This window comes from Nicotiana tomentosiformis, chromosome 2, assembly GCF_000390325.3.
Source record: "Nicotiana tomentosiformis chromosome 2, ASM39032v3, whole genome shotgun sequence".
NCBI lineage: Eukaryota > Viridiplantae > Streptophyta > Magnoliopsida > Solanales > Solanaceae > Nicotiana > Nicotiana tomentosiformis.
The window spans coordinates 34,293,626-34,435,606 of NC_090813.1; the positions used below are offsets into that span (position 1 = coordinate 34,293,626).

At 37.4% G+C, this 141,981-nt stretch overlaps 6 protein-coding genes and 2 long non-coding RNA genes across 31 annotated transcripts; 1 reads left to right on the forward strand and 7 right to left on the reverse strand.

Annotated features, from left to right (window-relative positions):
• Positions 1-13,712: 13,712 nt before the first annotated feature.
• LOC104100127 (uncharacterized) lies at positions 13,713-21,245 on the reverse strand. Of its 24 annotated transcripts, none has more exons than XR_004508042.2 (4): positions 20,939-21,156; positions 19,657-20,826; positions 19,166-19,237; positions 17,599-18,912 (listed from the first exon to the last, which is right to left on the reverse strand). It is a non-coding gene; the product is annotated as an uncharacterized lncRNA (long non-coding RNA). The 24 variants fall into 24 exon arrangements; XR_004508041.2 differs by having other exon boundaries at positions 17,599-18,917; XR_011413781.1 differs by having other exon boundaries at positions 17,599-19,237; positions 19,657-19,718; positions 19,845-20,826; positions 20,939-21,152.
• Positions 21,246-23,255: 2,010 nt separating this feature from the next.
• Positions 23,256-24,257, reverse strand: LOC104100126 (uncharacterized). The gene is made up of 3 exons (XM_009607298.4): positions 24,023-24,257; positions 23,641-23,759; positions 23,256-23,500 (listed from the first exon to the last, which is right to left on the reverse strand). Exons 1-3 carry the CDS (start codon positions 24,211-24,213, stop codon positions 23,430-23,432), a joined length of 381 nt encoding a protein of 126 aa, XP_009605593.1. The 5' UTR covers positions 24,214-24,257; the 3' UTR covers positions 23,256-23,429.
• Positions 24,258-26,187: 1,930 nt separating this feature from the next.
• On the reverse strand, positions 26,188-26,925 carry LOC138904604 (uncharacterized). The gene has a single exon (XM_070193109.1). The coding sequence runs from the start codon at positions 26,923-26,925 to the stop codon at positions 26,188-26,190; it is 738 nt and encodes a 245-aa protein (XP_070049210.1).
• A 3,697-nt stretch (positions 26,926-30,622) lies between these two features.
• Positions 30,623-33,033, reverse strand: LOC104100125 (SCARECROW-LIKE protein 7). Its single transcript, XM_009607297.4, has one exon. The coding sequence runs from the start codon at positions 32,769-32,771 to the stop codon at positions 30,963-30,965; it is 1,809 nt and encodes a 602-aa protein (XP_009605592.1). The 5' UTR covers positions 32,772-33,033; the 3' UTR covers positions 30,623-30,962.
• A 17,306-nt stretch (positions 33,034-50,339) lies between these two features.
• LOC104115847 (uncharacterized) lies at positions 50,340-51,688 on the reverse strand. The gene is made up of 2 exons (XR_690697.4): positions 51,373-51,688; positions 50,340-50,715 (listed from the first exon to the last, which is right to left on the reverse strand). It is a non-coding gene; the product is annotated as an uncharacterized lncRNA (long non-coding RNA).
• Positions 51,689-66,244: 14,556 nt separating this feature from the next.
• Positions 66,245-76,011, reverse strand: LOC104115838 (succinate dehydrogenase [ubiquinone] flavoprotein subunit 1, mitochondrial). The gene is made up of 16 exons (XM_009626563.4): positions 75,765-76,011; positions 75,162-75,329; positions 74,129-74,216; positions 73,556-73,702; positions 73,347-73,487; positions 72,998-73,083; positions 72,818-72,910; positions 72,661-72,724; positions 72,316-72,459; positions 69,163-69,350; positions 68,875-69,049; positions 68,621-68,791; positions 68,394-68,463; positions 68,178-68,298; positions 68,052-68,089; positions 66,245-66,565 (listed from the first exon to the last, which is right to left on the reverse strand). Exons 1-16 carry the CDS (start codon positions 75,855-75,857, stop codon positions 66,463-66,465), a joined length of 1,890 nt encoding a protein of 629 aa, XP_009624858.1. The 5' UTR covers positions 75,858-76,011; the 3' UTR covers positions 66,245-66,462.
• Positions 76,012-111,362: 35,351 nt separating this feature from the next.
• On the forward strand, positions 111,363-112,067 carry LOC138904605 (uncharacterized). The gene has a single exon (XM_070193110.1). The coding sequence runs from the start codon at positions 111,363-111,365 to the stop codon at positions 112,065-112,067; it is 705 nt and encodes a 234-aa protein (XP_070049211.1).
• A 15,039-nt stretch (positions 112,068-127,106) lies between these two features.
• LOC104115826 (cholesterol 22-monohydroxylase CYP90B51) lies at positions 127,107-132,971 on the reverse strand. The gene is made up of 8 exons (XM_009626555.4): positions 132,584-132,971; positions 132,182-132,506; positions 131,934-132,086; positions 131,597-131,833; positions 131,407-131,499; positions 130,861-130,939; positions 130,622-130,728; positions 127,107-127,771 (listed from the first exon to the last, which is right to left on the reverse strand). Exons 1-8 carry the CDS (start codon positions 132,784-132,786, stop codon positions 127,499-127,501), a joined length of 1,470 nt encoding a protein of 489 aa, XP_009624850.1. The 5' UTR covers positions 132,787-132,971; the 3' UTR covers positions 127,107-127,498.
• Between the last annotated feature and the right edge of the window lie 9,010 nt (positions 132,972-141,981).

Consider the following 141,981-nt stretch of genomic DNA (forward strand, 5'->3'; position numbering starts at 1 on the left):
GAGTTAAGAAGAAAGCAAGCCTCGCGCCGTCGTCGTCGTCGCTCGCTCGGCTCGGCTTCGGCTATGGCTTCGGTTACGGCTTCGGCTTCGGCTTCGGCTTCGGATTCGGATTCGGATTCGGATTTGGATTTGGTCAAATGATCGATTGATTGATTTAGTGGAAACTGCTACAACTGTGGGAAAACCGGATACAAATCTACGGAGTGTCGTGCTCCGAAGAAAGACAAGAAAAGGGGTCAAGCAAACATGGTAGTAAACCATGATGATGTTGATAACTTGTGTGCCATGCTTTCTGAATGTAACTTGGTGAAAAATCCTAAACTGTGGTGGTTTGATTCAGGAGCTACTCGCCATGTTTGTGCAGTTAGAGAAGCTTTTGCTACTTATGCTCCTGCTGGACCCGGAGAGACAGTTTATATGGGAAATGCTTCAACAGCAAAAGTTGAAGGATATGGGAAGATATTTCTGAAAATGACTTCTGGCAAGGTCATGACTCTGAACAATGTCCTTCATGTTCCGAAATGAGAAAGAATTTAGTCTCTACTGGACTTCTTGTTAAGTACGGTTTTAAGTGCATTTTTGTGTCCAATAAGGTTGTCATTAGTAAGAATGAAATATTTGTAGGAAAAGGTTACCTCACCGAGGGCCTTTTCAATCTGAATGTAATGGTTGTGAAAAACAATAATAATATTTCAGCTTCTTCTTACTTACTTGAGTCAAATGATTTATGGCATGTACATTTGGGTCATGTCAATTATAAAACCTTGCAAAAAATGATTAACTTGGAAGTACTGCCCAAGTTTGAATGCGAAAAATCAAAATGTCAAATATGTGTGGAATCTAAGTATGTTAAACATCCTTATAAGTCAGTTGAAAGGAATTCAAATCCTTTAGACTTAATTCACACAGATATTTGTGACATGAAGTCAATACCATCTCACGGTGGAAAGAAGTATTTCATAAATTTTATTGACGATGGTACTCGATATTGCTATGTTTACTTACTGAATAGTAAAGATGAAGCAATAGACGCATTTAGGCAATACAAGAATGAAGTTGAAACGCAAGTTAACAAGAAAGTAAAAATGATAAGAAGTGATAGGGGTAGTGAATATGAATCTCCTTTTGAAGAAATATGTTTAGAATATGGAATTATTCATCAAACAACAGCCCCTTACACGCCCCCAATCTAATGGGATTGCGGAAAGAAAGAATCGCACATTAAAGGAGATGATGAATGCGTTGTTGATAAGTTCTGGTTTGCCACAGAACTTGTGGGGGGAAGCCATTCTTACGGCTAATCGAATATTAAATCGAGTGCCCCATAGCAAAACACAATCCATTCCATATGAAAAATGGAAAGGAAGGAAGCCCAACTTGAATTATTTTAAAGTGTGGGGGTGTTTGGCAAAAGTGCAAGTTCCTAAACCCAAAAGGGTAAAGATAGGACCGAAAACCGTTGATTGTGTTTTCATAGGATATGCGACAAATAGTAAAGCATATCGATTTCTGGTTCATAAATCAGAAAATCCCGACATTCATAATAATACGGTTATAGAATCAGATAATGCTGAGTTTTTTGAAAATATATATCCGTATAAAAAGGAATGTGAGTCGTTTGGTGAAGGATCTAAACGACCTCGGGAGGAAACAAAAGAAAGTACATGTAATAAGGAGGATCCAAGACGTAGTAAACGTCAAAGAACGTCTACTTCATTTGGACCAGATTTTGTGACTTTCTTATTGGAGAATGAGCCTCAAACATTTAAAGAAGCTATGATTTCTTCGGAATCATTGTTTTGGAAAGAGGCAGTCAATAGTGAAATAGAATCCATATTGAACAACCATACATGGGAATTGGTTGATCTTCCTCTTGGAAATAAACCTTTGGGTTCTAAATGGATTTTTAAGAGAAAAATCAAAGATGATGGCACTATTGATAAATTCAAGGCAAGACTCGTAGTCAAAGGGTATAGACAACGAGAAGGTCTAGACTACTTTGATACATACTCTCCAGTTATAACAATTACGTCCATACGGATGTTAGTAGCATTAGCTGCAGTGTATGGTCTTGAAATTCATCAAATGGATGTTAAGACGGCCTTCTTAAATGGAGAGTTGGAGGAAGAAATTTACATGGAACAACCTGAAGGGTTTGTGGTTTCAGGTAAAGAAAAGAAGGTATGTAGACTTGTTAAGTCTCTTTACGGACTAAAAAAGGAACCCAAACAATGGCATGCGAAATTTGACCAAACAATGTTGTCAAATGGTTTTAAGATAAATAAATGTGATAAATGTGTGTACATTAAAAATGTTCCAAATCACATAGTCATTGTTTGCCTATATGTGGATGATATGCTGATAATGAGTAATGACATTGCCAACATAAAGGCTACTAAGCATATGCTCAATAGCAAGTTTGATATGAAAGACTTGGGAGTTGCTGATTTAATTCTGGGAATTAAGATCCATAAGACTCCTCAAGGTCTGGCATTGTCACAATCTCATTATATAAAGACAGTACTTGAAAAATTCAAGCACTTGGGCTTTAAAGTTGTAAAGACTCCAATTGACGTGAATCTTGCATTAGCAAAGAATAAAGGCCAAAGCATATCACAATTGGATTATGCTCGTGTGTTGGGATGCTTAATGTATATCATGAATTGTACACGACCAGATATAGCTTGTGCTATAAGTAAACTGAGTCGATATACGAGCAATCTAGGCCAATCTCATTGGATGGCAATGAAACGAGTTTTGGGATATTTAGAACATACCCAGAACTTTGAATTGCACTACAGTAATTTCCCTGCGGTGATTGAGGGATACTGTGATGCAAATTGGATCACCGGTTCAACTGATTCTAAGTCCACAAGTGGATATATATTCACTATTGGTGGAGGAGCGGTATCTTGGAAGTCGTCCAAACAAACATGTATTGCCCGCTCTACAATGGAGGCTGAATTCATAGCCTTAGATAAAGCCGGTGAAGAAGCTGAATGGCTCCGGAATTTCTTGGAAGACATTCCATTTTGGCCCAAACCGTTGGCACCAATATGTATACATTGTGATAGTCAAGCGGTAATTGGAAGGGCTGGGAGCGTTATGTATAACGGTAAATCTCGTCATATACGACGAAGACATAAAACCGTTAAGCAATTACTCTCTAGAGGAATTATCACGATTGACTATGTAAAGTCAAGTGATAATGTGTCGGATCCACTTACAAAAGGCCTAACTAGAGAGGTAGTTGAGAAATCATCAAGAGGAATGGGGCTATGGCCGAGAACAAGTCATTGTGGCGGTAACTCTACCTAGAAGACTGGAGATCTCAAGATCTAGGTTCAAGGAGATCAAACAAAGTCATTAATGACGGTTCAACATTGTCAAATAAAATTTTAGTTCGTTCTCGTGATGAGACAATGTTCAGTACCAAGGATAAAGCATTCAGGCTTTTTAATGATTTCTAAATTTGATACGGGGTATATCAAATAGTGTATCTATAGGATGACACGTTTAGGAATCACCTATGTAAGTGTGAAGTGTTAGCCGCTTCAAGGAGAACTTTGTAAGGCCAGTTCTCTACGCACTTATGAAACCAGGCGGTGTTCATGGCTGAAACGAACACAACAATGAGAACCAAAGATGGTTAAGGGTTGATTGTGTGACTTATGGTTGTCTAGGTATACACCAAAGATCGACGGTTCAAAGATATCAAATATACCGATTGATCGAGTATATCCGACATAAGTTTACTACAGAAAGTTCAAAGGGAAACCTACTTATCCAGATGCGATTAATCCTTGCTTGTAAATCACACAGTTTTTTCATGCATACTTCCGTGATATAGCCATTCCCAATTCATGTGGGGGATTGTTGAGGCTTTATTTTTTAAGATGAAATAGTCTTAAAATGAGGGTGAATGGGAAATGGAGGAAAAATGAAATTTTTGAGTAAAATTTTATGTTTTCCCCTCTTGACAATGAGACATTGTCCCATATTGGAAGAGGAAAAGATTTTTGGTGGGTATATATATAATTGCTCTTCTTGTAGCTCTTAAAGAGTTAAGAAGAAAGCAAGCCTCGCACCGTCGTCGTCGTCGCTCGCTCGGCTCGGCTTCGGCTATGGCTACGGCTTCGGCTTCGGCTTCGGCTTCGGATTCGGATTTGGATTTGGATTTGGATTTGGATTTGGATTTCTTCAAATGATCGATTGATTGATTAATTTTTTTGACCAAATTTATTTGTTAATAGTAAATATTAACGTAAGATTATCCGCATTTGTAACGGATATTTTCCAATCCGTGTATTGACCATTTGGCAGCCGCCTAATGCTCTTCCCAACATGAATGTGCTTGCTCCACAAACAAGCTAATGCTTGCTCCATCATGGAGGGTGGACAATTGATCTTCTTCAACACTGACTGCTATATATATGTGCAGCAGCTGTTGAAGAAAGACACACACAATACACAAGACCAACAAACTGAAAATCGCTCAACAGATTTGGCTATACATTGCACTCCTTCCTCTCAGCATTTCCATACGATTTTCTGAGTTTCTACTCCCTCGTTCTGCATTGTTTTTAACTTCAAACAAAGCAACTGTAAGTGTGATTTGCTACCGAACTTTGTGTTCGCTTAAACACTGGGGTTTGAAGTACCGCTACACCAGTGTGTGATTCGTTCTATCCTGGGAGGAAATAATCCATTACCTTGGGGTACTAGGAGGGGATTAAATTCCTTAAGGAAACACTGTGAATTCAATAGGCTCGAATTATTTATTGTTTCATTACGATAACTTATATTTTGCAGAATTATTATTTACATATACAGCAATATTGGCGGGAATAACAATCTTAAGGAATTTAAAATTTATTTCTGTATTTGTGTTATTCTTATTATTCTGCAAACTAAAACCTTTGTGGTTTTGTGTACTCCCGTTTTGGAGAGTAAAGCCTTCGTGGCGTTTTGTTGGAGATTAAAATCTACGTGATTTTTTACTCCAGTTTGAAAATGTGTATTAAACGTTTGTTTGTGTCATTCTTTTATAGAAAAAATGACGACTGAAAGTGAAAACCAAGCTATTCCGATGGTGGCTGCCAACGCATCGACAAGCTGAACACCGGCGTTGGCACCGGCAGAAAAACCCGGAAAATTTTCCGGGATTGATTTCAAGCGCTGGCAGCAGAAGATGTTCTTCTACTTAACTACGTTATGTCTACAGAAGTTCATCAAGGAAGATGTTCCTGATCTGCCAGATAAAACTCCAGAGAATGAACGCTTTCTCGTGATTGAAGCGTGGAAGCATTCTGATTTTTTATGCAAGAATTATATTCTTAGCGGACTGGATGATAATCTGTATAATGTATACAGTAGCGTAGAGACGTCAAAAGAATTGTGGAATGCGCTTGAAAAGAAATATAAAACTGAAGATGCCGGGATGAAGAAATTCGGTGCCGCAAAATTTTTGGACTACAAAATGGTAGATAGCAAGTCTGTTATTACCCAAGTTCAAGAATTGCAAGTGATTATTCATGATCTACTTGCTGAAGCTCTTGTCATCAACGAAGCATTCCAAGTAGCAGCAATGATTGAGAAGTTGCCTCCGTTGTGGAAGGACTTCAAAAATTATTTGAAACACAAATGAAAGGAAATGTCCCTTGAAGATCTCATTGTTCGGTTGAGAATCGAAGAGGACAATAAAGCTGCTGAAAGGAGAGGCCGTGGAAATTCAACAATAATGGGAGCAAATATTGTTGAAGATAACAAAAAGAGGAAGAAGGCTTCTGGTCCGAAATACAACCAAGCAAGAAGCGGTTCAGTGGAAACTGCTACAACTGTGGAAAAACCGGACACAAATCTACGGAGTGTCGTGCTCCGAAGAAAGACAAGAAAAGGGGTCAAGCAAACATGGTAGTAAACTATGATGATATTGATAACTTGTGTGCCATGCTTTCTGAATGTAACTTGGTGGGAAATCCTAAACTGTGGTGGTTTGATTCAGGAGCCACTCGCCATGTTTGTGCAGTTAGAGAAGATTTTGCTACTTATGCTCCTGCTGGACCCGGAGAGACAGTTTATATGGGAAATGCTTCAACAGCAAAAGTTGAAGGATATGGGAAGATATTTCTGAAAATGACTTCTGGCAAGGTCATGACTTTAAACAATGTCCTTCATGTTCCCGAAATGAGAAAGAATTTAGTCTCTACTGGACTTCTTGTTAAGCACGGTTTTAAGTGCGTTTTTGTGTCCAACAAGGTTGTCATTAGTAAGAATGAAATATTTGTAGGAAAAGGTTACCTCACCGAGGGCCTTTTCAATCTGAATGTAATGGTTGTGGAAAACAATAATAATATTTCAGCTTCTTCTTACTTACTTGAGTCAAATGATTTATGGCATGTACGTTTGGGTCATGTCAATTATAAAACCTTGCGAAAAATGATTAACTTGGAAGTACTGCCCAAGTTTGAATGCGAAAAATCAAAATGTCAAACATGTGTGGAATCTAAGTATGTTAAACATCCTTATAAGTCAGTTGAAAGGAATTCAAATCCTTTAGACTTAATTCACACAGATATTTGTGACATGAAGTCAATACCATCTTGCGGTGGAAAGAAGTATTTCATAACTTTTATTGATGATGGTACTCGATATTGCTATGTTTACTTACTGAATAGTAAAGATGAAGCAATAGACGCATTCAGGCAATACAAGAATGAAGTTGAAACGCAACTTAACAAGAAAGTAAAAATGATAAGAAGTGATAGGGGTGGTGAATATGAATCTTCTTTTGAAGAAATATGTTTAGAATATGGAATTATTCATCAAACAACAGCCCCTTACACGCCCCAATCTAATGGGATTGCGGAAAGAAAGAATCGCACATTAAAGGAGATGATGAATGCGTTGTTGATAAGTTCTGGTTTGCCACAGAACTTGTGGGGGGAAGCCATTCTTACGGCTAATCGAATATTAAATCGAGTGCCCCATAGCAAAACACAATCCATTCCATATGAAAAATGGAAAGGAAGGAAGCCCAACTTGAATTATTTTAAAGTGTGGGGGTGTTTGGCAAAAGTGCAAGTTCCTAAACCCAAAAGGGTAAAGATAGGACCGAAAACCGTTGATTGTGTTTTCATAGGATATGCGACAAATAGTAAAGCATATCGATTTCTGGTTCATAAATCAGAAAATCCCGACATTCATAATAATACGGTTATAGAATCAGATAATGCTGAGTTTTTTGAAAATATATATCCGTATAAAAAGGAATGTGAGTCGTTTGGTGAAGGATCTAAACGACCTCGGGAAGAAACAAAAGAAAGTACATGTAATCAGGAGGATCCAAGACGTAGTAAATGTCAAAGAATGTCTACTTCATTTGGACCAGATTTTGTGACTTTCTTATTGGAGAATGAGCCTCAAACATTTAAAGAAGCTATGATTTCTTAGGAATCATTGTTTTGGAAAGAGGCAATCAATAGTGAAATAGAATCCATATTGAACAACCATACATGGGAATTGGTTGATCTTCCTCCTGGAAATAAACCTTTGGGTTCTAAATGGATTTTTAAGAGAAAAATCAAAGATGATGGAACTATTGATAAATTCAAGGCAAGACTCGTATTCAAAGGGTATAGACAACGAGAAGGTCTAGACTACTTTGATACATACTCTCCAGTTACAAGAATTACGTCCATACGGATGTTAGTAGCATTAGCTGCAGTGTATGGTCTTGAAATTCATCAAATGGATGTTAAGACGGCCTTCTTAAATGGAGAGTTGGAGGAAGAAATTTACATGGAACAACCTGAAGGGTTTGTGGTTCCAGGTAAAGAAAAGAAGGTATGTAGACTTGTTAAGTCTCTTTACGGACTAAAACAAGCACCCAAACAATGGCATGCGAAATTTGACCAAACAATGTTGTCAAATGGTTTTAAGATAAATGAATGTGATAAATGTGTGTACATTAAAAATGTTCCAAATCACATAGTCATTGTTTGCCTATATGTGGATGATATGCTGATAATGAGTAATGACATTGCCAACATAAAGGCTACTAAGCATATGCTCAATAGCAAGTTTGATATGAAAGACTTGGGAGTTGCTGATTTAATTCTGGGAATTAAGATCCATAAGACTCCTCAAGGTCTGGCATTGTCACAATCTCATTATATTAAGACAGTACTTGAAAAATTCAAGCACTTGGGCTTTAAAGTTGTAAAGACTCCAATTGACGTGAATCTTGTATTAGCAAAGAATAAAGGCCAAAGCATATCACAATTGGATTATGCTCGTGTGTTGGGATGCTTAATGTATATCATGAATTGTACACGACCAGATATAGCTTGTGCTATAAGTAAACTGAGTCGATATACGAGCAATCCAGGCCAATCTCATTGGATGGCAATGAAACGAGTTTTGGGATATTTAGAACATACCCAGAACTTTGAATTGCACTACAGTAATTTCCCTGCGGTGATTGAGGGATACTGTGATGCAAATTGGATCACCGGTTCAACTGATTCTAAGTCCACGAGTGGATATGTATTCACTATTGGTGGAGGAGCGGTATCTTGGAAGTCGTCCAAACAAACATGTATTGCTCGCTCTACAATGGAGGCTGAATTCATAGCCTTAGATAAAGCCGGTGAAGAAGCTGAATGGCTCCGGAATTTCTTGGAAGACATTCCATTTTGGCCCAAACCGTTGGCACCAATATGCATACATTGTGATAGTCAAGCGGTAATTGGAAGGGCTGGGAGCGTTATGTATAACGGTAAATCTCGTCATATACGACGAAGACATAAAACCGTTAGGCAATTACTCTCTAGAGGAATTATCACGATTGACTATGTAAAGTCAAGTGATAATGTGTCGGATCCACTTACAAAAGGCCTAACTAGAGAGGTAGTTGAGAAATCATCAAGGGGAATGGGGCTATGGCCGAGAACAAGTCATTGTGGCGGTAACTCTACCTAGAAGACTGGAGATCCCAAGATCTAGGTTCAAGGAGATCAAACAAAGTCATTAATGACGGTTCAACATTGTCAAATAAAATTTTAGTCCATTCTCGTGATGAGACAATGTTCAGTACCAAGGATAAAGCATTAAGGCTTTTTAATGATTTCTAAATTTGATACGGGGTATATCAAATAGTGTATCTACAGGATGACACGTTTAGGAATCACCTATTTAAGTGTGAAGTGTGAGCCGCTTCAAGGAGAACTTTGTAAGGCCAGTTTTCTACGCACTTATGAAACCAGGCGGTGTTCATGGCTGAAACGAACACAACAATGAGAACCAAAGACGGTTAAGGGTTGATTGTGTGACTTATGGTTGTCTAGGTATACACCAAAGATCGACGGTTCAAAGATATCAAATCTACCGATTGATCGAGTATATCCGACATAAGTTTACTACGGAAAGTTCAAAGGGAAACCTACTTATCTAGATGCGATTAATCCTTGCTTGTAAATCACACAGTTTTTTCATGCATACTTCCGTGATATAGCCATTCCCCATTCATGTGGGGGATTGTTGAGGTTTTATTTTTTAAGATGAAATAATCTTTAAATTAGGGTGAATGGGAAATGGAGGGAAAATAAAATTTTTGAGTAAAATTTTAAGTTTTCCCCTCTTGACAATGAGACATTGTCCCATATTGGAAGAGGAAAAGATTTTTGGTGGGTATATATATAATTGCTCTTCTTGTAGCTCTTAAAGAGTTAAGAAGAAAGCAAGCCTCGCGCCGTCGTCGTCGTCGCTCGCTCGGCTCGGCTTCGGCTTCGGCTTCGGATTCGGATTCGGATTCGGATTTGGATTTGGATTTGGTCAAATGATTGATTGATTAATTTTTTGGACCAAATTTATTTGTTAATAGTAAATATTAACGTAAGATTATCCGCATTTATAACGGATATTTTCCAATCCGTGTATTGACCATTTGGCAGCCGCCTAATGCTCTTCCAACCATGAATGTGCTTGCTCCACAAACAAGCTAATGCTTGCTCCACCATGGAGGGTGGACGATTGGTCTTCTTCAACACTGGCTGCTATATATATGTGCAGCAGCTGTTGAAGAAAGACACACACAATACACAAGACCAACAAACTGAAAATCGCTCAACAGATTTGGCTATACATTGCACTCCTTCCTCTCAGCATTTCCATACGATTTTCTGAGTTTCTACTCCCTCGTTCTGCATTGTTTTTAACTTCAAACAAAGCAACTGTAAGTGTGATTTGCTACCGAACTTTGTGTTCGCTTAAACACTGGGGTTTGAAGTACCGCTACACCAGTGTGTGATTCGTTCTATCCTGGGAGGAAATAATCCATTACCTTGGGTACTAGGAGGGGATTAAATTCCTTAAGGAAACACTGTGAATTCAGTGGGCTCGAATTATTTATTGTTTCATTACAATAACTTATATTTTGCAGAATTATTATTTACATATACAACAATATTGGCGAGAATAACAGGTTGCATATGAGAACCAAGCAAACATGCACACATGACTTCTAATATATGTCGATTTTTACTCTCTGTCACGCCATTTTGTTGAGGTATATGTCACGACCCAATTTCACCTATAGGGCGTGATGACGTCCAACACTACAGCTAGGCAAGCCAACTTAATTAATAAAGCATATATTGACAAAATTTAAAACCAAGAAAATAATAAAAATACCAAATTCTACTAACGTGTGTGCCAAGACCTGGTGTCACAAGTGTATGAGCATCTAGTAGATTATACAAAACCTCAAATACTGTCTGAAATTAAAAAAAAAATAGACAGAATGAAAAATACAAGGAGAGAAACTAGTAGCTGCAGAACGGCTCAGAAAGGCAGCTCACCACTATGTCCCTAGATAACGTGGGTGTAAGACGATAGGTCCCCCACTAGTACTTGCCTCAGGTCCTGCACAAAAAGTACAGCAAGTGTAGTATGAGTACGTAAACAACGTGTACCCAGTAAGTATCAAGCCTAATCTCGAAGCGGTAGAGATGAGATGGCCGACTTTGACACTCACTATGGGTCAATAATAATAACTGAAATACAACTAGAATATCTAAATCAGCATGATTCACAGAATTTACAATAATTTATTTAACCAGCGAAAATAATCATATTCCTTCAAATGCAACAATTCTCAATATATTAATTAAATTTCTTAAATTCAAATAATTTTTAATTTATCAATTAATCTCATTTACGAGAATAACAATTAATTCCTTAACAAGCAGGAATAATAATCCATTAAATTTCAAGGATTCAATTTATCAATTAGCTTCGCAAACTTGAAATAACTATTAAAGTATCGTGTAATTATTATTATTAAGCACGATTTCTGCCGAGGGCGTACGGCCCGATCCAGAGTGTCGTGTACACTGCCGAGGGACGTGCGGCGCGATCCATAGATGCATTTATCCTGCCGAGACATTCGGCCTGCTCCACAAGAAAGGAGGACATTTTCTTATATACCTCCGGAAGGAGAGTATATTTATTATAAGATAAATTCGGGAGGAAGAATAATTTTTTTTAATAATTAATTAATTTAAACAGAAAATCAAGCATATGAGATTTTCATCCTTTAATATCTTTATCTAACAATTCACAATATACTCATATATATCAATTAATATTAATTAAACAAGGAATACAATTTACACGAGTAATTCATGCTTTGAGTCCTAAACTACCCGGACTTTAACATTAATAGTAGCTACGCGGACTCTTGTCACCTCGTGCGTACGTAGCCCCCCGCAATTAGCAACAATTATTCAATTTAATCCCTGTGGGGTAATTTCTCCCTCACAAGATTAGACAAGAGACTTACCTCGTCTCAAAGTCCACTTTCCGATTACCACGTCGCGCTGACTTCTTGATTCGACGTCGAAAGATCCGAAACTATCCAAATATTATACACAATAATATATGCTAAATTATTCGAAATTTATCTATTAAATAAATTACCTTATCCAAAATGGTAAAAATTTTAAAATTCACCCTGGGCCCACATGCTCGGATTCTGGAAATTTTCGGATAAAAACGTTACCCATAATCTCAAGAACTTAAATATATAATTTTTACCCAATTCCATAACTATTTTCGTGGTTAAAATCTCATTTTTATAAAAATCTAGGTTTTTCACCTAATCCCTTGATTTCTAAGATTTACTAGTTATAATCTACCTATAATCTATGTATTTAACTCAAGGGGTGCGGAATTAACTTACCTTTCAATTGCTAGTTGAAACCCTCTTCTCAAAAGCTCTGAAATCGCCCGGAAATGGAAAAAAAAATGGGCTCAAAATGTCTGAGCTCCGACTTTTAACCATTCTGCCCAACAGTGATTTTCGCACCTGCGGAAGAGGTAGCGCACATGCTACTTTCGCACCTGCGGAAATTTCTCGCAGGTGCGCATTTTCCCTCTTTTCCTGATTCTGCACCTGCGGAAAAAGAGCTCGCTTCTGCGCAAGCGCAGGTGCTCCCATTCCTTCACACCTGCGCATCCCACCGCTTTTGCGCACAAGACCTTCGCACCTGCGCGTTCGCAGGCGCAGGTGCGCCAAATTACTCTGCATTTGCGATAGCTGGGCAGGCTCCTCTCTTTCGCACCTGTGATTGGTGGCTCGCACCTGCGAGCTTGCACCTGAGGCTGTACAAGTGCATGTGCGATTATGACAGTAGCTGGGAGCTTCTGTCCTTGCTCAATTTCCCAAAATTGGTCCGAGCCTCGTTCGGTTAACACTCGGGACTCCCGGAGCCCCGTCCAAACATACCAACAGGTTTGAAATCATAAAACGGACTCGCTCGAACTCTCGGAACGCGTAAAACAATATCAAATCTAAGAATCATACCCTAAACTAAATTGATTCAAACTTAAGAATTTCAAGTTCTTCAATTTACTACCAATGCGCCGAAATATACTTAAACTACTCGGAATGACACGAAAATTTGTGTGCAAGTCTTAAATCACTATACGGTACTATTCCCAAACTCGAAATTCCAAACGGACTTCAATTACTCAAAATCCTACTCCAAACCAAATTTAAAGAATTTTAAACCTTCAAATAGTTGATTTTTACTATTAAGCGTCAAAATGCTCCTGGGTTATCTAAAACCTGATCCGGACATACGTCCAAGTCCAAAATTATCATACGAACCTATTGAAACCGTCAAATCCCGATTCCGGGGTCGTTTTCTTAAAATGTTAACCGAAATCAAACTTGACCTTTTAAGGCTAACTTAAGGAACCAAGTATTCCGATTTCAACTCAAACGCTTCCAAATCCAGAACCAACCATCCCTGCAAGTCAATAATCATTAAAAGCACATACAGAAAATTTTATTTTAGGGAACGGGATTCTAAAAGTTAAAATGACTGGTTGGGTCATTACATTATAAATGAGCATGTTGTTTCATGAATGATGCCATAATTTTGGAGATAAGACTGCAAAACCTGATTAACAAATTCTCCACCATTATCTGACCTAAGAACTCTTAATTTAGCTGAAAATTTGGTTTGTGTCATCTTATGAAATAAGCGAAAGCATTCAGAAACATCACTTTTATTCTTCATTAGATAAAGACATGTCATATGACTACAATTATCGATAAAGATTACAAACCAACGATATCCAGATAAAGTAGAAACGGGAGAAGAACCCCACACATCAGATTGAATCAACGCAAAAGGTTCAGTCACCTTACTAGTACTCAAAGGATAAGTGGTGCGATGACTTTTAGCTAATACACAAACATCACATTGAAAATCAGAGAGATTTCAATCCAAAACAATGTTGGAAATAAGTGTTTAATGTAGCCAAAAGAAGCGTGGCCAAATCTTCAATGCCACATCCATATTTGGTTTCGTTTAGCAAAAGAGGAACCCTAACTGGTTAGAGAAATACCACGACATACATCGTCTACATAATAAAGTCCCCCCCTTTTAGTACCACGCCCAATAATCTCCTTGTTGTTGAGGTCCTGAAAAATGCAGAAATTGGGATACATTAATACTAGACAATTTAATTGTTGAGTTACTTGAGGCACAGATAAGAGATTATTTTATAGTGAAGCAATAAATAATGTATGCTCCAGAGATAAGGAAGGCGTCAAAACAAAAGTTCCAACACTAGTAACTGGAGATGATACACCATTTGCATTGGACATATGTGAACGATGTGATATTTTAGGAGCCTGTAGAAGAGACTGATCAAATGTCAAGTGATCAGTGGCTCCGGAGTCAATAATGCATCTCGTGTTTATGTCTGAATCCATATTAATGAGAGCTGATCCAATATTACCTAATGAATGGCTAGGTATATCAGAATCACCAATCTTAGTTAAAACTAATGATGCAGTTCCAGCGGTTGGCAATGAAGTGCCTGATAACACCGTTGCGGCAGCTTTTCCCTCATTCTTTTCACCCTCATTTCGATTGCGTCGCTCCCGGGACTTCTTTTCATTTAAATCATCCCACCAATCTGGATAGCCATGCAATTTAAAACAATTTTCTGCACCATGTTTAGGATTGCCACAATGAGTACAACCCTTTTCACCGTTGTTGCGAGTTTTTAAATGGTAATTTCGATTATGAATCAAGGAAGTTTTTACTACCATAGCCATACTAGGATCTATAGTATTGCTTAGCATTGTATTCCTTCGTTGTTCGTCACTTCAAACCATAGCAAAAGCAAATTCTGGATTGGGGAAAGGACTTGTGCGAAGAATATCACTTTGAACACGATCATAAATATCATCCAAACCAGCCAAGAAAATATAAACGCGTTCTACCTCAATCTCTTTCTGTCGAGCATGAATAACATCAGCTTGTGTGAAAGAGATTGGCTTCCGATGATCTAGTTCCTGCAATATTTTGCGCAAATCTGCAAACTATGGGAAAACTGATTTTCTCTCTTGTTTCATACGCATAGCTTGACAAGAGAGATCATAAATAACTGATCTATCAGACCCTTCATAATATGTTTGAGACACGGTGTCCCAAATACTCTTGGCCGTCGGAAGACGAACAAATAAACTCATAATGTCGGGTTCCATGGCACCGACAAGCCTACTTTTAACAATAGCTTTATCTATACTCCATTTTTCATACGTGGCATCACTGGTGAAGGATTCCTTAATCGTTCCCCTTAAATATCCCAGTTTTTCACGACTTACAACAAAAGTCTCAACAACTTGAGACTAAAGAAAGTAATTATTGCCATTGAGTTTCACACCAAAACAAATGGAAACAGGTTCTGGTACAAGATTGGTGTTCTTAAATGAATCACTCATGATAGAATAAGAATAAAAAGATGATGATAATCAGAGAAGCAACCGTTGCTCTGATACCAACTCAAAAATGGGTGAAATTGTAATATATTTCATTATGAATCAGCTATACAATATATAGAGTTACACAGATATGAAAAGATATTTATAATCCCAAAGAATATACTAGTACAATCCTAGAGAATATGCTAATTGATTTATAATTAAGATGACACCTATTAATTGATTACAAGATATACTCTTTGAAAGGAAAGTCAATCAATTTACATAATAGCATTTAACACTATGACCACAGATTTTCCCACTTAATTCTATACTGTATTGGATCATTAGTATTAGATTCAATATCAGTTAGAACTTTCTGCACAAAATAAATAAATAAATATGTCTATGGTAGGTTCAAGAGGAGTATGATGCCTGCCTGTCGTAATTGTAAGATGTCTAGAGAAGCCAGCAAGAGTCTGTCAAGAAAATACATACCAAAAAAGGAAGAAACAACAATGTTGATTTTGAGCTATTCCCCAATCAAATTCCAATTCTCATAATAATTATATATGCACCCATTCTGTCGATATCCTCCTTAATGAGCAACCGCCAAACACATGTTCTTGTAGGGAAAAAAAATCATACTAGATGATTATATCAAATTAATAAATGCAAAATAAACTTATTTTGCTTGATCATAACTAGTTGATATACCTTCTCTCCTCATTTATTCACATAATAATTTATAGTTTGATTTAGTGTAAACATCCGGTGTGGATAAGCAAACAGCCTAAGCTTTCTTGTTGATTTCGCAGGCAGCCGATTTTTCATGCTTTGGTCTCATTCTCTCACCTAGCGAGACCACAGAGAGCTAGGCCTCGGTGCAAGTCAACATATTAGAATATCAAATTGATGTGGCATTCCCGACTTGAAAAGGGTTGGTAGACTTCAAACTGGATCGGCTAGACCTAAGTAAGTAGGCATCGAAGATTTTACTGCTTGTGTATATCACTTACTCAACCAAATACTCTCTTGAAAAAACAAAAATACAACCAACGATCAGAATAATAATAATAATAATAATAATAATAATAATAATAATAATAATAATAATAATAATAATAATAATAATAATAATAATATACTGATGATGTTGAATAAGACTAGTCTTTATTGAAAAGGAGAAACTTCCCAAATATACCAACTACTCTCAAGATTACATATTTTAATATTTAAAAAGAAATTAACTTTAAATTTTAATTCTATCCATTTTACCTCCCTCAATGAGAAGTTTTTGTTAACACACAAGTATTATAGCCCTATAAAACTCTTACCCTTTAAGTTTCTAAGGCCACTTTTCAAAAACTTTTTTCTTAAAACTCCATACCAAATTAAACTACGTTACATACATTAATATGGATGGAGTCTAATTTGTGCCGAACACTACAAATCAAGTACTAGTGCACCGACGTCCCCATAGGAATTTGATTCTCTAGCAAAACATACAAAGCAGACACAGAGATGCCCGATCTAGATTTACAATTCTTCCTAAAAATGTAAAAAGTAGGAATGACGAATGGATACCCGCACTTCATCGGCTTGACTTCAAGCTCTTGTAGAGTATCTCCTTTTGCCTTTGAAGTCCTTAGAGAGCACGGGTGTACAAAGAAAATCGATAAATCCCACCAAATCGATAATCCGAGTTAAATCGGAAAAAAAAATTCGATGTGATTTGATTTGGTATTGGAAAATAAAACTCGACCATAATTGGTTTGGTTTGGTTTTAACTAAAAAAAGTCAAACCGAAACCAAATCAACCCGATAGTACATTTATATAATTTTTATAAATATTTTATACATATAAATATTTATTGTAATGTAATTTATAAATATTTTTTAAACTTTTTCACAATTTTATCTTTTAACGTATTATTTCAAATTTAGACTTAACATTCTTGAATGATAAATAATTTTATAGCCCAATTAATATAAGTACTTATTAGCTATACTTATTTTAGCATGACCTATATAGTATTTTTAGATTATGAAATTTTCATTATGGCTTATTAATTAGCAATATTTGTTTTATGTAATTTTATTATTTTATCTTTGTTATTGAATATTTTAGTATAATGCTATGACTTATCTCATATTATTGTGTTAGTTTCTTGGAAAACACATTATATAGTTGTATTTTACTAGGACTTAAGAAATATTTGGAGCACAAGTTATATATTTTATGCTATGAAGATTTCACCGGAAAAAAAAACCCGAAAAGCTGGAAAAACCGAAAAAACCGAGAAAAACCGAGATTGAAAAATCTGACTTTGTTGGTTTGATTTGGTTTATAAATTTAAAAATCCGACACCATTGGTTTGGTTTGATAATTGAAAAACTCGAACCAACCCGACCTATGTACACCCCGTAAAGAGGTCCAAAATAAGTGTTTTACTCATCCCCAAATGCAAATGTTTTTCACAACTCTCCACAACGTCTTGTCGCACCGTCAATCACATAATTTGGCTACTATTCATGATGCTTAAATGCTGGCCCTGAGGTGAATAGCTCAAAATCAAGCAGGTGTAGACTTGTTCTCCATTTACTTTTACTTGGATGAAGTCCCTCAGCTCCAACAGAGTTATGTTCTCAATCTTCTTGAGGAATTTAACCGTGCCAAAATCATCCCAGTTGTTGTTCCTTTGGATTCTTCAGTCAGATTATCAGGTTGCGTGGATAAATTAAATCAGCTCCTGAATCATCTTTGTACAGGAGACTGTTGGAAAGTTGAATTTTCCGCACTACACCAAGCCTGATATTTCCTTCACAAGTCGACAACTTAGTCACTTCCTCAGCCTTGCAAGAGTTCCTCAAATGCTGTTATGTTTTCTTTGACATCTGTTGAATGAACTTGTCCTAGCAATCTTGTTAAGTAATTCAACAGTTTTTTCTTTCGAGGCTCACCTTAACTCAGATTAGACTGCTCCTATTTCTAGAGTGTTATTTCTAGTTATTTCATTACAATTCCTGGGCTTTTTATCTCTTTGAAGTCCAAGAGATTATTCACATTGTTTTATTATCTTATGTTGCGGTTGACTATAGAGCCTTACTTAAACCTGTTGCAAAGCTAGCGAGCTTGGATGAATAAGTTATTGGGCCCTCTGTTTCTGTTGCTCTACCAACACATTGTGACAGCCAGATTGCCAAGCACATTGCCCAAAATCTTATTCTAACTGACTCTTCAAATTAGCCGAGTCTTTTTTGTGGTTTTGCCTTGATTCTCTGATCTTGGCTGGAAAGTGGGTACAGAACGCTCACTTTAAGAATGCAGCCCCGTTCGTATTATGGAATGCAATACCTCCAAAAACTGGATGAGACAACTTAACCAAGAAAAAATGAAAAAAAAAAAAAGGGACAGAATCACAACCGAAAAGCAATACCTGAAAGAAGTACAAGTATCTTTTGCAGCCAAACGTTAAGTCCATTACCAAATCTCGATCACATGAATAGTTTGTTTTACCAGCTACAAGCCGAAGAAAAGCTTGAACGACGTTAGCCCCAGCTGCTGTATATGAGAACATCTGCACCCTCGTTACACGGAAAAAGAAACCTCCCATCTTGTACTTTCACTGTTCTACACAATAATGGATTTATCAACAACCTACTACCAATGCACAGTAACAGAAACATCCGTCTCTCTACAAATCAAAAGCCTACAATGAAACACGCAAAAAATAACCCGAGCACCTGATACTAAATAAAGAACATCTATAGTTTAGAATGGAATAACTCAAATCGAAAATTAAATTGATTATAACATAAATCCTTGGATATGCAGAAGAATCACTATAATTAAATTGTTCTATACAACAGCGATTTCACCTCATTTATTTGGAGTTAAACAACTTGATCGCTATCACCAGCCTTCAAATATCAAACTATCACGCATATCCGCTGTATTGGCAAAAGATAAATTGGAACAACAGCCACCAATACCAGTTCTCCACGAACGTGATACCAATTGCATTTCAAGTTTAACAGACAATATCATACTACTGCAAAATTAAAAATTTCTACCGACAACGACAAATCAGAATGATGGCCACCAATACCAGATTTACAAAGCGACTCAGGTGAACCCTCAAGTTTTCGGGTGCAGAAAGCTCTAACATTGCAGATCTCCAACTAGTATTTAAAATTCTCCGAGATTCATCGCAATTATTTTTCTTTTGTTCGCGAAAGATTCATCGCAATTATTTTTCTTTTGTTCCCGAAGATTCATTGCAAATTCATTAGAGCTTATAATAATATGATCGTGAATGATAAACAAGAGCAACGACACCTCTAATGCAGAAGGAAACTTAAATCAATACCAGTTTGGATACTCTATCAGCAGATAATCAGCTCTTCATTCTGCTGCAATTAAAATTCATGTCTGTAGATAACATCTGTATATATGTTAGCCGTAACTTATCAAATTCTAGAAGAATCAAGTTGAAAACATTCCCCAATGTTTAGTTGTGAATATTTTAAACCAAAATTACACGCCTATAATGCATACCTGAGGTCCAGCTGCCAATGTACAACAACCAACTTAGAAGTTGCTTCGCCTATTAGATAGATGAAGTTCGCATGGATACCATAGCAAGAAATTTCACAGGATAATTGGTTTATTAGTTTTGGGATTACAACTGTGATGAAATGCATGTTCGACACTTTGGGAGATAGGAGATCGCATTCGTCATCCTCTACAGCGCTAACTGCACAAACTTGCAACATATATTAAACCCGAATTAGGTCGCTTCCATTGACAATGAATTTAGAATAATTGTGCTAAGCATAAAAATATTACTAGGCTCTTATAAATTGGTCGTACACCTACGCATTATAATCAATTGGCAGTTCAAGCAGAAACGTCTTGTGTTTGGGTTGCTTCAATTGACAACTGATCTTGGAATAATTCTAGTATGGATGCGTCAAAATATTAACTCTTATTGTCTTACAAATATGCATTATAATCAATTGCAAGTTCAAGCAGAAACGTGTTGTGTACCTGACGTGGGAAGCCAACTAAGAATAGCTCGTTGAGAATTTGCAATTAGGTCTGACGATTGATTTAAGCATCTATGCAAAGTGTAAGGAGCACAGAAGAATTAGAGAAGCGAGAAAACACACACACACCATAGGAGGGTAGAAATCCCGGGCCAAAAAGTTCCCGTGCTATCTCCACCCCCAAAACCCGCAAAAACAAATCTTTATTAAGTGAGCGACCTGCCATGAGAGCGCACCCGACATGGCAAAGGCCAGAGTTATAACAGATCAGTAATTTAAACGGGACTTGGCCCCCTGAAATTAGGCCTTTTATGTCCCCATTATACCTATTACATCTTCGTACAATAGCAATTAGCAAATTCCTACGGATGTTCTCCACGCTTCTGAATACATAACCTTGATTGACAGCTTACAATATGGAATTAAATCCAGCAAACCACGCCAAGAATTTTAATTTGTCTGCATTCCATCTTTTTGAGCCAAAACCTTTCCTGTACGGCAAACCCCGGAGACAATTGAGAATAACAATGGAAACCTCCAGCAATTGCCAATCAAGTACCTACAAGGTAAAGCAAAAGAAATCTATGTAACCATGATTCTTACCAGAGGCAAAGAAGGCAGGAGAGACCATCTTATCAGCGGCCAACGCGACAGCTGAGATTGTAGTCTGTAGAATCTCAAAAGTTGGTGCTGTAGTTAAGGGAATATTGAAGCCTATATATAAGATGGTAACCGACTAAGATAACAACTTTTTGCGTGGCGGCGACAGAATCCTAGGAGGAAAACATAACCGACTTAGTACGATGTTTCGTTTGTGGCGGTTGATCCAATGATTAGAACAATCTGGATTTAGCCACTGGTTCTGTGACATGTGGTGAACTCGCATGTCCTCTTCCGAATTGAAAGCTTAACCGCAAGCAAGTCCAAGACCAACCCACACGAGTAGAAATGGCGTGGTATAGCCAGTTTTGTAAGTTGTATTTACTTTTTAGCTAGTGTTTTTAATGTTGAGCAAAAATAGTCATTACTCTATTAAAATTGATACGAAAAGTCTTTTTTATCATTTCTTTTACACTGCACACATGAAGTTAAGGACACCATGTCCTTAACATTTACTCAGCACATATAAAGTTAAGGACATCATGTCCTTAATATTTACACATCACTCATGAAGTTAAGGACATTATGTCCTTAACATTTATATTGCACACATGAAATTAAGGACACCATGTCCTTAATATTTACACTGCACATATGAAGTTAATGACACCATGTCTTTAATATTTACACATCACTCATGAAGTTAAGGACATTATGTCTTTAACACTTACATTGCATACATGAAGTTAAGGACACCATGTCCTTAAAATTTACACTATACATATGAAGTTAAGGACATGATGTCCTAAAGTTTAACAACAGAAGTTGCAAATACAAGTTAATGATATTATGTCCTTAACAATTACATTACACACATGAAGTTAAGGACACCATGTCCTTAACAATTACACTGCACATATGAAGTTAAGGACATGATGTCCTAAAGTTTATTAGCAGAAGCTTCAAATATAGGATACTTTTTTCTTAATATTTACACATCACTCATGAAGTTAAGGACACTATGTCCTTAACATTTACAATGAACACTTGAAGTTAAGGACACCAGGTCCTTAACATTTACACTGCACATATGAAGTTAAAGACATGATGTCCTAAAGTTTAACAACAGGAGGTGCAAATACAAGTTAAGGACATTATGTCTTTAACATTTATATTGCATACATGAAGTTAAGGACACCATGTCCTTAACATTTACACTATACATATGAAGGTAAGGACATGATGTCCTAAAGTTTAACAACAGAATATTATGTCCTTAACATTTACATTGCACACATGAAGTTAAGGACACCATGTCCTTAACATTTACATTGCACATATGAAGCTAAAGACATGATGTCCTAAAGGTGCAAATACAAGACACTTTGTCCTAAATATTTACACAACATTCATAAAGTTAAGGACACCATGTCCTTAATATTTACACAACACTTATGTCTAGCACAAGGGTATTTTTGTCCGGCAAGTAAAAATTTATTAAGCACTGGCTAAAGACTAAATACGTTCAAAATAATAATTAAAAAATAAAGATATCTCTAATCAGTGACTATCTGTGCACTTCCCCCACACATGACATAACTAAGTAAGCCCATCAGAAGCCTTTAACGTTAGGCCTAAGCTCCTAACACTTGGCCCATCTATTCAGGCCTAAAATGTGTAGGGATCCTTACACAAATAGCCGACAATATTCACTATTTACTTGATTATACATAACTATACACATATAATACATAAGTTATGCATATATTATATATTCACTGCTATTTTTAGTTCAAGCGAATGGGTTCACTGCTATTTTTAGTTCAAGCGAATGGGTGTTCGGCTCGTGAGATATTTACATAAGTTATACACGTTTATACATATTACATTACACATATAATATATGTTTTCGGTTATTTTTAATTTAGGCAGTTGAGAGGAAAACTATTTAGGTTAATTTTTGTTGAAATTGGAAAAAGATTAGGAAAGAGTATTCCATAGTTTGAAGTTGCCAGACCATACTGCCAGTTTGCCAAGCGTGTAAAGCCTATGCCCTATCTTCTTCTTTTTTTAAATGTATTTATTTGAGTACACCCCGTCTTATCACTGTCTAATTCATTGAACTTCTTGAAAATTGAAGAATTATTAAAACTTTTTAAAACATACTACAATGTCATTTTTTTTAGAATAAATAAAGATGCAGAATTCATTATCTAATAAGCCGTCTCCAGCATTGATCGGAATAAGAAAGATAATTTGTGAAGAAATCGTACACAAAAAATGTACTTAGTACTAAATGCTATGCTAATCAAGATCAAAATACGGAAACTATGAAAGTTTTATTCCATGAGGCTGGGTATATATAGCACTATATATCCCAACAAAAACAGGAACGTAATTACATTCTAAAGCTTAGAAAGAAAAATGAAAAAGTAGCTCTGTCAATTCTGATAAAGTCAAGTGCCCAAAAGGGAGCCCTTTTCTTTTAGTTCATTCATGATGCTTGAGGCTGGTTACGAGCCTTCTCCTTCTCCTTCACTTCACTCCCTTGTTTTGTATCATACTCTAACGTAATCATCAACCAACACACATGAATCAGAAAATTGGAATTAAAATTGTAGAGAAGAGGAAATAAATTAAGAAGAAAGGGAACAATAAAAACAAAAAAGAATTAACATGCATGAAAAATGTAATTAGTAGCTTACCAGGAACATTTCCATGGACGATCTTTTCCTCAACATCTTGGTTTCCTCCATAGATCCCTCCAAAACCTTCTTCGTCTGACCTCGTTGCGTATCCTTCTCCAAAGCTGGACATTGTGTCCCTTCCATCCAACAAATACCAATTTCAATATGTTATATATAGTAAACGAAGGCAGTTCTAGGATTTAAACTTGACAAGTTTACATTTTAAAGTTCATAGCACCTAATAATCAAAATCAGGAAATAAGTTGGGACGGAAGGAGTATTTGGAAAAATAATGATGAGTTTAGTTAAACCGTGCATTAATAAAAAAAAGAGGTTGTATCTGCGCCTCTGCTAACAGATGAATGAACACAATTAAATGGATAATCAACTACACACTTACTTAGGTTTGGTCTCAGTTCCAGGTTTCTTGGTCTCGTCCATTTTGATTTCGTCCTGTTTCCCAGCTTCTGTCAACAGAGTCCGGAATTTGATCTGAGAAGACTTTGAACAAATACTGTAATGATGCGAAGGATTTGATGAGAAGACAGCAAGTGGTTGTGCTCTGGTAGCTGATCTGAGGGCGTTGAGCATATTTGCCGTTAGATTGGTATATATATGATTAATTAGATTTATATATATGGTAAAGGTAAATGGAAACTTAGTTAGGAGTGGGATATATAGAGAGGACAAAAGAGATGATGAAAGGGTGATGGATGTTGATCCTTGTCATGCTCCGTACTACAAGTCTCAACTTTCTCGTAGCTTCACACGTATGGTTTTCTTCTGACAGTAAATTCACTCCCACACCTTAGATTTCGCCACACATGTTCTGTTTATCATGTATACATGACACGTTTACACTCATTGCCACAGTTGAAATCGATTGGATGGAATAATAACTAAAAATTCTACTCCATTAACAAATAATAATAATAATAACAACAACAACAACAACCCAGTAAATCCCACTAATGGGGTTTGGGGAGGGTAGTGTGTACGCAAACCTTACCCCTACCACAAAAGAGTAGAGAGTCTATTTTTGAAAGACCCTCGACTCAAGAAAACAAAAAGACAAAAGGACAGAAGGAGACAATATTAGTATCACCACAACAATCATAGGAACACCATGAAATGCAGAAGAAAGATGCAAAGCAAAAGCGATAGCTAGTAAATAGGACATGCACTGAAAAGCGAAGTAGTAAAACACAATATTGTCACTAGTTATCTTAGACAAAAACCCTACCTGACTAGTCCCACAATGGTACGAAGTAAGTCAAGACTCAACTACATCATAACCTATAACTATAATACTCGACCTCCACATCTTCCTATCAAGTGTCATGTCCTCGGAAATCTGGAGCCTCGCCATATCCTGTCTGATCACCTCTCCCCAATACTTCTTATGCCACCCTCTACCTCTTCTCGTGCCGTTCACAACTCCGTACCGGAGCATCTGGGCTTCTCCTTTGAACATGTCTGAACCATCTAAGTCTCACTTCCCGCATCCTTTCATCAATGGGAGCCACGTGCACCTTCTCCCGAATAACATCATTCCTAATCTTATCTATCCTAGTGTGCCCGCACATCCACCTCAACATCCTCATTTATGCTACTTTCATCTTCTGGATATGTGAGTTCTTAACGGGCCAACACTCAGCCTCAAACAACATGGCCGATCTAACCACCGCTTTATAGAACTTACCTTTGAGTATTGGTGGCACTTTCTTGTCACACAGGACTCCAGATGCTAACCTTCACTTCATCCATCCTACCCCAATACGGTGTGTGACATCCTCGTCGATCTCCCCTCCCCCTCTGGATAACCGAACCAAGGTACTTGAAGCTGCCTCTACTCGGGATGACCTGTGATTTAAGCCGTCCACGCCCACTTCCCCTTGCTCAGCGCTGAATTTACACTCCAGGTATTCCGTTTTCGTCCTGCTCAGCTTGAAACCCTTAGACTCAAGAGTCTGTCTCCAAACCTCTAGCCTCTCGTTAACACCGGCTCGCGACTCATCAATCAGAACTATGTCATCGGCAAATAGCATGCACCATTGCACCTCCCCTTGAATATGGTGTGTTAATGCGTCGATCACCAGGGCGAATAAGAACGGACTGAGCACAGAACCTTGGTGTAACCCCATTACAACCGGAAAATGCTTAGAGTCGCCTCCTACTGTCCTAACCCGAGTCTTAGCCCCATCATACATGTTCTTAATCGCCATAATGTAGGGAACCGACACGCCTTTTACCTCCAGGCATCTCCAGAGAACTTCTCTAGGAACATTATCATACGCTTTCTCTAGGTCAATAAAAGACCATGTGCAAATCCTTCTTCCTCTCTCGGTACAGTTCCACCAACCTCTTAACAAGGTGTATAGCTTTTGTAGTCAAATGACCCGGCATGAACCCGAACTGGTTGTCGGATACAGACACTGTCATCCTCACCCTCACTTCAACCACCCTCTCCCACACTTTTATGGTATGACTCAATAATTTGATACCCCTATAATTGCTACAACTCTGGATATCACCTTTGTTCTTATACAATGGGACCACCGTACTCTACCTCCACTCATCCGGCATCCTCTTCGCCTTAAAAATAACATTAAACAACCTAGTCAACCACTCTAAACCTACTCTTCCCACACACTTCCAAAATTCCACCGGAATTTCGTCTGGCCTGGTCGCTCTGCCCCTACTCATCTTACGCATAGCTCCCACGATCTCATCAACCTCGATACTCCTGCAGTACCCAAAGTCACGGTGACTCTCGGAATGCTCCAATTCGCCTAGCACAATATCCTGATCCCCTTCTTCATTCAAAAGTTTATGAAAGTAATTCTGCCATCTCCTCTTAATCTGGACATCTTCCATTAATACTCTACCATTTTCGTCCTTGATGCATCTCACTTGGTCCAAATCCCGAGCCTTCCTCTCTCTCAACTTGGCCAGCCGGAATAACTTCTTCTCCCCGCCTTTTTTACCCAGTTCCTCGGACATACGACCATAAGCCGCAGTCTTAGCCTCTGTGACCGCCAACTTGGCCTCCTTCCTAGCTGTCTTATACCTCTCCATGCATGCTCGCCTCTCCTCCTCATCTATGCTCCCCACTAACTTCAGGTACGCTGCCTTCTTAGCTTTCACTTTACCTTGAACCACGTCATTCCACCACCAATCTCCTTTATGCCCACCAGAGACGCCCGTCGACACTCCTAACACCTCTCTTGCAGCCTCCCTAATACAATCTGTTGTCGCTGACCACATAGTGCTCGTGTCACCACTGCTCCTCCAAGCTCCCATAGCCAACAACCGCCCCTCCAACTCTTGGGCTTTATCCTTAGTTAAGGCTCCCCACCTGATTCTCGGACTTCCTCGAGTAGACCTTTTCCTCCTCTTTAACATAATACCAACGTCCATCACCAAGAGCCTATGTTGCGTCGCGAGTAACTCACCCGGAATCACCTTACAATCCTTGCACAGTCCTCTGTCACCTCTCCTGAGGATGAAATAGTCAATCTGAGTCTTCGCCACCGCATTTTGAAATAATAATAATAATAATAATAATAATAATAGTAATAATAATAATAATAATAAGAGAAAAACAAATTAACTACTTCACTCCGAGCAAGCTAGATGACATGTATCTTTCAATAAATTGGACATTCCTAAGAACTTATTATTCATTTCTCAATCACCTTAATTATTCTCTCTTCTGTTGAATCTTACTAGCATATATAATAGCAAACTTAACACACTTTTTGTTTTGAACAATATCCTAAGAACTTGATGGAGAGAAATACACATAACGAAAGGCACTTCAATATGGGCGGTGTTGCCAGAGATTATATGTCAATGGACCGACTTCAAAATGTTTCTCAAAAGCAATAGAGTTGGTTTACTAGGAATTGGACTATTTGTTTCAAGTGTTTTCCACCAAAAATGGGAGCAACAAATTGGGCCATTAAACACTTGAACCTGAGTAATAATCCTAGGCCCGATGAAATCCTTAACCAAACTGACACATACTTTGATATCAGAAGTCATTACATGGTGAAATTCTTCTTTAGCATTCCTGTAGGTCACACAAGTAGTGTTACTAATTCCAATTAGTGTCATGAATTGGAATTAGTGATTTCCTAATTATTAGTTCAGCGTTGAGTTTAACTGTATATAAGAAAAATTCAACATAATCGTTGTATTACTTTCAACCGTTATAAAGAAACACTTCATAATTCATAAAGAAGTTGCTCTCTTATAATGGGTGCCAATTAAATGGTTAACCATTTTTGGTATTAGGACTATTGTTTTCTGATTTTTTTTTTTTTTGTCTACAGCTCTGTAATAAGAGGTGTTAGAAGGAAAAGGTGTAGAAATCTCTTGGAGATAATTGATAAAGGTGTTGAACGAAAGTCATTAGGATCGAAGCACAGTAGTAAAAACAAATTTGGAGATCAATTTAAATAATTTCCCCTAGTACGGAAGTGGGTTGCTCTAGTGGTGAGCACCCTCCACTTTCAATCAAGAGGATGTGAGTTCGAATCACCCCAAGAGCAAGGTGGGAGTTCTTGGAGGGAGGTACTCGAGAGTTTATCGGAAACAGCCTCTCTACTCCAGGGTAGAAGTAAGGTCTGCATACAAACTATCCTCCCCAGACCCCACTAATGAGATTATATTGGATTGTTTTCGATGTTATCCCTTGTACACAAGAAAATAATTTGCTTGTGATTCATTTACCCATTAAATAATTACCTCACCGATTTGCTTTATTTCTATTATTATATATGCACAAGATCCTTGAATTGTTGAGGGCAAATAATATTTTCGGGAGGTAAAGTTGTTTGAGTGATTATTACTGACTGCTCCAATTTTTACTTTTGGGTTGAACCCTATGATTACCTACCAAAGAAAAAGGAAAAAGAAGATAAGAGAAAAAATTACAGAAGCTGTCTTGACAGTGTTGGACCAGTCGACCGTTGGATCAGAATCTGGCGTCACCTACCCTACTCAACGGACCCTCCTTTAGAAAAACTAACTCACAGACTTGTGATTTCTGTGCCAAATTCAATTCATAAATAAAACACCTACGTCCTGGGACCAAGAATACAACATGTCATGCACGTGGCACATGACTTTCATCCTCGTTAATCAAACGTAGGTAAACCTGCTAATCCAGGTCGCCAAATGTCTTTTCCAGTTTTCTTTAAGTATATTCACTTTAGTTTTGGTGCAGCCACAAAGTCTTTTCAAGTCTGACGCTGTTTTTAATTTTGTGAGTACCACTCCCACACTGATCAGTTTTTGAAATAAGAGCTTCAGAAAACTACAGAGAGAACAGATTTAGCTTCAATCTAAAGGGGGCACTTTTATCGAGCTCGGTGGATCGTTATCATCATTGTCAATTTTTAAATTGTCAGACCGACTTTTTCCAGTGGAAATGCAGAGTACCCTATAATCTAATCGGCTCTGCGTCGTATTAGCCGTCTTATTGCTAGTAAAGTGCAGAGTTACCCACCATAATTTAATCGGCTCTGGGTCGTATTAACAGTCTTGGATTCGACTGGATTCGGTAATTTTATTTTGAATTATGTACGTATACATTTATGAAAAGTTAAACATGTATAATAATAATAATAATAATAGAAATAATTAAATTATGCTAAGTCTGCTATAGAGTATAGACCAGTTCCATTTAAGTCTTGAACCACAATGTCCACCTATTAGAAGATCACCTTAATTAAACTCGATGAGATAAGATAAGAGGGGTTGCTCCAATGGTCAGCATCCCACTTATAACTCCAGGGTTATGGGTTTAAATCACCAAAGAAGATCAAAGGGGAAATTAAAGGGCTGGATAGAAGGAAAAAAAAACTCACCGAGATAATGCATTTTGATCGACGAATTTTAGAAAATTGTTTTGTAAATGTTACCGTTTATATCTTTTTCTAAATGTCATAACTCATAACCATTGACTCTTGATAGCCGTATCAGTTCTTTTCAGTGTTTCAATTTTTTCTACTACCAATACCAATTCATGGCCCATTATGCTATGCAACTTGTCCTACATTTTCCTCAGCAATTCAGAGAGGCAGTAGTAATCAAAGCGCACTATGGATGGTCCAAAATTAGAGCAAACAATGTAAGACTACAGCTGACCCAAGCTCTCAGTCTCAGGCTGTGAATTTGGTGTTTCAGTCAAATAATTAGGCCCCCTACCACCTTCTACGTTTTGCAAAAGAGCACGCCTCTTCTTCATCTGTTGCAGCTGCTTCCCCACTTCATGACAGAAACTGAATAAATGAGTGAAAGATAGAGAGATAGAGTAATAAGGGTACTACACTCTGAATTCATTTCAGAGTGAAAGGAACTGCCATTAATATGTTTCCATAAATCAAGTAGTACTATTTCTACTATACTAGCACAAGACTTGCTAAAAAGGAATGACTTTACTAGGGGTGTAAGGCTTCCTGAATGAAAGATTTTGGCAAATCAGTAACGAAACAACTGCTCAAGAAAAAAGCTGTTTTTATTTTTCTAGCCCACAGGTTTTACTTAAAAGTCATTGTCAATGGAATTTCCATCGCAGAACCTGAGAGAAAAGGACGTTCTTCAATTCGATTAAAACCTCATCTAATCATTTAGTCGTTTAGTCCATCAACCTTCACTAATCGTGCAAGCAACAAAATGCTACCCCCCTCCAATTCAAAAAGAGTGTCTACTTAACCATTTGCATCCCCTTTAAAAAAATATTAACTTCTAAATAAAAATAGGTAATTTAACAAAACTGTCTCGGATTAAATATGTGTAGAGATTTGGTCACTTACACTTAATAAGGGCATTTTGAACCAAGAAAAAGCTAAGTGGACACTCTTTTTGAACTAGAGGGAGTAATATGGACTGTACGTCTGTACCACAGCAACAATAATAGACCAAATTCACTCTAATTATAAAGTAACCATTAGTGAAATTCACTTGACAAGTTAAAATTGGACCCTGGAAATAAAATCAGTTAACTAATTGTACATTAATAATTCACAAAATATGCACAATTACAGTCGATTTCCTCCTAGTGAACACCATACCTACCCAACAACCCAGAAGATGCAAAAACAAAACCTAATAACTACACAAGAAAACAAGATATCTTTAGAAAAAAGAGGACACCAAACAGTACACCATTCATGAAATTAACAAGGTGAGTTGCTGTTCCAGATTCCAGGGAGCTCAAAAATATCATCTTTCTATACTAACTTTAATTACTCTACGAGGAGCAATGAAATTGAAATTAAGCACTAAAAAAAGTACTTAACAGAACCAGGCCACATAATTGATTTGTAGAATTAGTGCCAAGAAGAAACAGTCAAAAGAGGCTTATCATTCCAAGCCAAGGAGAGAAACCCAGGTGGAGAATCAATTAACCCATATGATGAACTATAATTATAGTTCCAAAGAAGAATTTTTGCTTGACTCATAGCATAATGACTAAGTGTCACTTCTTTAAAACCTGCCCCTTCCATTAATTCTTTCCAATGTTCTTTATCTTCCATACATTCTCTTCTGGTTCCAGCTTCCTCTGTTCCCACCGCTCCGGCAATTCTCCGGCCAAGTATCAGTCTTTCCACTTCTACTCGCTCCGGCGAATCTCGGGTCAAACTCGGATCTAGTGACTCAAAAACTGTGGAGTAGTAATTCAAAGCATTCTTAAACCGCTGAAGAAATCCAACGTTGTTCAAATTCACCTCGTACTCGCCCAATGTCACTATGCTTGGATTCAATGACTTCGCTAAATTGAGTGCAGTTTTAACACTAACACTCGTCTCGTCCAATAAATTGTACAGCTGTAACATGAAATTTACAGATAAAGTTTCATCTGGATCGATTCGAAAACTAGACTCGTTTAGCTCCTGAACGGGTGTAAGTATCGGCTCGAATTCGAAGTTAAGATCCAGAAGCTTCGCGAAGTCACGGAGACGGTTTCCGGTAGCTAAAAGTGAAGCTGCCGGAGAGTTGCCTAATACCACCGATGGAATGCCGGAGATTCTAATACTGACTGGTTTTCCAGCTGATCTAGTGGCTAAAGCTTGTAAAAAAGCAGCCCATTGAATCCCATGAACAATGCCAAAATCTACTATGTGAATCCTCGTTGCTTTTTCAGTTGCTTCAAGAATAGCCTGATTAGCCGTTAAATGAGCAAACTTTGAGTACGGACATGCGTCGTTAAAGGCTTTGTAAGACAAAGTGAGCTCCTCTGGAGTGTAAGTACTAAATATTGAAGGACTTCTCTCTGTTTGACACGAAAGCCTACTGTAAAGAGCTTCTAAGAAATAGAACCCGACCCGCTCCGTCGGATCTCCTTGTTGGGAAACTAATTCCTCGAGTCGAATCAATGATTTTACTGCATTTTCTGGCTCTGAGTCGGCAAGTCTTGCACATTCCAGTAAAGATTTCAACAATGGTTTTGAGGAGAAAGTTTCAGGGGAACTACAGGGCACATCAATTGAGGCCACCTTGGATTCTTTATGAACAACTGGAGGAGAAGAAGATGGGGGGACCCATGGTTGTAATGGGTTGAGATTTTTTTGGGTTTCCGAAAAAATGACTCCATTGAGATCGGAAGTAGGAGGAGGAGGAGGAGAAGAGCCAATACTGAGTCGATTCGGACAACTCGAGAACGGATCTCCGTAAAGAGCAGCGAACTCGGAACTCGTATGCCACGGGTAAGAACCAGACTGAAGATTGGAACTTCCAGTAGAATCTCCACCGCCAATCAAGCTCTCCATCCACTCGTCCGAGTCAAACTCACCGCCCGGTCCACCGCTAAAATCAGTGAATCTAAACCCGGTCGAGTGGTGTTCCAGGTTCGGGAACTGAAATCCCGGTTCGCCGCCGTCTGGGCCTCCGGCTACGACCTGAAATGGGTCGGTGAAACCCGGTCCAGTAAGACCACCATATCCTAAAGTGGGACTGTTGGTTAAGCTCTGGTGAGTTCCAGTCCAGGGGCTTAAGCATAATGGATTGACACCACCCAAGAATTGCTGATGCTGCTGCTGTTCTTGTTGTTGGAGCTGCTCTTGCTGCTGCTTTTGCTTTATAACTTGCTGAGCTATTGCCATTAGATTTCCACTGTCCGTACACATGTATGCTGCCATTCTCCACCCAATATCTTGCTAGCTTAATCTACACTACTAAATATACATTACCTCAAGAAATTGCTGAGGTCGCAAGATTGAGTGGACTAAGAGAGAGAGAGAGAGAGAGAGTTAAGAAAAAGGGGATAGTGCACTAATCTATTGAGTGAGGTCTCCTCTTAGCTTTAATTGACGAAAGCTCAACTTTAGAAGGAGGACAAAGTTTTTGTTTAAGCCCATCTGTCACTTACTATTTTAATAGTAATAGTTTTTCTTTCTCATTTAATATGTGTATTTCGTTTTGAGATGTAAATTGACTTATATATTATTAAAATTAAAGTATGATCATGGGCGGAGATAGAACATTACCTATAGGTTCGGTCGAACCCAGTATCTTTTGTCCAATTGTGTATTTATTTTTAAAAAATTATTGAATATATATACAACAACAACCTAGTAAAATTTTACAAGTGCGAGTTTGGGGAGGATAGTGTGTACTCAGACTTACCCTTATCTGATGGAGTAAAGAGATTGTTTCTGATAGACCATCGGCTCAAGAAAATAAAAAAGAGGAAAAGAGACGATATAAAATTGCAAGAGCTGCAACTCTAACTCTAGACATGCAACTTAAGACAAACCCGCTTAAGCCATCAAACTAAGAATTTGTATTCTCTTTGAATATGTATAATTTATTAATTTAGTACTCATTAACTTAAATCGATTAGGTTTCTCGAACTCATAAACTTCAAATTCTGTCTTTGCGTCTGAGTATGATGAATGTGATATTATTATAGAAAACAGTTCTAATTTATGTGAGATGAGATTAAATTTCTAAAGATGTGTAAAATAAAACATTGTTAATTGAGGCGTTTCTAAATAAAAGATAGTGTCATAAAAGCTGAACGGAAACGTATGAGTCTTATATTTTGTTTGGCTTTAAATTTACATTTACTTTCCTCTTCTAAAAAACAGACTACTCAAGCTCTTCATCATTTATTAGAGTTTCGGACATAAAACATCACTTAATTTAAACTTTTATTGAGAACTTCTTTTAAGTATTCGCGTAGTACGATACATCAGTTTACAAAAGAAAACAAAAAGGTCCATTTAATGTGCCTTTCAAATTTACAGAAGTAAGTACAAATCGAACAACTGATAAAAAATCCTACTTCAATCTATTCCGTAAAAACATTTTATGCAAACTTTAAGGGATCATTCTCATGATAGAACGTGAGAGTAACACGTTTTACTGTGACAAAATATGAAGTGATGATCATCCCGAGATATGCACTAACACCTTTGACATGCACTACAACCGTCAAACGCTCGTGAAAGTTTTATTTTCAAAGTTATTTTAATAAAGATAAGGTTAAATTTAAAAATAAAAGTTACCTAATGTTATCTAATATAAAATCAAATATATATTTTATGTTATACCACCTATTATTTCAATGACTCAAACATTTTCGAATAAAAATACAGTTACTAAATATTCTCATTATTTTTTAGTTTCATACTATAATCCCCACTTTATAATATCAATATAACTTGTTCCCAAATCAAATAACTCATGTGTTTATCTCCACCCACCTCATCTACCAATTGACTACCAATAACTATGATCACTCTATTTTTACTGTCCTATAATTCTTCATTGTCATTTGTCAACTAATTAAAATCAAGATTTTGAAGACAATAATTAGTGTCTGAAATCCATTTATTCTACGTTTATGCCAAAATCACAGTGAAAAAAAATGGAAGAATCTCAAACACATGTTTTGAATAGTCAAAATAGGCTTGACTCATAAGACCAAACTAATTCGCTAATTTTATGACACCGGATTATAAATTTTCTAGCCCATTTGAAATTGAAGCATTTTGCTCAGCTCCAATCAACCCGTTGGCCTCATGGAATGAGCTGCTTTGTGCGGCCAAACATTGAAAAGGTCGTGAAAATTTCAACAGATAATTAAAAAAAAATTATAAACTTTATACTAAACTCGAGGAACGTAACAGTACTTGTGCTTTTGAAATAATTTGATTATTCCTAGAAAAACCCCTATTTCTTTCATTAAGTAATTGAATGTGTTCAACTATTCTCTCCAGAATTTATTTATTCACATCTTGTTTGGAAGGTTAAATAAAAATAGAGCTTTGATAACAAATATTAAAAATTTGAAAGCGTTTGAAGGAAGAGTTGCAATTGGTCTGAATATTTTTTCTTCGTTCTTATTAAGACTTGTGTATCTACAAATCATCATATTTCCTTAATATTTCTTAATTTCTATGTTTTAGTTGATATGCTTGCTAATCGCTTACAACGATAATCTTACTAATTTCTTTTACTTGTCATTGTTTTAAAACCAATATTCTAGTGGAATGAAATTAAAAAACTCTTATAAGGAGGTCAAAAACCAATATCTCAACTTGTTAATTCAATTTTTATTTAATTTTACTTTAAACACAATGGATGTAGAAGTAAATTTGCTCAACCTTGCTGTTACCATTTTCTTGTGGACAATAGAAAAATGATGTAAAGAGAGTCAAAATAGTCAATACAAATTTCATTGAGAAAGGGATGCACAAAAAATCTAATAATGGAAATGCAATGATGGTTAAGCCTATATAGTCCTCAGTGGCTGAATCGTGCATGACGTGGCGCCAGTAAGGAGTGGGTCCCATGTTTCCGTGATATGAAAACTCCATGTCATTAACGTCCACGTGTACGCAACTTTCCTCCCGCTCTGTTCGGGGAACTTTGGGTTTCACTGCGGGGCCTACTCTTTGTTCCCACATTTGAATACGACACGTCAGTATACGGCGGGTCCACATCGCCGTCTCGTGACCTCATTGATTATCTAATCTTTCTGGAAGTCAGCATGACTTGATCTTCACCGTCCATTCTGAAATCTACGGCAATAACTATATTCCTCATTACGTTCGTGTTTCTACCTTTCAACTATTTTCGCACTGAATTTTCAGCCTCCACCACCACCACCCTCCCTTTTTTTTTTTTTAATTAAAACTATTTATATTTGATAGTCTTTTTTTTTTTTATATAGAACATACAAAATGTATATATATAAATAAAATATATATTTTTTAATTATTATTTTAAGAACGATTATACAGTATTATTTTTCCTTTTTCCCCCTTATAAAAGTCATTAAAACTTATACATCACAGAAAGTTAAAAAAAAATCTCTAAGAACATAAATTACAAAATTAATTAATAAATCACCTATAGTTAAATAATAAAAGTATATCGTACATTTATTGACAACTTAAAAATACAATGAAAACGAATGCCTATATTTTACACATTGCCTCCTAATCTCTTTACTACAAAAGTTGCTGAATGTGACTCCAGTGTATAGTGGTTAATGAATAGATAATTTTCCGGAAAACCATATAAAAATGGTAAATGTAAAAACTTTTGCTTATTCTCAGAGTTGAGGAATAGGAAAGTGCAGTTTCCTAGTTGGAGCCAAGTGTAAACATTTCAATTTTTATACTGGATTTGCCTGCTGTGTAAAATTCAGTAGATTTTTGACCAAGAAAGTAAAGAAGGTTGAGCAACTTGTGGACACGTCAGCAAATGAGTCAGCTCTGAGCTGGTATCGTACCTCTATTGGTCAAACTGTGGCTAGAGGGTGAAAAAAGGTGAAAACGAAAGGTGATGGAAAAAAAAATGGAAGGTTGTTAAAAAAGGAAAAGAAAAAAGAAGTGAAAAAAAAGGGAGATAATCTGATAACGTTGAAATGTGTTACGTTTCATTTTGGTCGGTTTTTGGGTCCGTTACTAGTGGGCCCATTCCTGCCGCAAGATGAAAAGGGAAAGTGAGAAAGACGGGACCAATTTGGGGAGAAAGTAACGGTACGTGATATTTTGACGGGGTGATTACAGAGCCTATGCCCAAGTGATAATAACAGCCAAATCCATCATTAATATGACTTATTTTTTTCCTTTTCCTTTTTCAAGAAAGATGGTCCGTTAGAAGTGGAAGAGGAATGTATGTATAGTTAGCATTTTAACCCTACATCAAATGGAAAATTGGAGGTTCTAAGAATATCAATTTATATTGAAACCATAAAACAATCTATCTCATAAGAAGGTAAGATTATGTATCGTGATTATAATTCTAATTAATTTCGAAATAACTAATTTTGAACCAAACGACCCCTCATTGACTTTATAACAACGGTTGCAATTGATAAGTTATGAATTGTAACCATTAGATAGTAGCTTTACCTGAATTGTTCAACAATATATAAATGAGTGAGTTGGTAGCTATACTAGTCAATTTCATCTTAGTTTTCATGTTTCGGCTTCCTTTTATGTCTAGCTCGATGGAGATAACTGATCACAAATACAGGGAGTTAATGCACTTACAACGGAAGAAAAGAAAAGACAAATAATAATAACAATATCATCAAACTGAGAATGTAAAGAGAGGGGCCAGTGCGTCAGTGGGAAGGGTATGATTGAAGGAGGACCACCTTCGAACTATTAAAAGAATCGTATATTAATAATAATTATTTTTGACATATTAGTAATACTAGTAGCACACATGCACTTTCATGTTCGTACATCTTTCTTACGTATTCAGTTATCGTATTTTTTTGATTGATACTGTTTGATACTACTATTTTTCTATTCTCTTTCGTCTTTTTCATCTTCTTTCTTCTTCTTCTTTCTTCTTCTCACCTTTTCCTTTTTCTTAGTCGAGAGTTTATCGAAAATAATTTCTTTACATTCACTAGATAGGGGTAAGGTCTGCATACACATTATCCTTTCCAAATGTTTGTCTTTTGACATCAATTTTTGGAGGTGTTTACCCGAAAATTCGGATAACGTTAAATTTAGATATGGTTCTAAGGGTATGCAAATTTCTTTGATATAAAATGACAATACAGGTATTTTTGCTGTGAAAATGGAAAATGATGGAAGGGAAGACTGGAAAATATTAGAAGAACAATCACAATGAAATCTTAATCTCCTCTCCCTATTGCAGTCTATCTCCCCCTTTATAGTAGAGGGTCACTACTTTATTTGTAACAACATAAAATAATACATATAGTGGAGAACCCATGATGGTTGTCTCTCCCTTGATTCTCGTCAAGATTCTCTCCCTTGGTGCGGTTGTAACGGCTCTTGTCTTGCGAGCTTGGCACTGACTCGAGCTTGGTGCTAGATCGAATCCCCAGTCTTAGTTCGAGCTCGGTTCTGCCTTGGAGCATCGATATTCGGGGCCTGTGTCAGTCGTCGTTATCCCGTAGTCCGATCCGGATGCGGGTTCGATAATGATATCGAGTTTTGCGGTTGATTGGTCTTATGGCTCGAAGCTCGGCGTCTCTACTTCGGAATTTGTCAAAGCTCGCCATGCGGATACCCTTTGATTGAAACGTTATTGTCTCGACCGGTCTTTATGACTGAGAATCGATTTTGACCGTACATAGATAGTCCCCTCGTTTCTCGGAAAGGATGTGGTGAGAAACGATATGATTTCCCTGCGGCTCGATCAAATTTATGTCGACGTTTCTATCGAACCCGATCTCGACATATGTGATGGCTGTCCCATCGGCTCGATTTTACCGAGGCATTTAATGTGTGTCAGACGGTGGTCGGCCACCGCTGATACCAAACCGTCAGGCCTTACTCTATAAATAATCTTTCCACATAACTTTTACCATTTTTGCGCCTTCTTTTCCTCCAGACTTTCCTATTTATCCTCTCTACTTTGCTGCTATGGGGCCGTTCATACCAGAATTTTGGTGATGTCTATTTCTTCCCTTGCACTCTTTCCTTTCAAATCAATGGCGAAAACTTCCAAAACTGTACCTCAGAAGGAAAAAGCCTCTTCCCCACGGTCGTCTGATGATAAGGCGTCGGTGGAGCCGTCAGTTCATGACTATGTTCCTGGCCCGTGCATTTTGAAAACTGATTTTAAGGTGGAGAACCCTTCCTTTGTTCCGGGTCGATGTGAACACGTATCGATGTATACATGCTCTATAATGGAGGATCACCTCGAGGCCGTCCGGAAAGATTGCAACTGGGGTTCCGAGGTCGTGCTGCAAATTCCGTCTTCCGACGAGGATGTTACCACTTACGTAGAGGGTTTTTTAAGTGTTTACACTTATCCCTTCACACTGGGACCCGTCGACCCGGTGATTATTGATTTCTGCAAAAGGTATCAAGTCACCCTTGGCCAAATCCATCCCTCTTTATGGCGTATAGTCATCTTATTGTGCTTCTTCTCTATCAAAGCCGGAGGGTTAGATTTTTCTCTGAATCACCTCATCCGACTGTATCGGCCTCAGATCTTTCGAGGACTAATCAGACTTCATCGTCGGGCATCGAAGGCATTGATGTCGAGCATCGATGAAGACAAGGATCGAGGTTGGATGGGTCGTTATATTCGAGTGAGGACCCGTGATATCATTCCGGAGGAGAAGATGTCGTTCCCTGAGGAATGTAATTTTGACCGTAAGTGATTTTTGTTCACTTTTGAGGTGCTTTTCCGATTTTTTCTGATGTCCTTCCCTGATGTTCAGTTGCCCCTTGGATGCCACAAGCGGTGCCCGACCTCGAGGACTGGGTTCGAAAGTTGGCCTCGACATCCTCTTACGCCGAGCGCGCTTGGCGTGATTTGGCAAAAGGCAGATGGGAGGCCAAGAACTATGGTGAGGTTTGCTTCTTGTTTCCTTCAAAGTATTCTTTGCATTCTATTCGTTACCGATTTCCTCTTGTGCAGGTATAACCAGGGATGCCGTTTTGAGGCCTTCGAGCGGCGAGGAAAGAAACAAGTCCCTGGTCCCTAAGCAGGGGGAAGATAAGAAGCGAAAAGCTTCCTCTCGATCAGAGGACCCCAAGCCCAAAATTCGCAGGGTGAAGAGAAAAACAATTGCCCTTTCGATTGACTCGGTCCAACGACTGAGAGAAGAAGAAGAAGAAAATAGCTCCTCGGCTTTGGTAGTTCGGTCTACGGAGGCCATCGAGGTTGCCAGAGCTCCCGAGCCGATGGCGGCTGTACCTGTCGGGGTTGTTCCCGAAGACCAGAATCTCGACCGGAGTACTCCGAGCGATTTGCTCGGGGCTATGACAATGGGTGATTCGCCTTCTCTTCCATCTTTTTCTGAGGAGGTGCTGAAGGAAGCTCAAGAATTGAAGACTCATGATATCGGCGCAGGCTCTGGTGCAAGGGATCCTTTCGGGGATTGTTTTACTGGAGTCGACGACGGTTCCGATATCAGTGACGCTTCTCTTTTATTGTAGGAGGCTCAGCATTTCATTACCCGGGTAATGATTCTTCCATACTTCATTTTATTTGTTCTTTTCCATACTTGACTCGTGTTTCTTACTGTGCATGCCATTGGTAGGTTTCGAGTCGATTTTAGCCATTATGAGGCCGAGCTCCGGAAGGTCTCAGGTGAGAGAGATGCCCTGCGGCTTCTTTGCAGCCAAAAGGACGAGGCTATAAAGGACCTCCAAGCGGATTTGGCTAAGGTCCGTGAAGAAGGGGCTGAGCTTGATAAGCAGGTGAGCCTCGTTCTGTTAAAGTATGGGTCTGACTCAACCATGGAAGTTAACCCTTCGTTGTCTCAGTTGCAGCAAAAGATCAAAAAGATCGGGTTACTTCGAGAAGAAGTCGATCAAATCCGAGCTGAATGCAATCGGTGGAAGGAGACCCTCGACCGCCTGGCAGCGGAAAAAGAAACCATCTTAACAAAATTATTATCGGCCGACGTTCAACTTTGAAGTGTCAAGCAAAAGGGGTCGGTTCAAGCTAAGAAGATTGAGGAGTTTGAAACACGACTTGCTGAGGCTAAGGCGGAGGTTGAGTCGTCGAAAGTATTGGCGGATAAGTCCATTGCTGTATATCATCCTGATGCTGAGGGTGCTCAGATGGAGGCCCGGTAAGCGGCGAAGTCCGCCGATACTCGAGCTCATTGGGTTGCCGAACTTGTTAAGTGTAGGTCTCGGAGGGAGACCCTCGAGGAGATACACGCTCGAGGTTTCGACCTTGCCGAAGAGGTAAAAAAGGAAAAAGAGCAAGAAGCGGAAGCTGAAGCCTTGGCTTCTGACGATGATGATGATGGTAGCAAAAGCAGATCTGAGGACAGGGAAGATCTCGACCAGGAAGATTAGTTTCTAATTCTTGATGTTTGTACATTAATCTCGTAGGCAAATTTTGTATATACATGTGTAATCAGGTCGACTTGTTTTTGTTTTGTGAAGACTTTTAATCGAATGTTGACCTTGTAGTTTCTCTGATCGATTAGATTTGTAGCCCATGGGTTTGCTTGTTGAGTCGATGATTTAAAATTTGAAGGAACATAATCCGTAGGTGTAATGTAATGGTTGAGTTAATGTAAACTCAGAGTAAAAGTAGCTTATTAGCCATCGAGTGAATGTTTTGAACTTAAAATATTGTAGCCCGTAGGCGTAATGGTCGAGTGAGTGCTTGCTCGAACTCGGAATAACAATAGCCCATAGGCCTAATAATCGAGTAAATGTTTCGAACTTGAGATCATGTGGCCCGTAGGCTTAATATTCGAGTGATTATTTCTAACTTGGAACGAAAGTAGCCCGTAGGCTTAATGGTCGAGTGAATGTTTCGAACTCGAGATAATGTGGCCCATAGGCTTAATGGTCGAGTGAGTGCTTGCTCGAACTTGGAATAACAGTAGCTCGTAGGCTTAATGGTCGAGTGAATGTTTCGAACTCGAGATAATGTGGCCCGTAGGCTTAATGGTCGAGTGAGTGCTTGCTCGAACTCGGAATAACAATAGCCCGTAGGCTTAATATTCGAGTGAATGTTTCGAACTCGGAATATAAGTAGCCCGTAGGATTAATAGTTGAGTGAATCTTAATTCTGGTTGAACAATAAATCTCAAGTCATTGCACATGTGTTTATGTTTTGGCTAATCTATATGAGCATGGTTCATTTTGAAAATTTGGCTCTTACAAGTTTTCCTGTTGGAACCCTATTATTGTGAGATGACTTTCTTGTATCTGAACTCAATGTATTTGAGGGCCTTGATGCCCCCCTAGTATTCGAGGTCTGTCGGAAAGAGACCTCGGATATTGTTGAAAGTGCAGCATGATCGATGGTTGCCTCATTAAAAACCTTGCCGAAAAACCCATTTGGGAGAAAACCGATCTAAGGGAAAAAGAGTGCAACACGTGCTCTTGATTGGAAGATCTTCTTCATCTCTCGTTCGGACTTATGCATGGGTTAGTTAGATGAATATGGAAAGGACATGCCTTAGCAGTAGTACCGTTTTAGATATGATACATTCCAACTGCTTGATAGCTATTTGCCGTTTATGATGCCAAGCATGTATGATCCTTTTCCAACGTTCTCGAGCACCTGGTATGGTCCTTCCCAATTTGGTCCCAATTTTCCTTCGTTTGGATTCCGAGTATTGATGGTGACCTTTCTTAACGCTAAGTCCCCGGGCTTGAAATGGCGGAGTTTAGTTCTTCGATTATAGTACCTTTCGATTCGTTGCTTTTGGGCGGCCAGTCGGATGATGGCAGCTTCTCGTCCTTCATCCGATAATTCAAGGCTGGTGTTCATGGCCTCGTTATTTGATTCTTCTGTCATGTATCGAAATCTGGGACTAGGTTCACCGACTTCGACTGGTATCAATTCTTCGGAACCATATACTAAGGAGAACGGGGTCGCCCCCGTACTGGATTTTGACGTTGTTCGGTATGCCCAAAGGACTTCGGGCAGGATTTCTCTCCATTTTCCTTTCGCGTCATTCAATCTCTTCTTCAGGTTTTGAAGAATAGTCTTGTTCATTGATTCGGCTTGACCGTTTCCACTGGGGTGGTATGGTGTTGATAATATCCTTCTTATTTTGTGATTTTGCTGCCAACGAATTGCTTCCCATTATCGCATACTATTTCGGCGGGTATCCCGAATCGGCATATGATATGATCCCAAATAAAGTCTATAACTTCTTTCTCTCTTATTTTCTCGAATGCCTGCGCTTCAACCCACTTAGAAAAATAGTCAGTCATAAATAAAATAAATTTGGCTTTATCTGGGGTCGACGGCAGAGGGTCGACGATGTCCATCCCCCATTTCATGAATGTCCACGGGAATAGGACCGAGTGAAGTTGCTCCCCGGGTTGATGGATCATTGGCGCAAACCTCTGACATTTATCACATTTACGAACAAATTCTTTCGCATCTTTGCCCATATCGATCCAATAATACCCCGCTCTGATCACTTTTCGGACTAATGTGTCGGCGCCGGAGTGATTGCCACAAGTGCCCTCGTGTACTTCCCGGAGGATATAATTGGTATCTCCCGGACCCACACATACCGCCATCGGTCCATCGAATGTTCTTCGATATAGTGTTCTATCCGCAGCCAATGTAAATCGAGCAGCTTTAGTCCGTAGGGCCCTGGAATCTTTAGGGTCTGAAGGGAGCTTTCCGTTTTTTAAGTACTCAATATACTTGTTTCTCCAATCCCAAGTTAAGCTAGTAGAATTTATTTCGGCGTGCCCTTCTTCGATTACCGATCTTGAAAGTTGGACGACAGTCCCCGAGCTCAAATCACCTACCTCGACCGATGATCCCAAATTTGCTAGAGCATCGGCCTCATTATTCCGTTCCCGGGGGACATGCTGTAAGGTCCATTGTTTGAAATGGTGTAAGGTGATAAGCAGTTTGTCTAGATACCTTTGCATCCTACTTTCTCTGACTTCGAAGGTTTTGTTTACTTGACTCACCACCAGCAAAGAGTCACAGTGCGCCTCAATGACTTTTGCTCCCAAGTTTCTAGCTAGTTCGAGACTTGCAATCATGGCTTCATACTCGGCCTCGCTGTTAGTTAACCTGATAGTTTTAATAGCTTGCCTAATAATGTTACCCATGGGGGGTTTTAAAACTATGCCTAACCCGGACCCCTTTATATTCGAAGCACCGTCCGTAAAAAGGATCCATACCGCGGACGATATATCTGATTTCAAAAGGAGTTCCCTTTCGACTTCGGGTATGAGGGTTGGCGTGAAGTCGGCCACGAAGTCTGCCGAAATTTGAGACTTGATGGCCGTGCGGGATTGATATTCGATATCGTAGCCACTGAGTTCGATGGCCCATTTGGCCAATCGGCCTGATAGTTCGGGCCTATGTAAGATATTTCGGAGTGGGTAGGTGGTTAATACGCTTATGGGGTGACATTAGAAATACGGCCTTAACTTTCTAGATGCGCTTACCAGGGCAAGTGCCAATTTTTCTAAGTGCGGATACCTAGTTTCCGCTTCTCCTAAGGTCCGACTCACGTAATAAACGGGAAATTGCATACCTTGCTCTTCTCGAACTAGGACGCTGCTTACGGCGACTTCCGATACTGCCAAGTACAGGTAGAGCTGCTCGTCCGGTTTCGGAGTATGAAGCAGTGGCGGGCTCAAGAGGTATCGTTTCAATTCCTGTAACGCTTGTTGGCATTCTGGCGTCCAGGCGAAGTCGTTATTCTTTTTGAGTAGGGAGAAAAATTTGTGACTTCGATCCGATGATCTTGAAATAAACCGGCCTAAGGCTGCAATTCTTCCCGTTAACCTTTGTACAGCTTTCACGCTGTCCACGATGGTGATGTCTTCGATGGCCTTGATTTTGTCGGGGTTGATCTCAATTCCCCGATTTGAGACCATGAAGCCGAGGAACTTGCCCGAACCGACCCCGAAAGCACATTTTTTGGGGTTGAGCTTCATGTTGAATTTCCTTAGAATCTTGAACGTTTCCTGCAAATGGGCCAAATGGTCCTCTGCGCGCAGGGACTTAACTAGCATGTCATCAATATAAACTTTCATTATTTTACCTATTTGTTCTTCGAACATTCTGTTTACTAGGCGTTGATAAGTAGCTCCTGTATTTTTTAGCCCGAAGGGCATTACGTTATAACAATATGTTCCATATCGGGTCACAAATGAAGTCTTTTCCCGATCATCCGGATTCATCTGAATTTGATTATACCCGAAATAGGCATCGATAAAGGTGAGAATCTCGTTGCCGGCCGTGGCATCGATCATACGATCGATGTTGGGAAGTGGGAATGAATCTTTGGGGCATGCTTTGTTCAAATCCTTATAGTCCACACACATTCTAAGTTTGTTTCCTTTTTTAGGTACAACAACCACATTGGCTAACCATTCGGGGTATTTTACTTCCCGAATGGACCCTATCTTGAGAAGTTTGGTTACCTCGTCCTTTATGAATGCGTGCTTTTCCTTGGACTGGGGCCTTCTTTTTTGCTTCACCGGTCTGAACATGGGGTTCAAGCTTAGCTGGTGCGCCGTTATGTCCGTAGGGATCCCTGTTATATCTAGATGGGACCAGGCAAAACAATCGATGTTATTGATAAGAAATTGAATGAGTTTCTTCCTGAGTTCGGGGCTCAAACCCATTCCCAGGTATACCTTTTGTTCGGGCCAGTGTTCGATCAGTACGATTTGCTCCAGTTCCTCAATTGTTGATTTGGTGGCATCGGAATCATCGGGGGTTACGAAGGATCGAGGGATCCATCGATCATCATTGTCCTCTTCAACGTTTTGCTTACCTGGTCGGGTCGAAGCCGATGTCTGTGATTGCTATTTGGCGCTCAGCTTTGAACCTGATCCTTTCATTGGTGAAGGTGAGGATATTGATTTTGCTTCTTTGATGGAGAACATTTCCTTTGCGGCCGGTTGTTCCCCGTACACTATTTTGATACCTTCCGATGTTGGGAATTTGAGGACCTGGTGTAGGGTTGAGGGTACGGCTCTCATGCTGTGGATCCACGGCCTTCCGAAGAGGGCGTTATACCTCATATCACCTTCGATTACGTGAAACTTTGTTTGCTGGATGGTTCCGGCTACGTTTATCGGTAGGGTGATCTCGCCTTTAGTGGTTTCACATGCCATATTAAATCCGTTTAGAATCAGAGTTGCGGGTACGACCTGATCCTGCAGGCCGAACTGTTCTATGACCCTCGATCTGATGATATTGGCCGAGCTACCTGGATCAATTAACACACGCTTAATCTTAGTTTTATTCATGAGTGCGGATATTACCAGCGCGTCGTTATGGGGTTGGATGATTCCCTCTGTATCTTCATCGCTGAAGGATAAAGTCCCTGCGGGTGCATGATCTTGGCTTCGAGATCGCTTCACAATCGACGTTTTAGCGTGTTTAAGCATCGGTCCCTGGGGGGGCATCGACGTCGCCGACGATCATGTGAATGACGTTTTGCGGTTCTTCTGGCTCGTTTCGCTTACCGAATTCCTTGTCTCTAAAATGGTTCTTCGCCCTATCGCTCAGAAATTCCCGAAGATGCCCTTTATTAAATAAGCGGGCCACTTCCTCTCTTAGTTGCCTGCAATCTTCCGTTCTGTGACCATGGGTTCCATGATATTCGCACATTTGATTGGGATTCCTTTGGGCAGGATCGGTTTGCATGGGTCGAGGTCATCTGGTGTCTTTGATGTGTCTGATGGCCTATACGATGACGGATGTACCAATGTTGAAATTATACTCCGAAAGTCGAGGGATTTCTATAGGATCTGTATATTTATCAAAGCCGTTCTTGCTCATAAGTCCTCGAGAATTTTGCCCCCGATCAATCCTTCGGTTGTTCTGAACCGTGTCACGTGCTGAACTATTGTTCATCCGATCTGTGTCGTACGGTTGGTATCGATCTCTGTTCGACCTTTGCTCTCTGTTGGCTTCCCTTTGATTTTTAGTGGTTGTGTGGTTCTGTCGTACGGGCCCATATGGAACTCCCAATTGATCATCTCGACCTTGATTTTTGATTGGTACCGGTTGTGTACATCTGCCCAAGGTATTGCAGGGTACTCGATCAAATTTAATTTCAACCGACGTGATGCTGTCGAGCTTAGCCCATTCAGTCCTTGGGTGAAAGCTTGTACGGCGCAGTCGTTTGTGACCTGTGGCAAGTCCATACGCTCTATTTGAAATCGGGATACGAATTCCCTCAGCATCTCGTTACCCCTTTGCTTTACTTTGAAGAGGTCCGATTTTCTTGTTGCAACCTTTATGGCACCAGCATATGCTTTTACGAACGAGTCCGCTAACATGGCGAAAGAATCAATGGAATTCGGCGGTAAGTTTTGATACCAGATCATCGCTCCCTTTGCGAGGGTCTCTCCGAACTTTTTCAACAACACGGATTCGATTTCATCATCCTCAAAATCGTTGCCTTTGATAGCGCATGTGTAGGAGGTGACGTGTTCGTTAGGATCGGTCGTACCGTTATATTTGAAAATTTCGGGCATACGGAATTTTTTGGGGATTGGTTTTGGGGCCGCGCTCGAGGGAAAAGGCTTTTGTATGAATTTTTTCGAATCGAGCCCTTTTATCATTGGCGGAGCCCCCGGAATTTGATCGACCCTAGCGTTATACGTTTCCATTTTTTTGTCATTGGCTTCGACTCGCTTCGTGAGTTCCTCGAGCAATTTAGCAATTTCAGGAGCAATCCCCGATTCCCGCTCGTTTGATTTCACTACGGCGGGTTCTGTTCTAGGTGTGACTTCTCGAAGAAGCGGATTGGAGTTCGGCCCGCTTTGCGTATGGGTTCGGCTCTGCAACTGAGCTATTACTGCTTGTTGGGCTTGCAACATTTCAAAAATCATACGCAAGCTGACCCCGATTTTCCCCGTGCTGTAGGTGTCTCGGGCTATAGATCGAGCACCGCCTGAATGCTCCTCTCTGGTTCAGAATGCTGATTCGCTTCTAGAGCTATTTGCGAATTGATATCCAGTGGTACTTCGGCTCAAATTTCGGGTTCTTCGATTCGAGCCTCGTTACCGTTGTTAGGTAGCCTTCCGGGCCCGGGCACCAAGTTGTTGGTTTCATCTTGAAGGCCGGCTTCGAGGTCGATAGGTAGAGCCATGGCTGATTCGAAGTTGTAAGCTGGAGTGTACTGTAGATTTATATCAGACAATCACCGTTACCCTTAGCCCCACGGTGGGCGCCAAACTGTTTACCCGAAAATTCGGATAACGTTAAATTTAGATATGGTTCTAAGGGTATGCAAATTTCTTTGATATAAAATGACAATACAGGTATTTTTGCTGTGAAAATGGAAAATGATGGAAGGGAAGACTGGAAAATATTAGAAGAACAAGCACAATGAAATCTTAATCCCCTCTCCCTATTGGAGTCTATCTCCCCTTTTATAGTAGAGGGCCACTACTTTATTTGTAACAACATAAAATAATACATATAGTGGAGAACTCATGATGATTTGTTTCTCCCTTGATTCTCGTCAAGATTCCCTCCCTTGGTGCGGTTGTAACGGCTCTTGTCTTGCGAGCTTGGCACTGACTCGAGCTTGGTGCTAGATCGAATCCCCAGTCTTAGTTCGAGCTCGGTTCTGCCTTGGAGCATCCCGATCCGGACGCGGGTTCGATAATGATATCGAGTTTTGCGGTTGATTGGTCTTATGGCTCGAAGCTCGACGTCACTACTTCGGAATTCGTCCGAGCTCGCCATGCGGATACCCTTCGATTGAAACGTTATTGTCTCGACCGGTCTTTATGATTGAGAATCGATTTTGACCGTTCACAGGAGGCGCAGAAGAAAATTAAAGTACGAGCCCTTCAAGTTTGAACGCTTATAACAATTAATTTGTATGAGTGTAATAAGTCGTTTTTTGTCCGAAATCACTGGCTTGAAAGCTAAAGCAAAGAGTCTGAAGTCTCTGGACTCACTGGTGTTATTGGATAAGGACACAAGGCAAGCAAGAAAGACTAGCCAGAGACGTACTGTAGTAACAAGACATAAATAAAAAAAAGTTTAAATCTTGCAAGGCAAGTTAAGAATGTAAGGTCACATTCAACTGCACATCCACCCATGGCCGCCACCTTTATTTTGTTTCTTTCTGCTTTCTTTTACTTCAAACGTGAAGCCACCGGTTTGAATGAGTAGCAGGATCACTATTAAAAATCACATGTATACCGACGGACTTCCCTCGTTAACAAGGCTGCACCGAAGTAAGTCCGTCGCTAAGTAGTAAGTAGGTAAATCCTTTCTCGGTAAAATAAACCGACAGAATTTCTCGGTAATTATCAATGAACCCCATCGGAAAGTCATCGGTATATTTCTGACAGTAAGTGGTCAAATAATTTTACTTACCAACGGATATCCGTCGGTATATTATAAAATAATATAAGGCCAAATACATACGCAAATACTTAAACTTGTCCCAACTTTTTATTTAGACACCTAAACTAAGCTTAGGACCTATCAAACACTTAAACTAGATTAGAACTATACCAATTGAACACAACTGGATGATATGGCAAGTCATGTGTATCTCACCTAACAAGCGCGCTTAATGGCAACAAAAATTTAATTTCTGTTTGTTTTTTTCCAAGTTGTCTTGTTCTCCATGCTCACGGTCATTTTCTTCTTCAAAGCCAAAATTCTTGTACGAGAAAATAGAGTTTCACCGAAAATTTTTTGGATGAGTTGTAATCATTTTCTTCTTCGTGTGTTAAGAGACCCAAATCTGCCTTCATCGTCTTCGCCAAAAAATATTTGAGACCCAACAAATACGAATTCAAATTTAATTAGCCCTCAAATTAGAACTTCACAGCTTTAAAACATAGACTATAAAATGTCATGCTCTCAGTGAGTTAGATAATGGCAAGAGATAATAGCAAGAAAGCTTTTTAGGAACTCACGAGCAAGCTCCAAACGTCAAGTAGATCAAACAAAGCGGACACTGACACAGCCAAAACTATGAACCAGAGAGCTCGAGGATGAGAAATCCGACAAGCTCCCAATTGGTTCGGGGTTATGACATTAGCAATTATGAGCTTGCCTCATTTTTCCGATACAAGATGAGCATGAAGAAGTTATTTAGAACACCTATGGAAGACGGTAGTTCAAAAACCTGGTGGGTTTTGATTTTTATTTTATTCAAATATTTTGACTTTTTGTGCTGAGGTTCACTGGTTGTATTTGCCACATCAGAGTAAGTGTCTTTCACGCACTATAGGTTGTTTAGAATTGTAAAATAAGTGCTCAATTGGTATAGTTTTAACCTTGTTTAAGTGTTCCATAGGTCATAACCTTAATTTAAGTGTCTAAATAAAAAGTTGAGACAAGTTAAAGTGTCTGCATATGTATTTGTCCATAATATAATATTAATAATATCAATACCGACGGATATTCGTCGGTAAACTAAAAATAATAATTTAATATTACCGACGGATACCATTGGTAAATTTAGAATTTTAATTTAGTAATTTAAAAATTAAAAATATGAATAAATTCATATTCCGATGGATATCCGTCGGTATTTTCAACAAAATTTAAAAACTTGGTTCAAGTCTACCGACGGGTTCCCTCACTAATTAAGAATTCTGGACTGAAAATGAGTAAGTGTTCCGACGGACTCTGTCGGTAAGTCCCTCGTTAAATCTGGTACATTTTTGGCAGAGAGTGCCTATTTTTTGTTGCACCACCTGCGAGCCAGAATATTATAATAGAAACAGAAATGCAACTACAATAAAACTCAACTTAACAACAATAAAACTTTATAAACTATCCAAGCATCCAAATGATCCCATCAAACATCAAAACTATCCAACCAAACTTTAAAATGTAACATTCAAAGTTAACATCCAACTAAACAACAATCCAACCAAACATGAAATCACTCCTCATCTTCGGATTTCCCCTCATCTTCTTCATCATTTATATTATTTCCATCACTTCCATCCTCTTCATAAATGTGACTTTTTGGCGGAGAGCGGGGCAGGCCGATTAAGTGGTTCACTTGAGCCTTGAGGGAGTCGATGTCATTCTTAAGTGCGTCTTTAATCTTCTCTTCATGCTTTCTTTTTTCTCGTTCATCCGCATAGTTCCTAGAAAGTTGTTGAATCGTTTGTCGTATCTTTTCAAGGTCCTCATTTTGCACGGTGACGGATGTCCCAATACCTTGTAATCCACAAAAGAGAAGTGAAAAAAATACACGAAGAGTTAGAATTGAATAATTCAGCACCTAACTTCATAAACTTTAACTAGGGAACATCGACTACCATACATACCATGAAATAGAAATGTCAGACTAAGTTGGGGCAAAACATTTTTGTCCTACCAACTACCATCAAAATAAAGCCTTATTTATTTTCTTTGCTGAATCTTTATTTCCTTTTATTGTCAGTGTCCTCTTTTACGTATTAATGACTACAATTAAATGGCAACTTTAGTTTTAAACTGTTGATATATAATGCAGAATAAATTTAAGGGAGAAACGGGTAAAGAAGAAATTATGCGACATATTTCCTTACCAAGAATCCTTAACACTACATTTCTGAATTTAGGTTTTTTATACGCTCTAAACAATTGCATAAACGCCCAATATAGGTTCTTTATACACTCTAAACAAGAAAAACAAAATCCAATTTGTGCAAATATAAAAGAAACTCATTACATAATCTAGCCAATAAATAGAGATTTGTAAATAATAATGAAATAAAAGTAGTACTGATATATATACTGTTAATAATGCAATAGACTTATTTTGAAGATGAACACTGCCCTAATTTTTAGATTTAGGGCAGAAATAATTCGAAAATAGAGAGAAAAACTCACCGAGATAAAGGTCTTAGTAGGGTTTTGCTCTTTTGCCCAATTCTTAGAATGGCAACGGCACCGGTCAAGTCACAGCCACTGCATTATTTCTCTTTACCCGGTTGAAATGGGGCCAAAAAAGCCACACTAACACCAACCACCACTTCCGCCGCCGCGAGTCTCCTTCGTCTACAGCCGATAGCCACCTCAATACACCCCAAACCACCGAGTTAAACGGTGGTTCTGACTTAGACAAGCTCCCAGTAGAAGAACAAAGACAAGAAGAACAAAGACAAGACAAAGACAAGCTCTCAGTAGAAGAAGAAGAAGAAGGGCAAAAAGAGGAAAAAGAGGAAAAAGTGTTGTGGAATTTAAGGCGAAGAAAGAGTATAATGAAGGTGGGGTTAGAGGCTGAAACGACGTCGTTAAAGAAGAACATGAAATTAAGAAAGAGGTAAACCACCCAATAATCTTAATTATCAAATGCTTTAATTCTGTGTTGTGGAATTTATGTGTAATATTTAAGTTTTTGAAAATATTTAATTCTGAAAATATTATGCCCGTAATTGTAATATTTTCAAGCAAATGTAGTAATTAGCAAGATGTGATTAATTATTTTATTACTCCCTCCCATCCACTTTAATTGAGTTTTTAGATGTTTTAACATATATTAAGAAACTCATCTTTTAGCATTAATTAACAATGAAATTGACCATGAAATATAAATAATCCTGATAAAGGGTAATTCATCTTTTAACATTAATTAACAATGAAATTACTATTAATAATTTAAAATAAATCATAAGCTAATGTAATTATTAATTTATAAGCTAATTACTACTAAACCACTTTTACGTAGTTAAGTATCAATTAATAGTCTAATCAATCACTAATAGTACTTAAGGATATCACTAATGCACTTCTACTTAGTGTAGTTATCATTTTATAAACTAATCAATGAGTAATATTTCTTAAGAATACTGCTGATACACTTCTACTTAGTAGAATTTTCAATGTATAGGCTAATTGATCACTAATCTTTCTTACTGATATTACTAATACACTTCTACTTAGTGTAATTCTCAATGTATAAGCTAATCAATTAGTAATAGTTCTTAAAAATACTATTAATATACTTCTACTTAATTAGTCTAATTATTAATACATGGGCTAATCAATCATTATTATTACTTAAGGATACCACTAATACACATTTATTTTCTGTAATTATCCATTTATAAGCTAATCAATCGCTAACATTTCTTACTGGTATATTTCTAATACACTTCTGCTGAGTGTGAGAACTAAGAATACTACTAATACACTTCTACTTAATTAGAGTATGTGTGTGTATATGTGTGTGTGTATATATATATATATATATATATATATATATATATATACACACACACACACACACTAATCAATCAGTAATATTATTTAAGGATACCACTAATAAGTATCTACTTTTTGTAATTATCAATTTATAAGCAAATTAATCGCTAACATTTCTTACTGATATTGCTAATACACTTCTGCTTAGTGTAATCCTCAGTGTATAAGCTAATCAACTAGTAATAGTTCTTAAGACTACTACTGATAAACTTTTACTTAATCAGTGTAATTACTAATAGATAGGCTAATCAATCATTAATATTACTTAAGCATATCACTAATATGCATCTACTTTATGTAATTATCAATTTATTATCTAATCAATCGCTAACATTTCTTACTGATATTACTAATACACTTCTACTTAGTGTAATTCTTAATGCAGAAGCTAATCAATCAGTAATAGTTTTTAAGACTATACTAATACACTTCTACTTAATTAGTATAATTATCAATGTATAGACTAATGAATCACTAGCGTTACTTCAGGATACCATTAATATTACTTAAGGATACCACTAATAAATCTCTACTTACTTTAATTATCAAACTAAAGATAAACAATCACAAATATTTCTCACAAATAGCATTAATACACTTCCATTTAGTGTATAATTATTAATAAATCGGCTAATCAATCACTAACGTTACTTATATAAGGATGCCACTAGTTCACTAATACTTAGTGTTATTATCAATGTATATAAGCTAATCAATCACCTATATATATATATATATATATTTACATATATATTATTAATACACTTATACTTCGTGTAATTATCAATCTACAAGCTAAATATAACTAATACACTTTTACTTAGTATATTATCAATGTGTATGATAATCAATTCTTAACATTACTTAAGGACACCATTAATACACTTCTACTTATAGTAATTATCAATTTATAAGATAAACCATCAATAATATTTTTTACGAAAATGACTAATACACTTCTTCTTAGTGTGTAATTATTAATGTATAGGTTAATCAATGTAGTTAAAGATACTACAAATTCACTTTTACTTTGTGTAATTATAAATTACTAAGCTAATTACCACGAATATATTTTTTAGTAGTGTATTACCTCCACTTAGTGTGAATTTCAATAAATAGACTAATCAACCACTAAGATAATTAAGTAAATACTTACCGAGGGACTTACCGGCGGCCTCCCTCGGTATTGTGTAATAAAAAATACAAAATAATTATCTATAAGATTATATATTTAAGTTACCGACGGAAGTCCATCGGTACTGTAAGAACAAAATTCAAAATATTATGTAAATGCAATAGGATTGAGTACGCCGATAACTTTATTTTCTTTTTCATTTATTTTTTTCTAAAAGCACCGAGAGACACCGTCGGTACCAAAAAAAATAATTCAAAAATATAAATACAAAATGTTCCGAGGAGTCCGTCAGTAAATTACCGACGGAGTGCATCGGTACAACCAATTAAATTTTGACCGGTCAAAATATTATTATTTACCGAGAGTTGTCCGTCGGTTATTTTAAAAAAAATAGAAATTAAAAGGTTCAAAAGTACCGAGGGACTCCGCCGGAAAGTCCCTCGGAATAGCGACGGAAAAAAGTCCGTTGGTACTGGGGCGTCGATAAATACTAGTAGTGAATACTAGTAAATTAAAGACCAAATAATGCTGACATTAATTAGGAAGAGTTCTGTATTTATCCCCGCGTTCACAATGGGTACGTTCTGTTAAACCTGCAAAATAACATACTATACTATGATCCAGAATTTGGGAAGATCTAAGATTACAGGAACATGAGTGTTCCACTAAAGATAGGAGGAAAAAGAAAGTATTACGTAGGAATTATTCCTATTCAATCAGAGGCGGATTCAGGATTAAAATTTTATGTGTTCAAATTCGTAATTCTATCACATATTATCTAATTTAATGGGTTCAAGATTTATTATTGGTACATATTTAATAATTTTTGACAAAAATACAGGGTACGAGCGAAAGTTATGGTTTCAATTGAAATCATAACTTCTACGCTGGAATCTGGATACATTTAATCAAGTGCACCATTCAGCTTTTTTTAAAACATGAGGCCAACAAATAATATTTGTTCCGGAGAATACATACATGAAATATCAAATTTAACAGAAAGATCATGAATCCATGTGTATCGTCTTTTGAGCACTACATCTGCCCCTGGTGGGGAGGTGGCTTTTGTAGACGTAAGAATTCTGTTTCCTTCAAATATAGGGAGAGGGGAAGAGGCGGTGAGAGCCAGAATTTTCATTAAGAGGTATTAGAATATAAGAATTTAAATACGCTATAAAATTAAGGGAAGTCAATGTATAATAAATATACATAAAATTAAAAAAATTATCTAACAATGCATTGTAATTTTCCGGCGAAGGAGTGTCGATTACACCCCTCGGTTGAATGTGGCTCCGCCACTGCCAGAGGGGGAAACAATTTTCAAATGTTTATTACGAGTTTTCCAAATGATTAGGATTTGGTTGGTATATGACGCAGAAAATGACTTTCTAAAAGTATTTTTAAGAAGAAGCTTTGTCTCGTTATTACTCTCTAAAATTTAGAAGTTATTCAATGGACTATCGGAGAAGAAAAACGAAGAAAGTCATTTTCCCCTTTTTAATGAAAATATTTTTCAAAAATAATAATTTTTGGTATTTAATTGCTAAAAAATGACTTATTTGCTGAAAAATATTTAAATACTACTCCGAAATTATTAGGTGAATATACACCTGCCACGGACCCTGCTAGCTCCACCACTCCTTGAATTTGAGAGCTGCTTCTCTCCAATGACTTGTCATTATTATTATTATTATTATTACTTATCTTTCACATCTTTTCTGAAGCAGCAGCAACAACAACAACTAAAGAAATTTAATTAGTCACCTATAAGTTGCAAAGACGTCTAAAAACTAAGACTAAGGAGTTAGGATTTGGAAATTGGAAGTTCTGGTCGTTAATTTTCTTGAGAAATAAGAAGTTCGAGTAGTAGTTAATTAGTAAAGTATACTATTTATGAAATAAAATGTAAGAAGGGGAAAGATTAAAGTCAGTCTTCACTTATCTTAAGTCTTAACTTTAACATCTTACTTTAGAGATAATATAATAGACCCACTTATAGAACCTTATCTCAAACTCCTTTCATCTATTCCATTCGTCAATCCACATTTATCTCCTTTTTGTTATGAAAATAATTATAATGTGGATGTGCATTTATTATTCCGCTATAGATAATTTTCCTGAAAAAGATTATTCGTTTGGCACTCTATTGAAATTTATCTACAAACAGCTGATGCAGGCAGATTGTAAACAACTCAATGAAATGATTTGCATAAGCTTCTCATTAAACAGGCAGATTGCAAGCAGCTCATGCAGACAGCTTACAAGCAGCTCAAGAAAAGCCTCGCAACTGCTTCCTTTCTTCTATAAATAGAGGAGTTTTCAGTTCATTATTTATATCAGTTTGAAGTTGAATAATATATCAGTTTCTCTCTATACTTGTCTTTACTTTACAGTCTTTATTTTATAATACGTTATCAGAACGAGACTCTGCCATCTCGAGCAAATACTTTGAAAGTATCAGAGGTACGAACTTTCTTTTTCTAAATAATGTCAAATCTTTCTAAATTTGAATTTGTAGCCCTGGATATATCAGGCAAAAGCTACATGTCTGGGGTGCTTGATGTTGAAATTTATCTTGATGTGATGGGTTTGGCAGACACCATAAAAGACAAAAATCAGGCATCAAATCAAGATCGTGCCAAGGCAATGATATTCTTACGTCATCACCTTGATGAGGGCTTGAAAATGGAATATCTTACTGTTAAAGATCCAGTCATACCGTGGAATAATTTGAAAGATAGATATGACCACCCGAAGATGGTCATTCTTCCACAGGCACGATATGATTGGACTCATTTAAGGCTACAAGATTTTAAATCTATCAATGAGTATAATTCTGCTATGTTAAGAATTATTTTCCAATTGAAATTATGTGGTGATAATATTACTGATCATGATATGTTGGAGAAAACTTTCACCACTTTTCATGCCTCGAATATGCTCCTACAACAGCAATATCGAGAGATGGGATTCAAAAAGTATTCATAACTTATCTCATATCTTCTTGTAGCCGAGCAACATAATGGGCTATTAATGAAAAACCATGAAAGTCGGCCTACTGGTTCTTGTTCATTCCCTGAAATGAATGAGACGAACTTCCACCAAGCTAAGCGTGGAAGAGGTCGTGGCCCCAGTCGTGGTCATGGCCGTGGTCGGGGAAGAAACTCTAATCATGGTAATAATAATGCACCAAAGAACCCTCCTCATCACCAGCAGTGGAAAAGGAAGGAACAAAAGCATGAAGCGGTGCAAGCAACAAATGCAGAAAATGCATGCTATAGATGTGGAGGAAAAGGAAATTAGTCACGTACCTGTCGTACGCCAACGCACCTGGTTGAGCTTTATCAAACCTCCCTGAAGAAGACAGAGAAAAATGTTGAAGCAAATTTTATTTCTGAAGATAATTTAGACTTCATGCATTTGGATGTAGCTGATTACTTTGCACTCTCAGAAGGAGAAACAAGTTATATAATCGGTGATGAATCTGTAGAAATATAAATATTTTAATTTTTATTGTTTGTAGTAGATAGTATGGTTATGTAATTGTTGTACATAAATAAAAAGTTATGCTTTGATAATGATGTTTACTATAATATATTTCGTTTATGTCATTTTGAAGAATATGGATAATCCTCAAATTATGTTTAGATCAAAGACCAATCATGAAAATATTTGTGTAATTGATAGTAGAACAACGCATGCCATATTCAAAGAGCAGAAATACTTTTTTTATTTGCATAAGCAAAAAGCAAATGTTTCAACAATTTCAGGTAATATAAGTTTGATTGAAGGCTCCGGAAGAGCCATTATATTTCTGTCTAAGGGAACAAAACTTATTATAGATAATGCATTATTCTCCTCCAAGTCCCGAAGAAACTTGTTGAGTTTTATAGATATCTACCGAAATGGGTATCATGTTCAGACGATAGATGAAATGGATATGGAATATCTTTGTATTACAAAGAATGTTTCTGGCCAAAAGTGCATTGTAGAAAAGTTACCAACTTTATCTTCTGGCTTATATTATTCAAAGATTAGTACACTTGAAGCACACTCTATCGTAAATCAAAAGTTTACTGATTCAAATACTTTTGTGTTTTGGCATGGCCGCTTGGGCCATCCTGGATCAATAATGATGAGATAAATTATTGAAAATTCGAGTGGACATCCATTAAAGAACCTGAAGATTCTTACAAATGATGAATTTTCTTGTGATGCTTGTTATCAAGGCAAAATGATCACTAGACCATCACCAATGAAGGTTGGCATTGAATCCCCTGCCTTTTTAGAGCGTATACATGGAAATATATGTGGACCTATTCACCCACCAAGTGGGTTGTTTAGATATTTTATGGTACTAATAGATGCATCTTAAAGAGTGTCCCATGTGTGTCTACTATCATCTCGCAATCTGGCGTTTGCAAAGCTATTAGCCCAAATAATTCGATTAAGGGTACAATTCCCAGATTATCCTATAAAGGTTATTCGCCTTGACAATACTAGGGAATTCTCATCTTAAGCTTTTGATGATTATTGTCTATCAGTTGAGATAAAAGTTTAACATCTTGTAGCTTATGTTCATACTCAAAATGGCCTTGCAGAGCCATTTATTAAACACATACTCAAAATGCTATCTTGCATGAAACATCACTTGTTCGTCTCAAACCGACACTACTCCGTCACAATTAGTTTTTGGTCATGAACCAAATATTGCTCACCTACAAATTTTTGGATGTGTTATATATATGCAGTAGCACCACCACGGCGCAGCAAGATGGGCCCCCAAAGAAGATTAGGAATATATGCTGGGTTTGAATCACCCTCTATTATTCGCTATTTTGAACCATTATCGGAAAATTTATTTACTACTCGATTTGCATATTGTCGATTTGATGAAATAAATTTCCCACAATTAGGGGGAGAGAAAAAGGAAATCAAAAGAGAAATTGTGTGAAATATTTCATCATTATTTTATTTTGATCCATGTACCTCTATATGTAATCAGGAGGTCCAGGAGATCATCCATTTACAGAATATAGCAAATCAAATGCCAGACGCATTTACTGATTTGAAAAGGATAACTAAGTCACATATCCCTGTAGAGAATGTGCCTATCCGAATTGATGTCCCAGCAGGACCATCTACTAGCATGATAGCTAGTGAACCTAAAGCACGCCTGAAGCGTGGTAGGCCTTTGGGTTCTAAGGATAGAAATCCTAGGGAAACAAAATTGACAAATGATCAAAATAATACTCTGAAAGGATCTCTTGAAGAGACCCAAGATCTGATTAGTTATGAGATTCCTAGGGAAATAAAATTCACAAATGATCAAAATAATACTCTGAAGGGATCTCTTGAAGAGACCCAAGATCTGATTAGTTTTGATTACTGAAAATTTGAGTGCGCATCCATTAAAGAACCTGAAGATTCTTACAAATGAGGAATTTTCTTGTGATGCTTGTTATCAAGACAAAATGATTACTAGATCATCACTAATGAAGGTTGGCATTGAATCCCTTGCCTTTTTAGAGCGTGTACATGGGGATATATGTGGACATATTCATCTTCAAGATGGTCTCATGTGTGCCTACTATCATCTCGCAACCTGGCGTTTGCAAAGCTATTAGCCCAAATAATTCGATTAAGGGCACAATTCTCATATTATCTTATAAAGGCTATTCGCCTTGATAATGCTGGAGAATTCTCATCTCAAGCTTTTGATGATTACTGTCTATCAGTTGGGATAAAAATTGAACATCCTGTAGCTTATGTTCATATTCAAAATGGCCTTGTAGAATCATTTATTAAACGCTTGCAATTGATAGTAAGACCACTACTTATGTAAATAAAATTGCCCACTACTTTTTGGGGACATGCTATCTTGCATGCAACATTACTTATCCGTCTCAGACCGGCACATTATAATACATATTCTCCGTCATAATTAATTTTTGGTCATGAACCAATATTGCCCATCTATAAATTTTTAGATGTGCTGTATATGTGCCAGTAGTACCACCACAACGTAGTAAGATGGGCCCACAGAGAAGGTTAGGAATATATGTTGGGTTTGAATCATCCTCTATTATTCGCTATCTTGAACCATTGACATGAGATTTATTTACTGCTCGATTTGCAGATTGTCAGTTTGATGAAACTAACTTCCCACAATTAGGGGGAGAGAAAAAGAAAATCAAAAGAGAAATTGTGTGAAAAGTTTTATCATTATCCTATTTTGCTCCACGTACCTATATATGTAATCAGGAGGTCCAAAAGATCATCCATTTACAGAATATAGCAAATCCAATGCCTGACACATTTACTGATTTTAAAAGGATAACTAAGTCACATATCCCTACAGAGAATGTGCCTATCCGAATTGATGTCGCAACAGGACCATCTACTAGCATGAGAGATAGTGAACCTAAAGCACGCTTCAATCGTGCCTGGCCTTTGGGTTCCAAGGATCGAAATCCTCGAAATAGAAAATCGATAAATGATCAAAACGAAACTATAAAGGGATATTCTGAAAAGACCCAAGATCTAATTAGTTCTGAGATTCCTGAAAAAATCAATAAACCCGAGACTCAAGTGAGCGAGAAACTTTTAATATGTTTTACTGGTGATGGGATTAATTTAAATCGATCTGAAATAGTGGTGGATAATATTTTTGCATATAATGTTGCACTTAACATTATGCAAAACAGTGAGGATTCTGAACCCCGATCTGTCGAAGAATGTCAACAAAGATCTGATTGACCAAAATGGCAAGGGACAATTCAATCAGAATTGAACGCACTTGCTAAAAGAGGGGTCTTTGGACCAGTAGTCCAAACACTTGCTGGTATAAAACCAGTTAGTCATAAATGGATTTTTGTGCGAAAAAAGGAATGACAAAAATGAAGTTGAAAGATACAAGGCTCGCCTTGTCGCACAAGGATTCTCACAACGACCTGGAGTCGATTATGAAGAAATATATTCACCCGTTATGGATACCATAACATTTCGATATCTCATCAGTTTAGCCTTACGTGAAAGCCTTGAAATACATCTGATGGATGTGGTTACACCTAATCTGTACGGCTCACTTGATTATGAGATTTACATGAAAATCCCTGAAGAATTTAAAATGCCTGAAGCAAATTCAAAATCTCGAGAAATGTATTCAATCAGATTACAAAGATCTTTGTACGGTTTAAAGCAATCTGGGCGCATGTTGTATAATCGCCTTAGTGAATATTTGTTGAAAGAGGGTTACATAAATGATGTTATGTGTCCATGTATTTTTATAAAGAAAATGACATCAGAATTTGTTATACTAACTGTTTATGTTGATGACATAAATCTTTTTGGAACTCCAGAAAAGCTCCAAAAGGAAATTGAATATCTTAAGAAATAATTTAAGATGAAAGATCTTGGAAAGACAAAACTTTGTCTTGGTGTGCAAATTGAACATTTAGCAGACGGGATCTTTATACATCAATCTGCCTATACAAAAAGGGTCTTAAACGCTTTTAAATAGACAAAGCGTGCCCATTGAGTACACCAATGGTTGTTCATTCACTTAAAGTGAATAAGGACATGTTCCGACCTCCATAAAAGGATGGGAAATTCCTTGGTCCTGAAACACCCTATCTCAGTGCAATTGGTGCACTTATGCATCTTGCTAATGCTACAAGGCCTGACACAGCATTTTCTGTTAATTTACTAGAAAGATATAACTCTTCTCCTACACAGAGACATTGAAATGGGATTAAGCATATTTTGCGATATTTAAAGAGAACTCTTGATGTGGGTTTGTTTTATGCTAACAAAGGCAGTGCCGATCTTGTTGGTTATGCAAATGCGTGTTATTTATCTGGTCCCCATAAAGCTCGATCTCAAATTAGGTACATATTTACATGTGGAGGTACTGCCATATCATGGCGCTCCATAAAGTAATCTATTGTTGCTACTTATTCAAATCATGCTGAAATAATAGCTATTAATGAAGCAAGTAGGATGCGTATGGTTGAGATCAGTGATTCATTTTATTCAAGGAAAATGTGATTTGGAATGTGATAAAAGATCCACAATTTTATACGAAGACAATGCTGCATGTATAGCCCAATTAAAGGGAGGATTTATAAAAGAAAATAGAACGAAGCACATTTCACCAAAATTATTCTACACACATGATCTTTAGAAAAATGGTGACATCGATGTGCAACAAATCCGTTCAAGTGACAATCCAGTAGATTTGTTCAACTAAATCTTTACCAACTTCAACTTTTGAGAAGATGGTATACAAGATTGGAATGCGGAGACTCAAATATTTGGAACAAGATTTTCATCAGGGGTGAAATACGCGATGTGCTCTTTTTTCCTTACTAAGATTTTTCCCATGGGGTTTTTCCTGTAAGGTTTTTAATGAGGCAGCTAGAATTGTGTATTACTAAATGTGTGTACTCTTTTTCCTTTACTAAAATTTTTTTCATTCCCAGTAAGGTTTTAACGAGGCACAATATCTTTTAATGAACATCCAAGAGGGTGTGTTATAAAAATAATTATAATGTGGATGTCCATTTATTACTTCGCTATAGATAATCTTCCTGAAGAAAATTATCCGTTTGGTACTCTATTAAAATTTATCTACAAGCAGCTGATGCAAGCAGGTTGCAAGCAACTCAATGAAATGATTTACAGCGGTTTCTTATTAAACAGACAGCTTACAAGCAGCTTAAGAAAAGTCTCGCAACTACTTCCTGAAAAGCCTCGCAGCTGCTTCCTTTCTTCTATAAATAGAGGAGTTTTCAGTTCATTATGTACATCAGTTTGAAGTTGAATAATATATCAGTTTCTCTATATACTTGTATTTACTTTACAGTTTTTATTTTATAACACTTTTGTTTTTCTTTTCTTTTATTTTAAATGGGAAGTAAAGGACGACAGAATTGATCTTGCACCTATCAAAAACAAGCAACAATTCTATCAATGAATATCACTCACATTTCACTCCCATGTACAGATGTTTATTTGTCTTAGCTCATGTCTTTTCCTCATTTCCTTAAATTTTGCTCTGCTTTTCAAACTGTATCTGACAATGCCCCTTCGATGGAACTTAAAGTTGGATTGAACTGAGGGGAAATTGCAACATCAATCCAAAGACTTTTACTCCAGTAGTACTATTTCCTTTGTAACGCTAATGAATGATCGACAAATTAATATTTGTTTTTGATATTTATATAATTGGGGTTAAGCCGAATACAAGATAAGATCTATGCAATAACAGTGTAAAAATATATTTACATAATTATGTTACTTATAATTAAGGTAATTACGTATACATATATCTATGATAAAAATGGTAAGTAAGATAATAACACATGTAGTATAAAAATTTCTTACATTTGTAATCCTTTTAATTTTTGACTATAGAGTTTACCTATACGAGATTTGCAACTGCTTATATATTGTCCACCAGACCAACCTACTTTAATTTTCGTACTACAGTACTACAGAATTACAAAACTCATTTAACAGGAGGGGTGTAGTCTTAGATGTTTAGTTCATGAATAATGACAAAAGAGCTGGTTGTTGGTCAAAGGTTGTAATAGAGTGGTTTGTTGATCAAATCCAAGAAGGAAGTAGTGCTTTAGTGGAAAATCTGCTATTACTTTTGTTGTGAGTTATAGGAACAAAATAGAGACATATCTAGTGGCTTTTTGAACTCCTTGCATTGGACTTTTGGGAGTTTGGAAGATGAAAACGTTGCCAACTGAGTGGGATTGTACCGCATCTTTTGACTGAAAAAACTATTGACTCATTATTGCTCTAATTAATCAAATCATTTAAGGTGCATTTTCAATCCCTTTCACCCACTAGAAAACAAAAAAAATGTGTTACACATAAATATCGGATTGAACAAAATTGCAATTACGCTGGATTATAATTTTAAAAAATTTAGTTAGTTATGAAAGAATCCTACGATAGAGGAAAAAAATCGGAGCTTACTCCTTTAAGATGCAAAATACTGGTTCTATCAATGACTATCACTTGATCCTTGGTTGATTTGTTGCGTTAGAACAACGTTCTTCATTTATCGATTCGACCACTTTCATTTTAGGGGCTTAATTAACGCTCGAATAATAAAGCTAATATATGAATGTTGCCACCAACTGTAAAGGTAGTGGTGCTGGATTGGGAATTCTTCATTATTGCTTTTTAAGTTTAGATAAATTTATGTTACTGAACCTTCATCATTTCTGACTCTTATTTCGGTCATATAGGAAACTAACAGATAGAAAAATGTTGAAGAAACCACTCTGCAACTTGACTCTAATTCCCCTTTCGGTCGTTCTGCTCTGCCATCGACGGTAGTGTTTACCAGTAAAATGTTACAGTTGAATTTATACGTGATTTTTAGACAAATGTATTTATTTGATCCTGAAATAATAAAATAATCAAAAAATTATGCAATACTTAGCCTTAGGATGTAGACGAAACAGCAGAAGCGACAGTTCCGGGAATAGGGTTTCCGGGCACAACAACGAAATCAAAAAGTAAGAAGATAATATGGTTTTAAGCATTGTATAGAATGTAGCGTAAGTTTGCCAGAAAATTCGTGTCATTTACAATGATAACTGAGCTCATTATTTATAACTATGTCTGAACAATAATTTTTCTTCTATGATCGATCGATATAAACATCAACAGTTCCGAATTGGATCAGTTTCTCCTCAACAAATAAGTGCTTGGGCCACTAAAATCCTGCCTAATGGAGAGATAGTTGGAGAGATAACAAAACCCTACACTTTTCATTACAAAACTAACAAACCGGAAAAAGATGGATTATTTTGTGAAAGAATTTTTGGTCCTATAAAAAGCAGAATTTGTGCTTGTGAAAATTATCCAGTAATCGGAGATGAAAAAGAAAACCCGAAATTTTGTGAACAATAAGATAAGATGGTATTAAGCAGTGTATAGAATGTAGCGTGAGTTTGCCAGAAAATTCGTGTCCTTTATAATGATAACTGAGCTCACTATTTATAGCTATGTCTAGGGAAGGAGATCCTAGGATCGTGCCCTTCTTTAATGTCAATTATGAGGGACATTGATGAAGATGTAACGATGAATATAAATGCCAAATTCCCTGTAACGGGTAATTACTCTTAATGCCATGGAATATTCTCTATTAAATGCTCGGGCGAAGAGCATTTATCACATCTTTATGAGCGTTATTCTTTCCGGTGACAAACAAAACAGTTACCTTCGGTCTTTGGTCATCCCCGTCTTAGATTCCACGTGTCCCTTTTTTGGACGGCCACATATCATAGCATATTTTACCCTATACAGATAATATAAGAGTTCCTCAACAGTTAAACCCCGAAACTTTTCACATAATAGTTCCTACTTCTTACAAATATGGCATGTATCTTCATCGAGTATAGTTTAGTATAATATCGTACACCATCATCTCTTCGATGTGGCAAGGACGAAATGACATGCCATATTATAATCACATACACAGTGGTAGCTTCCGTCTCGATGCTGTTAGTTACAAAAATATGACCATCAACCAACCCCATGAAGTTTCTAACGACCAAGATAGAAGAAGAGACCATTCATGCCAGCTAACTTAATAATGAATTACCATTGTGTTACAACGGGTAACTTAAACACAGAATGATGAAAACCGTTTACTGCAAAAAGCAGGAATGACCTTTCTTTATATTATTCCATTGCAACACTCCAAACTCGCAACTGAGTCATAGCTGTATTTCGTAGATAACTTGGGTTGAAATATCCATTGTCACCAAGAGCATAAACACAGTCTATCTCAGATCAATGAGAAAATTTGGAATCAAGGTGAAAGTACGATAGTATGCGACAGCCAAATGTCATGTGATACTAAAATTTTATGAAACATCAACACTGAGCAAAATTAAAGAATCTTTTAATTCTTTTTGCATCACGACAAGCCAAAATCCGAAACACACGAAGAAATTTGAAGGGCAGGTCAACTGATTTCATAAGCATGTGCTGCTTCCTATCACTCCGCGATTTAAAACCCAATTATTCATACTTAACAACCATTTATTTATCGTACTCAACAACCCTTAAAAGTGAGAACGCTCAGATAAAAGAAGAAAAACTAGAGATCCGCCAACCATCCTTTACACACCATTTACTAAGACACATTTATTAGAAACGCCGATCCAAATCTGAAAAATTGAAAGCTTTTTAAAAGTTCCAGCATTCCTTGCTCATTAGAACATATAACTCACAAAGCGCTTTAACTGAGTTTATAAAAGGCATCGCGGTAAGTTGAGTCATCAACGTGTCCATCATGTCAAAATACGAGAAGTAGATTATGCAGGAGTATAAACAAATGATAATACCAGCTTCTACAAGATCAGGAAGTCACAAGACAGAAGCAGTGTTCTGCTTCTAAATATTTATGCACACTTCAGGCTGCTTCAGATTGCACAATAAAATCAACAATTATTACCAAAATTTCACAATTTGGGTGATTTATTGCAACCTTGCATAATCCTTATTATCAACTTCTATGCCACCCAAATCCCCTACAAATAAATATATCAATAGACACGTGCCTTGGGTGGGAATGACTCAACCTCGTCATCTAGAGTGTTCATATGAACTGGTCTGTACTCTAGCCGGACCTTCTCGTTCTCCCAATATCTGCAGATAAATAAACTTTGTTAACAAGCTGAACGCTAAGGAGAATGCATCTAACAATGAGAATAGCACTGAAGAACAATCAAGTCACACTACTAAATAGAAAATTGTGGAAATCTAGGCTGCTACATTCAGGAAGATGCAAGTTACAAACTTCAAAAAGCAAACATCAAAATCGTGGTATACGAACACCAATGGGACCAACCAGAAAAGCAAAAATAGAAAAGCAATGTACTGGCAAAAAGTAGGTAAAACAATCCAATCGAAACCCCCTGGGGTGGGCTAGTACTACCAATTTGATGATGCTAGTTTATAAAGGTGATTCTACACCTGGTTACAATAAGGCTAATAGAACAGTCCATATTTTGAACAGCTTACAGCCAAATCCAACTGTAACAGCTGACTATCAAGACTCGACGCCTAACAGCACTGCACATCATGATCCATAGCGAGAATACGAATAAAGAGAACCAAAAGTACAGGTGCCATATATTAGATTATTGCCCAGAGGAAGGCATGCAAGATAGAATTTATTCTCATGCAGCGGGAGGGACATAAACTTGAGTGGTTTTTTAATTGAGGGGGTGGTATCATTATTATTTCGTCCTTCGCTAATGAGAGGAAACATTGTGGCGCTTTTGTTAACACGCTCCAATGTTTGCCAGTCAAACAAGAAGTAGATTAATATTCCTCATCAAGATTCACTTATCATGTGGCAAAAACATATCTAGTGTCAGTGGACAAAGGAGGCTCTAGGATTTTCGTGTATAATGCACCTGTTATACACATCTTAACATTCTTTTTCATATTTTTATAAACACATTGTTTAAAAGTATATTTTATGTAAAAGACCAATTAGAAAAAATTTAAATCTTCATACTATTCAAAAACTCAAAAATCAAAAATCAAAAGTAAGATACAAGTGTTTTAACAGTGCAAAGATTTTTTACCTTTCCATTTATTCATTTCTCAGGTATTCACCTACTATTATTTTCAATGTTGGAGGGAAATCAGAAATTTTTTAAATTTATAAGGGTAATAACTGATTTTCACAACTTGAGGTTGCAATACCCCCACCCCTCCCCCCACCCACCCACCCCACACACACACGAAGAAAAAACCCCTCTACCGCAAACAAGAATATATAGGTCCATGGAAAAGTAATTTAATGGATAATCAAGCAAGACCTTTATCAATTATTGCAGACTAAATTACTAGGAGTAAGTGATAGAAATAAATAACAAGAGTGGGTTGCTGGTAAGCACCCTCCACTTCCAACCAAGAGGTTGTGAGTTCAAGTCACCCCAAGAGCAAGGTGGGTAGTTCTTGGAGGGAGGGAACCGAGGGTCTATCGGAAACAACCTCTCTACCCCAGGGTAGGGGTAAGGTCTGCGTACACACTACCCTCCCCAAACCCCACTAGTGGGATTATACTGGGTTGTTGTTGTTGTTGTTGTAAGTGATAGAAATAAATAAGGAAAAAACTTACCCTAGTGTATGTTTCATCCACTTCTCATCATCTCTTTTCTGCAAAACCATCAAAACTTCACTCCATTAGGGACAAAAAAGTTAGAGGAAAAGTAAATGAATCACAAGGAGAGAAATTGAATCTTACCGTAAAATCTTCACGAGCATGAGCTCCTCTGCTTTCCTTTCTAGCCTCAGCTGAGTGCATGGTGATGCATGCATTGATCAAAAGGTTTTCCAGCTCAATAGTCTCTATAAGATCTGAGTTCCTACGAATTAAAAAGAGGAAATTCAAAAAAAGGAAGAGGATAAGAAACACCTTAATATTACTTAATAAGAATTGATATTCTCCTAGCAATAATACCATATTAAACTTCTATCCTTCAACTGAACATCATGGAAACTCTCCCATGTTTTGTCAATGAGCTGGCAACCTGTAAGGCAATAGAGGAAAAGGGTGCAGAGGAAGTAGTCAGCTAAGCTGTTAAAGCCGCCAAAAACTTAGAAAAAACAGAATCCCTCACCAGACAATTCTTACAAAAAAAAAAAACTTGAAATAAATTTTAACAAAGATGAAAACCTCCTGCCTACCTTCCTCTAGTGTATCTTGTGTGCGGAAGACAGCAGCATTGTTTTGCATAACTCTTTGCATGTTCAGCCGAATCTTTGAGGTAGGCAGTGAACCATTTGAGTTCCTAATCTTGTCCAACCATGCAATGGTCCTCTCTCCTGCATCCTTCTCAAGTGGCTTCTGGTTCTCCCCTGCAGGAATGCATATTCAGAAATCTTAAAAATGTTATGCATGCCCAAAGGTTAGGGTAAATAGACTACCAATTTCTACAAACCTGGTCTTTGGATTTCAGCAACCCTATTAGCACATGCCCGCCCAAAAACAACAATGTCTAGAAGAGAATTTGCACCAAGACGATTGGCACCATGAACTGATGCACATGCTGCTTCACCAGCAGCCATCAGTCCAGGGACCACGGAATCAGGATTATCTCCTTTAATAGTGACCACCTGCCAAACAAACATTTTAACAAATGAGTTTCACCTCCTAAATTGAGCAGGTTAAAAAACATAAGCTGAAAAATAGATTTTCAAAGAGAAAGTCATTAACTAATTTTTAATACCTCTCCGTGGTAATTTGTGGGGATTCCTCCCATATTATAATGCACGGTAGGTAAAACAGGAATTGGCTCCTTAGTTACATCAACACCAGCAAAAATGGCAGCTGTTTCAGAGATACCAGGAAGTCTCTCCTTAAGGACCTCCGGAGGTAAGTGATTGAGATGAAGATAGATATGATCCTTCAATGGTCCTATCGAAAGTTTGACAACAATATCAAAATTTTGAAAAAGGTCCAGCAGTCGTGACTGCTCTAAAAGGGGGAAGGAAAAAGGAGAGAAACAGGGCATGGGGTTAATCCTGAACACATGCACTACACTCAGCTAAGTTGCTCCGACATGGCAATTTAGATGCCGCACCAGTGTCGACACGACACTAGTATGGGTGTAAGTATGGGATCCGTACCAGATCTGGTCAAACAATTTGGGTACTTTGACCACGACGGATAGAAAAATTCGAGACGAGATACAATTTGATTACCGAAATCAGAACTAAAACTAGGGTAAATTTGAAGAAAATAGCATATCTTATCTAGGAAATCAATCTTTTACTTATCTACAACTTGAGAATAAAAAGGAAATCCACACTTTACAAGCTATACGTAAGTATGCCACAAAATTTCTCATAAATTAGAGAGATTTTTATTTTTTAAAATTATTTTTAGCCGGATCCCCCGCACACGTATCCGTACTAGGATCCGTATCCCCGAATCTTAAAATTTACATCTTGAAAGATCCGACCTCTAGATCCGCACCTGTGTCCGAGCAACTTAGACGCTCAGAAACTAAGCGCTGCAAATGTACTAGCGCAATCCTAGGAAAACGCTGTTTGACATACACAGGTTGTCCATCAACAAAAACTTCCTCAGTTCTATCAAAAGATTTCAAACCCGAACATGTTCAATCTTTTACTGAAACTGCACGTGGCAGTTTCTCAAAAGGAAAGATAAACGACCAGAATCATGGTGGACCTTTGATACCATAGCACTAAAAGCTTAATGAAACAAGTGTTTACATTATGTTTTTGACAACTAATAATGCCAACAATAGAAAAATATCCTGTCTTGATATAATAAATGAAACAACCAGATTGTGTTTGTTTGAGATATATACTGTTCAGCATAAAAAAAGTTTTGTCATAAGTAAAAAGAATACTTCACGTGTAACTGGAAATTGAAATTGGTCCATGAGTAGTGCATCACAAAATTCTGATGAACTAATATATTTCAATACAAAAGTTAAAAATTTGCTATTTATTAATTTGAGATTGTTGCTGTATTTCAAGCGCAATGAACATTATAGCAAGATTAACTTTAGGTCAGAGTATTCAAAAAGCAAAGAGTGCAAAAAAGCTCTAAAGTCTGTTAGAGCTTTAAGGGCAAAGCGCAATTAAAGAGTGGGCTTTAGTGAAGAAAAGTGCCAAGGAAGAAAATAAACAACAGAAATGCAGTGCCAGAAAATGTAACTATAAACACAAATCATAACTATTTGGTCAAAGCAATTAAAAACTATTGAAAGAAAATAGATACGATGTAGTGTTGTCAAAGGCGAAAAGCTCTAAAAAGCGCTCTAGGTCTATTTGGGCTTTAAGCGCAAAGCGCACTTAAAGTGTAGGCTTTAGTTAAAAAAGGCGCAATGAAGGAAATAAATAAAAATTTATACTCCCTCTGTTTCAAATTAGACGAGGTACTTTACTTTTTAGTTTGTTCCAAAATAAATGACACATTTCTAAATTTGGAAATAATTCAACTTTAAACTCTTCATTTTATCCTTTTTACCCTCAATGAGAAGCTTTTATAACCACATAAATGTTATGGCCCCACAAAGCTTTTACCCCTTAACCTTTTAAGACCACAAGTTTCTTTTTTTTCTTAAACTCCGTGCCGAATCAAACTACCTCATCTAAATTGAAACGGAGGAAGTATGTATTTCAAGAACAAAGTAACAAATTCATTTATAATGTTTCCCCTAGCAGCTAATACACTTATTTCTGATTATAGTTGTGTTTTAGTGCCGCTTGATTCAAGAGAGAACGCATGGGCAATGAGGCGCACGTCTTAGTGCCTTGCCTTACACTGAAGCGCAACTAAAGCGAGGCGAAGCACCCTCCTTGAGCTTTTTGAGCTTCAGGGCTTAAGCGCGCCTTAAACGAGCCTTTGACAACATTGATACGATGTTGTGCCCTTAAAGACATAACCCGTCTGTCGACGTCCATACACATACATTAAAGCGCCAATTAAGCGAGGCGAAGCGCACAACATGGGCTTCACCGAGCTTCAAGGCCTAAGCGTGTTACGCAAGCCTTAAACAACACTTCTTTAGATTTAGGTGGGCTAGCATCAAACACATTGTCTATGGATGATATTTACAAGTTTATAATTTTGGAGGAACACTCAAGATTGTATATGGTAATATGATAGCAAAAGTATGTAACACTTCCAAAACCAAAATTCAGTTTCCTAGACTTCAATTATTCAGTGAGATAAGTTTCATTGTACAGATAAAAAAGCCTCTTAGCCTTCCTCTGATAATCCCTACAAACAATTCCACTCATTAGTTGAGGATGTCCTTCCTATAATTAATAAACCCACATACAATATCAGGGCTCTGAGCAATATTAACTACACAAGAAATATCAGAATCAACTTGTAAAGCATAAATAGGAAGTCCAGTTGACTGATGGGCATCAAATGCCAGATCTTCCAATTAAGAACTAAGACACATGGATATGGACTGATGCAGCATAAAGCGGAAATCCAATGCATTGGTGCTCAAAAACAATTATGATGACATCAACAATAAACAGACAGAGGCTAGAGGTGATTTGCAGAAAATACTTTCAGTTAAACAAAGATCTGGCATTTCAGACTTTCAATATGACAGTCATAACACAATCACTTCAACCAGACAGATCATGAACTTTGCCACAAATCATGAAGATGCATGAAAAGGAAAGCAAGAGACTTGAACAGCTATCGAGTGAAACCAGTATAAGAATAGCAATAACCCTGAAACATTAGTACTGTGGTGAATATCTACCCAATGCATTTGAAGCCAGGAGAATATTTACTCCATCAGAATGACTTAAGAACATGGGGTCTCCTATAAGAATGCTTAACATATAAACTCATTTATTGAGCTTAATCAATGATATCATACCTACACCACGCCCTTCTCGAATTTCCATTGTCATAGATCTGGAAACAACATCTCTTGACGCAAGATCCTTGGCTGTTGGGGCATACCTTTCCATAAATCGCTCACCCTCACTATTCCTCAGAATACCACCTTCACCACGAGATCCTAAGCATGGAATAAAGCATTCGTAAAAAAATAAAAAGAATATGCCAACAGAATAGTGAAAGTACTACATCAAAAAAATCACTCATCACAAGGAAGATACACTGTATTCACGAAATCAGGGAATACGAACAGAGAGTTGACAGAAAATTGAAAAAACAATATATTATTGTCCTCACTAATAGCATCGAACAAGAAACAAACCTTCAGTAATGAGACAACCAGCTCCATATATACCAGTTGGATGAAACTGCACAAACTCAAGATCCTGCAAGAAGACAACAGCAGATTTTCCTCGATATAAGGTACCAAAAGTAGAGGGGAAAATTGCACAGCCGGAAGATGTCAGTAATAAAGAGACCTCAAGAGGAAGCCCAGCACGCGCGACCATAGCATTACCATCTCCGGTGCAAGTATGAGCAGATGTTGCAGAGAAGTAAGCCCGACCATAACCCTAATCCAAACATTTAAAAGAGAAGATTTAAAATTCATGACTACTTCCAGAAGTCTAAAGCAGAGGTCAGTGTTAACAGGTAAGTACCCCTGTGGCCAAAATAGTAGAGGTGGCACGGAACCGATGCAAGGTACCATCCTCCATATTTAGTGCTATTACACCTTGGCAGCTCCCTAATTTTGATGCATTTTAAATCAAAGAGAAGATATGATTAGTAGAATGAATCAACCAAAAAATGAGCAAGAGTCCTACGAATCCACATGTAGCCTCAGCCACATATATACTAATCAATCATCCAATTAGGAATATGTTCAAAATATCAATAGAAATACAGGACATTTTTAGTATGTATTGTGCTAGGTTACTACCACAAAGTTTCAAAGTGCACAAAACATCCCAGCAAAAGTGGACGTATATAGTAAGTAGAAGAAAATACCATCACTGTTCATTAGTAAATCCAAAGCAAAATATTCCACGAAAAACTGTGTATTATGCTTCATGGCCTGCCCATAAAGAGTATGCAGTAGAGCATGCCCAGTCCGATCAGCAGCACAAGCACAACGATATGCTTGTCCCCCTGTCCAAGATAAAACAAGAGTCAGATTGATTCGATAATACCATTAGATCAAGAGTTCAACTTCTTACCTTTTCCAAAGTCTAGGCTTTGACCACCAAATGCACGTTGATATATTTTACCATCTTCAGTTCGAGAGAAAGGCAAACCATAATTCTCAAGCTCTATAACTGCTTTTGGCGCTTCTCTACACATATATTGGATAGCATCCTGATCACCTGGAAAATCATCACCAGACTTGCATTGAGAGAGAACAATATAAAACAAACAAGGAAAACCTTAAGGCATAAACTCAAAGGTCCAGAGATTGGAACCCACTCTCTTACCACTTCTAGCCCAAAAAAACAAATAACGAAATAAATAAATTTGATTGGTTTCTAAAAAATGTACGACACACATTGCAGTCATACAGTATACTCAATGTGGCAAAACCATGTAACTTTGGCCCCTTAATTACATTGTTTGAAAGCAATTGGCTTTGTTTTGAAGCGGAACATGTGTAAGTAAGAGGTACAAATCTGTAACAATTGAAGTGCACAAATTTCTACTCTGCACTTTGACTTATACATGGTTCATGCATACAAAAGAAGCACTGAGTTAATGCCAACAGACATGGAGAAAATCTGAGTTCAAGACAAACTTACCTAACCAATCACTTCCTTTAACTGTATCATACATGTGCCACCTCCAATTGTCCTCTGACATATTGCCTAATGCTGCATTTATACCGCCCTACGAAGGAAAATCACAAACATATTGGGTCTCAAAATGGAAAATTTAGCAATTAAATGCAATATTGCCTATCCGATAAGAGCTGTTAATATTTTAAGGATTGTTGGTCCATCAAGCAGCACAGCAAAACCAGTTTCTCCCCGATTTCTCTAAGAGAAACATTTTTTTGGGAGGAAGTATAGAGACAAAATGCAGATTAAGTGTGTTCTACCTAGGGAGGCAAAAGAAAGCTACTTGCATATAGCAAACATGAGCAAAAAGGATATAGCATAATATCTTCATAAAAAAAGCGACAAAAAAGAAGGACAAGCATAATAACTCACGCATAAGAAGATCAGGCAATGTGAATTTTAAGCAAGTTCCGCACAAAGAATGGAAAGGGAATACAACAGCTGAAAATTTTAAGCCGGGAGGACACAAAAACGAGCTGATTTCCTTTTTTGTGGACAACACAAATCTCCCTCAACTGGCATAGTCAAGAATGCACCACCATGAAGTTCTCAACAGATAACAAGCCAAGAAGAAAACTTTAAGCGAAGGAGTAATATACTACTGAGAGAAAGGAAACAATCAAAACCAAGTTAATGGAAAACAATCAAAACAAAGTTCTTCGGTTTGATTTAACATACTCCAGTCATAAGTGGCTAATAGCTCTGTGCAAACTATAACACAAATCTACCTAAACTGCTACTGTCATGAGTTTAACTTCTTTAAGAAAATACAGTGAACCTTTCCATGTTTGTAATCAATTCCAAGTAATTTCAGTTATAAAAATGAATATTGTTTAGTTGGCACAGCCCGCCAATGAACAGGTAACCCGACGGCAGTGAGCAATGGGTCCCAATTAGTGCAGATGATAGGGTGCTCTTTGTACAGAGTCATATTTTTGCCTAAAAATCTATACTTTCCGTATACGTCTTGTATATGGATTAGAAAACCAGGTACCTGAGCTGCAACGGTGTGAGATCGAGTAGGAAAGAGCTTGGTTAAGCAAGCAGTATTGAATCCATGCTCAGACAACCCTATTGCCGCTCGAAGCCCTGCACCGCCTGCACCTACCACCACTGCATCGTATGTGTGATCCACCACCGTATATGACGAGCCTCCCACATTCTGTCGGGCAGCACAAAATATTCATCCATGAAAAAACAATCATCAGAACTTAATAAAATAATTATTTTAAAAAGAAACCCGAAACCACAGCTTATACAGAAGAAAACAAAGCTAGTAAACATAGGCCAAAAAGGAGCTTTGAGGATAAGAAAATGAGAAATCATAAGCTTGGAGAATCTCGAATGATCGAACACAATCAAATCTATTAACAACTAGGTCATGAGCCTAATGAAATATCAGAATCTAATACAAAGTTTAATCAATCGAAAATCATTAAGATTCACTAACAGCTAGGTCACGAGTAATGAGACAGCAAAACTTCAACACAGAATATATCAAACGACAATCGTTAAGATTTAACAAATAGATAAAATCAGGTCATTATGATTAGCTGATCAAATGAATAGATTGAAAAAGGATAGAGGAAAACCGTACAGTCTGTGAGGAGAAAAGTCGGCGAAAATGGCCGCCGCCGGAGATAGATCTGTTGGAGGAAGCGCGAAGGCCACGCGACACACACCGCCACATTCTCACGGGTGAACACACACGTATAGAAAGGATTGAGAAACAAATATGCCGCTGCTGGTTGTCTTTGGAGATTGTATGGAGAAGAAGACGACAGCAAAAGCGAAGTAAAAATGGGATGCTATTCTTGGGTACTAGGACGGGAAGATTGTTTGGGTGAACACTGACGCTTATATTCCCACTTTACTGAAAATACCCCTAATCTTAACCCTTTTTACTGAACGGCCACTATCGGGGTATCACGTTCTGTTACGGTAATTTCTTTTTTTGGTAAGATAGAAACGTGCGGCCGCTACAAACTTTGTCACAGGCTCTCTGTGGTGAGCATTTTATGTGCACTGAGTAAATTTTTTCTGTGTAATAACTTACAAACCATATAGTGAATGTAAACCGCATTAATTGTGCGACACACTCAACCCATAAAGTATTGAGAGGAATCGATCCCAAGTCACCGTATGGATAATCACCCTTCAAACCAACTGGGCAACCCCGAAGGGTCATACCAGAATTTGTTAGCCAAAATATAAAAAATTTCTTTGGGGTTGTTTGGTATGATGTATAAGAATAATGTTAAATATGATGTATTAGTAATGTTGGTATTAGTTATGCTGACATTAGCTATGCTGACATATTTCTTATTCATTATTTGGTTTGATGTATTAAAGTATTGTACAATTTCTAAAAGAGTTATTTTTTTACAAAAATACCTTCATAACTACTCCATCACTTTATTTTTTTAAAATAAACATATGGTGAGGAATATTTTTATATGAACAAGGTTTTAAAAAAATTATTTGATTTGTTTACATATATTGTAATATATAACTAAATATTTATTTATAAAAAAAAATAAGCTAAGTATTTATTTATTTACTAGGGATATAATTTTATTTTTCACTTTCTTGAATTATTTCTACCTTGCATTAATATAATAGTATATTTTAATCAAGCAAATTTTGAAAGATAATTTTGTCTTTAACTAAGCTAATGCATGCATTAAAACTCATTGCATTGTTAATGCCATGGTTTCTTATGCGTTAGTTATGCATGGGATAATACCAAATTGGGTGTATAACTAATGTTTGCATAACTAATACATAAGTTCAAAAAGTGTACCAAACAAGATATTATGAATACACAAAGCCAATGCATGTATTGTTTTATCTAATGCATTATACCAAACGCCCCTTAAAACTAATTATATTTATTAGTCAAATATATATATATCCTCCATATTTTATAGACTATCTTTCTTGGAAACGGCTTAAATATACATTTCTCTAATTTGTCTCTTTTTGCTTAATATCTTTTATTAAAGAAAATTCCTTTTAATCTCAATTCAATGTAGAAGTTACTCATGCATCCATGCACATGCCGCTCACACAATCCGTTTGGCCATAAATTTTGGATATATTTTTTAAAAATAAATTTTAAAAACACTGTTTGTTCATGGAACATGATTGGATTTTGAACAAAAATTAAAAAAATTTCAAGTTCTCAAAAACTGGTTTAAGATAGTTTTTTGGTGAAATTTTTTCTTCCACTAAACTTCAAAATTTTTTTCAAGTTTCAATCAAATCTATATCCAAATGCTAGCTTAATTATCGTAATTCGTAAGAATACGACATAACATCCGGGAAAGGCAATAATTTTACTTTATCAATTTGAATATCTTTGTTTTAGATTCTATTTTTTTTAAAAGGAAATAACAATTAGATGTATGATATTGATGTAAATACTTATTTCTGATTGTAAATTCTACCACAATCCATTTTATTTCATTGAGCCACAGTATTTATATTTATTTAGTAAATTTGTGAAGACATAAACAAAATTAAAACTCGAAAATAGAGCCATTAAGATTGGATGAATTTTACAAGTTATATGCTAAAACTGCCTCCTCCAAATAATCCTCAAATGATTTAGCAAAAGATAGATGAATTATAAGGAAACGGTAACTGATCTGAGTCTGGAGAAAGAAAGGTCTCTCCAATATAAATAGATGGTAGGAGAATGGACGCGCATATAGTTTCCAAGCCATAGGGAAACTAACTAATGGGAGAAGCAAGCAGCGTGGCCTATGCTATCGCCGTTTAACTTCCAATTAGTGAAGTCCTCTTAGATTACACATCTTCATTTATGATTTTGGAAAAAGCTAGAATATTCCAACAACTTTTGCGTAATGACTACCCAATAAATTCAATAGGTCATTTAAATAGTTTCATCTTCATTTTTCTCCTCCGTTTTTTTTTTTTTTGGCATTTTGGAGAAGTGACAAAATTGTTCCTCAATGGACAATGGGTACAACAAATGGAATTTGATCTCCACAACTCTAACTGTTTGACCAAAAAGTGTAACCCTTGACTCAAATAATTAAATTTATGTACTAAAGGGTTAAACCTAGTTAACAATAATATTTCTAGATGCGAGTTCCGAAAGTGTGACTAACATTGGACAAATCTGGTATAAATATAATAATGGTGTGCAACAATCATTCCAAGTAATGTGAGCAATAATAGAGCATTAAATAGCAACGAACACTAATAAATGACATTTAAGTAAATAAAAGGAGTGATTCGCCCAATAAAGGAAGAATTAGGTGGTTATTCCTCCTGACAATGATGAATGACAGACAAATTCTTGAATGTTCGAATTATCTTCGGATCTAGTGGGAAGTATGTGATAATATAGACAAGAATCTTGGTAAAAATATGATGTTTGTATCTTAGTAAGGGAGAGATAATCTTTTGTCAAAGTGTGTTCTTACAAATGAATATCACATGCCTCGCATTATTGACCCCTCTTCTTATATATATATATATATATATATATATATATATATATATATATATATATATATATATATATATATATATATATGAGACATATTTCTAACAAACCCTAGCAGTACAAACTGTAGAGAATATTCTCTTTAATATCTTATTTCGAAAACTAGCTGTTAAAGCTTCATCAGTGATGCTCAACCTCGACCATTGTCGTCATCTCGATCACGACTCCCGTCGACTCTTCGGCTGCGAGTATTTTTGCTTCCTGGCCCACCTCGGCTAATGACGACTCGAGACTCCCTCCTTCTGGGTAATCTTATTTCGAATACTATCATGCAGATTTCGACTCATACACTAAAGATAACTACTTTTCTTTTGCACCTTTTTAGGCTTGACTTGAGATTGTGCCACCGACCCAATCGACCAAGCTCATTGAGTTTAGCTACAGCATAACCAATATGAGCCCATCCCAAATGTTATGTAAAGGTGTTTATGAATTCACCGGTCAATAAATCAATTTTAAATTTATGCGTTCTTCTTTTGTATGTTCGTGATTTGAAGTTTGATAAATAACTATTATATGAAAAAGTACAGTTATTGTACTTAGTTTATTAGTGGAAAAAAATAATTATAATTTTTAAGATAAGAACGTGCAGGTTCAACTAAGTCGAATTTTGACAAGAAGCTTGTCTAATCAAGAAAAGAACATGACTTGACTGCTTTTCTTGAAAAAAATTAGAGTTAGAATAAAAGATGAGTCGAGTTGAACGTAGTTTGATGCTCGTCATGGCACCTTGTACTTGGAATCACTTCACTAAGCATAAGAATTTATATGCTTTTAAATTATTGCGTAACTTATTCTACCCATTTTATACGACATTATTTTTCGAAAGTCACAACTATTGTGTCTGGGATACAACATTTTCACTCTTTTTGTTGGATACTCAATATAAGTTGTTGATTCTATCTAGTCATAAATTGTAATGATATGGGAGTAAAATAAGCAGATCCAATGTGTAAAAATAACATGATAATACTGTCTAAAATTCAAGAAATGAAAGGTTGTGAGCCGAAAGTTAATGCCAACAACTAGAATATTTTTAACATGCGAAAGTGTCAAATGGTTATGTTTCCTCGATTTAGCTTATAGTTTTCTTCACAACAAAATTTTTTCCTTGCATTATTTTTGGTATGTACAAATTTTTTCTTCAGAGGCTCTGTTTAAGGTCCAAAAGCCAGACAATATGAAAGGAGGCCGAGTAAAGAGTTGAGCATACTGAAGCCCAAAGATAAAGCCAAGTAATTATTCGACATATTGAAGCAGCTTGGCTCTTCAGCAATCTTTTTCAGATTCAAGTTATATATATTGATGGTATAAATAAATTTATAATACCATTGTAGTTTAAATGGTTGTAATAAAGTTCTTATTGTGTTTTTTTAATTACTTATCATACTTTTGACTGACAATTATCTACAAATACTTTTCTCTGAATGATATAACACGTAGTTTAGTGGTCATGAGCCAAGCTAAGTGGGCTTTCCGAAGACAATGTAGGATAGCCCAATCATGACAAGCTACTGCACAGAAACAAGACCAATCACGTATCAGGCTAATGGCAAAGGGCGTCATGTTTCGCTGTTTACTTTTCATAGCCGTAATACATAGATTATATAATGATTATAACATTAAATGGATCTTTACACAAATAGCCGTCATATTTTACTGTTTACTTTTCATAGCCGTTATACATAGATTATATAATAATTATACATGCTTATACACATACTATACATAGATTATATATATATTCACCGGCTATTTTTAGTTTAAGTAATTGAGTAACCTGCTATTTAGGTTAAATCTTCACATTATAAAGTGATGCATACGAATGGTGGTTGGCGTGGCGATGAATATGCTAAGGAACAATGAATATTAACGAGACACATATAGGGTCAGGGGAAAAATGATCAGCATTTTTTAATATCCAAAAGAAAATAAATCAAAAAAAGAAAACTAGCTAGAAATCAAACAATAAACCCTCAACAACATCTCCTGCAACGCGCGAAGAAATGCTAGAAACCATAAGCATATGTCATTCAAAATATGACTCTTGCCTAAAGGCCAAATTGGCTAAACCATCAACTAATGAATTAGTCTCCTAGTAGATATGAGCAAGAGACCGTCCAATTTTTAGCTAAGAGATGACGAACGAGGTTGACAATGTCATCATTCTGATGAGGCACATACCCTTCAAACGCAACACATGTACTACACTAGAATTATCAGTTTGTAAGTTTTACACTTATATTACTTGATCATAGTTAAATAATAAATTAGTAAAGATATAAGTCAATTAACAATGGTTAAGAGATACTAGTGTAATTAAGTAGAAGACACATTTTACGTTATCACTAGTTTAGTATAAATAGTTAATTTGCCTAATTTTTTCATGAGGGGTAAATTGTTGGAGCAAGAATTTTTTTTTCAGAAGTTCACGAACCTTTATCTTTATGTGTTTGTTTGATTCCATTTCAGGAAAATCCCTTTTTTTCTTTTAAGTTTTTGGCTTTTTGAAAAATACCCTTGAAACACCTTTCTAGTACGTACGTTTAGCTTTCATAGTAATATTCTTTAGGCAAAATATATAAAGACCCCATTAAACTTGTCCAGAAAATATGTTTGAATACTTAAACTAAACGGATGATTTTTTACCCCCCTAAACACATTGTGAGTGAATTTATTTTCCACCCTCCATGACACCAGACCAGTTAAAGAGTAACGAGTGTGAGCCATACTCTTTCTGGCGATGCCACGTCATTAATGAGGTTTGTCATTTTAATGACCCGGTCCATTACTAATGAATTCACCCGATTAAAATACCCGACCCACTTTATTTAATTTTTACCCTAGTTTTCTAACCCCGACCTCATTTCTTTCTAAACACAACGAGAAATGGTTTGATGAACTCAAAACCTAGTGTAGATTTTTTCCCAAATATCAGCGATTAAAGTGTAGATACTGAAGATTATTATTTTTTAGCAAATTATACTACTAGGCAGGTTGCCTATAGCTATTTTATTAATAATAATAAAAAAAAAATTACAAAGGAAGAGTACAAGTAAGGGGAGCAAAAGCTACTGTAGTATTGCCTCTATTCCCTTGGCTATATAATCATCTTTGTGCGCCTCCATCGCCACATGATGGCAGCCTCATGACGTCTGCCGGCAAAGCCTCATGAGGGCGAATGATCTCATAGCCGTTTGGATACTTCCCAAAGGCATAGGACATATCACAAACACTTACTGAGCTAGACCTTACCTTATAATTTCTATTGAGGCATGAACAAAAAGTAAGAACTAGAAAGTACTAGATACTCTATGATCATTACAAAGTTTATAACAAACTCTATGATGATATTACATATGATAATGCTTAAAATGATAGAATAAAATACAGTATAAATAGGAATCTTGCCCCTTCTTCTTCAAGCTTGTGAGTTCTTCAACTTGTAACTACATGTCTTCCTCTTCGACTATCTTTAAGCAATCTTCAAATTTTATCATTTCTTCTTGGATCTATTGGACCTTGTGGAGGTGGTAGGGGCAACCCCTTTTGCTTTGCAACCCTTATCGGGAGTTGCCTAATGGCAGCCCCTTGTGTCACCTTACCATGACAATTATGTTGCCTCACATGTGCCTTCTTCTTGCTCTTGTTGGAACCACTTCTCAAGTGCCTAGGTGAGAGATCTCCCTCCCTAGCTATATTGGCAAAGCTTGCATCTAGAAGGTCTTTATTTTCCTCTTCTTCATATAAACCCTGACCCATCTCCACACCAAATGCTTCAATAGGATTGTATCCGGGCACTAGAGCTCCTTGCTCATTCCTCGGATTGTCAAGAGTTTTTAGAGTATCCATGTCATGTGATACAAGAGCTTAGAGGATGTTTGTATAAGTCAAGTTATATTTTGCAGGCACTCCAGTTGTACTTGCTAGCTTTTTAGAGGATTTTTGGATTAATTTAACCTTAGAAAACTCACCTGGATGTTCAAAATTCACCAAACATGTTGCTGCTATGGATTGAATCTGTTGTTGTCCCATATGAACGAACACGACTGCGTTTGCGCTTAATTGTGTCTTATTTTGCCCACTAGGTGATGTAAAATGTCCATCCTTGTTGTGCACAATTACTGCCCCTTTCCTCGCTTTACCACTTGGCTTTGTTGACGAACCTATTTCTTGAGTATTTAACTAATGTGAATCATCAATGTAATTGTCTTCATCTTCTTCATCCTCTACTTGGTCTGCCCAAGTCTTACTATTAGACCAAACTGCCTCGTTTAACTCTTGTAACTTCTGGACATTTGTTTCATTACTGTCCTCCTTTGTGTTTCGATTTTGGAGGTAGAAGATACCATAGAAACAATCTCTCGATTATGTGTTAGATGGGCTGAATCTTCTGAGAAGCTAATAGCATCATTGGATGGGATATCCTGATGATAAGTGTTGAGTCCAACCTTACAAACATTAGCATTATCAGCAACACCTTGGTAGTGTTGTGCTATTGCACCTGGAATCGAATTTCCTAAGAAACCATGCAATGGATTCATGTTCTATATTATTTGAGCCCCAAGGGAGGTAAGGTTCAAAACATCTGGGGTCGAGGAACTGTTATGATCATTTACTAGTTACAAATTTCCCCCAGCACTCTTTCCCTCATCTTCATTCACCTTAACAAGAGCATCAAAAGGATTTAAATTACATTTTGCATCTGTGTTATCTTCAAAGATCTTTTCAACATGTTGCACCTTTTTTGTTAGACACCCTTGACTTGCCTTCTGCATTCTCCTCAGCCCTATTATCACCCTTAACATCTTCATGTAACGCCTCTTTAACACTAGTTACAACAATTTACCCATGTACAACTTTATCGTGTATTGTTTCTTTGAAATTGCCAGACAAGGCTATTTGTGCACCAGCAGTGGGCTCAACAACTATATGCTTTTGAGGTTGCATAAAATCTTTAACCACTGCCTCAATACCTATAGCAATTGTACCATCCAATGAATCCACACTAGTTGCATCCACAACAACAGTAACCTTCATATCTGGAGTTTTGGATTTTGCCAACGCCTGCTACTTCCTGCACCAACTGATGATTTTACCTCTCCTTCACATTACTAGATGCCCCAACATGTTGTTGAACCACATCAAGCTTGTTTCAATAACAACTCGATCAGTAGCAGCCTTCAAAGCACCAGCAGTAGTTGTATATATCCTTGCAAAAATTGTGACAGCAAGGATATCCTTCAACCTCCTATCATCTCTATCTTGCTTTTTCTTGACTTGCTCTACACCTACACCCTCGAACTTTTGCCCAGCTTCAACTGGACCTGGAGCAGCAGTAGAATCACCACTGTTAATAGTCCCCGCTATCTCTTTCAACACACCCGTATCATTAGCCAAGTTCACTTCCTTAGAAGCCCTAGCTAGAACTTGATCACCCGGTGCACCTTTAACCAGTTCATCAATGGCCTTAACAAGCTCCAATTGCTACTTCTTAGCATTCAACAAATACTTGCATCCCCTGTAATTTTTCAACCAATATTCCTTATGTGAGCACCTAGTTTTTGACTATATTTGAATTTTTACCACCTTCTACTATGTAAATATTTTTAGAAATTTAATATTTTTTTTTAGCTTTGTTACATTTTTTTTATATATGGTAAGAATTAAAAATAATTTAAAAGGTCAAATTATTACTATTAGTATTATTTTTGTTTTTTTATCTTTATTTTAAAATAATAAAAAAAAAACGAAAAAATTAAATATTTTTTTTTAAATTTTCAGATGGGAATAAAATAATAGGAAAATTGAAAGTATGGAATAAAAAAAGTAAAAGTAAAAGTAGGTGGAATTTTTTTTTTTTTAAAAAGTGAATAAATTAAAAAAAGAAAAGTAAAATTAGTGGAAAATAAAAAATAAAAAAAAAGTAAAATAAAGTTGGAATTAAAAAATAAAAGTAATGTAGCTGAATATTTTTTTAAAAAAAGTAAAAGAAAGTGGAAATTTAAAAAAAGAAAAGTAAAACAAAGTGGAAATTTAAAAAAGAAAAGTAAAATAAGTGAAAAAAAAATAAAAAATAAAAAGAAAAGTAAAAAAATTTAAAAATTTAAAAAATAAAAGTAAATGAAAGTGGGGAATTTATTATTTAAAAAAAAATGGGAAGTGGGATTTTTTAATTAAAAAATAATAAAATAATTTAAAATAAATCTGAAAAATTCTGAATTTTTTTTCTATAAATAGAAGTGGAAAATGATAGAAAAGGGAGAGAGAGAGAGGGGGGGGGGGGAATAAAAAAAAATAGAGGAGAAAATTGAGAGAATTTTGTTTTTCTCCTTCTACGCTAAGGGATTTCTACTCGTGTCATTTTTTCTTCCTCTTTTTAGTATTGTTGTTGAGTTTCATTTTGCTAGTCGATCAACAATTATTTATTAACAAATCTGGGTTTGAAGATTCTTAGAAATACAAAAACAAAACAAAAAAAAGAATTCAAAGAGATCAATTTTTTTTCCTCTATATTTTTCCGATTTCAAACTATATTTTGCTTCACTTTGAATGTTGGATGTTTTGTGTGTGATTTTATTGTCTTTGTTTAAAGAATGGTTCATGATAGTTTACTGTTTCATTTGGGGTAATTGTTAGCTATTGCAGTGGTCAAGTTGATTTGTATGATTAATTAGATTTAAATTCAGTTTTGAATGTGAGGATTATTCTTGAAATTTTGCAAGAGGGCATTGGGCTCAATTGAGGGAAATCTTGGTGGCCCATTTCATAAAATAGTTGGTCCACTCTATGTAGATGCATAAGATTTTTTTTTTAGTTACTACTTGGGTCAAACACCAATAATAAAAGCTAGCCCGTTTTTCCATAACTAATTTATTATATTTTTTCCACCACTACTTCATAAATCATGACATTACAATAATCTCAAAGCTTAAGAAGAGTAATGAACACTGTTAGATTGCTTTAGGGACGCTTTTAATTAAAATATCGTGATTGTGTACACGTTCGTGTGACATAATCATGATTTTCACAAATAAATCAAAGTATGCGTTCTCGCGACTTTGGCCAAAAACAATCTTCATAAATTAATAAAACGTGATAAATTGTGTACACGTACGCGTGGCATGATTTTAGCGCCCCAAATAAAATAGATTCACGCACATGTGATCTGTCTCAAAGATAAAATCATAAAACGCCATAATTAAAAGTGGTAAAAGGTAAACGTACATAGGTTCTAAAAATAGGTAATTTAATAATTAATTAAGTCAGGTATGATTAAAGCGACCGTGCTAAAATCACGAAATCTGGGAATGCCTAACACCTTTTCCCAAATTAACAGAATTCCTTACCTGCTCCTCTGTGTTCGCAGATCATAAATAAGAGTCAATTTTCTCGATTTGAGATTTTAAAATAAACCGGTGACTTGAGACACCATAACAAATATCACAAGTGACGACTCTAATTAAATAAATAATCTCATTAATATTAATGTCACTTTAATTGGAAAAACTCCCTTATCCCTCGGGAAAAAGGAGGTGTGACAGCTCTGGCGACTCTACTGGGGACAAGAACCTAGAATCTCTAGTTCAGGGTTCAAAATTCGAGCTTGCAATGTGATCTATACTTGGTTTTTTTTATTGCTGATATTACTGTGTTTGTGGGCCTAATGTGCTAATTGTCGCTCATGTACCGCTTTGATATTATTTGAACTGTATAAACTGCCTTCTTACGCCTCATGTATAAGTCTTATGAATTTATGGTGCACACATGCACGTGACCCACTTTTCTGTTAGAGGTCATACCAAATAGAACGAGGTTGGATCAGTAACTAGGCCGGGTAGACTTTCGTGCTCCTGGTACGTTGCCCCCACCTCGGCTCGAAGCTGTCCGCTCGGGTAAGTTAGGTCTAAAACAATCCCCTAGAATTTTAAACCTAGAATAACATAGCCTCATGCCGGATTCCTGGTAGGAACGTTTGTTTGCATCACGTGCATTTGACTTTGGGGACTCAACATAGGAGTTGAGTCCGTTTAGGACAGGTGTACCTGAAAATTACAAGACCATAATGATGCATCTTATGTGCTAGATGTACATAATATTTTATTCGGTTTATGCATGTTGACCGACATCTAAAAAATAAAAATAAGAATTGAGAGAAAACCTTAAGGAAGAAAATTGGAGAGAGAAAATTTACCCATTTTTTTAAAAAGAAATCTCGGTATTTGAAAATCCAAAAATCTTGTCAAAAGTTTACCCAAAACGATTATTACAAAATAAGATTGAATTTTTTCCAAAAAAAAGAAGGTGTCATCCCATTCCTGAAATATTTACGAACTATGCGGGTCTGATTCTCACCGGATGTGAGATACGTAGGCAACCTTCATAGAGTTCGTCCCCATTTTTTGAAAAATAACCAAAAGAAAGAAATGTGTCTAGTGTTTTCTTTTATTTTGTCCAAATAAGCCGACCCAACTTCGTTTAATCCCAAGCCGTTTCTGTTGGATTAGCCTTAGAACATCGTCAAAATTGTCGAAGGGTTGTACTCGCAAGAACGGACGTGTCTGTCAATTGGGCATCACTTTTACCATAATATCCTTCCCTTGGTCCTAAAATTTTCCTTAGAGGTATGAAGGGGTATGGTTGCAAAAATAGCCACCCTTTCCTTGACCACAATTGCAAAAATAGCTACCCTATCTTTGACTTTTCTTAAAATTAGATTATTTACAAAAGATTATTTTGCAAAAGAGTGCATTGGTTTTGTCTTTTGAACTAGCGTCAACCCTTACCTTAACCACCCATAGATACAAAATGAGCACTATTCAGAAGGCACAGTTGAAGGTTGTAGACGAAGCTCCACTTCAGCTTCAGATGTGGTGGTATGACTTGGGGAAAGATGGTCAGAAATGGGTCACCAAGCACTTGGGAGCCCTCACAGATATTATGAAAGTTAAACCACGGGACGATTTGATTGAGGTACTAGTGACTTTTTGGGACCCCGTTCACAATGTCTTCCGCTTCTTCGATTTTGAGCTTACTCCCACTTTAGAAGAGATAGCTGGATATTCTGGGTTTGGCAAGGATTTGAGAAACCAGAAGCTCATATTCCCGAGGGCTCTCTTTATACACCGATTCTTCGATCTTCTGAACATCATTAAGCAAATCAGAAAGATCAATGTAGTCGAAGGGTATTGTTCTTTCTACTTCCTGTACTCTCGGTTCAGGCACCCAAATGGGGTTTGAAATGCATGAAAATGGCCTTAACAATAAGCAGAACAAGGACACATGGCAGATTCACCGTCGCTTCTCCTTCATGGTGGCGTTTCTGGGAATTATGGTCTTCCCAAATGAGAAGCGGACAATTTATACTTGTACAACCAGGGTTGTACAAGTCCTCACTACCAAAGAACATCACACTCTTGCCCCGATCATTCTATCAGACATTTATCGGGCGTTGACTTTGTGTAAGTTTAGGGCAAAATTCTTCGAAGGGTGCAATATTTTTTGTTGCAAATGTGGTTGATTGAGCATCTCCGACATCACCCCAAGTTCATGAGCTATGGTCCGAGCACAAACAATTTTATTAAAAGCTACAAAGAAAGAGTAAAAGATTACAACTCTCCAGAAGGGGTGGAGGCCTGGATATCCCACCTAAGATCTTTAAACGCAAGTCAAATTGAGTGGACTTTGGGATGACTCCCGGTAAGAGAGGTGATACACATGTCGGCCTTAAAAAGTTATCTGCTGCTGTTGGGTTTGAGAAGTGTCGAGTCGTATGCGCCACACAGAATTCTAAGATAGCTAGGAAGGTACCCGATAGTGCCCAAGGATGAAGATTTGAGTGTGCAAGTGATTGTGCTACACCCCAAAACCCCACTCCCCGAGACGTTAATCCAACAAATTTGGAATGATTGTCGCTACTTGAAAGATTATACCCAGGTACCAGATACTGCGAGAGGCTAGGTAGATCCAGGTTATGCTAGGTGGTTTGAGAAGAGGTCCTGCAAAAATAATGAGCCAAATCCCGAGCCCGAAAGTCCCGTAAAAAGGCCGCATGTTCAAGTCTTTAATGATAAGATCCACGAACGGTTAGCTTGGGGCGAAAAGGAAAAGGGATACCAAGCAACTATCCATGCTTTGGAAGAAAGGCTGAGGAACCTCCATTTTGAGAAAGACTTACAAGCACAAGAATCTGAAGGGGAAAAGAAGAGACTGATCCGCAAAAATAAAGCCCTTTGTGTCCAACTTCAACAGATGAAAATAGCCTCCAAGGTACCAGTCAGAAGTTGGAAAGACCAGAAAACCATTGCCAATTTGATGGGAAAGGTGCAAGATTATGACGCCATCCTGGCAAAAACTGAAAAGGCATTGGAAAAAGCCAAGGAAAAAATTGTACAGTTAAATGAGGAGGCCAAATCTAGAAAGGATCGCCAAGCAACAAAATTTGAAGAAGAGAGGGCTCAGTTCAAGAGAGAGAGGGTCCATTGGGTACGTTTGGAAGCTCAACTTCAGGCACAGTTGAAAGAAATGAGAAGGTACAATAAAGACTACCAACATGCAAATTTTTAAAGGGAGAGGGCTCAGGTGACACTCGATCATGCTAGACTTCGGGCTCAGTTAGAGTCAACTTTAGATCGCGAGGGACACATAAGAGAGATAGCCACTACTCGCCAATAACAGTTACAAGATCGAGACCAGAACTTTCAGTACTTCAGAGAGTAAGTCCATGATTTGGCTGTTTATACCGCTCAAAGCTATGTGAACTACCAAGGGATAGATTATGAGGAGTTTTTGGATCATGCATCTACCTTTGCCCGTCATCTTGCAGCAGAGTTAGAGAGCATGTACCGTACATTGGGGGGTCAGCCAGGGCAAGCGCCACCATGAGCAGATGTTCCAGTGGTTGAAAGCAAAGATTGTGGAGTTTGAAACATCGTCGTAGTTGTTAAGACTTTTCAAACCCAATAGTATTTTAGTTTGAGTCATCGTTGAGTTTTTTTGTTATTGTATTTTATTCATGTCAGAGTATGTTAAGTTATTTTCGATGTAATGTCCTTTCTGTCATTGTATTTGGAATTGATTTGAAAAAAATAAATAAATAAAAAATGAAAAAAATCAAGACTATTAATGTTTTCCCTGAACTACATAATGATCTGATTCATGCGGTGACATGATACGTAGGCAACCCCCAAAAGGTTCGATCAAAATATTTTTCAACGATTCTAAGACGAGGGATAAAAATGAGGCGCGAGTAAAAAGAAAAAAACATGGAGAGAAGAAAATAAGAGCTTCAATATGAAGCAACCTAATAAGCTGGAATGAAACATGAATGTCACGCCCCGAACCTGGGAGCGAGACCGGCACCCGGTGCCTCACCTAACCTAGCGTACCAAATTACTACTAAGGGACTATGAACATATAATGTCATAATTTGGCCATGGGGCCACATTGCAAGACACTTTGCGAAGCAAAATATAAAACTGAACGTAAACTAGCACTGACTAAACATCAATATAAAGTTGGGCCGACAAGGCCGTCATAACTACTACAGCTGGCAAACCACCAAAATATACATACTAGGCCTACAAGCCCAACATACTGCACTAACTGATAGGATATGTCTACAAGCCTCTACTGATGGAAGTATTATGATCGGAACACGGACCCGACCTACCCATAACATATATACATACATACAAAAGATGTACACGAAACCCTAGACCCGATAACTCCGAAGGACGTGGAGCTTACCGATCAGGCTGAACTCGGGGAACACCTACTGAGGAGGTCTACCCGTTTGTCTATCTGAACCTGCACGCATAAAATGCAGCGTCCCCAGAAAAGGGACGTCAGTACAAAATAATGTACCGAGTATGTAAGGCAATAACATAACTGAAAGTTGAAACTGAACTGATAATATAATAACTGAAAGTAACTAGGAGTCAAAGATGATCGGGAGATATACTTGCCTGTTGATACTGACTCAACTCCTTTAATATAGTAAGTAAAATAAATGTTCGGCCCTATAAGGCTCGGTACATGTAACTGCTCGACCGTAGTAGGCTCGCTCATAGGCGCTCAGACATACTAGGCTCTATATCTCGGCCATCCTGGGCTCGCTCAAAGGCGTTCGGCCACAATAGTCTCGGTATATAACTTACCATCTGATCAAAGGTTGCCCAATAGGGGCCTAGCCACCTATTATAGCTCGATGGTGGTAAATATACTGTAATACTGTATATATATATATAGACCCCCTGCTCTCTTGACTTGAAGAAGACAATACTCAATTTAATATAAAGTCCTGATAAGGGAGAATACTGTAACTTATGAGACTAGGATAATGTATATAAATTCGGGAGTATGAACTTCTCTTTATGCTTCGTTATCAAACACATGTAGTTACGAGATCATGCCAAAATGAAAAAAGGTTTAGCCTTAACATACCTTATCACAATCTTTCCAATCACCAAGTTTAACTTGCCTCTTCGCACCTTAAGCTACAACAACGATAATAATACTATCATTAAGTTATAAAAGGTACAACTATCGCACAACGAACGATAAACTTATTTTGTATTAAAACGGGCAGCATCTTTCCTATAATCCTTTCTTCCTCCAAATTCAAGATAACACCAACAATAATAAAAAATCAATAATAACAACATATATACATTATTTTCCGACCTTATATACACCACAAAATACTAAAAAATAGCCCAACACACCCCAATATTTTCATACACAAAACGACCACCGTAGTAGTGTCAAACAACCCAAAAATGTTACGACGAACGACCAGCCCACCAACCAGCATTTATATGGTGTTTATCCACACCCTTACTCCTCCAAAACTCCACAAAATAGTAGTAAAACATGCAGCCCAACAGCAACACAAAACAGTCCATAAAACAGTCCGCTACAAGTGAATAACTCGAACTCACGGCTTCCTATCACCGTCTCGTGAGTTCTTACAAATATAGAACGACTTACTATGAATATAAAGCAGAAAAAAATGGATGAAAGAGAGCAGTAAACTTACCTTATTTGTTGGATAACTCAGCTCCTATCTTGGTTCTTCAAACTCTAAGGTTTTACCTCCAATTAGTACTTGAAAGGGAGAGAAAACCAATTGGGGTTTGTGGGAAATGTTTGGGAGAATTTTTGCAGAGCTTATGCCTGATTATTATGACCTATTATCTGCCTAATATATGAAGGAGATAGGCCTTTAAAAATGCCTCTTTGGATGACCCGAACTGGCCTATTTTTGGACGATCCGAACTGGCCCATTTTTGGACGATCCGAACTGGCCCATTTTTGGATTCTCGTTTAAGCAAGTAGGTGAAAGTCTGCGTAGTCTTACAAAAATGCCCATATCTCTCTACTCTGATATTGTATTGACAATCGCTTTAATGAGTTTGAAAATAGATTCATAGATCTTTAATTCCATGGGTGGAAAACCCCATAACTCTTAGTATATTGGGAGAAAATCGCAGTTACATTTGACCCAAAGTTTCAGTAAAACTTATGAACGTAACTTGTCATGACTTTTATCGACTTTCTTTCCACCACTTGCTTGACTTCAAAACATAACACACGACTATCATACGACTAACATAACTCATAACATAACCTCCTTATCATGTTAAACACCCTGATCTTGCCCCAAAAGTACATGCTATAATATTCCTAATTTTTCGACTTTCGACGAAATATTATTTTCTTCAATTCCTTTAGCTTCTGAACCTTCCAACCCTCTTTGTACTTGTTGTCCATGATCATCAATATTTGTAACCTCCGAGGTAACACGATTAACTTACTTTATATATTTTCAAAGATGATCTCATTTTTGGTCCTACATTAGTTTGCTCACGATGCAGTTTTACGTACGAAAATATAGGGTGTAACATCATTCCCCCCTTGGGAACATTCATCCTCGAATGTTTACTCTTAGAGACTTTGGAATTTTTTTTTCCAGAGTCTCCTCTGTACACTAGACTATAACCAACATGCACGCAGCCGGAAAATATACTATGCATGCCACACATGGCCAAGTCTATAAATAGCAACACTTTGCCTCACACAGTCGTAAACCATAATTACTAAAAGTCAGGAAATAATAGCTTACCTGATGACCTACTAGCCTAAATAGAGTTGTGTTGTAGCATCCCATCTCGAGCCATATCTTCAGTTTGAAATAGGTGGGGGTATTTAGACTTCATTTCTTCCTTCGCTTTGATGTCGCCCAAACTCACACCACAAATATGGGTAGTGAGGCAATCGAAGGAATAATAAAACCCAACGCAAGTCGGGGTTAAATCCTCAAGGAGTTAGAATTGGGATTAGGTATATATTTAGTATAATTGTACAATATGCCTTAAATTACACTTCCACATTCTTATTTGTTGTTTTTACTTCTACTTTAAACTATTGATTGCAATTATAAAACTAGGAGACAATATTTTTGGTTTTGTTTGTTTTCCAAATGATAAAAGATCTAGGGTCGTGACTTCCACCTAGGTGGTTACCTAATGGGTTAAAAACTCTAGGACAAGCCTAATTGGTCGGGGTTGTAATATAGCAATCACATGCAATTACCCACTCTATACCTCTCGGTAGTTTGAGTGGTTTTGCCCAATTTGACTTTCTCAAGTCCAAATGGGTATTGCACAAAATAAGTGATAAATGCTCAAGTCGGGTCTTACTATCTCTAGATTCAACCCTTTAATTGGGGCTATCAATTTCTTGAGTTCACCCCAATTTCTTGTTAGCCAAGTTTTCCTAGACTTAGTCTCTCTTTCTCAAGTAGAGACTAAGTCAATTAGGCATGAATCAATATTTGCAACCATTAATTCTTGACTTCAAGGAAGAATTAGGCTAAATATCACTAACCCAATCACAAAAAAGTCCTAAATCAAACACCCATTAAGTATCCATACTAGGGTTGGGCCACAACCCTAGCTAAAAATTTAGCTACTCATGAAAAATGAATAAATACAAGATAAAATTAAGATAGAATGCATAATAATTGATTAGAGAAAGAAAATCTAATGTTAGAAGCTAATCTAGTACAATATTACTCAAAACAGTAAAGAAAAACAGCTCAGGTGCTCTCCCAAAACAAAACTTACCATAAAAATGACAAAAAGTTCTATTTAAACTAAGCTAAAAATATCTGACAAAAATGCCCATGCGGAAGTTGTGCGGCCGCATAATTATGTGTGCGGTCCGCACAACGAGACCTGGCTTGACAGGTTCCAGTTCTGCAGCCGCACAATTCTAGATTGCGGTCGCACTCCTTCAACTACTGCGGACCGCACATTAGTGAGTGCGGCCGCACTCTTGCTTCTACGGCTGCACAATTATAGTGCGGTCTGCACTCCTTGATCTTAGGCTTCGGCTGTGTGAGACTTCTGTGGACCGCATAAAAATAAGTGCGGCTGCGCTCTTGATTATGCGGCCGCATAAAAATGGTGCGGTCCGCATTTTTTCTTGAACTTGAAATTTCATCTCTCTGATCTTTGTCTTCTGCGGCCGTACCAGAATGGTGCGGACCACACTTTAATTGTCATTTCTTGTCAGAGGTTTTCTTCATTATCTGCGGCCGCACTCAATATTATGCTGTCCGCACAATGCCCTTTTAGCCTTGTTTTTGTCCTTCTCCAATATTACTCATTCTTGAGTTGATTTTCATTTCTTTAGCTCATATTCTAACACTTCTGCAAGCAAGCATATTTCGTTAGATTTCGGGAATACCTTTAAGCAATTTTGAGCTAAAATGCAAGTAAAAGAGTGCAAATAAGCAGTCAAAATCCCTACTTATCAACTCCCCCAAACTTAAGCTTTTGCTTGTCCTCAAGCAATTAAGGCAATTCTTATCTCCACTAGAAAAATGGCTATTTCAGCTGGCCTAAGGTGAATCAATCACACATCAATTGGGACCAACAATTACCCACAACACGAATGAATTATCAACAATGCAATGATTTGACTTTTTGAGTACCATAGTTCTAATGTGACACTAGAGTATTAAGAGTATAATTTATTCATCAAGGAAGCTCGCTCTTTCATGTAGGTCATTGTGGATCCCAAACTACTCCTCATTTACTCTCCGTTAGCAAATCTCACTTTAGAATGCAACTCTTAATTCAAGAATAGTGAAAAGTTCGTTCATCTCTCTCAAAAGAATGTCACAAGTACGGCTTTAAGTACCATATGCTTGCCCCTCATGTAAATCACCACTAATGCAAGCTCACTCAACTTGAAATCACTTAGGGTTTTTTCGGGATGTAATGAAGGCTTTTGGGATCAAGGTAGGATTTGATGGATTAGAATGAGTTCATCTTTCCTTAAGCACTCTATTTTCTCTTTTTTTGGCTCATACTTTGTCGACTCTTTGAGTCAATTTCTTTTTCCTCGAGGGAACTAGAGAGACGTAACGTCACTCTTTCTTGACCATGACATTCATTTTTCTCCTTTTCTAATTACTACATGCCTTTCATCCTTGCTTCCCTTTGAATTCCTTCAACTCTTTAGTTTATTCACTTTCTTTTTGGCATTTGTTTTTCTTTCTTTTCTTTGCCTTCCCTTTTCTTCATTTCTTTCTCTTCTTAGTACCTTTATATCACTTTTAAACCTGTCGTATCCCCCCTCCCCCCCCAAACTTATGTTTTGCCAATTATTTCTCAAGAATGCTAAGGAAAGATCGGGTGCCAAGAGAGGGTCATTACCCAACGGATAAAGGGTTATAACGTGGTTATTGAAAGAAAAAGGTCTTAGGCTCAAATGGGTTGACTAGGGATATCACATTGGTAGGCGATGGAAGATTTCAAATTTCAAATTGGACAAAAGAGAGCCTACAATCATTTCTCAAGCCAAGCTACACTAAGAATTTCACCTAGAAAAATATTTGGGGCAAGTTCTAGACTATTAGCACGGGTACTTAGACTTGCAATTCAATACCTCACCTCTCACACTGTTGGATTGCTAAAGAGAATGGAGTCGAGGGCCCACAATAACCCTAGTTGAGATTGAGAATCATAAATGGCTCGACTAAACCACTCGATGACTGCTTAAGTCAACACAAGAGTCAAAAGGTCACAACTAGAACTAATTTCTGCCAACAACTTGTTTTGAACTATAAGGTCGTGGGTAAATGTGTTGGTACCAAGTGAAACATGTTAGAGACCCTTTTATTCATTACTACTATTTTTTTGCCTAAACATAAAAGAAAACGGACTCAATCCCTTAAGAAGGTTGTCACACCATCTATCGTTGGGAAGAGCCACCCGGTTCACACAAAATCCACCTTTGGAAAGAATCGTGGCATTAAGAAAACCAAAGGTTTATTGTTCACTCAAACATAAAAAAAGAAGCTAACAAATCAAAAAGAAGTTACTAAAATAAATAAGAAGTTATACTACTAAGAAAGACAAACTAAAGAAGCTAAACTACGGTAAGTAAGGCAAACGAATATACAAACCGAGTGGAAAATGAATATAAACATCAAGGGAAAGGGAAGAATATATACATAACCAAAGAGAAAATAAAGATAAAAGAAAAATAGTATAATAGTTATTACAGACAAAATGTCAATTGCAAATCAATCAAAATAGACCACCCCCCGAATAAAAATGAGCATTGTCCCCAATGCTTATAAAAAATAAGAACAAGAAGGGGTAGAGAGTTATGAGAACTCCCTATGTGGTCTTAGTCTGCATGACATCCTCAGCACCCTCAGTATCCTCTAGATGTATCTCATCATCACCTGGCTGAGGGACAACAGGGTTGCTGAGTATCTGTATCATCTCCTCAGCGGTGTGGGCAGTCGTAACTGACTCCTCAGACTGGCTGGCTACTACCTTTAATGCCTCAGGTACTGCTGGTGCTGCATATACTATTGGAACTACTAATGCTGTCTCCATGAGTAAATCCAGTGGTAGATCTCCGGCAGATGCAAGCTTGGTAACTGTTGTTGTCAACTTATCCACCGACTTCTTCGAAGCTTGAGACTTCCGCATTTTCTTTACCTACTTGACCAACTCCTCAATGACATCCCCATGTGCTACCAGAGTCTCCATAATGGTCTTCTGATTGTCCACAATCTTCTTCAATGTTTCCTCCACTGACGGAGGTACTTGTGGTGTAGCCTGGGTAGAAGACTGTGCTGCAACAACACTGGATATGTCAGACAGCTTTGAAGTAGCTGCATGCATCCATTTATTGAGACTCGCCAATGTCTGGGAGACTCGCAGCGCAGTCAGTGGATAAGTAGATGAAGTTGGCACTGATAATAGAGCTGATGGTCTGGAAGAAGAAGGTGGTGGTATGTCTGCTGTCCCGGTGGAAGTTCCGACTGCTGTGGAAGGCATAGCATCTGTGGAAGGCTCAGCAACTACTACCATTGGCTCCTCAGACTATCCAGCAGAGGTAGTTGCCTTACCCTTAAACTTCGGGTTGTCAGAACCCTGTAGGTGGTACCATGAGAAACGCTTCTTGACCTTTACCTTAGTATCATACTGCCTCGGCTCCACCTTTTGATCATTGAAGTACTCTGTGAGAAAGTTCGGGTAAGGGTAGGATCTTTCATCCTTCTGGACAGCCAAAGTGATGTTGGTTGACATTATAGCACCCATATTGATCGGGTACCCAGCCATAATCGAAGCCACCAGGACTGCTCGGGGAAGTGGATGTTCTCATTCAAGCACGGGTCAATGCGGCTGCACACGAAAGTCTGCCACCCCTTAGCTTCAAAGTTTAGGACGGCCCGGACTATGGGAACCCCTGCTGTAAGCCACAGAGGTGCTGATCCTCGAATAGCCAAAATCTCAGCTGGCCTCGGCCCACGGGCAAGCTGCATCACCCATAGCCAGCTTTTTCAAGTATTGGACTGCCTCCACTTCTTCAAATCCCACATAAGAGTTCAAAGCACATGAGTCGAATCGTATTTTAAGATTTTGCACTTTTGTCACCTTGGTATCCTTCTTAATGTGAGCCACATTGGCATAAAATTCTTTAACAAAGTGTTAATTTGCATCGAGGGCACTTTGGGTGAACAATTTCCATCATTTTCTCTCCTGGAACTGTCTGAGGACATTTGGGTTATGCTTGTCAAAATCCTTCATCAAGAATTGTCGCTCAAGAGTGAGCGATCTCCGGGGCCACCACTCTCTAAATCTATTGAGGGCAGTCAAGCTGACAAATCCGTCTTCCCACATCTCCCTTTTCCTCGACCTCACTAAACCCCCCACTGTAGCATCACCTACTCTACCATCGTCCGGGACATCATCATCATCATCAACATTGATTGGTGTAGCCGGGAAGAACTAGCAACAGAAGATGATTCGTCAATCAATTGGAATTTGCCCGGGACTTGTTGAGATTAGGTGTTAGGTAGGACTTGGTCAGAGTTTCCCTCAGAAACTTCCCTAGACGGGAGATACTCACTGGAGTCTGATGATTCAAGGACTCTGTTGGCCGTAGCCTTCTTGCTTATCACTCTCTGGATGGCTAGTGGTAGGTTACTCTTGCTTTGTCCTCGGCCTCGGGAAGGTTCTTCCATCCTTTTTGATTAATCTCCTCTACCACATGATCTAACCATTGTCTGCAATTATAATAATAAGAATCAGTTAGAGTTCAGGTTCATAGGACTCAAATACATGCATGACAGTTATAAGCCAGTTGTGGATAAACAGTCTCAGGAGAGGCAGTGCGGACCGCATAAAAGTGAGTGTGGCCTCAGACTGCCAAGTGCGTAACGCACAAAAGTGAGTGTGGCCGCACAATCAAAAGTGCGGACCGCACAATTTTGAGTGCAGCCGCACAACCCCAGGTTCAGACTACTGGGTCTCTGATCATTTAACAGTGTGGACCGCATAATTTTGAATGTGGACCGCACAATTTCACTGCGGATCGCATATTTTTGAGTGTGGACTGCATATTTTTGAGTGCGGTCTGCACAATTCAAGCATACATCCCTAACTTAGAGACTGCGGACCACACGAAAGTGTGTGCGACCGCACAATTTGAATTAACACGGCACTGCTTTACGATTCATACAAGTTTTGTAAGAATTAGACATGGCCCTAATAATTAAGCATGATTAGCTATTTATCCAGGCCCCAATTAACAATTATGAAGCTACCCATATAATTTTGAGCAAAGATGACTAACTATTGATATTTTAGGCATGAAATTAACCCTAGACAAAAGAACAAAACTAAGAGAAGATGAAAAATCTAAAGATGAAATGAACATACCAGTAATGAAGGGTGCATGTGAGAATCTACAGAGATGAAATGCTTGAAGTTTGATAACTAGTGGGGGACGCACTGTTTTTGCTTAGGGATTGAGAGTTCAGAGATTGTAAAATGCGAAAAGTATTAAAAAGCCCTATTTGTAGGTTGACCTGTCGGGCCCAGAACTTACCTGAGTGCGGCCATAAAATTTTGAGTGCAGTCCGTACTCTTTACCTGATCCTTTGAAGAAGTTCTACGGTCCGCACAAAAGTAAGTGCGGTCACAGAATTTGTGCAAACTGCACAATTTTGTGTGTGGCCGTAAATTGTTAAGGAATTTTGACATGCCAAACTTCAGAGAACATGCATTTTTGGTCTTCCAGTTGTGCGACCGCACAAAGAATTGTGCGGCCGCAGAGTGATTGTGCGGTCCACACTTTTGTGACGCTTAGCTAATTTTTCTTGCTTAGTCCCTGCAATGCACACCCATTCCTGCATATACTTCAAAACTAGTTAGCACAAAACAAAGCCTATCTAACAAAGGAGAAAGAGAAAAAGAAAAAGACACATGGGTTGCCTCCCAGGAAGCAATTGGTTTAACGTAGCGGCACGACGCAGATTACCAATCATTTGAAATGAAGGACCGCCATAATGTGGCCATCATCAACCTTGCCAAGATAATTTTTAACCCGGTTCCCATTGACTCTAAACACCTCATCATTCTTATTTTTCAAATCTAGAGCACCAAAGGGGGTTACATTCACCACTTCAAAGGGGCCACTCCATTTTGACTTCAACTTGCCCGGAAACATCCGTAACCAGGAATTGAACAATAGCACAAGATCACCCTCTTTAAATTCCTTATTGTGGATGTAATTGTCATGGAGGTACTGCATCTTCTCCTTGTAAAGGGACGAGCTTGTGTACGCATGATACCGGAATTAATCAAGCTCATTCAATTGTGACACCCTTAGATTTTCCGTGACACCCTATTCAAAGTTCAACTTCTTCAAAGCCCACATGGCCTTATGCTCAAGTTCTACTGGAAGATGGCATGCCTTTCCGAACACTAACCAGTATGGAGACATCCCGATCGGTGTTTTGTAGGCCGTTCTATAAGCCCAAAGAGCATCATTAAGTTTTCTTGACCAATTTGACCGGTTGGTATTGACTGTCTTTGACAAAATACTCTTTATCTCCCGGTTGGAAACTTCAACTTGTCCTCTTGCTTGAGGATGGTAGGGGGTTGATACTTTGTGAGAGACACCATGCTTTGTGAGTAAGGTATCAAAAGCCTTATTACAAAAATGCGAACCCCCCATCACTAATATTGGCTCTTGGGGTACCAAACCTCGTGAAGATGTTCTTTTTCAAGAATGCCACCATACTCCTTGCTTCATTGTTGGGCAAAGCAATGGCCTCAACCCATTTAGATACATAATCCACCGCAACTAGAATGTAGGTGTTCCCACAAGAGCTAACAAGCGGACCCATAAAATCAATACCCCACACATCGAAAATATCTATCTCCAAAATGGTGGTGAGAGGCATTTCATTCTTATTTGAGATCCCACCGGTCCTTTGGCATTCATCACACCGCTTGACAAGCTCACTAGCATCCTTGTAGAGAGTAGGCCAATATAATCCACAACTCAAAACTTTTGTCGCCGTTCTTGCTCCACCATGGTGACCACCATACGGTGAAGAGTGGCAAGTCTCAAGAATACCCATTTGTTCTTCCTCCGGCACACATCATCGGATCACACCATCAGTACATATCCAGAAAAGATACGGCTCATCCCAATAATAGTCAAGGCAATCCCGTTTGAGCTTCTTCCTTTGGTTTGAAGAGAACTCATTCGGTACAATGCCAGTCACAAGATAATTGGCAAAGTCTGTGAACCATAGCATCCTGGTCATAGAAATGTCTAGGAGTTGCTTGTCGGGAAATGAATTATTTATCTCAAGGCCATCATGTGGCCTCCCATCCTCCTCTAATCGGGACAAGTGATCCGCCACTTGATTCTCACTACCCTTGTGGTCTTGAATCTCTAGATCAAACTCTTGAAATAGAAGCACCCACCGCATCAACCTTGCCTTAGAATTGTTCTTGCTCATCAAATATCGAAGCACTACATAGTCGGTGTGAACAATCACCTTTGTACCCATCAAGTACGAGCAGAACTTTTCCATAGCAAAGACAATAACAAGGAGCTCTTTTTCGGTCACTGTGTAGTTTAATTGGGCATCATTCATGGTCTTGCTTGCATAATAAACAGGATGGAAGAATTTGTTGATATGTTGCCCCAACACCACTCCAACCGCCACATCACTTGCGTCACACATGAGCTCAAAAGGAAAGCTCCAATCCGGTGGGGGTAATAATAGGAGTAGTAGTCAACTTGAACTTAAGCAACTCAAATGCCTTCATGGAATCTTCATTGAAATGGAACTTGGCATCCTTCTTCAAAAGTTTACACAAAGGGTTCACCACCTTAGAAAAATCCTTGATGAATCGGTGATAGAACCCCGCATGACTCAAACATTTCCTCACTCCCTTCACGGATGTAGGGGAGGGGGTTTGGAGATCACTTCAACTTTGGCCTTATCAACCTCAATACCATACTTTGAAATCTTGTGACCGAGGACAATGCCTTTCTCGACCATGAAGTGACATTTCTCCCAATTCAAAACTAAGTTAGTTTGCTCACACATTGCCAATACCTTGCCCAAGTTGTTCAAGAAATCATCAAAAGAATTCCTAATGGCGGAGAAGTCGTCCATGAAGACCTCAAGAATATCTTCCACCATATCGGTGAAAATAACCATCATACACCGTTGAAAAATCGTCGGTTCATTACATAACCCAAATGGCATCCTCGAGAATGCAAAGATACCATATAGACAAGTGAAAGTGGTCTTCTCTTGGTCCTCAAGATCAATAAAAATCTGATTGTAGCCGGAGTATCCATCCAGGAAGCAATAAAAAGCACGTCCGGCCAACCTATCCAATATTTGATCAAGAAATGGAAGCGGAGAATGATCTTTCTGAGTGACTTTGTTGAGCTTCCTATAGTCCATGCACACTTTCCACCCGGTGATAGTTCTTGTGGGGATCAATTCATTCTTGTCATTAGTTATCACAGTCATGCCCCCTTTCTTTGGGACACATTGCACCAGAGAAGTCTATGAGCTATCGGAAATATGGTAAACAACCCCGGCATCCAACCACTTTATGATCTCCTTCTTCACTACCTCTTGCATTACTTCATTCAATCTTCTTTGATGCTCCGCAGAGGGTTTGGCATCCTCCTCCAAAATAATCTTTTACATGCACAAGGCGGGGTTATACCCCGAATATCTGTCAATGTCCAATCTATAGCTTTCTTCCTCTTTTGGAGCACCGCCAAAGTAGAATCTACCTGCACGTTAGTTAAGCAAGAGGAAATAATAACAGGTAAAGTGGAACAAGGGCCAAGAAACTCATACCTGAGATGTCAAGGCAAAGGCTTTAACTCCAAAGCGGGAGGCTCCTCGATTGAGGGCTTTGTTGGAGGAGTCTTCCGGTTCTCAAGATCTAAAGACAATTTTCGGGGTTCATAAGTATATGACCCCATTCCTTGCAAAGCATTGACACATTCCACAAAGCCTTCCTTCTCATCATCATTATGATTGAGCAATACAGCTTCCAAGGTATCCTCAACATTCATCACAGCAATAACATCATCAACAATTACTTCGGTCACTAAATCCACGAACGAACATACTTCGTTGCTATTTGGTTGCCCCATCGATTTGCACACATGGAAAATCACTTTTTCGTCACCCACCCGAAAAGTGAGCTCACCGGCTTCCACATCAACAAGAGCCTTCCCCGTAGCAAGGAAAGGTCTACCCAATATAATAGGCACCTCGTAGTTAACCTCACAATCAAGGATCACAAAGTCCGCTGGAAGGATGAACTTATCAATTCGGACTAATACATCATCAATAATTCCCAATGGCCTCTTCATAGTCCAATCCACCATTTGCAACCTAATAGATGTGGGTCTTGGTTGCCCAATTCCCAAAGTTTTGAACACAGAGTAGGGCATCAAGTTGATACTTTCCCTCAGATCACATAAAGCTTTGGCAAAGTTGGTGCTCCAATAGTGCAAGGGATTGTGAAAGCACCCGGATCTTCCAATTTCGGAGCCATTGAGTGAACAATAGCACTCACTTGATGTGTCATCTTGATATTTTCACAATTCATCGACCTCTTCTTGGTAACCAAGTCCTTCATCAACCTTGCATAACCCGGCATTTGTTCTAACGCCTCAACCAATGGTACATTGATAGACAAACTCTTCATCATGTCAATAAAATTTTTGAATTAGTTCTCACTATTTTGCTTTGCAAGCCTTTGCGGGTATGGAGAAGGAGGTCTTGGCATTGGTGCCTTAGCCTTTGGCACTACTAGTTTCGGTATGTCAATCATGTGCTCCCTAGACGGGTTCACCTCTTCTTGCATCTCCTCCACATTTTTATCAATATCAATTCTCACTTTGTCATTAGCTTGAACAACATTGCTTGGAATTTCATCTTCTTGAACTACAACATCATCATCCACAATTCTTTTTTGATTTGAGGTGGTTGTATCTCCACCTTTTCCACTTCTCGTAGTTACGGCCATAGCATGTCCCGTATTATTCCCCCCCTTTGGGTTCACCACCATATCACTTGGTAATGCTCCCTTAGGACGAGTGTTCAATGTTTGTGAGATTTGGCCAAGTTGAACCTCCAAATTGCGGATTGAAGTGTTGTGGGAGGCTAATTGAGCATCGGTGTCCGCATTTTTCTCTATTATTTGTTTAAACATACTTTCAATCTGTCCCATCTCATTGTTAGAAGAGCTTGGGCCTTGAGAAGGATAGGGAGGTGGATTGCTCAGTTGTTGGAACATCGGGGGCCGTTGAAAACCCGACCCCCAGTTGTTGTTGTTGTTGTTGTTCCACCCTCTTTGATTACCTCCCCAATTACTTTGATTATTTCCACTCCAATTGCCTTGGTTTCCTTGATTATTCCAATTACTTTGATTGTTGTTGCCACCACTCCAATTGCCTTGGTGGCCTTGGTTATTCCAATTTCCTTGATTTCCTTGTGATCTCCATTGTTGTTGATTTTGAGCATTGTTTCTTTGACTTTGATATTTGTTGACGTATTGCACCTCTTCTTCTTGCTCACTATACGAATCACCTTGGTCATACCCACTATCATCTTGCATGAATTGTTCCGGACGGCTTTGCCTTTGTTGACCTTTTTGCCGTCTCTTGTTCATCATCATATTTACACCTTTCATCGCATTCACTTGTTTCGGCCCTTGAATTTGTTGCAGCTAAGCTTTGGCCAATTGGTTCATTGTGGTTGTTAACTCTTTGATAGCTTGCCCATGATCATGTAGTTCCTTGTGTATGTGAATGACATTGGGGTCACCTTGTGGAACATTGGCCCTACTTTGCCATGCCGATGAGGTATCCACCATATCATCCAAAATTTCACAAGCTTCGGCATAAGGTGTGTTCATGAAGTTCCCGCCATCGAGTTGATTTACCACACATTGATTTGTTGTGTTGATCCCCCTGTAGAAGGTTTGTTGGATCATGGCCTCGGTCATATCATTATTCAGGAACTCTTTAACCATGGTACGATATCTTTCCCAAATCTCATGCAATGGCTCATTGGGCTCTTGCTTGAACGCTAGGATTTCATCCCGTAGTGCAGCCATGTGCCCCGGAGAGAAGAATTTGGCAATGAATGTTTTGGCCAACTCATCCCATGTATGGATGGAATGGTTGGGCAATCTCTCTAGCCAGTCCAATGCTTTTCCCCGTAAAGAGAAAGGAAATAGCCTCAACCTCAGCGCGTCCTCAGAAACATTGGTTTGCTTGCTCCCCCAACAAGTATCGACGAACCCTTTGAGATGCTTGTAAGCATTTTGATTTGGAGCCCCGGTGAAGAATCTCCGTTGCTCAAGTAGTGTAAGCATCACGTTGGTGATTTGGAAGTTGCCCGCCCTAATACGGGGCAGGACTATAGCACTAAATCAGGTCACATCCTAACCCAACACCTGAGGCATCACAATACACGGCATGACCCTCTGGACCCTCTGGAAGTGTTAGAACTAGCGCTGAGGTCAACCTGTTCTTAAGCTCTTGGAACTCCACTCGCAAGCCTCCGTCCAATGAAGCTTAGTTGCTTTCTGTGTTAACTTTGTCAATGGTGCAGAAAGGGAAGAAAAACCCTCTATGAACCTCCGGTAGTATCCTACTATGCCTAGAAAGCTACGAACCTCTGTCGGAGTGGTAGGTCTAGGCCAAGACTTCACGGCCTTGATCTTCTGAGTGTCTACCTTTATACCTTCATTGGATACAATATGCCCCAAGAATGCTATAGACTTCAACCAGAACTCACATTTAAAAAACTTAGCATATAGCTTACGATCACAGAGGGTTTGGAGTACCGCTCGCAGGTAGTCCGCATGCTCATCCTCTGAACTTGAATAAACCAGAATATCATCAATAAATACTATCACGAACAGATCTAAAAATGGCCGGAATAGGCTATTCATCAAGTCCATAAATACGACAGGTGCATTCGTCAACCCAAAAGATATGACAAGGAACTCGAAGTGGCCATATCGGGTCCTGAAGGCTGTCTTCGGAATATCTTTCTCCCGAACTCTGACCTGGTGGTATCCCGACCTCAAATCAATCTTTGAAAAGAATCTAGCCCCCTGCAACTGATCAAACAAGTCATCGATCCTAGGAAGTGGATACTTATTCTTAATGATTACCTTGTTCAGCTGCCTATAATCGATACACATCCTCATCGAGCCGTCTTTCTTCCGCACAAACAGTACTAGTGCACCCCAAGGTGAGGTACTGGGCCTGACAAAACCTTTCTCCAGCAAATCTTTTAACTTCTCCTTCAACTCCTTCAATTCGGCAGGTGCCATTCTATACGGAGGGATGGATATTGGTTGATTTCCTGGAAGCAAATCTATACTAAAATCAATCTCTCGCTCTGGAAGAATACCTGGAAGCTCATCTGGAAACACATCTCATACTCTTTGACTACGAGAATAAACTGAAGTGTAGGTATCTCAGCATCTGTATCTCTAACTCGCACAATATGATAAATGCACCATTTTGCGATCATTTTCCTCGCCTTCAGATAGAAAATAAACCTACCTCTAGGTATCATTGTATTACCTACCCATTCAAGGACTGGCTCATCTGGAAAATGAAATATGGATGCCATTGCTCGGTAATCAACTGTGGCATAGCAAGATGCCAACCAGTCCATGCCCATGATAGCATCAAAATCCATCATCTCTAGCTCAACTAGGTCGGCTGAGGTCTGATGACTACAAACTGTCACCGTACAACCTCGGTAAACCCGTCTAGCAATAATCAGTTCTCCAACCGGTGTAGATACCGCAAAAGGATCACTTAGTATTTCAGTCATTATACCAAACTTACCCACGACAAATGGAGTAATATATGATAATGTAGATCCTGGGTCTATCAAGGCATAAGCATCGTGAGAGCAAATGGTCAATATACCTGTCACAACGTATGGTGAAGACTCCTGGTCCTGTCGACCCGCTAAAGCATAGATACGGTTCTGATTACCACCTGAACTGGAACCTCTACCTCTGCCTCGACCTCTACCAGCCGAAGACTAAGACTCATACCCTGAAGAATGCACAGACATAAATGATCCTGTTGTTGAACTCGCTGGTTGTGCCATACCCCCGAAATCTCTATTTGGGCAATCTCGCATGTATAATAAGCATCATAACCTGCTTGACATTAGCCCAAGTGTCCTCTACCACAGATGTCACACCGCAACGGAAATCACCATATTTGCCTTGAACTTTGTTGTCGCTGAAAACCCGACGCCCGTGAGCTCTCACCTGGTCTTGGCTGGGTATAGCAGTCATCCCTGTAACCCTGTAACTGAGGTGGCTGAGGCGTAGGTGGCCGTCCGAAGTACTGGGGCCTATAACTACCCTGAGACTGCTCCTGAGTCCTGGGAAATCTCATCTTCTTACACGGCCATTGCTCAGTCCTCTCTGTACCCTGCTACCGACGCCTACCCCTTTCTATATTCTGAGCAAATGCCTGAATCTGGGAGATATCCAAACTATCATGCAATGCAGCGGTGGCACATGCCTCGGTCAACTCTAGGTCTAACCCTGCTATAAACCTGTGGATCCTGTCTTGCATAGTAGCAACTATGGATGGTGCATATTTGGCTAATGAGTCAAAACAGAGACTATACTCTCGTACACTCAGATTGCCCTGCTTGAGGACTAGAAACTGATCGACCGATCCTGTCGAATCTTCCGCGGTAAGTACTGGTCAAGGAAGGCATCTGAAAAATTCTCCCCACTAGATGGAGATGCATCACGTGCCCTGGACCTCTCCCATCCCTCGTACCAAAGGATGGCTATAGCTCGGAGTCGAAAAGCTGCTAGCTCAACTGCCTCTTTCTCTGTGGCATGCATAACCCGAAAGATCCTATGAAGCTGATCTATGAAATCCTGTGGGTCCTCCCTCTGATCTGTCCCCGTGAACTATAGGGGACTCAAAGCAACAAACTCTCGTACCCTTGAACTTCCAAACCCCTCAGAAGATCCTGCACTAGCTGATGCCCTAACTTGTTGCTGGGTAGTTACCAACTATGTCAACAAATGCACTGAACTTCTCAAGTCCTGATTTGATGGAAGTGGAGGGGGAGCTGGATGTGCGGTATCCGTAGGAATCTCCTCAGGTGGGGGAGGAGCCGGTAATGGTTGAGTAGGGGTCTCGCCCTGGGCCTCAGACTGGGACCCATCTACTGGGGGTACCCTACTGTTCCCCTCACCTGCTGCTGTATCTCCCCTCTGGCTAGCCGCAGTCTTCCTAGTCACCGTCATCTGTGTACGCAAACACCAACACGTAAGTTTAACTCGAATTTCCTATAACTTAGTTCTACAACATGATTTAGATTTGAAAGAAGGGTAATCAACTCCTAAATGTCCTGTAGTTCCCTGCTTATATAATGTGGTGCACAACATATCTATAAATAAGACCCTACTAGACACGGCTTGTAGACTCCCTAGGACAGAACTGATCTGATACCAAGTTTGTCACGGCCCGAACCTGGGAGCGAGACCGGCACCCGGTGCCTCACCTAACCTAGCGTACCAAATTGCGACTAAGGGACTCTAAACATATAATGTCATAATTTGGCCATGGGGCCACATTGCAAGACACTTTGCAAAGCAAAATATAAAACTAAATGGAAACTAGCGCTACTAAACATCAATATAAAGTTGGGCCGACAAGGCCGTCATAACTACTACAGCTGATAAACCACCAAAATATACATACTAGGCCTACAAACCCAACATACTACACTAACTGACAGGATATGTCTACAAGCCTCTACTGATGGATGTATTATGATCCGAACAGGGCCCCGACCTACCCAAAACATATATACATACATACAAAAGATGTACATAAAACCCTAGACCCGATAACTCCGAAGGACGTGGAGCTTACCGATCAGGCTGAACTAGGGGAACACCTACTGAGGAGGTCTACCCGCATGTCTATCTGAAACTACACGCATGAAATGCAGCGTCCCCCGAAAAGAGACTTCAGTACGAAATAATGTACCGAGTATGTAAGGCAATAACATAACTGAAAGCAGAAACTGAACTGATAATATAATGACTAAAAGTAACTGGGAGTCAAAGATGATCTGGAGATATACTTACCTGTTGATACTGACCCAACTCCTTCAATATAGTAAACAAAATAAATGTTCGGACCTATAGGGCTTGGTACGTATAACTGCTTGGCCGTAGTAGGCTCGCTCATAGGCGCTCGGCCATACTAGGCTCTGTATCTCGGCAATCCTGGGCTCGCTCATAGGCGCTCGTCCACAGTAGGCTCGGTATATAACTTACCATCTGATCAGAGGTTGCCCAATAGGGGCCTGCCCACCGATTATAGCTCGATGGTGGTGAAAATACTGTAATACTGTATATATATAGACCCTCTGCTCTCTTGACTGGAAGAAGACAATACTTAATTGAATATAAAGTCCCAATAAGGGAGAATACTATAACTTATGAGACTTGGATAATGTATATAAATTCGGGAGTATGAACTTTTTTTTATGCTTTGTTATAAAACACATGTAGTTACGGGATCATGCCAAAATGAAGAAAGGTTTAGCCTTAATATACCTTATCACAATATTTTCAATCACAAAGTTTAAGTTGCCTCTGTGCACCTTAATCTACAACAACGATAATTTTACTATCATTAAGTTACGAAAGGTACAACTATCGCACAACGAACGACAAGCTTATTTTGTATTAAAACGGGCAGTATCTCCCCTATAATTATTACTTCCTCCAAATTCAAGATAACACCAAAAACACCAAAATAACAACAATTAAAACATATATACATTATTTTTCAACCTTATATACACCACAAAATACTACAAAACAGCCCAACACACCCCAATCTCTTCATACACAAAACGACTACCGTAGTAGTGTCAAACAACCCAAAAATGTTACGATAATGACCAACCCACCAACCTGCATTTATGTGGTTTTTCTCCACACCCTTACTCCTCCAAAACTCCACAAAATAGTAGTAAAACACGCAGCCCAACAGCAACACAAAACAATCCACAAAACAGTCCGCTACAAGTGAATAACTCAAACTCACGGCTTCCGATCACCGTCCCGTGAGTTCTTACAAATATAGAACGACTTACTATGAATTTAAAGCAGAAAAAATGGATTAAATATAGCAGTAAACGCACCTTATTTGTTGGATAACTCAGCTCCTATCTTGGTTCTTCAAACGCTAAGTTTTTACCTCCAATTAGAACTTAAAGGGAGAGAAAATCAATTGGGGTTTGTGGGAAATTTGTGGGAGGATTTTTGTAGAGTTTATGTATGGTTATTATGCCCTATTATCAGCCTAATATATGAAGTAAATAGGACTTTAAAAATGCCTCTTTGGATGACCCGAAGCGGCCCATTTTTGGACGACCCGAAGTGGCCCATTTTTGGATTCTCGTTTAAGCAAGTAGGTGACAGTCTGCGCAGTGTTACAAAAACGCCTATATCTCTCTACTCCGATATCTTATTGACAAATGGTTTAATGCGTTAGAAAATAGACTCATATATATTTAATTTTATGGGTGGAACACCCCATAACACAAATAATATTAGGAGAAAATCGCAGTTACATTTTACCCAAAGTTTCAGTAAAACTTATGAACATAACTTGTGATGACTTTCATCGACTTTTGTTCCACCACTCGCTTGACTTCAAAACATAACACACGACTATCATATGACTAATATAACTCATAACATAACCTCCTTATCATGTTAAACACCCTGGTATCACCCCCAAAGTACATGCTATAACATTCCCAACTTGTCGACTTTCGACGAAACATTATTTTCTTCAATTCCTTTAGCTTCTGAACCTTCCAACCCTCTTTGTACTTGTTGTTCATGATCTTCAATATTTGTAACCTCCGAGGTAACATGATTAACTTACTTTATATATTTTCAAAGATGGTCTCATTTTTGGTCCTACATTAGTTTTCTCACGACGCAGTTTTACGTACGAAAATATAGGGTGTAACAATGAAGCCTTCCAAAAGCATGTTAGAAATGGTGATGATGTTAGGAGCATGGAATATTACGTGTGAATCATATCAATAAAATGGCTAACCCTAACACATTTACTGTCTCTTATATAGTAAGGTTAAAGTGGTTGGTTGTGGTAAAATTGGCAACACATCATCACTTCACTAGAACAAAGGGAACGGTAGTAATGGATAACAGTGATGAAATCAAGTTGGTCAGTGAAAATCCCCAGGGTCAGTCAGTTGAGCAAGAGTCATAGGAAATAAGAAAATTGAGACAACAACTGCCTGATGTATATCAAGCTTGGGTTTCCAGTCAGCCTCCACCCCAGGGCCCCTCAGAGGGAACTTTCATCATACCCCGGGCTACTCAACCACTGCTCCATGCAGTGAGAGATCACATTCTACCACTAGGGTATGTGCCAAACTACAGCCTCCATGATGCCCCTAGTACCTCTAATATGCGCTCTCTAGTTGCACCGGTCAGGAAAATCCCTCTCGCCGCGTCTGGCGCGTCGGTATATACAATCTCGCCACCAACTCCTATGACGAGGCCAAACATTGAGCCATCATCTCATGATTATGATGGCCAATATTACTCTCCCAATATGGCTTTCAGGTTCTCGGCTCCATACAATCAGACTCCTTAGTACGAGTCACTAGTGGAAAATGAAAAACTTCCCAAGATGGTCGAGCCGGATGAGATGGTCGGGAAAATAAAAAGTCTTGAACAGAACATAAAGAACAAACAAGGACTAGGTGGTCACATAAGTGTTTCGTTCAGCGATTTATGCATGTTCCCTCACATCCATTTCCCACCAGGGTTCAAGACCCCAAAATTAGAGAAGTATGATGGACACGGTGACCCTATCGCCCACTTGAAAAAGTATTGCAACCAGTTGAGGGGTGCATGTGGAAAGGAAGAATTGTTGATGGCTTATTTTGGGGAAAGTCTTTTGGGGGTAGCCTCTGAATGGTTCATTGACCAAGATATCTCTCACTGGCATGTTTGGGATGACATGGCCCAAGCCTTCGTCAAACAATTCCAGTACAACATTGATATTGTACCAGATCGCAATTCCATGTCCAATATGAAGAAAAAGCCGACGGAAAGCTTTAGGGAGTATGCCATCAAGTGGAGGGAGCAATCGACTAGAGTTAAGCCACCCATGGATAACCATGAGTTGATCACTGTTTTCCTAGAGGCTCAAGAGCCTGATTATTTCCAAAACATGATGTCTGCAATGGGTAAGCCTTCTGCAGAAGCAATTAAGATAGGGGAAATGGTTGAAAATGGCCTCAAAACTGGCAGAATTGTAAGTCAAGCTGCTCTCAAAGCCACTACCCAGCAATCCAAAATGGGTCAGGAAGTTTGGCAAATAGAAGGAAGAGAGATGAAGGGTCCATGATGACTTCAGGATCCAGAGAAATTCAAAGAGGGGTGCCGCACCCTTATGTGCAAGTTTAGCAGGGGCAATCCAGCTACCCTCAACATTATTATCCCCCGTCAATTCCTTAGTACTCTGTGGGCCCATTACAATATACAATGTTTAATGCTCAATCCTATGCTCGGCCTCCCAATCAACAGGTATGGGCACCAGCTCCAAGGATCCCCCGACCTCAGCAGCAAAATTTTTGGGCACCCCCCAATGCTCGTTCTAGGTAGGATTATGGTCGAGAGCAGAGGCCGATGGAAAAATTCACTCCATTGGCTGAATCATACTCTAGTCTATTCCAGAAGTTGAAGCAAATGGGCGTGATTGGACCCATCGCTCCACACCATATGCATCCCGATTCACATGGATTTCAAGCAAATGCTAGATGTGAATATCATTCAGGTGCCCCGGGGCATAACACTGATGACTGTTGGACTCTGAAAAGAGCCATAGAAAGACTCATCTAAAAAATTGATTGTAGTGACAAATGGCGAGGACCATTCTAATATGACCAACAACCCATTGCTAGCACACAATGATATTCATTTTTTAGGAATGATTTGCCAAGATCAAGAATACAAGCCGGTTGGTCGAGAACAAATGACAGTAGGAATGATTCAAGAAGGAACAAGTCTGGAAGTAAGTCCAAGTCGAGATATGCCATTAATTGTGTAAGGCGCCCAGAGCTTAGAGAAGGCAACTTTATATGTTCCAAACCTAAAGTTATATGTCCTTGGAGGTCACCCCATCACAAGGCAGAATCAAGACGGTACGAAGGGTATAACAGAATCAATCATAATCAAGTCTGCCATACAACCCCGTGTGACAAACACAAAAACCATTCCTTGGAACTACAACAAAACTGTAGTAACCTACAAAGGCAAGGAAATCATAGAAGAAGTGGGGGAAACTGGAGGTTTGACTCGATCGGGGAGGTGTTACTCTCCAGAAGAGTTGAGGAAGGCCAAGCAAATCAGAGAAGACCAATTGCCAATAAAGAAACCAGTCACTGAAGAAGAGGCGGAGGAGTTTTTGAAAAAAAATAAAAGTTCAGGATTACTCAATCATTGACCAGTTGAGAAAGACTCCTACCCAAATCTCTCTGTTATCTATGCTCATACACTCAGAAGAGCATGCCCGTGTACTAATCAAAATCCTGAACGAGGCACATGTCTCAGAGAAGACCACCGTGAATCAGTTAGAGAAGATGGCCAACAGATTTTTTGAGGTGAACATAATCTCATTTACTAATGATGAACTTCCCGATGAGGGAGCCGAGCACAATAGGGCTTTGCACCTGATAGTCAAATGTGAGGGGCATTATGTAAAGCGAGTCATGGTTGATGGAGGCTAGAGTGTAGATGTATGCCCTCTCTCTACCTTGCAAAGCATGAAGATCAATACAAATAGAATCCGACCCAGCAATGTTTGCATCTGGGCTTTTGATGGCTCAGCGAGAGATACCATTGGGGAGATCAACCTCACTATGAAGATTGGTCCTGTTGATTTTGAAATTGTCTTCCAAGTAGAAGACATGGAAACTTCTTATAACTTCTTTCTTGGAAGGCCATGGATCCATATGGCCCGAGCTGTGCCATCGACCTTGCATCAGATGCTTAAACTTGAACACGACATGCAAGAAATTATTGTTCATGGGGAAGACGAGTCATCCATTTACGAAGGCCCGTTAATCCCGTGTATTGAGGCCAAGGAAGGGTGCGAGTCCATTGTTTATCAGGCTTTCGATGTGTTTGCTGTGAACCATTTTGAGGAAGGAAAGTCCATTCTGCATCCTCGTTTATCTGCCACATCTGTAATGGTGGCTGAACTTATGATGAAACAAGGTTATGATCTAGGAAAAGGCTTGGGGGCATCATTGCAAACAATTTCAGAACCCATTTCTCCGTACAGTAATAAGGGTACTTTTGGTTTAGGCTTCAGGCCAACACAATCAGACGAAGACAAATGCAAGCACCATAAAATGAATGGGTGGGTCTTGCAGAAACCTATCCCTTGCATTTTCTACACTTTTGTCAAGCCACGACTCAAAGAGGGTCAAAATTCCTCTACGCAGGCAAACATTGATGAAATTTTTCATGGCCTTAGCCAGATGTTTTCTGAAGGCACAAGCCGTATTGATATGCAACTAATTGGCCCAGACACCATGCTCAACAACTGGGAAGCAACTCCTCTCCCCACAAGGAAATAGTCTCGGTAGTTTGCCTTTGCAACCTTTTTTTTTGTATTTTGGGTTACTTTCAGGGTTGTAATCGAAACATCTTAGTATGATTATTTTGTTTTGATGTTAACCCTTCTATTCTTTCAAATTCAATGAAATGCAATTCAATTTTGTATTAAGTATTGTATCTTTTCCTTTTCCTAATTCTTGTCATTTTATTTCCATTTCAGTTTTGTTAATGCCGACTTTAATAATATGACATGCATGCGGAATTCACGCCCAGATCTTAAAGAATTGTCTAATTTCAAAATAATGCATCAAGAGGTCGAATATGATAAAAATGAGGATGTTGAGGAAATAAAAAGAGAATTGGAACAATTCAAAAACAAGCCTAGGCCCAACTTCAATAAAACTGAGCCAATTAATATCTGAGGTCATGAAGAAGTCAAAGAAACAAAGATAAGTATTTACGCTGAACAAGAAACTAGAGATGCCTTGATTAAAATTTTATTTGAGTACAAAGATATGTTTGCTTAGTCGTATGAAGATATGCCGGGTTTAAGTGCCGATTTAGTGGTTCATAAGCTTCCCACGTATCCTGATTTTCCACCAGTCCAACAGAAGCAACAAAAATTTAAAACGAACATGAGTGATAAAATCAAAGAGGATATAATGAAGAAACTGAATGCCAATGTAGTCAGAGCCGTACGATACACCACTTGGGTGACAAATGTTGTGCCTGTGCCAAAGAAGGACGGAAAAACCAGAGTCTGTGTTGACTACAGGGACCCGAACAAAGCAAGTCCAAAGGATAATTTTCCTTTACCAAACATCCACATACTTGTAGATAACTGCGCTAAGCATGAGATACAATCTTTTGTGGATTGCTATGCCGGATACCACCAGATTCTAATGGATGAGGATGATGCAGAAAAGACAGCTTTCACCACTCCATGGTGTACCTATTGTTACAGGGTCATGCCATTCAGTTTAAAGAATGCGGGGCAACTTACATGAGGGCTATGACTACCATTTTCCATGACATGATGCACAAAGAGATTGACGTATATGTTGATGATGTCATCATAAAATCAAAGACACAGGCTGATCACGTGCGCGATTTGAAAAAGTTCTTTGAACGGCTTCGAAGGTATGACCTTAAGCTCAATCCAGCCAAGTGTGCATTTGGGGTGCCATCTGGGAAACTCCTCGGTTTTATAGTCAATCGGAGAGGCATCGAATTGGATCAATCTAAGATAAAGTCCATTCGAGATCTACTACCCCCGAAGAATAAAACTGAAGTCATGAGTTTGCTCGGGAGATTGAACTACATCAATAGGTTCATTTCTCAGCTCACAAACACGTGCGAGCCCATCTTTAAGTTGCTGAAAAAGGCTGCTGCTATCAAGTGGATGGATGATTGCCAAAAAGCTTTCGACATGATCAAATATTATCTGTCAAAACCCCCTGTACTGGTCCCATCAGAACCTGGTAGGCCTTTATTTTTATATCTATCAGTGATGGATAATTTCTTTGGATGCGTTCTAGGACAACATGATGCGAAAGGCAAAAAGGAGCAGTCAATCTATTATTTAAGCAAGAAGTTCACCAATTATGAGGTTAAGTATAACCTTTTAGAAAGAACATGTTGTGCCTTGACTCGGGTCGCTCAGAAGCTGAGGAATTATCTCATAGCCTACACTACTTACCTCATATCCAGAATGGATCCTTTAAAATACATCTTTCAAAAGCCAATGCCCACTGGAAGGCTCGCAAAATGCCAGATTCTGCTCACAGAGTGCGACATCGCCTATGTCACTTGCACCGCAATAAAAGAGGCTTTGGCATATCATTTGGTAGAGAATCCAGTTAATGATGACTACAATACACTAAGCACATACTTCCTAGACAAAGAAGTCAGCTCAATAGAGGAAGCAGTGTCGGATGACATCCATGTATGGAAAATGTATTTTGCTGGGGCTATCAATATTAAAGGAGTTGGGATCGGGGCAATCTTTATCTCACCTATTGGACAACATTACCCTGCAATGGCCCGACTTAATTTCTTCTGTACCACTAATACGGCGGAATATGAGGCTTGTATAATGGGTCTAAAAATAGCCCTTGATCTGGATGTGCATGAACTATTGGTTATGGGAAATTCTGACTTGCTTATCCGGCAAGCCCAAGGCGAATGGGAGACTCGAGACATCAAGCTTATTCCATACAGACAATGTATACAAGACCTGAGCAAGAGATTCAAATCCATCAAATTCAGGTACATTCCCAGGTTTCACAATGAGCTAGTTGACGCCTTGGCTACCTTAGCCTCAATGCTCCCTTATCTTGACAATACTCATATTGATCCATTGCAAATCCAAGTTCAGAATCAACACGGCTACTGCAATACTGTTGAGACAGATCCAGAAGGTGAACCTTGGTATCATGACATAAAACGATTCCTGAAAACAAGGGAATACCCAGAGTATGCCAAGGGAGATCAAACAAGAACTATAAGGCGGCTCGCCGGCGGTTTCTTCCTGAATGGGGAAATTTTGTATAAAAGGACCCCAGATTTGAACTTATTGAGATGCATAGATGCCAGAGAAGATGAGTGGATCATGAGTGAAGTGCATTCGGGGGTATGCGGACCTCACATGAATGGATATGTTTTGGCGAAGAAGATTCTATGGGCAGGATATTATTGGCTTACTATGGAGCAAGATTGCATTAGTTTTGTTTGCAAGTGTCACCAATACCAGATTCATGGTGACATGATTCACTCGCCTCATTCGAAGTTGCATCCCATGTCCTCTCCTTGGCCTTTCGTTGCTTGGGGAATGGATGTAATTGGGCCAATTGAGCCAAAGGCTTCAAATGGGCATAGATTCATTCCGGTCGCCATTGATTACTTCACCAAGTGGGTGGAGGCAGTTACTTTCAAGGCAGTCACCAAGAAAGCAGTGGTAGACTTTGTTCATTCCAACATCATCTATCGCTTTGGTATCCCAAAGACCATTATCACTAACAATGTAGCCAATCTAAATAGTCATCTGATGAAGGAGTTATACGAGCAATTTAAAATTATGCATCGCCATTCTACCCCATACCGGACTAAAGCCAATGGAGCCGTTAAAGCGGCTAACATGAACATCAAAAAGATCCTTATGAAGATGATCCAAGGGTCCAAGAAATGGCATGAAAAGCTGCCTTTTGCTCTTTTGGGATACCACACGACTGCTCACATATCTGTGGGTGCAACTCCTTTATCTGTTGGTTTATGGAACTGAAGCTGTAATACTGGCTGAAGTCGAAATTCCCTCTCTCTGAATCATTGTGGAATCAAAGATTGAAGACACCGAGTGGGTCAAGACCAGATTAGAACAGCTAATGCTAATTGATGAAAAATAGCTAGCAGCAGTGTGTTTTGGCCAGTTATACCAGCAAAGAATAACACGCGCTTATAATAAGAAAGTGCGCCCGATGCACTTTGAGGTAGGCCAGCTTGTTTTAAAACGCATCCTTCCGCACCAGGTAGAAGCTAAAGGAAAGTTCGCCCCAAACTGGTAATAACCCTACATCATCAAGAAAGTGTTACCAAATGGGGCTTTGCACTTGGTAGATGAAGAAGGACTGCTACCAGACATGACTATTAACGCAGATGCAGTTAAAAGATATTACGTTTGATACATACCTACTGCAGAACTTCTATGCATCGATTTTCTCAAATCTAGATAACGAAGGCTATCTTTGCTCCCTACCCCAAATAGGTGTCACCATTTTGTTAACCCTTTTTGAGCCATATTTGTCTTCTTGGTTTTCCCTCATTTTGGAACCTGTGTACTTGTAAAAAAAAATCTTCTGAGTCATTGAACTACGTTCGACTTGATTCCGAAAGGATACATAGGCAGCCTCTCTCTGGGGTTCAGCCACACCAAAACAAAAATTCACATTCCCCCAAAAGTTAAAATTGGGGCAGATATTACAATGGTCCGGTGATGGTTTCTCTTGAAAGGTCCCAAAGTTGTAATTCAATCCAAATTATTTTTTCCCAAATCCTTTTCAAGTCCTTCCGATCAATCCACGAGAATGTTCAAGAATTAGAGGATACATTCATTTGGATCTGATGTAACCAAAATGAGAGAAATAAAATGAAAGAATCTAATTGATGAAAACCCTCACAGCCACCATAGGGCGATGGCGAGCAGAGAAAATGAAAATGAGAGTCTTGTAGTGAAAACTCGCAAAGATCACTATAAGGCAATGGTGAGAAAAGAAACGAGAGAGGTCAGTTAGCAAAAACCCGCAAAGGTCGCTACTAGCCGAATGAGGGTCTTTGATACTCCGGTAGGAGCATAACTAAGACATTTTCAAGATGAACATTTGCGATGGATTTTGAGAATTAGACAGCTCAGACGGATCAAGCGCCCAGTCCAAAATACATGTCATGATTCATTGACGTCGGCACATAATTCTAGATAAGTCTCTCTATTCCCCTCCCCCGAAAGGGGCACCTTTTGTTTAGACACAATTCTTTTTTTTCTTCACTTTCAATTGCTTTTCTATTTTAACCCATAATTTTTCTTTGAGTCCTTTTTCGATTTAATCTTGCATCAAAAACAAAGAAAAGTAATGGTTGTAAAACTGACTACAGTTTCCCTGTAATACCAAGCATAATTTAGGGCATATACGGCATTGATGAAGGCATGAATCCATCTGTGATCTCTTTTGATAAGACGAACAAAGTGTCTCAAAGAAACTGAAAAGGTCGCCTAATCAAGACTTGCTTCGAGGGTAAACTTGATAAGCACTACAGACACGAACTGGTACTAGGTGCAAGACAACTAAGTTCTATTTTAAAGAAAATCTGCCTTGCCTTAGGGACAAGGGTTAGCGGTACCATGGACATTCAGATATGAAACAGTCGGGGGCAACATCGGAGAACCAAGGTCTCCAGGAAGCTATACAGAGTATCCAAACATCTCAGTACCATACTGGAAGAATCAGTTCTTCTACAACAGTGGCCGTGACTTCAAGCTACTTAGGGCATCAAGGCCGCAAACCAACCACAACTTTGAAAACTCACAGTTTTTCTTTGCTTGAAGCAGGAACAAAGCAATGCATAATGGCGATTCTCAAAGGACGAATATCACCAAAGGTATGTCCCTTAAAATCTCCATTTTATTTTATTTTCAGCATGCATCACTACTGTCTATACCTCTCATTTTCATAGTTTAAGCCAGGTAGAATTTTTTTCGCCTAGGGTATCTAGCTCATATTTTCGGGTAGAAGTACTCTTCGTCCAGGCTTATTTTTTGTAGTTTAACTCAGGTAGAACCATTTTGCCTAGGGGGATTCAGCTCATAGTTCCGGGTAGAAGTACTCTTCGCTCACGTTGTTTTACAGTAGCTTAACTCAGGTAGAACCAATCCGCCTAGGGGGATCCAGCTCATAGTTTCGGATAGAAGTACTCTTCGCTCAGGATGTTTTACGTAGCTTAACCCAGGTAGAACATTTTCTCCTAGGGGGATCCAGCTCATAGTTTCGGGTAGAAGTACTCTTCTCTTAGGGTGTTTTACGTAGCTTAACTTAGGTAGAACCGTTTCGCCTAGGGGGATTCAGCTCATATTTCCGGGTAGAAGTACTCTTCGGCCAGGCTTGTTTTTCGTAGCTTAACCCATGTAGAACCTTTTCGCCTAGGGGGATCCAACTCATAGTTCCGGGTAGAAGTACTCTTCGCCCAGGCTGTTTTTCGTAGCTTAACCCAGGTAGAACCTTTTCGCCTAGGGGGATCCAGCTCATAGTTTCTGGGTAGAAGTACTCTTCGCTCAGGTTGTTTTACGTAGCTTATCCCAGGTAGAAACTTTTCGCCTAGGGGGATCCAGCTCATATTTCGGGTAGAAGTACTCTTCGCCCAGGCTCGCTTTTCGCAGTTTAACCCAGGTAGAACCTTTTCGCCCAGGGGATTCATTTTCATTTCAGTAATACAGGGCACCAACCCCTGGTTACATTTCTTTTCCGTAATACATGGTGCCATCTCCTGGTTACATTTCCTTTCAGTAATACAAGACACCATCCCATGATTACATTCTTTTCAGTAACACGGGGTACCAACCCCTGATTACATTCTTTTTTATTAATACAGGGTACCAACCCCTGGTTACATTTTCTTACTAGTATCAAGGCACACTAATCCCTAGTCACTTTTCTAACATAGGGTCTCCACTCCCTAGTTGGTGTTTATTTTAGAAATAGGATCTCCACTCCCTAGTCTCTTTTCCAACATAGGGTCTCCACTCCCTAGTTGATATTTATTTTAGACATAGGGTCTCCACTCCCTAGTCTCTTTTCCAACATAGGGTCTCCACTCCCTAGTTGACTTTATTTTTAGACATAGGCACTTCCTAGTTGCTTTTCCAACATAGGATCTCCACTCCCTAGTTGATTTTTATTTTAGACATATGGTCTCTATTCCCTAGTCATTTTTCCAACATAGGGTCTCCACTCCCTAGTTTCTTTTATTTTAGACATAGGGTCTCCATTCCCTAGTCTCTATTTTTTTGGGGGTACACCATTCCCGACCTTTTATTGCTTTCAATAAAAAAGTAGCTTAGAATTTTGTTACAATAACTCACGAAATTTTCCTAGTGCAAACTGGCAGAAAAATTTCGTTCGTTTGTTTGTTTTGGTGTCTGCGTAGGTTTTACCTCAAGGCAAAGGGTTCGAGATGACCAAAAGAAGAAGTCTCAATTCAGAATAAAAGAAAAAAAAAATAGGTGAATCCAAAATGCAAAAGCAGTTGAAAAGATGTGGAGTGCTCAAGACATGACTGAAGCCACAAGTATTGGAATCCCGTTTTGATTAGAAGAAGCTGTAGAATAATGAACTAGCACCTACAACTAGCGAGCATCAAAGTTTAGATCAGAATTTGCATGAAGAACCAGTCAAGACTCAAGATCAAGTTTTAGAAGACTCATAGATAGGAATCTTGTAACTCATAGCTGATAGACTTGTTTAATTTCTTTTTTATTTTGATAGCAGGACCGCGGACTGGAGCCTCGACGGAACCTCACTCGACTCCTCAACTCATCATTCCACCATTCTCTTTGAACTACACGCGACCTGATTTTCCTATAACCCGGGATATATAGGCTGTCAAAAACCAGGACTCGGCACCCTATCTTTTATTTCTTTTCATTTTGAATAACGGTTTGGTCAATAAATTAGTCACATGGCTCACCTAGTCTTTGCGTGAAAACTCTTCATGTTTCCAAGCAAAGAGGGGCAACTGTGAGCACCTAATTTTTGACTATATTTGAATTTTTATCACCTTCTACTATGTAAATATTTTTAGAAATTTAATATATATTCTTTTAGCTTTGTTATATTTTTTTATATAGGGTAAGAATTAAAAATAATTTAAAAGGTCAAATTATTACTATTACTATTATTTTTATTTTTTATATTTATTTTAAAATAAAATAAAAAAATGAAAAAATTAAATATTTTTTTTAATTTTCGGATGGGAATAAAATAATGGAAAATTAAAAGTATGGAATGAAAAAATAAAAGTAAAAGTAGGTGGAAATTATTATTTTTTAAAAAGTGAAAAATTTAAAAAAGAAAAGTAAAATAAGTTGAACATGAAAAAAATGAAAAGTAAAAGAAAGTTGTAATTAAAAAATAAAAGTAAACGTAGCTGATTATTTTTTAAAAAAAAGTAAAAAAAAGTGGAAATTAAGAAAAACAAAAGTAAAATAAGTGGAAATTAAAAAAAGATAAATAAAATAAGTGGAAAATTATAAAATAAAAGTAAAGGAAAGTGGGAAATTTATTTTTTTATTTTAAAAAAAATGATATGTGGGATTTGTTTAATTAAAAAATAATACAATAATAAAATAATTTTAAAAAATCTGAAAAATTCCAAATTCTTTTTCTATAAATAGAAGTGAAAAAGGAGAAAAACAAAGAGGAGAGAAGTGAGAATTGAGAGAATTTTATTTTTCTTCTTCTACGCTAAGGGATTTCTACTCGTGTCATTCATTCTTCCTCTTTCTATCGAAAAATCCAGCAATTCATCACCCCGTTTAAGACTCGAAAATATCCCAAATTCAAGCCTAAAAACACCCTTGAAGTATTTTAATAAATAACAAAGTTCGCTAAATCGAGTTAAAGTTGAGGTCCATGTTGAGGTTTTCGGGTCGAGTTTTCTATTTGGCATTTTAGTGTTGTTGCTGAGTTTCATTTTGCTAGCTGATCAACAATTATTTATAAACAAAGTTGGGTTTGAAGGTTCTTAGAAATACAAAAATAAAACAAAACAAAAAAAAGAATTCAAAGAGGTCCATTTCTTTTCCTTTCTACTTTTCCGATTCCAAACCATATTCTGCTTCGCATTGAATGTTGGATGTTTTGTGTGTGATTTTATTGTCTTTGTTTAAACAATGGTTCATGATAGTTTATTGTTTCATTTGGGGTAATTGTTAGATATTGCAGTGGTCAAGTTGATTTGTATGATTAATTAGATTTAAATTCAGTTTGGAATGTGAGGATTATTCTTGAAATTTTGCAAGAGGGCATTGGGCTCAATTGAAGGAAATCTTGCTAGCCATTTCATAAAATAGTTGGTCCACTCTATGTAGATGCATAAGATTTTTTTTAGTTACTACTTGAATCAAACACCAATAACAAAAGCTAGCCCACCTTTTCATAACTAATTTATTATATTTTTTCCATCACTACTCCATAAATCATGACATTAATATAATCTCAAAGCTTAGAAAGAGTAATGAATACCGTTAGAGTGCTTTAGGCACGCTTTTAATTAAACTATCATGATTGTGTACACGTTCGCGTGACATAATCATGATTTCCACAAATAAATCAAAGTATGCGTTTGCGCGACTTTGGCCAAAAACAATCTTCATAAATTAATAAAACGTGATAAATTGTGTACACGTACACGTGACATGATTTTAGCGCCCCAAATAAAACAGATTCACGCACATGTGTTCTGTCTCAAAGATAAAGCCATAAAACGCCATAATTAAAAATGGTAAACGTACATAGGTTCTAAAAATAGGTAATTAAATAATTAATTAAGCCAGGTATGATTAAAGCGGCCGTGCTAAAATCACGAAATCCGGGAATGCCTAACACCTTCTTCTGTATTAACATAATTCCTTACCCGGTTCTCTGTATTCGCAGACCATAAATAAGAGTCAATTTCCTCGATTTGGAATTTTAAAATAAACCGGTGATTTGGGACACCATAACAAGTATCCCAAGTGGCGACTGTAATTAAATAAATAATCTCATTTCGATTAATGTCACTTTAATTGGAAAAACTCCCCTGTGCCTCGGGAAAAAGGAGGTGTGACACCTTCGTTCATGACTGCTTCCTTCTCACTTTGCGTAACAATTTCTTCATCAAAGTGCACCCTCCTTATTGATTTTTTATTTAACAAGCAACATGTTGTTTCATCATGTCCTTGATGTTTGCAACAGTTACAATACAATGGTAAGTTATCATAAACAAAATCTTGAAAGAATTCAACAATCTTGCCCGTTTGTTTATCCACAAATTGCAAACGCAACTTATCGGGTATTTTGTCCATTAAATCAAGGATCACTTTAACTCTTGAACCACTAGGATGTGACTTGATTTGAGTAGCTTTATCAATGGCTATGGGCGTGCCAACAGTTGAAGCTATGGATAACAAAGCCTTCTTAGCAAACAGCTCCGTAGGCAGATTTGGCAAAGAAATCCAATCTGTTGCCTTCATTGTTTCCTCCTTTGCATTAAAACCTATAGACCATGGAAATACTCTAATTTGGTGTCCTTCCCATTGTGATTAAAGTAGTTGATTGACCTAGCAAGTAAATTGTTGATCGATCCAAAGAAGTAATTGTCTAGGTGCAAGTTGGCCGATCAAGACATGTCCTTTGATGCCAAAACCTTTCGACAATATGCTTCTTAATGTTGATACATCTAGAAAGTTTGAAGATAGCTTCACCACAATTTCTTGATGTAGCCCCTCTTCTTTTGCAAATTCAACTCGTTCATCCATTGTAAACTGAAGTGTTGGAACACCATGAACTAACTCGATAAGTTTTAATTGTGATTGATTTAAAATCTCAGCTGGTTTTGTTTGATGAAGGCTGGCAGCGTATGTTTGATGATTACTAGGGTTAGTGGTGCTCTTTTTAAGGTTTATTTGTGGCTCTCCCACAGCCAAAGGCTGGGGAGAGATAGGCGCAACCATGGCTTCCCTAGTTCACCATGGAAATCGCCTAGAGAGAGGAGAGAGGAGAGAGCGGGTTCAATTTGTAGTTTTAGATGTTATTTTTGTGTTATGATCAAGGGTTATACCCAAGATTGTTGGTTTCTCTTGTAGGTAATTTTTTTTTGTCGTCAATTTCTTGTCGAGTTTGACATGGTTGCAACGCACTTCTTCATTCAACCCGGGATCTTATCTTCCATGCAAAGCCTAGCCAAGTTAGTTGACCACATTATGTGCAAAACAAAAAATCAGAGAAAACCCCTCAAATAAGAAAAAATTCGAACCACTCAAAATAAGCCCTAAAATTAGGTGAACCAAAAGATTACAGAGAAGAATAAGGCTTTGATTCAGATAAAAAGATTTGATTTTGTATGAAATTCCATGTCTTGGCCACTGACTATTTGAAGGAGAGGGAGATTTAGGGTTCTTGAAAAAGAGAAGAAGAATTGGAACGAGAAATTCAATTTTATCGTTGGGGTCTCTTTATAAAGTAAATATAATTTTAAAATATTTTTCCTTTTTTAATTCATTTTATCCGTTAAATTTAGTGTAAAATGCGCTCATAAATGATATTATTCCATGCGCTGGGTCTGATGTCATGGAGGGTGGAACAAAATTCACTCACAATATGTTTAGGGGGGTAAAAAATCACATATTTAGTTTAAATGTTCAAACCTTTTTTCTCGACAAGTGTAACAAGGTCTTTATGTATTTTGTCTATTCTTTATGACACATTATCATACTACTTACCCCAGAAAATTAAAGAACTGCCATCAATACATCAAAGAAGAAGGGACGAATAAAATGAATTAGGTACGTCAGAAAATGAAAGGGGGCCTAACATGCTAGTCTATTTGGATAAGCTATTACTTTGTCTCCTCTCCTTTAATTAATACAAATCCATCAACATATCTATGTTTTCTACGTACAGCATATTTGCATGTCATTAGTTTATTCCTTACACTTCCTAGTTAGGCAATATATATCAAACTAATGAGTACCAAACTTAATCGAGGTCTTACCAAATATTCTAAACACCATATTTGGGGAAGACATAATTGTTCATTATTTAGATTAACAATAAATTCTACCACGTTACAGGTAGTAATTAAAATATCAGGTGGGATGATCGTTGCCCACGAATTAGCTTGGAACCAATCAATATCTCAAAGTGAAGTAGTAACAAATGTGCATCGACATTCCTGCAATAGTTAAGACATAACATGGAGCGCAACAACGATTACCATTTAGTACTTAATTATGCCGTTATTATTTTTTTATGGTTACATTATATTGTATTACTATCGTTGTAATTTTTTTTTAACAATAAAAAAGGTTGCGAGGAAAGACAAAAGTGCGGCACTGTCACTGGTTTGATGGATACAAAAAGAATTATTAGGGGTGGGTCCTGGAAATCAATTAAAAGATGTGATACATAAGTATGTTATCCTTGAAAGACCTGCCTCCAATTCTAATTTTAAAGAGGACAAGTTATAGGGACTCTTTATTTGCTCCTATGTCCTATCTACCGGCCATTTGGTTGTTATGTGATTGGACTTCACATGCTACACCTAACAAAATCTTCCAAAAGTCTAATGTCTATTTTGACAATTATTTCCGTTAGATGGTGTTCAGTCCTCCCTTTTGCAAATAATAGTATATTTGGTCAAACTTCTAAAATTAACTTATTTTAAAAAATATTTTTTTTAAAAGTACTTTTGATAATAAGTAATTTGTGTTTGACTAGTTAAATTGAAAAATACTTTTAAGTAGTAATTAGTGTTTGGTCAAGGTTATAAAAATTATTTCTAAGTTTATATTTCTCAAAAATGCTTCTCAAAAAAGTACTTTTGAAGAGAATCTACTTTTTCTGTTTTTCAAAAACTATTTTTTCTTCTCAAAAACATTTTTTTCCTTCTAAAAGCTTGCTCAAACACTTCAATTTTTGGAAAAAAAAATACTTTTAACCCCCAAAAAGCTTGACCAAACGACTACGATTCATAGCATGCAAATATATATAGTTGGTGCTTATTCATCATCCCAAGTACTGTTTGGTTTTTCAACTCGGTCCATGCTTATTTAAAGCGATACTGGAAAATAAATAACCAATAATAATTGTATAAATTATTCTTCTGTTACACATATACCGTAACCAATGCTTACGTATATACTTTCCATGCAATTTTTAATTTCCCTCGAGACGTGACTCATCAGCACAAATTAATTGAAATTCGGCCATGCAACGGTGACTTAAATATATACAGAAAAACTTAATTCCACGATTTACGAGCATCATTGTATAAATAAGAAATTCGCAGCAAGGTCAAGAAGAGAAGATTCGTAAGGTAAAATGGAGATTAATTAGGATATGCTGTATTTAAGTACTCAGAAAATTATGTATTAAGAGAATAATTTAATTGAATTTTGGCCATGCAATGGTGTGTTATATTAAAAAATTTCATCCACTAACTATGAGCATGATTTTAATAAAGAAGTTCGCAGCAACATAAAACAAAAAAGATCGCAGCAAAGTCCAAAACAGAAGAAAGGTAAAATGGAAAATAGAATATTTTGTTGTATTTAATTACACAGAAAATTATGTACTAACACAGTAAGAAAAAGAAAAGAAAAAGCAGACAAGAAAAAGAAATAAAACATAAAAAAGAGAACAAAAAACTATAGCAGCTTCACTTCCCTAGATAAGTAGCTAGATTTACAAACTGCGGTTTAATTAATTTGACCAGTTCAAGTACCATCCTCTCTTTTGTAATACATGAACCAAAAGGCGATTTTCTTTATAATTTCCTTCTGTTTCTAGTTCTGAATAGAAATTTCAGATGCATGTATTAGAGGCTGAGGTAGAGCCTAACGTCTCTTTTGTTCAGCTTTTTTTTCCCCCTTTGTTATAGAGTACTTGTATATATGTTACCCTAGACGTTGTTTTACAATGAAGAGTGATCATTTGTTTGGATTCTGATAGGGAGGCCATTGGGGAAATCAACGTAAGGGAAGGCAAAAGCCTGATCAGAAGCAGCTAATTGCCAGTGGAAATTGAGGACAAGATAGTGGATGAAAATGGCCATCTCAAGTTTGGCCAATTCAGATCCTGTACATAACCGTGGTCCTCCCCCAAATGGCATGAAATTATTACTACTTTTCGTTGTGCTGCTCGTGCCTGTGCTTCCTCCGTTTGCTGAAGGCGACCCTTGTTGATTCTGCATTAACAATATAATTAAACACACCACTCAGCCAACAACTGATGCAAATTTTGCCTCATAAATAACTCCCATATTAATGTAGGACTGGATCTTGAGGACTTTATATAAGTTTACCCAATATTTACATACTCAATTTATTTTTAGCTATTCCATATTCGGTATCCACTTGCCCAATTAATTAATCGGGATTCCATTGCATGAAAGCGCTCCCATCACTAATTGTTTTCCATTTGTAGGGCTCGTAACCCTGTTTAAGGATGGAAGATCTCGTCCATCCCATCATATCTCTTCTATAATACATACTCGGGCCACTTTAACTAATTCTAGCAAAATCTTCACTCTTTTTTTTGGATTATAAATTTATACACTTGATTACTGTAGTTAATTTATTTAATTAACTGACTGTAAATATGAGTATTTTTATGCTAACTATTGGACTCTTTAGCAATAGAAATCAACAACATCAATGAGTGTCCTTTCGTCCTCTCAGCTGTTATCGTCATTATCGAGGCTGCACATTGGGTGGTATATCCCCCACTAGACAAGTCAGATTACAGAAGAAGATTGGAGTGGACATGCAATTGCATGAATATCTGCTTTTGATTCTGTAGTACATTGAGATCCCGCGGAACTAGTACTGCTGCACCAAGCAGTCAATGCACTTGATGTCTTTAAGGAATTATTTTGTATGATGTTTTTGTCCAAAGAAAATCATTATTTGGTACCTCCTCAATTGCTACACTATGCTAGCTATTCTTACCACAGGCGGAGTTAGGAAAAATTTTAAAAGTGAAAATTCATATTAAACTATACGGAGTATACAATATTTATACAATATAATTTTCTTACAAAGACAATTTAATAAAACTTCTTCGTTATATGTAATTTTGCCCCGGAACTAGCCCTTTGGATTCGGAGTTCGGCTGAACTCAGTATTTTTTGTCTAAATTAAGTATTTTTTTTATGTACAAATTATTAATTTAGAACCCAAACACTTAAAAGAATTAAAATGTTGAACCCATAAATTTCAAATTTGGGGGCTGACTCAGTCTCGGCCCCCAAAAAAGAAGATAGAATAGGAAATGAATGGAGCAGCATGGAGGTGAGCCAGCATGTAAAGCACAGGTGTACGTGCACATGAAAACCCCACAGCCACATGCGGGTTGGGGTTGGCCGAAGGCTTTTAAGTTTGTAATAACCTCGATTGGGGCCTCCCCCACGCCCACACGCATGACACCCTTCTGGGACCTTGAGCTGGTTTTGGGTTGGGGTATGGATATTTGCATAAAACAATTTCCTATTTGAGTTTTTGGATGTGTGGGCGGTTGTGGAGAAAGTGTTGGGTCAGAGTTCTAACACTCTTTTTTTTTTGGGTCTAATTATTTGGTTTCTGAAATTTAACGTCGAATTAATTCAAATTCGCATCACCTGGGATTAACTTAGTTCCTACCACATTCCTTCACGGTAAAGTACTCTCAAACATTCATATGGAGTACTCAATTCACAGCTTTTAAGTGGGGTACTTCTCCGTACAGTATGCAACATCTGTGCAAGAATTTGATCATGACAGTTCATTTTTGGTTTGGGTCCCTTTCTGTGGATTATTATGATTACAAGGATAGCTAAATCCCACCATGCTTTTTTGCTTTTTTGATATTTTATACTCCCACCGTTTCAATTTGGATGGGTTAGTTTGACTCGGCATTGGGTTTAAGAAAAAAAATAAGACTTTTAAAACTTCTGGCTTAAAAGTTTAAGGGGTAAAAGTTTTGTGGGGCCATGACATTTGTGTGGTTATAAAAATTTCTCATTAATGGTAAAATAAGTAAAATAAAGAATTTAAAATTAAATTATTTTCAAATTTAAATATGCATCATTTAATTTGAAACAAAATAAAAAGAAAAATAACTCATCTAATTTGAAACGGAGAGGGTACTCTTTATCACGGGATAATCCCCAACAAATGGCCTCGATGGAATGTTCTGTTGGACTCCTCCCCCACCTACATCTTCCACCCCAACCTTGTCTTGATGCACTCCCTTATCCATTTAATTATTTTCTTCTTTTGGATACAATATGAGCCATAGTTTTTTCACCGAGCTTAAAGATGTTATTTTCAATCGTACACTACTCTATAAATACAATGCAATCTTAATATGTGCGCATTTAACTTTATGTTTTAAAATATAGAAGAACAAACAACAAAATTAAATATAGCTTAGATTCTATGGGTTCAATTTTTAAAAATTTTAACATTGAGCCCATTATATTTTAAAAGTTATGGGTTCAGAACTAACTTTCGTAACAATTTTAATAAAGTTTTACAAATATATTTATGCTCCGCGCCGATAGTAGTAGCTTCAGATCAATCTAACAGCCAAATTCTGCATCCGCCCCTTGTTGAGGATGTCATATAAGATGTCGATAATTTTGAGTAATTTTTACCTCATCAGCTACTTTTGAGTTCAAGTTAGATCAAATGTCTATTTACTTAAAAATGAGCTTACTTCGTATCCCTGTACTTACATTAAGTGCACCTAAATATGAGTACAAAATGGTTTGCTTAAAAATCGAAGTGCAATTTCTTTTAGCTTCTTGTCACTTGATCTAACGATTCTCATGCATGTGCAACCTCAAGCACAGCACTAATAAAGGTAGCAGCGTACGCATAAAAAAATTAGAACTATATGTTTAAAACAATTTACACTCTCTATGAACCTACCTACAATAAATTTTGATCCGTTTAAGTGCTTTATGTAGTAGTAGAAGATTGAAAGAGAAAAAAAGAAAGAAAAGTAAAACAATATAATAAGCACGTTAGAGGGTTTTAATGCAAAATTGACAAACCTGCCATCTCCACGGATCGAAGTGCTGAGGTCGGCCAAAAAGTGAAGGATCTAAATGCACTGCTGAAATCACCGGTAGCACTTTCCATCCACATGGAATGTCATAACCTTTTTTGTTTTCAAGTTGAAAAACCAACGCATAAACAAAAGATTGTTAAAAGGCAAACCAAATCGGATTCTAAAGCTGCAGACAGGCATTCTCATGTATAAATTTTACTATCTCTTTGAACTGTAACTTACCTTTATATCGAACATCTTTCACAGCCTTCCTGTGAAGAAACCTTACTACATTCCCGAGCCTTAAAGTCTCACTTATAACCTACAAAGTTTTTTAAAAAAAATTAAAAATGAATCAATATGAAAGTATTTTAACATGTGCTTATTTTCCACGCTACTAATCACACTTTTCTTTCAAACAGTTATACACAGTTATTTTTTAAGTGAGCTAATAGTATTAGGTCTTCCACCTCACACATGGTGGAAGTTAGTGATATACTTCAATCGTTCACTTTTGTTTATCATGTTTCGCATTTCGAGAGTCAAACTAAACAAACTTTGACCAACGTATTAACATATATTTTTTTACCATATTGATATGAGAAAAATTATAAATTATAGTACTTTCGTATAGTTTCCGAATATCTTAATTTTAATTTTAAAATTAAGAAAATCTAATCTAATTTAGCTTCAAATATTAGTTAAATTGACTTAGACTAAAAGTGAAGCACATGACAATAAGCTATTATTTATTTGACATTAGCTTTAAATTAAAGACTAGAAGCTTACACATTGGGTGAATTCCATTTTCTTATAGTCATCCCAAGTCAATTCTGTGACTCCTGACTCCTTTTTGGCTCTGGTAATCTCCAAGTGTTCTTCCTGAATTTTGTTACCAGCACAAAAAAAGTAAAGGTTGGATTTCAGGAAAATCATAATCCATTCACTAATTAAAAGTTGATTAAATCTATGAGCTTACTGTTAACTGTTGAACAGCAGCAGGACAACTTTCCAAGAAGTAAATTGCAAGAGCTATGGCTACTGATGAAGTTTCATGGCCAGCAAAGAGCAAACTTAGTAGCAAATCAAGAATTTGTTCCTTTGAAAGATTGGAATTTTTCAGAACCCAACCAAGTAGGTCACTTTCGTCTCCTTTCATTTCTGTAAGCCTCTCCTCCATTTTTCTCTCGATAAATTTAAGAATTGTCGATCGAGACTAACAGAAAATAGACAATTAAACTTAAATTCAAGTCTTGAAACTAAACACTTTAATTTCTGCTTTTACTGTAAATGATATGGTGGTATCAATATAATACCTGTAAAGCCCTTCTGTAAGCTGTTCCTGGAAAATTCAATGGAGCAGAAACTACTCCTTTCATAAATGTAATGTACTCTTTTTTCAGCTGCTCTGTCTCTGTCTTTCCAGGTTCTAAACTCATGATATGTTCTGCCATAAAGTTGAATGTAAACTGTAGAAATTCAACACGCAAAACAAGAACAATTACTGAAGTTAGAAATAACATATTGGAAAGTTTCTCTTCCTTATGGAAAACTTTTTTTTTACCTTCTTTGCTTCATCTTGAGCACAAACTACAGAATCCTCTTTCCAAGAACCAAGAACAAGCAGAGTATGCTTTTCAACCTCCCTTAAAAGTTGATTCCTGAGCCTAGCATTGCTTAAGAAATTCAGAGAAATCATCCTCATATCTCTATGCATTTGTCCAACTTGAACCAACATAGACCATTTCCCAAGAATTCCACCTATGCTTCTCGGGTAACTACACTCAAACAATCTACCTTCATTTTGCAAAATGTATCTGTTCAGCCCTGCATCTGCTGAAACTATTGTTGGCTCCCCAAACAAATTTGACTTGTAAATTTTCCCATACCTGCAAGTTTAAGTGTTCAGAACAGATTTTCAAGATTTTATTTTTTCCAAAAGAAGTTGGGCTAAGAGTTTAATTACCTTGAGATGTGATGTTGCATGAAATCTCCAATAGTAGTAGCTGAATAAGGTTTCAAATAGCCAATGGTTTCACCAAGAAAAGGCCAACCCATGTTTCCTGGTGGGAGATTTGGAAATTTCTGTTTTCTTTTGAATAGATTAAGAACAATAAGTACAGCAAAGATTAGGGGAACAAGAAAAAGAAAAAACTCCAAGTCAGACATAGATATTTTCTGTTTTCTTCTCGTATTTCTCTGGCTCACAATAGGCTCTGTTGCTGAAATAAGATAAGTAGTAACAGTAATAACAGTGTTATATAGCAGTATATGCAGCTTCAGTTATGAATCTTCCCAGCTGCTACTATAAAGGAACTTTCAGTTTTTTGAAGCTCTTTTTGGAAAGTATATTGCTTTTTATAGGCTTCTTTGTTGTCGTTTAGCATTTACGCCGTTGAGTTCCTTTACACATCAACTCTACTTTATCTGTCTATCTTCTATATATATATATATATATATATATATATATATATATATATATATATAAATATATAAAAACCAAAACTTATATACCCTTCAAAACTAAATTAAGAACCTTACCTCATACTCCCTTCGTTCGAACCTTCTTTTTTTTTTTTTTTTCCGTTCCAAAAAAAATGATCTTTTTCTAAATTTGGAAACAATTTAGCTTAAACTTTCAATTCTACCCTTATTGAGAAGTTTTTATAACCAAACAAATACTCTTGACCCCTTTCTGACTTGTTTAAGACCACAAATTCCAAAAAGTTTTATTTTTTCAAAAACTTCGTGTCCAGTCAAACATATTCACATAAATTGAAACATTGGAAGAGAGGGAGTAATATTTAAGACTTTGAATCAATTCAAATTTTACTAAAAGATTTTGTAATGGAACGCAATTGAACAATTCAAGCTTGCAAATGAAAATTTCGTGACGGAACGAGATTGAAGAATTTGTGCTTGAAAAGGAAACTTTCTACTGAGTCTCAATTTAATTAGGAATCGATTGTGTATTATACATTAACTAATTTTATACAAAATATTGCTGACTTTTCTCACTTTTCTCTTTTTAGTATTTGTGGAGTGGTGATACGTGCGTATTAGACTTTTTGAGATGTAAATAACGTGCTCTATCTTGTCCAAGCTAATCAAACGAAAGACAAGGAAAGAAAAATTTTAGTTTGATGTATTGATATCTTAAAGTATGCCAATTATTATGACACGCAACTTCATAAATTGTATTATTTAGACTCATAAATAATATAATAGTTCTACATAATCGACTAAAACAATAGCTTTTGCTTACAAATCAGTAGGCCATATTAGTAGCCATCTGATCCTCATCAAAGTAATTTGATATGTGGCATGTGAATTTAATTTTGATTTCGACGAGATCGCACATGCCTACAGCGGTAACAAGAGTTCAAGAAAAATTTGGAACAAGGCGGAAAAGAATTTTTTTTCATTAAGGTATATTTTGCTCATTGCATGATAAAATTCATATAGCCAAAGAGCTGTCGGCAGAAGTTGGATTGTGCTTCATGCGATGTCCATGTCGGGTGATTTCTTGCTACTTCTAGGAAGTTTTTTATTTCATACTTTCCTTTAAAAAACTTCTTTAATTCCAAAATCTGATTTTTCTAGAAATTGTAAGTTGATAGGATGAGAATATTTACTATGTCGACAAAAAAGTTATTACTACATACTTTCACCAATTGTTCTTTTTATTTTTCTTCTGATCCCAAAGTTCAATTTTGCTGGAGAGCCTATGTTCACAAGAAAAGATAAATCAATTTGATAAAAATTGAGTATTTTTAAGTTAACGAGTTTTATTTGACGATAAATATTTGTAATGACCCGACTTGTTATTTTGAACATTTATGCTCCTTCCAACTATTTGAAGTCTTGAATAGCTTCATATGATGTATTATGACGTGTGTGAATCGTCGTTTTTGATTTTTAGGTGTTTCGGGATTAGTTCGAAAGAATAAATTTCATGTTAGAAGCCTTAAGTTGAAAAGAGTTTGACCGGACTTTGACTTTTGAGCAAATGACTCCAAAATAGAATTTTTATAATGTCAATAGTTTCGTATGGTGATTTTAGACTTAGGCATATGTCCGGATTTGGATTTGGAAGTCCGTAGGAGAATTCGACGCATTTTGGCGAAAGTTGGAAAATGAAAGATTTTAAGAAAAATGTCGACTGAGAGTTGACCTTGATGTATCGGGCTTGGACTTCAATTCCGGAAATTTGAATAGCTTCGTTATGTCATTTACGACTTGTGTGCAAAATTTAAGGTCATTCCAGATCGATTTGTTATGTTTCGGCACAAGACCTAACTTAGAACGGGAGTATATACATATATATAAGGTGTTATATGATGCACAACCTATCAAATGAAAGATCTTCGAGTCTAGTTTCTAACACTTCAAACCGTTCGTCATTTGGATATTTTTACAAAAAGTTATGAACAAATTACCAAAGGCTCGTCATTTGGACATTTTTATAAAAAGTTATGACCAAATTACCAAAGGCTGGCAGAGGAGACTGCGGATGCAAAGCATCCGGGGCCGCATCCAAAAAAGGTGCTGGCAGTGAAGTACTGCCATAACATCCGGGGCAGCATCCAAAACCCAAAAATCTGGGCTTATAGATATAATTTCGGGGTTTATTTTTTTCACTTCATTTGGACGAATTTTGGAGCTCTTTTCCACTCTTTCAAGACCACCAACTCCTCTCTTCTTCAAGGTAAGCAATTCTCATTATCTTGATGTAAAATTTTATTATTTCTACACTAGTATTGATAAAACCTGCACATAAAATACTTAGATCTTCAAAAAATTTATTCAAGAACTCAAAGGAGGGTTTTGCAAGATTTCTTTCAAAAAGGTAATCCTACACCCTTAGACTTACATGTATGGATATATTATGAGAATATGAGTATGAATTAAGTATTAGAACTTATGGTATGGCGATTGGAAGCCATATATTCCCAATTTAAATACATGACCATTGTAGAGATTGAAAGGTGATTATTTGATAAAATTTTGTTGTTGTTGGTATATTGATAATAATCTGATTTATGTTGAAATTAGGAGCCTGTGACTATTGCCAGACTGATTATAAAATAAAATATGGGCACGAGGTGCCGTGAGTAAATAATGAAGATATTAGCACGTGAATTGTCCGTGCAGTTGTGATATGAAATATGGGCACGAGGTGCTGTGATTAAATGATAATAATATTGGCACATGAACTGTCCGTGCAGCTGTGATATGAAAAGTGGGCACGAGGTACCGAGAAAATATGATGATTTAATTATGTGCACGTGGTGCCGTGAAAATATGAAAATAGGCTGAGACCCGTATTTACAAAAAAAAAATATGAAATTGGGCTGAGACCCGTATATTTTATGATTATGAAATGAGGTGTCACATGGTGACTTTTTAATTTAAAGGAATTACATTCAAAATATGTATTTGGAAGGATTTTTATTTAGAGAGATTTATTGAAAGAATTATATTTGAAAGATAATTATTTGAGAAAACTATATTTGAAAGAGAGTTATTTGGAAGAATTATATATGAAAGATATTTATTTGAAAAACTTGAATTAATTGGGTGTACATGTATTTATTAATTCTTGAGCGATATTTATGGTATTCTTGTTGTCTTACCGTGCATATCACTGGTTGTTTCATCTTGCCCTTATCGTTATTTATTTCCTATTATTTTTTATATTATACTGCACAGACTATTAGATTAGTGAGTGTCTTGACTGTACCTCGTCTCTACTCCATTGAGGTTAGTCTTGATACTTACTGGGTACCGACCGTGGTGTACTCATACTACACTTCTGCATATTTTTGTGCAGAGCCAGGTATTGGAGATATCGGACTTGAGCAAAGTTAAAGCGGGATCGTAAGGATTCAAGGTAGAGTTGCTTGGTCGTCGCAGTCCCTTGGAGTCTTTTCATTTCATTATACTGTTAATTTTTAATCAAACAGTATTGTATATTCGGTCCTCGTGATCATTTCATGTATTCAGTTAGAGTTCGTGACTCAGTACTACCAGTCTTGGGAGGTTGTACATTCATATTTATTCCGTTGTTAGTTTTGGATACTTATTTAATTAAAAACAAAAAGGGCTCCAAAAATGTAACGAAAATTGGCTTACCTAGTTTTAGAGACCAGGTGTCATCACGACTCCTATGGTGGGATTTTGGGTCGTGACATTATTTTACTATCTTTTGTACATATTATATAATACTTGACTGGAGATATACGTGAAATGCACGCACATAGAGACTAGTTATTATAAAAGCGTGAATACAATGTCGGTTTACAAAAATAACCTTATAATATTAAACATAATAACTCATAATAAAAGGACATAACCAGAATTCTAGATATTAGCCTTATAATCCTATTAGTTTTAGGACATAATACTACATGTTAGGAATCATATATGATTACCATTAGTAATCATATTAGTATAATTACTTTCAGGATGTCAAATTCATATAAAATTGAACAAGTAAATATATTTAGTCATGTAATCCTATTACTTTTAGGATATACTTCTTAAAAATTCTTATTACTAATTTAATTTGAAAACGTATTATAATGTCCTATTACTAATTTAATTTGAGAATGTATTATATTGTCTAAATTTATTTAGAAAAAAGGAGAGCTTATATTATTATAAAAGTATAAATACAATATTAATATACCTAAATAGCCCTAAAATATTAAGCGGAAGAACTCATAGGGAAAGGACATAACTGTAATATCCTATTTTTTGGACTACAATACCTTCTATGCTAATTTTTAATATTTAAAATTTTAAAATTAATAAAAATTTGTCTATTAAATTCTTATTAAAAATATATAAGAAGGTTTAATAAAATTAACTTCATAAGAATCATCCGTATTGGCAATACATTGCCACTCTATAATGTCGAATACCAAGAAAAAATTAAATTATTATTAAATGGACTGCATAAAGAGTTAAAATTGAGAAAACAATATCCCACGTTAATATATTTTTATTTTATATTTAAACTATTTTTCACTCAAATAATATTTAAATGGTTGATAAGAGTCAATACCACTAATAATTCTACAAACATAACGATCTAAAAGTGAAATGTCATATCATTTTTTTACTCTTTGAAAATAAAATTAATGGTGGATAAAATTATAATTATGATTAAATATTCAAAACAAGAGATGAACTAATATTAAGATATGAATCAACATAAAATAAATTATTTTTTATGTTAAAATCAAATAATTAAATTTTTTAATTAATTATTTAGCAAGTGAATCCAATTCGGTTATTTTTTAAATTCATCATACGAGTAAAATTCTTATTCAAGTTAAAAAAAATCTTAGGGTGCCTAAATTTATTTCATAAAAAGAGCGTTAGAACACAAAGTAAAAATGATAGTATATTATTAAGAACCAAAATGCTATAAAGTGTTTTAGGAAGTACAATCAAAGCTAAATCCTAATCAAGAACAAGCTTTCATGACTATATTATAAAGAGTCAAGTTTGGTATAACAGGATTATTCTTTGTAGATGCCTCCGTCGGAATCAAAATAATATTTCTATGTCATGCATTACTTGCAAATATCATATTAAGAGGCATGACACTATTAGCAATAATAGCAAATGGTGTACCAACAATAATTTTATTGTGAGGCCACCCATTTTACATTTGATATACCTCTTCAAACAACTTAAATAACCATCAAAAATATATCAAAGCAGAGCAATGGTGCTAAATTTATAAGAAAAACAAAATTGATAACATGGGATGAAGCATTTATGGCTAAGTGTCAAACGATCGAAATAATTGTCTGGAGTTTTAGAGACATATTGGATATTAATGAACCGTTTAGTGAGAAATTAATAGTTTGGGAGGTTTTTTCGGTCAAGTACTACCAGTAGTTCCAAAATCGACAATAACAGAGACTGTAAAAGCTATCTTGCCCAATTTTTACTTCTGGCCTCAAATGAAAAAGATTTAACTGACAAGAAATATAAAGTAAGAACAGATCCAGTATTCTGTGTCTTCTTGCTTCGTGTCGGAAACGAAGAAAAGTATCTAATAAAAGATGATTTGGTCTTCCTGAACACTTGGTTATCAATCTCAGATGGCAATGGTAGTGCATTTAATAAGAGCAATATTTCTATCATTTAGATTACAACGCAATTTGTGCAAATCGCACGATAGAATTAAAAAGATATCTTAACTGCAGAAATGAATACATTGATCAACTAAATAAAAGGTTGATTGCAAAATGTTATAGTAAAAATAAAATATTTTTCAACTTTTGACTCAGCAGAAAATGATACTAATAATTACTACCAAGAAGAATACTTAAATACTTTAATACCAAATGGCCTTCTACCATACATGTTAATTTGTTGTCAAGTTTATTATTTATTTCATATGTTAGTGTCACCGTATATATAATAGACTAAGTTAAAATTGATCTTCCATTGTATATAGGTTAATTTTGAAGAAACATATGCCCATCATGCTACTTTAAAACATAGATACGCCGAATAGGTTATGTAATAACACACATATGGTATATAGAAGTTTTGACAATAACATCAAACGTGCAAAAATTATGATACTGGTCAATGTGCTTTTTCATATATTCTTATCCCTGAATTCAATTTTTGTCTTCCGAAACTAAGGAATATCCTTTTAAATTTGTGTAGTATGTTTATGTTTTGCAAATATAATAAATAAAGCACAGGGATAAACATCCTAAATATTGGACTATATTTAAATATATTCTCTTGCACGAACAATTGTATGTTGCACTTTCAAGAGGGATATCAAGACCGACAATAAGAGTTGTGGTTAAGGCAGAGCAACCAAAGCATTATGAGGAAACATAACAAAACAAAATTGTCCACAAAGAAGTGTTCGTTAAGATACCATCACATTAATTACTTGTAAACTATAATACATAATTATCTAACTAACATGACAAAATTGATCATTTGTGTAAGTTTTGATGATGTTCTTTTATTTTAAATTCAAGTATTATGCTAATGTAATAATATTTTTCGGCATTTAGATAATTGTTGTGTTATTAAACATAAAATTTCTCTCATTAATTAAAATTTATTATTCTTTCATATAAATAAATGTTTAAATCATCACGTATCTTTATTAACGTGCAACGCACGTTCATAGATACTAGTAGTTCTCTAATTAAATATAAATACCTTCTTAATTTATTATTATATCCTTCCTTACACTAAATATTGTAGTACTATTAAAATATTTTTCATGTTTTTTACGCGACTTCTCTTCTTGATTACATCAGTACAAACTATAAACATCAATGTTTTCATTATTTTTAGAACATAATCATTCGTAGGAACAGTCGTGTGAAACATAATTGTCTTTGCAGTTAAATTAGACCTATGATTTATTTTCTTAATACAATATTAGACCCATCAATAATATTTTGTATTTATCTTTTGTTGAACCGATATATTATGTTGTTCACGTTCTAAATATTCAGCCTTGGATGTGAAATTAAATATCATATCTCCAATTTTCGCTCAATCTAGGACTAGGAGATCTTATCCTTTAGGTGTCAAATTTTCTTTTCATAGAGAAAAGTCAATTGTGTAATTAACTTTGCAATCTCAGTCTTACTTTCGTGTGCTATAAACCATCAAAGTTCCAACAATTGTGTATGTATTCGTTTTCTTGCAAGAATGTTGTGAAATGTTTTACAGAAAATGCACCCAACATTTATATCAATTAATAAATATATTAAATTTGTTTGGAAAATACTTAATTATCCAGCATTTGCTAAGAAGAATATTAATCACAAATTGAGGTAATAAGATTTCCTTGTCTAGACTCAGGAAAACTTGTCTTCACTTGTTGCTTTTGATATCTTAGATTCTTAGTTTAGTACTTTGAAGTCTCCTTCATAGTTTGAGACGGTGGATAGCTAATTCTCTATCCAAGAACAAATCGAAGTTGCAGTGAATCAAAATATAAGAAGAAAATAAACACCATACATAAAAGAAACACAACACGTAGAGAGTGAGAGAGAGTAAAAGGAAGATTTTACAAGGGGTTAAAAACTAAAAAGTTAGGCTATTGTCCCCGTCTGTCACCCCTAATCTGCAGGACTGCATACAGAAATAAAACCTCCACTAAAAACATGCTACTGAGTTTACTAAGTACTAAATTAAGTATTTCACTGTAGTGGATAATCGTTAATATCTGTGTTATGGGATAAATTACGTAATTAATGGTTTTTAATCACAACCTTTTCAACTTCTTTTTCCAGGTAAGGTTCATGTCTAGATACACTTTTAATTTCACAATCTTTTTTAACTTCAAATTTAGATACTATTCATTCGATTTCAATCAAATAATGTCCAAAAGATTGAGAAATTGACCATGTACCAATAAGGAAATACGTGGTTCTGAGCTTTTCTTCTAGCCTAACTAGGAGTACTTTACATATCAATGAATTTTCACATATGATAAATGTTGAAATTTTAATCAAATTATTAAATAATGCATATCATAGAAATTTATCTACAATTATACTTCATAGTGGATTTATATAAATATAGTGCTGGAACAAGAAGAAACAAAAGTTATTAGTACAAAATACCTCCTTTGCGATTTTGGGGTCATTCTATTATGCACAAGAGTCCAGTATGACTTTCGGATGACTTTTGGTAACACTTGTTTTCTAAACATCACAGTATAACTTTTGGTAACACTTTACTAAACATCAAATACTATACGGTCGGATTTGTCAAAAACAACCCCAACGTGTTATATAGGCATTTAAGATTTTAATGTCCTGTCCTTTTCATATTTTTGTACTGTTTTGGCCGTGTATCTTGCTGCTCATCGATCCAAAATAATGATAATGAAGTAATAATTAATGTCCGTCCTTTGTGTATAAACCCATACAGGAAGTTATAATTATAACCTAGTTCTCATCAAAGTAAATTCATTGGACTTCAAGTTGTTTGAATATATCCAATTAAAACTCTATTCTATATTGATGCTGCACCATTGACTACCATGCTCCACATCATGAAATAAAGAAAAGGAACAAGGGCAACAAGAACAATAAATTTAAAAGTAAAAATTATATATCTCAAGTAAATGATCAACTGAGAAACCCACTTAACATTTGCAAATATGAGAACGAAAGATTTTCTTTTTTTATTTTAAAGACAGGAAAAGGACATCCGAGGCACAAAATACTCCTATAACTATAGATTAGATGTCTTATGAAAACCAATACTGAACTTATAATTTGTAAGACATTCATTTACCGCCTGTTTTTTTATTTTAATTTCTTTTTACCCAGACATAGAGGTATTTTG

Coding starts and splice junctions, on each gene's coding strand:
- LOC138904605 (XM_070193110.1), top strand. CDS start 111,363: ATGGTCGGGAAAATAAAAAGTCTTGAACAGAACATAAAGAACAAACAA.
- LOC138904604 (XM_070193109.1), bottom strand. CDS start 26,925: ATGGGAGCTTGGAGGAGCAGTGGTGACACGAGCACTATGTGGTCAGCG.
- LOC104115826 (XM_009626555.4), bottom strand. CDS start 132,786: ATGTCTGACTTGGAGTTTTTTCTTTTTCTTGTTCCCCTAATCTTTGCT. Junction 132,087..132,181: donor CTCAAGATGAAGCAAAGAAG/GTAAAAAAAAAG, acceptor GAATTTCTACAG/TTTACATTCAACTTTATGGC. Junction 130,729..130,860: donor GAAAGATGTTCGATATAAAG/GTAAGTTACAGT, acceptor AAAACAAAAAAG/GTTATGACATTCCATGTGGA.
- LOC104100125 (XM_009607297.4), bottom strand. CDS start 32,771: ATGGCAGCATACATGTGTACGGACAGTGGAAATCTAATGGCAATAGCT.
- LOC104100126 (XM_009607298.4), bottom strand. CDS start 24,213: ATGCTCAACGCCCTCAGATCAGCTACCAGAGCACAACCACTTGCTGTC. Junction 23,760..24,022: donor GGAACTGAGACCAAACCTAA/GTAAGTGTGTAG, acceptor GTTGGATGGAAG/GGACACAATGTCCAGCTTTG. Junction 23,501..23,640: donor CGTCCATGGAAATGTTCCTG/GTAAGCTACTAA, acceptor TGATTACGTTAG/AGTATGATACAAAACAAGGG.
- LOC104115838 (XM_009626563.4), bottom strand. CDS start 75,857: ATGTGGCGGTGTGTGTCGCGTGGCCTTCGCGCTTCCTCCAACAGATCT. Junction 73,084..73,346: donor TTTACTAATGAACAGTGATG/GTATTTTCTTCT, acceptor CATCAAAATTAG/GGAGCTGCCAAGGTGTAATA. Junction 69,351..72,315: donor TCGAGAAGGGCGTGGTGTAG/GTATGATATCAT, acceptor AACTTTCGATAG/GACCATTGAAGGATCATATC.